The sequence below is a fragment of the Nyctereutes procyonoides genome, unplaced genomic scaffold, assembly GCF_905146905.1.
Source record: "Nyctereutes procyonoides isolate TBG_1078 unplaced genomic scaffold, NYPRO_anot_genome, whole genome shotgun sequence".
NCBI classification, from domain to species: domain Eukaryota; kingdom Metazoa; phylum Chordata; class Mammalia; order Carnivora; family Canidae; genus Nyctereutes; species Nyctereutes procyonoides.
Window position 1 is genome coordinate 4,285,102 of NW_026575036.1, and position 144,179 is coordinate 4,429,280.

The 144,179-nt window shown below is 37.1% G+C and overlaps 1 pseudogene; it reads right to left on the reverse strand.

The window, feature by feature from the left end:
• Nucleotides 1-62,683: 62,683 nt before the first annotated feature.
• Nucleotides 62,684-63,015, reverse strand: LOC129505698 (60S ribosomal protein L35a-like; annotated as a pseudogene).
• Between the last annotated feature and the right edge of the window lie 81,164 nt (nucleotides 63,016-144,179).

Genomic DNA, 144,179 nt, shown 5'->3' on the forward strand with positions numbered 1-144,179 from the left:
GTACAGGATTAATAGGGTAGGGTTTCCAATTAGCCTGAGGCAAGGGGAGACTGTAAAAAGCCCTTCCTGCCACAATACAGGAACTTCAAATTTTTCAGTATGACACTGAGATGCAAAAAACATTTCTTTTCTCTCTTCTGAATCAAATCAAATACGGATGGCTCCAGTCACCTACCTAGTAGGACAACCAAACTCAAGCTATTTTTTTTTTTTTCAGGATACCTTCTTCTCCTTGCTCTTACCTTACTTAGAACAACAAAAGAGCCAAGGGGGTTGAAATCAACCAAAAAATTGGACAAGGGGTCTCTATGTTCTGTCTTGGTTGATAGTTGCTGAGGGTTTGCTGTTGAGGCTTGTGTGACCCGTTTGAGACTGGCTCCCCATTACTCTTCACTTGGGACATGAACATGGCCCCTGAGCTTTCCAAAGTGCCACATCCAGGCCTTCACACTCAAGCACTGTGGCTTCTCAGTGTTCTGAGAGACCAGCATGCAGGTGTCTTCTACTCTTGACCTCTCACCTGCGCTTGAAATCATCATCCCTAAGCCTCCAGTCCAGGGATATCCAGCTCTCTTCAGGGTCTTCTGGAGCAAAACCCTCCAAGCTACTCACCTCTGAGATCATAGAGCTTATTCTATCCCAGTGGATCTGAATCAAAACTGGTTCCTTTCCTTCCCAGGGCATGGAGAATACAAAGGTAGATCTAGGAGAAGATAATTTTTTTAAGAAATTCTTTTGGCCAATGAATGTTCAGCAAGAAGGATAAGACAGATTTTAACTTCTCAATAATAAGGCATATTTCATAAGGCTACATTTTATTCTAACCAAACATTTTAGGATTGGTGACAATATCTGAGGAGGCAAAAAGAAAATTCAAATTCCCAGAGGCTGCTGCTTCTAGTTTATACTAACCGGGTCCTCAAGCACCTGCTGGGTGAAAAATAGGTTGAGTTTAAGTGGAACAACTGAAGTAAGACTGGAGTGTATGAGGGAATAAAGATTAGTTATTTTTTTCTCCAGAGGAGTGGGCCTCTTCTAGTCTGCTGCTGAAAAGGATTACTGCTGTTTAATGGTTCTATTGCCCAACTTGATTTCTTATCTTCTCAGAAACTCTGAGCTTCCTATAAAATGGAATTCACACTTACTGCCTACTTACTCCTCAGGGATCCTTGAGAATTCCCAGGGATAATTTGTGCTAAGTGCTTTTTTTTCCTAGTTAGTAATAATACTAATAAGGGCTATTAAGATGTCACGTGGACTACTGAGCACCTCCCCTCCCTCTTTTTTTTTTTTTTTTAATTTTTATTTATTTATGATAGTCACACACAGAGAGAGAGAGAGGCAGAGACACAGGCAGAGGAAGAAGCAGGCTCCATGCACCGGGAGCCCGACGTGGGATTCGATCCCGGGTCTCCAAGATCACGCCCTGGGCCAAAGGCAGGCACTAAACCGCTGCGCCACCCAGGGATCCCTCCCCTCCCTCTTTTTAAAGTTGTTCTTGATAGATCTCCTAGACCAGGATCTGAGATAAAATGTCTACTACTAGAAAACTTCCCAGTGAGGCAGAGGGGGGAAAAAACCCCCAAAACATGTCAGATTCCCTCCTTCCTTCCCAATTGTTGGTAAAACAGCTGAACCTTGGGGTGTGCTTCATCTTCTCCATCAGTGTCGGTGGCTGTATTCGGGTTTATTGGAGTGGGTTCATCCAAGCTTCTGAGAGGCAGCTGTGTGCATCACTTTTCAACACCGTGGTGGGGGCATCATGGTGGTAGCTTGAGATAAGCCACTGTGGGAGTACTTAAAAGGAAGGGTGAAGACTACAAATGATAGCTGATTGATAACATTTATCAACACATTACTGCCTAAGAACCATGTTTGGACTTTTTTATGAAATAATTTGTTTAAAAAAATGCCTGGGAAGACCTAGAGGTTTTTCCCTTCAACGTATGTGAAAACAGTGTCTCCAGAGAGATTGTGGGTGATTCATAATGGAAGGACTATTCATCACCTCCTCTTCAGCATACATTGTAATTTAAAATGCCACCACTGTATTTGTTTAATAAAAGTAAAATATGTGCCAATGACAACATATCTTTAGAGTGTACCATAATTTCACTCTCTAAAAAGAAAAATATAAGAAAGCAAGCAAGAAAATCTATTGAATCAATGTTTTAAAAAGATGTATGGAGAGAAAACAGGGCGTGCCATTTGAATTTCATTGCAGGTAACCTCTGTTTTTATGAAGAGCTATTTGTACCTTAATGCTTATCATCCCCTGCACCCCCCCTCCCCCAGCATTTCTCCCCCCTCTCAGCCCTGTCAGGGTATAATCTGTTAAACCTAAATTACTTTGGCAGTTACCACAGATTTTAAAGAATCTTGTGCTAAACCTCAGGGGACCCAAGGTGGATTAAATGGAATGAGTTAGTGACTGCAAAGTATTGTGGTATTTAAAAAAAATTCCCCTCTTCTAAATACCACCACCTCCACAAACAAAAACAATCCCGTGCTTGACTCAGTAGTACCTTATTATCAAGTGTGTCTTTATTTTCATTAGAACCATGATGAAGGGAAGAGAAATGATTTTCTGTATATTGCTATCATATTTCATAGCAGGATTGCTAAATAATATATATTTTTAGTTGAAAATTCTGTTAAATCTCCCAAAAGCTCAGGTATCAGATATTATTGTTTGGGGCAGGGGAGTCTTCTATGGGGAGTTAAGTAAAACAGTAGAAGGCCTTTCCTGAGAGGTGGAACCCTGCATCCTTGCTGATGTGATTGTCACTGTAATTGCTGATATTCACACTTCAGGGATTCTCAGCTACAGAACCATGGACTCACCAAGCAATGTCCCCAGAACCCTGAAGTCATCCATATAGTTTTCTGACTTTAGAAAATCTTATGTTGGCTTCATTCAAATATCTCAGGATCCAATGTGAACCACAGATAGACTGGAGCCCTGAGCCTTCATCCATAGCTCTGAGGGAGCTCTATAGATGTGCACCTCTACACATGTGGCTGGCTTCCATCCTCTGGACAGAGCTTGATTAGAGTACCAAAAACTTATGTACTTTATACTTAATAATCTTCTTAGATCTCTCCTTAAAATGGTTATCAAGAAGTTTTCCTTCATTTCTTGTATCTTATTAGGGATAAAATTGTGGATATTGGATGGTTAGAGGCACATTGCTCTCTGGGTTTTTCTGTGAGCCTGAACATGTCAGATCTTAAAGTTTGTAGATTGAGGCACATGTGATCATTAGGCCAATATAATTCTCTAATCTTACTAACCCAGCAAAATATAAGAGAAATTCTCAAAAGTTCTGACACATTATAAGAATAATGCTCTGAATTTTCTGACATATAGTCTTTTAAGTTAAGATATTTGGGTTTGATCTATGTATTTTCATGCATTGGAATTTATGAGGGCAATTATTTAACAGATATTTATTGAGACCAAATATACATACATGAAACGAATCAAGACAAATGTGAAGCAGCAAAGAAACTATAAATATTAATACCTAACATTTACAGTCCATTTTTCCTGTGACACGAGCCATGACAAGGGCTTTTACGAAATCTTTCATGGAGAAAACCTAGGATCACACAGCTTGTAGGTTTTCAAGCCAGGATATGAGCACAACTTGTCTGAGTACGTGGGCTTAACCCTTTGCAATACATCTATCACATGGTACAAAATAGTATAAATGGGCATTGGGGGATAGCTGCAGAGTGATCAGAGAAGGGAAGACTTCTTGAAAGACGTAAATTTGGAACCAGTCTTTGACATATGTTCCTGTGGCTTAATGCCATTGGATATATTAACTTAAAGTGCATAGATTTACAAATTTGAAGATCATTTAAAATTTTGGAAGGAGCAAATAGTACATGTGTTAAATTAACAGTCACAAGTAATTCATCACCCTTTTCCACTCCTTCATTTATCCAATCCATCATAGCACCACTGCCAGCATTTTCATGAACTGTCATTGCAGCTTAAATGCCTTCCCACCATCACCACCCCAAGCTTTGGCCCACAAATTCCTATTTGTCACCCCTTTTGCTGTTGGTCAACAGAATACTTTCATGATCTTAGCCCTTATCATGGTGTCTGGCTTATTAGAGGTTTTTGCAGATCCTGGTTGGATGAATTACAATGAAAGATCGTCTCATTTTTGTCTTAAATTTTTGTCTTTCTTGTTTTCAAAGCTACATTATTTTTATTAATCAAACTTTCTCATTACAAACTCCCTCTACTCCTCCCCTTGCGAAGAGGAAAAATATGTAACATTGAGCTGTTAATGAGAATGAGAAGAGTAGGAGGCATTTCTGACAACCTTTCTGAGATTTGGATGAAATGCAGTTCTGAGACAGGAGACTCACCCTTGTGAAAGATAGAAAGTTCAATTCAGACAGAATGGCTTCCTGATGCTCATTTGTGTTTAAGTTATATAGGTTAAAAGGTTGTTCTGTCAGTGGCTGCCAGATAGAATCTGTTGGTGATTTGACTCTGAAACTGTTGTGGTACAAGCGGTCAGGAATAAGCTAACTGCTTCTTTAGACTGGACAAACATTTCTTTTTGGACTACACTCATGCCTTTCCCAAAGCGACATTGTCACATAATGTTTGCACAAGTGCTTCCTATTTGTAACTTTGCCAGGACTGTGTCCTGTGTGATTCTGCTTGCATACCCAAGACTCTCCGAGTTGCCAATATTCAGACATCATTAATGACCTTACTAATGCCATTTGATAAAACATTTACATCATTGCTTGTCTTATATCTTATTCTTGACACATAATGGAATGTCTGTACTACATTTCCCCACATCCTTCATTTGCCACATATTTGCTTGATGGGGTGGTTTTGAGTTGTTAGTGTTCTGGTACTTTTAATTCCCTTTTGGCTAGAACCTAAATGTTTGGTTTGCCAGGTCATGAGCCTTGCACCTTGGCAAGAAAAACACTGCAAAGGCACAATAATGAGAAGTATTGCTTATTAAGAGGTCTCAAATAGTTCATCTGCCTGCCTCACTTTTACTTTGGGAAAGTTCCTCTTCTCTGTGCTTCTATAAAACGAAGAGCCAGTTGGACCTGGGGGGTCCTTCTGCAGCTGTTGTCCTGTTTTGTACCATTTCCAGGTAATTACATTTTTACAGTGGTTCTCTTCCATGGGTTCTGAGTTGCCTATTTGCTGGAATCAGTTACTTTCTTAATAGAAAGAGCTTCTGCCTCAGATCATTGTCACCTCATGGTCCCTTGATACTAATTTTTTTTTAGAGCCCTTTGGATTCCTAAATGGCAACTTTCTCTTGACCCCTGTGCTATATAGTCCTTAAGTTTGGACTTTTTGAACCTCCTGTTTTATTTTGGTCTTGTCTATTTCAGAATTCCTATGAGAATATTGGTCTGAGACTAGTAAAGGGGATTTTGTCCTTAGTGCTTCATTCAATGGTTAGGCTCTACTTTTTGTTCTGTTTGTTATGATCTTTATTAAGTAGCTAGCAAAAACAACATTAATTCACTTTATTTACTGTTGAATGTTTAATAGGCACATACACACTTTGGACATTTCAAGGGATTATACTATGTGACTGTACCCACTATAGTATGCATTTCTTGGTTGCCTTCTAAACATCCCCATCCTCAGCTTTATGGAGCATCCTAATTACTCTGAAGTGGTGTTTCTCATCCCTGGCTACATATCTGGATCCTGTGAGATACTGCTAAAAAAGAGAGGTGTTCCATTCCACCCCATATATTGAATCAGAATCTCTGAAGTGTGGGAACTGGGAACTTAAAAATTACTTCTTAACTTGTTCTAAAGTATGGTAGTGCTAGAGAACTATAGTTTCAGCCAATCAGTGTGTTAGGACAATTTCCCTGGTGGCTGTTACTGGTGAACTTTCTATGGTAAGGAAGCATATTCAAATTTAAAGGCAAGTGAACGAGGAAACGTGTGGCTCTGGTGACTGCTGGCTGTCATCTCATGACCAGTCTTAGGATGAAGGCGATTCTTTGGACGGTAAAGCAGAGAATATGATCTCTGATGTCATCCTTCAGTGATTTAATCAGTTAACCTGAAACTTGCCCTACCTTTGGACTCCATTTATGTTAGAAAATAAACTTTTAAGTCAAGGAAATTGGAATCAGAGAGATTAAATGATTCATGGAAGAAATGAAAAGCCAAGTCTTACAGTTCGCTGTTCTTCCTGCACACTCTATGGAGGTCCCTCTGAAGAAATTGGTAAGTATAGAAGAGGTGAGGAAGCAATACCTTCTCAGAAGCAAGTCACAATATCTTTGAGGGGGATAAACCACAGTTGTTAGAGACTGTACCAAACAACCATTGTAACAAACTCTGGCAGCATATTTGAGTTTACAAAGAGTTTTAACACCTATTACCTCTTGTTATCTTCTCAAGAAACTCTTAGGTCAGGGTATTATTATACCTACTATACAGCTGAGGAGATTGAGGATCAGGGAAGACTTACTATTTGCCCAAGATGATCTAGTTGGTAACTGAGCTAGGAAGTGAACCCAATATTCAGATTGAAAATCCAGTGTCCTTTTTGCTATGCCTCTTGCCGTGAATGGTCTTTATGTTTTGGAATTCCATTAGCTCTTCCTTAGATCGACACACACACACACACACACACACACATGTGCAAGGATTCAGAAAAAGCAATGCTGTACTCTCCCCAGATGCAATAGTGACTTGGCATACACCTGAATTGACTCTACATGGGGAGTTGTGGGTTTCTGTTGTTATATCTGGAAGTGGATGAGGTACATAGAAACTGTTGAGTTCCAGCCATAGAAACAACAAATACCCACCATTTGCTTCGATGTGGATGGAACTGGAGGCTATTATGCTGAGTGAATTAAGTCAATTGGAGAAGGACAAACATTATATGGTCTCATTCATTTGGGAAATATAAAAAAAAAAGTGATAGGGAATAAAGGGGAAAGGAGAAAAAATGAGTGGGAAATATCAGAAAGGGAGGCAGAACATGAGAGACTCCTAACTCTGGGAAATGAACAAGGGGTGGTAGAAAGGGAGGTGGGCGGGGGGTGGGGGTGACTAGGTGACGGGCACTGAGGGGAGCACTTGATGGGATGAGCACTGGGTATTATTCTATATGTTGGCAAATTGAACACCAATAAAAAATAAATTAAAAAAACTGTTGAGTTCAAGGGAGGGAAGTCTTATCTTGGGAGATTAGGGTTTCTGTGGACAATTTAATCTGGTTGAATGGCTCAAGATTACCTATCGATGGGAGATGGTACTCTGATTTTATTTCTATATTCTTTTTATTGTCTCATCCTGTGCATTTTGGCTCATCATTTTCTGGACACAATAGCCACATTCTTGATAAACAGACTAGGTGAAGGTTCCTGCCTTCTGTGTTCTAGAGCTTTCTTCTCTTTCCCCCAGTTCAACCAAATTCATGGTAAACCAGTTGCCTCTGTCTCTAAACTAAGCTGCTCCTGCGACAGTTTTCCCCTGACTTCCCACAGGATAAAAAGAACAGCTTAGCAATCTTCCCTTTGTATTGCTCATAATTCTGGGAAGATAGTAACCCAATTATATAGTGCAGCTGTACAAACATTCCAGCTATAATCTATGAAGTTCAGATCATGAACACATTTTCATTGTCTTCTTTCCCCATATGGAATCTCATTGTTTCTTTTAATTATATTTTAAAAATTTGTTTATGTCAGATGGAATGTTCTTTAGTAAAGTAAATTTAAGCTACACTTGAAATGTTGAATTTTTTGAGGGGAAAACTTTTTTTTTTAATTTTAATTTTTAAAAAGATTTTATTTGAGAGAGAGAGAGTGCACACATGTGAGTGTTTGCACAAGCAGGGGGAGGGGCAGAGAAAGAGAGAAGGAGAAGCAGGCTACCCTCCGAGTAGGGAGACCTGTTGTGGGGCTCAATCCCAGGACCCTGGGATCAGGACCTGACCTGAAGGCAGATGCTTAACTACTTAACCAACTGAGCCATATAGCCATCTGAGGGTAAAACATTTTTTGGAGAAAACTTATTTAGAATAAATAATAGTGTTTGGGAATGGAAACGATTGAATTTCTGAGTCTAATTTAGACTATGTCAGCATAAGATTCCCCTTTCATATTGCTCAGCAGTTACTTAATGGGGCAGCCTCTTGGGATAGATGCCTAGCTTAGAAACCCAAGTCACTCTGCGAAAGGTATAATCATTGCACTGAATATTTATGAACACTTATCATAAGGTAGAGCCTACTTCAAACACTTTATGTGTATTATGATATTTAATCTTCAGAATGGCCTGATGATGTGCTCGTAGTTACTGTACCCATTTTGCAGACAAGGAAACAAAGGTATAGAGAAGTGAGTAAATTGCTCTTTTGTCATCTTCCAAGCCAGTGTTTAAACCCAGGTATTTTAAATCAGATCAACACTTTTAATCACAATGCTCAAGTATCTTCCTTCAAAGGGAAGTAACCTATTTAATTGGTTTTCCTTTTAGTGATTTCTTTCTTTCTAGAACCAGTAACTGGTTTGACCAACTAACTAGTCAACCAGTCTTAAAGTGATAGTGACACAGTTTTCTGTATCTCATTACCAAAAGGCAAACCAGGGGAAATAATTTCCTGGAAGCAATTAGAGAAAGAGAAATAAATTTTGCAGCTCTATTTTAAACATGTGGACAAAATTACCTGTTAAATTTTATTTCTTTCACTTCTTGATTCTTGAGATGTTTTCACTTTGCCTGTAATAAAAAATAGAACCATCTGTTGAACATTCCATATTCCTTACTTTTGACTTTACTATATACTCCTAGAAAATACTTCATTGAGTCTCAAGGACAAATTCATTCATTCATTCTTCTTCTCTCTCTTTCTCTTTCTTTCTTTCTTTCTTTCTTTCTTTCTTTCTTTCTTTCTTTCTTTCTTTCTTTCTTTCTTTTTCTTCTTCTCCTCCCCCTCCCCTTCCCCCTCCTTCTCCCCCTCCTCCTCCCCCTCCCCCTCCTTCTCCTCCCCTTCCCCCTCCCCTTCCCCCTCCTTCTCCTCCTCCTCCTCCCCCTTCCCTTCCCCCTCCTTCTCCTCCTCCTCCTCCTCCTCCTCCTCCTTCTTCTTCTTCTTCTTCTTTTCTCTCCAGTTCGTACTTGTAACACTCTCTAGGAAGTGACAAATTTTCAAATGAGTTGCTTCAATTGGTTGCCCATTGTTCACATGCTCTGCTCTGTTAGGAATGTAGCTTTGCTCCTCCAAGTAGTGGATTAGTCCTGGCTAATGATGAAAGGAATACACTTCCTCTAGTTCTTGATGTTTCTTTCTATAAATATGACTTTTCCCATAGCATATTTTAGATACTTTAAGGATGGGGTGCAGAAGAAAAATGACTTTCAAAGCTTATGTGTTTAGAGAACCAGAGCTGGAGTCACTATCTTAGCCTAGACCATTTCCAGCTAAGTTTCAACCTCTCTCTCATCTTGATTGCTCTTTAATCATTGTAGATTCTAGTCAAGGACAAAACTGTGTCTTCAAGTGTCATGCTTCTTAAAGGGCTTGTCATTTCTATATATCTTTGGAAATGTACCAAATACAAGACTTGCCATGTTCTGAGAACCTGAGGAACTCCTGCTCTGGCTTCTGTCCAACTCTGTTGATCAGTATAACCAGGGATGATAAAGCTTTAAAACAGCTGAGTCGCACTAGTAAGACAGAAAAAAGAAAGCTTGACAAATGGAGACGCTAATTAGCTAATTTGTCCACCTTGACCTTTTGTATTACCTCCATTGAGCTGTTATTCCTACATTTCTTGGAAGAATGCTGCAAGAAACATCCTTATGAAATCAGATACCACATTTGCATGTTATTAAGGGAGATGTTATTAAGGAAGTTGCCTATAACATGGCTCAGTGCCCCATTAGGTAAGTCTCATGTGAAAATTCCCATTTAGTTTTAAGTGCAAAGAAAAGTCCTGCTTTCTCTGACAAATCATTGTATCTTTGGTTCTCTCTTTTTAACAATAAAAAATCAATAATAATTTTCTTATCTCTCTGGCTAACTTAGAAAAATGAATTATATAAACACTTATGATCTGAATACTCTCTTTACTCCCTCCCTACATGTCTTAAATTTTCCCAGGAATGATTTATTATTATTATTATTGATAATAATAATTATTTTATTAGATGTGGGGTTTTTTGTGTGTTGCTTAAAATTCTTTTCCAAATCTAGTTGATGTATAAAATATCTATTAAAATTTATAAAGTGTAAAAAAATTACAAATTGTGAGAATAACAACTGGGTGAGGGATGGGTTTTGTCCTTTACCTAGGAGACCAGATATTTTTTCATAAAAGAAATTCTTTTTATTCTTTCATTAGCAAGGAAAAATATTTCCTCTACCCTCTTAGGTTGCTGATTGGAGGTCTGCTAATTAAACTGATGAAATACAGATTAGCAAGAGAAAAGACAGATTTTTAATTTGTGAATGTACATGAGTATTCACAGAAAATGTGACTCAGGAGGCAGTTAGAATTTAGAGCGTATATACCATCTTAATGGAGAAAGGTCCTTATGGGAAAACAAATGACTTTCAGGAAAGATAAATGGATCTATAGAATAGATGGGAGATATGATAGTTTTGTGATAATGTCTGATTAGGCAGTTCCTTATGCTGGTGCCAACTTCTTTTCTCTGGTGATAGTAGTCTTTCTTCCCTGGTTATGCAGGTCCTTGGAAGAGGGTTCATATCAGATGAATTTTTTTGGAAGGCTCTGCTTTTAGGCAGGTAAAGGGAGTTCAGAAAAAAAAAAAAGACCTCTTCACAGTGGTATGTTCTGGATCTCTGTACTTTGAAAGATCACCGTTCTTAGGAAGGGAAGTTAATTTGGGTAGGCCATTTGACATTGCAAAGTTTGTGGATTAGAGTGGGCTCCAAGCATGTGTTTCTGTAGGTTTTAGGCAAATCTGATAGTTTAATACACCCTTTCTTAGCTAGTTATGGTGTTGTATCCTCTGACAAAATTTCCAGAGTGCATGTCTTACATTCTGATTTTCTCAAACTCTGTTTCTTTTCTCCAACTCACCACACACATCTTCAGGATTATGGAGTTCCAAACATCTCATTTTCTGTTTTTCCAGTTGTAAATGTATTCTCCCTCCTTGCTTCAAATGACAAATTTGTGCTTCTTTTGTATAAGTTAACACTTCTTTAAAAAACTAGGACTATTTAGCACTTCTCAAGTAACGTGTAAGAACAGACATTTTATTGAAAGAAGCACATATCGAAATGAGTCCTTTTTTCCTGCACTTTTATTTTGCCCTGTATTTGTTCTGTTTTCAGTCTAACTAGGCTCACAAGGTCCTAATTACTTTATGCATGCCGGAATTAGAAACTTAAGTACTAAAATGGCCAAAAGTTAATTCAAATACATAGAATTTGCTCAATCAGAAAGACATAATATCTTATAAGACTGTGTTGTATTATGAAGTCCAAAGTACATTCCCAGTCTGTCTACTTGTTTTTGTCTCAACTGTTGCTCTATTTGTTTGCGTGTATGTGTGTTTTACCAAATCAATTGCCATTTGTACTGTAATAATTTCCTAAGTTATCACTTTGCTACTTTTCTTGCATTCCTGCAACCAGTCCATTTGTCATGCACTGTGGACAATGATCTTTTAAACATAAGAGAGATTATTAAAAGTCCAGAACCTTTCATGGTTATCCACTGTATTTGAACAAAACCCTAACTTCTAAGCATGGCCCACAAAGTCCAGCATGACTTTTGTCCTACAACTCATCTTGGACCTCATTTCCTATCATCTCCCCTTGCTTGTTGCTTTCTGGCCACACTGGTTGCCCTTCTTTTCCTGTAGTTCTTGTCTCAGGCCTTTGTGCCCAGTGTTTCCCTTGCCAGTTGGTTCTCATTATTTGATATCAGTTTCCCAGGGAAACTCTCTCTGACCCTATAGTCTACCCTATCTTATCATATCTACTGTCTCTTATATCACCTTGTTTTATTTTCTGATCACCACTGCTATCTGAAATTGTTTACTTGTTTATTGTCCATCTCCTCCACAGAATGTAAACTCAGTAAGACTAAGTATCTACTTTATTCTTTGCTGTGACTTTATTACCTTCTTTAATATGTACTCATGGGGTGATTTATTGCATGAATCATGTCAAATAGAAAAAAATGATTGTACCACTTTCTAAATAGAGTTATGTTTCCCAGGCAGATAGTAAATTAATGGGACAGATGTGGAAGTTGGGTTTGAATTTATTTTATATGAATATTTTGAAAATGAGTTTACTCAAATACTTGGGAAGATTTTCACATATGATTTCTAAAATTTTGAAATAAGTATAAACTTAAAAAAAAGATTTATTTATTTATTTATTTTAGTGAGGCAATGAGAGAGAGCATGAGCAGGTGGGGCAGAGGGAGACGGAGAGAGAGAATTTCAAGCAGACTTCACACTGAGCCTGATGTGGGGCTCAATCTCACCACCCTGAGATTACAGCCTGGGCCAAAACCAAAACTTGGATGCTTAACCTACTGCACCACCCACGTGTCCCATGAAATAAGATATACTTTCAGAAAGGTAGAAGTACAATACCAGAACCATTTTTTTTTCTGAATCATTTGGTAGTGTGTTACTTATTCCTGAATATTTTTTGTTTTTATTTATTTATTGAGACAGAGAGAGAGAGGCAGAGACACAGGCACAGGGAGAAGCAGACATCATACAGAGAGCCTGACGTGGGACTTGATCCAGGGTCTCCAGGATCACACCCTGGGCTGCAGGCGGCGCTAAACCGCTGTGCCACCGGGGCTGCCCTATTCCTGAATATTTTTATGTGCATTTCACACTAAAGGATATTCTCCTATTTAACTAAATTGAACCATCAAATGAGGAAATGTACATTGATACATTTCTCTGGTATATTTTTCAGAATCCATTCAAGTTTCATCAGTTGTTCCAATAATACCACGTATAGTAGGCCTCCCCCACCCTCCCAAATCTGTTAGAATCACTTGTTGCACTTAGTTGTTATTTCCCTTTAGCTTTCTTCACTTTGGAACAGTTCATTAGTCTTCTTGACTCCCACAGTCTGGACACATTTGAAAACAAAAGGCCAATTATTTTGAAGGATGTCGCTTAATTTAGGTTGTCTGATCTTTCCTCAAGATTAGACTCAACTGTGAATTTTGGCAGGAACATACCAGAAGTGATGCTAAATTCCTTTCATTGATTTTTTTTTTTATTAAGATAGTGTCTGTCACACTTTTCCACTATAAAGTGGAAATAATTCTTTTGTAATAAATATTTTATAGGGAGGCACTTTATAAAATATCATTACAAAATATCTCGGTTTCTTCAAACTATCAATTTATCCATTTAATTACATGTATTTACTTCCCATTTTATTCAGTGTGTTACACTCCATTGCTATCTTTATTTAAAAAGTTGCTCAGGCAGCCCTGGTGGCCCAGCGGTTTAGCACCCCTGCAGCCCAGGATGTGATCCTGGAGACTTGGGATCGAGTCCCCTCAGGCTTCCTGCACGGAGCCTGCTTCTCCCTCTCCTGTGTCTCTGCCTCTCTCTTTCTCTCATGAATAAATAAATAAAAATCTTTTAAAAAAAAATTGCTCAACTTGCCCCCAGTTTAACCAGTAGAAATTCGTTCAAGCTAGTTTCTGTGTCCTTTTGACATATCTTCATCATTCATGCATGCATCTTTGCTCTCTGGCATAATAAGATGTTCCAGTTGCATCTTATATTTTCCCTGCTTTCATTTTGTTTATAATCAGCCATGTCCCTGAAGAGCCCTAATTTCTTTTAATGGAGAATGGTAATTAGAAACCAAGATCCGGACTCTAGGTGTGTTCATTGTTATTGAGATGTCATTGCTTCCAGGCCCTCGAATAGGCATATCTAAGGAATAAAAATACATCTAATACATATTTATACCTACATTTATTTTTCTCTATCAATATCAATCTGTGTCAAAACTATAAGTTCACACAATTCCTTCAGTTCCAGTCTTCATCATATCCTAATCTATCTCTTTGGGTGAGTTTATATCTGATGACTTTATCAGCCTTACTGTACCCTAAGTCTGGTCCGATCTTCAGTTGCAAAATAAAATAAAATAAAATAAAATAAAATAAAATAAAATAAAATAAAATTCCATAATGAGCATTGTATCCATTGTCTGAGAAAAGCTGTGGGCAGGACATCCTGGGGCAAGGCATAGGGGAATATGTTAAGAAATGTATACTAAATATTAAGTGAATATATGATAAGTGTTCATAACTATCATATTCTTTTTGTTAAAGTTCATAATTTAACACTATTTCCTATTTATACAATCTGAATTCAGAGAATCACTATTTATGCTTTTGCTGCCTTTTTAAAGCTAAGGATAAGCTTCTCAATGCTCTTAAAGTTTGACTACTTTGCTTATTTTATATATAAGTATGTATCATTTGTTTATGATATAGGACATAGTTGTGTAAAAGTAGGATCAACTTATGATCCGGGAATAGGTAAAATGAGATGTTTAGCAGTTGTAGGATTCCTCAGTAAAAATCAATGCCAAATCATTTTATATCTGGTAAATGCCAAGCAGTTGAGAAGGAAGACAGCAAGTATTTAAGCAGTCAGAAATAAGGTACCCAGAATAGTGAAAATATCAGCTCTGCCTGATGACCGGCTAACAATTCCAAATACAACCTTAATATTTTTAACTTATATGAATGAGATTTGGCCATTAAAATATTAAAGTCCACTCTTCTATCTGTAAAAATGGGAAAATTATGATTAATTATGAAGAAATTAAAGGACTGGCATTGATAGTAGAAGAGCTAGTACATGGATAAGCCAGAAGTGCTGCAGGCTACTTTCCCTGCAGGTAGAAGATAATTTATGTTGAAGGCAAGGTGAAGACAAAACATCTTGCCAGTTAAATGCCCATTTTGGAGTTTAGCCTGAATAAGATTCCAAGTTGGTCACTGAAATGAAGGTCGGTATTAATTTAAAATCAAAACATTCTACCTGTAGTCCTTACTAACGCATTTCTTTTGAGACCCAGATCTAAATGCTCACTCTTTCTTTATCTTTTGCTCTACAATTCTCCAGGAGTACCAGAAAAGCAGTTACTTTTCTTGTTTAGTAGGAAAGAAAGCTAATGGAAAAATTGTTATTTGCATTGAAATAGGTTTTTGCCTAATTTTTAATTTCATTTTTAAAAACAGAAGCAAAAAGATGTTTGTAAAAGCGGCACATAAGAAAATATCTTAAGGATGCTGAACGGTTTACTTAAGATTTGCTGTTATTTTATTTTCATGATTTTTAATTGCAATATAGGTCATTAGTTTTCTATTAGTTTTTTTTATTATAGTCATATTGTTTTATAAAATAATGCTATTAAACTAATGTTCTACAACACAAAGGGGAATTGGTTTATTTTGGCTTTCAATGTTTCTGGAAAGATTAATTTTGGTAAAATCATTCTTTACTTCTTTACTATGGCTTGAAAAAATAGAGAAACCTGGTGGGAACAAATCCAACTTGACTACAAACTTAGTTTCATTATCATGAAAAAAATAAGATTCAGTTCAAATTCTTTGAATTTTCTTTTTCTTTCTTTCTTTTTTTTTTTTTTTTGTTAAGATACTATCATAAGTACTCGAATGGCCATTATCTAGAGTTCAGGAATTTATTCCTCTTGATGTATGAAGATTGAGCCGAGGTAAAGTTCCAATACTGTCAGGGACTTGGGTCCTGTATTGATTCCTCTTTGCCACTAGATGTCTCTGTATAAATGTCCCTTCTACCTGAGAGGCTTTAAAAAGATGCCAACAAAATTGGAGGGATGTTTGCTCTTCTTAAAGCCTTTCTACTTGCTCTGCTTTAGCACCCTGGTACTGACCAGATGCTTTTCCTTTTTTTTTCTGGAGAATTAATATCAGAGGACAAGACAGGACTTGAACTAAACATAAAGTGGACAAAGTAAGGCTTGTACGTTGGTCTAAACATAAGCATATTAACTACTCATCCTGGAAAATATGAGAATCCCAACAGATACAATTTGGATTTACAGACAGATTTTAATTAAGCATGCTAAAATGTGGAGAGGCTTAGGTTTGAATTAGATAACCAAGATGGAAGATAATTTAAAATTACAGTAATAAAAGAAGTTTGTATATGTTTTGAATATTCAATAATAGACATACATATGATATTAATCCCCAAGGGAATTAGAGCTTATTTCATAATTCTTCTTTGTTTTTCGTACTTGACAAAGATCAACCATGCTAGCTGCCAGAATGATGTGACATATTAGTTAAACCTGATCTCATTTCTTTATAAGTTTGTTTAATGTTTAGTTCTCAGTTTACATGCGAAGGAAAGGGAGTAACTCAGTGTTCTGATTCAAAATGTCTTTGCAGTTTGGGTTGTATGAAATCATAAGACTGGGTTAGAATAATAATGAGATTCCTTGTTATACTATCTGTTTTGAAACAATCAGAATCATTAAATAAGATTTTGGTAGTAAAATACGATGTTAATAATCTTTCTATTTAAAAACTGGATTTGATTAAAAACTTTTGGAGAAAGAATTATTTTTGGGGACCAATGGATTTTTTCTTTTTTTTTTTCAATGGATTTTTTCAAAAGGGTTATATCCTGCATTTAAAATACTGTAGGTATTCACTTATCATTTGAATATATTTTATCCAGCTCTGTGGTTAAATAATCTTTTATAATGCTGATTTATATTTCATGACATTACTTTTTTTTTTTTTTTTTTTGTTTTTTTTTTTTTTTTTTTTTTTTATAAATTAATTTTTATTGGTGTTCAATTTACCAACATACAGAATAACACCCAGTGCTCATCCCGTCAAGTGTCCCCCTCCGTGCCCGTCATGACATTACTTATTATGTAATTCAAAATAGGAATAATATAGGGAAATAAAAAAATAAAATAGTACCAAATAACCAAAATTAATTTTTTTCTTTTTTAAAGAAAGCATCTATATTTTGGGATTGTTTTTATGCAAAATTTTTTCTCAGTGTTGAAGAAAAAGACACAAATAGATATGCAGTCTTCTGTTTCCCTTAATGCAAAGTGGTATTTGAGAAATGGCAATATTTGAGCAAGCTTGGAGGATGGTACTGAATGCAGGAGATTGACAAAGGCAATTGTTAATAGTGCCTGTTAAAAATAGGAAGAAAAATTTTACAAACTAAAACCTGGGCAAAGTTCTTGAAAATATCCCTGAATAAAGCTTGTAAGGGCTTTAGAGAAGGAAAAGGTGATTATTAAAAATAAGCATCTAGAATAAAAATATCAGATAAGAGTTGGGGAGGATATAGAAAATAACCCTAATTCTTACTGTTTTTTACTGTTGGTAAAAATATAAATGTACCCAAAATATAAATGTACCCCAAAATATAATGTACCCAATTTGGAAGTCTAGCAATTCCTCAAATGACTAAATATGGAGTTACAATATGACTCAGTAAGTGGTTGGTTGTATGTTCAAGAGAAATGGAAACGTATGTTCATAAGAAAACATGTACCTAAATGTTCCAGCAGCATAATTCATAATAGCCAAAAGGCGGAAACAACCCAATGTCAATCAGTAGACAAGAGATAAACTGTGGTATATATGCATTCAATGCAACATTGTTCAACCATAAAAAAGAATGAAGTACTGACATATGTTACAGTGAGGATGAACCTTGAAAACATTATATTAAGTAAAAGAAGCCAGTTACCAAAGACCACATAATAGTATATGATTCCAATCGTGGGGAAGTCCAGAATAGGTGACTCCATAAAGACAAAGTAGATTAGTAGTTGCCTAGGGCTAGAGGAGGTGGACAGATAAGAGGGTGATAGTTAAAGGGTACAGGGTTTCTTTGGAGGTGATTATGTTTGGATAACTGCAAATACTAAAAGCCAATTAATTGTACACTTTATTTTAATTTTTAAAATTTGAGCATTGTTGATACAATGTTACATTAGTTTCAGGTGTACAACTAGTTTCAGGTACAACGTAGTAGTTCAACATCTCTGTAAATTATGCTCTGCTTCACAAGCATAGCTACTATCTGTTACCATATAATGCTGTTATACTATCATTGAGGGTCTTCCTTATGCTGTGCCTTTTATTCCCTGGATTGTATACTCTAAATGAGTTAATTGCATGATGTGTGAATTTTATCTCAATAAAGCTGTTAAAAAAAAAAAAAGTGAAATGCTGATGCATGCTACAACATGGATGAACCTTGAAAACATTAGGCCTAGTGGAACAAGTCAGGCCCGATAGGTGGGATCCCAGTCAGGTATTTATTGTTCTTCCAGCCAGATGCAGACTACCAGTCGGAGATCAATTTTACTATAAGCGAAGTTGCCTTGCAAAATACACAACATGCTAACTTTTCTTGGGCTCCCAAGGGAGCAGAACTAGAAAGTTAGGGTCAGATTATCACGTAGAAAGTAAAAAGGGTAGCTCTTTGCCCCTCAGACATATACTGAACTCCTTAAACTGACTTATTACCCATTCAGATTCAATTCATCTTGGCTTATGTGATTTCTATCTTATTCGTGGAGGAATCAGTACAATTTATGCCAAAAAATTGAATTTTTGGTTGTTTTTCCTATTCTTTAATTCTACCCATCATCTTGTTTCAGTTAACTAAAAATTGTGTGAATACATGATGATCAGTGATAAGGAGTTAACATGGTAGGATATTTTAGGCATTGCCATAGCATATATATTTTTTTTTCCTTTGTTGGTATTAAAGAGAGCTCCTTCTTGTGCAACTAGAATAATTGGGGGTGGATATATCTGAATAAAGGTATCCTGAGACACAGTTTCTAAAAAAATGACAGAATTTTGAAACGATGACTACAGCTGGTATCCCTGATATAACTTGTCTGCATTTTGTGGAAATGCCTATTGTACACATATTGATCTTTTTAACCTCTCACATGAAGTCCTGTCCTAAAGGTATTTTTCTTGAGTGGATTACTTCTGTGAAATGAAATAAAAGAAGAGACAAGTATGATGTAGCTAAAACTTGTTATTTAGTCCAGTTCCAACTAACAGCTAATTAGTTATTTATTTGCAAGAAAGCACTTTTGGGAGGGGAGTGTCAATCTAAAGGCTGTTTAATTGATATTTGTTGTTTTTTAAAGGCCAGTAGCCATTCAGGTTTACTTTGTACAGCATAGCAAAATGATAAAGGTTATTTTTTTTTATTCACAGGGCATTTTTTAAAAAATAAATTCACTGGTGTTCATAGAAAGCAATGATTTTTCAAATGATTTTAGACAAACATATTGCTCAAATAAAATCTAATGTGGAAGGCAATGGGTGAAACTAGTTACAGTGGAGTTGCTTAGTTTGAAGTAGGGAAAGGAGAATGGGTCTGGTGTCAGCAGCAAATTGCTAACCATTTTCTGGAGATCCCAAAGGATATTAGTTGGAGTTCTAGACTCATCTTAATAATCAATTACTTAGGCAATTCTAGGAAAGTCACTTTATCCCTCTGGGTTGTTGTTTTCCCTGTGTAGAAAAAGGTGTAGGAATAAAGTGATTTTTAAGTTTTTTTTTTTTTATGATTCTGATACTTTTGGGTTGTGGACTAAGACTCTTAATGAAGACAGGTACATAAAATATTAGGTTGAAACTAGAATTTGGCTAACAGGTCATAGCTATGGCAAAACTAAATTTTAATTTATTGGTCAATATACAAAGATCTAGGGAATGATTTTTTTATTCAGTTTTTCAGTTCTAGAATGGTAAAACTGTATTAAATATAAACCAGGTTATCAGCTTTGATATTTAAGAACTCAATATTAATTTACTGCTTGTGGGAGTTAATTGACAGCATATTTCAGAGGTTTGATATTTTAAACTTCTTTTATAATCATTGAGTTTTAAATTTTATGTCATAGGTGATAAACAGAGGAATAAAGTTACATTTTCGATTATTTTTTCATTTTGGTTAACAATCCTGCATTTTGATATGATGCAGTGCTCTAAGTGTCACTATGACAGATGCAAGCAGTATTAGAGTGTCGCAGAGATGCTTTCTTGAATCAACCTTTCCATAGTGTGCTTCATTGAGGTCGTACAATGAAATAGTCTGACAACACTCCAAAGTGAGGAGCAGATGGATGTGCTGTGGGTCTGACCACTAACCTAGAGACCTGGTCCACAGGTGATCTTCCACATTATTGCTCTACAAATGCCGTATAGTTCAGGTGAGTAACATGGAGGTATGAGGATGTTTTCTCCTCTTTCTATATAAAACTAATGTTTTTGAAAACACTTAAAAAATGTATTCAGGGGCAGCTACCTCACCAGGGCAGATATTCTTGTGTAATTGTATATCTTGCTGGTGGGCCTGGAGGTCTAACTTATGCCAACATTGGATGATATGTGGCTGTTTCCCACACCTGTCTTGAAGCCTACCATGAAAATAAGAATGATAAACTCAGTGTATTGGACACACAACATTTGAATGGTAGAGTCAGAAAAAAACTTCTTTTAAAAAATTTCATTGTTCCTTTATGTTTATTCAGTGAAGTCGGTTCTTTTCTTGACCCTGAAACTGTACGCAAATCAAAGAACTTTCAGGACAATCTTAAGTAATACAAAGAATCTAAATTCAAAAAGCAAAACGTCCAGTCCCCTATAGGGGCATCAATTTTCATTAAAAGCCACAACTTGATTTAGAGTTGAAGCTTCTCCTCTTGAAAACTTGTGTCCCCAGACACATGGCATATCAGTAGCTATGTGATGGTCTCTTGCTTTCATGCCTGCCTAGCTTTTAATTCCTCCTCTCCTTGCTAACTTGTTGGTGGGTGGGGAGGAAGGAGAGGACAGGGGACATTTTGCTTGACTGGTACCATGGAGGCAATGGTGACATGCTCTGGATATGGTAGACATTAAAGCTGATTCTTGCTTGCATGGGTGCAGGTGGGTTTTTCAGAGATGATCCCTATGTTACAATTCCTCTGACATAGGCAAATGCATTTTTCTTTAGTCTAGTTGATCATTTCTTCTGTCGTCTCTAGGAATGAAAGCCCTTGCTTATTTCTGTTGATGCTTGTTTATTGTCCTGCAGGCACTCTTAGGATCTCAAATTCCCCCATAGGATTCACTCTCCTATAGGGGACCTATGTTGGATCCAAGAGAAACAGTCATACATTCTTTGCGCTGATAAACCCCAGAAAACAGTTACTCTCCTGCACAGACTACTTCAGTTGGCTTCTTTCCCTAAGTTCCTAGCAGCCGAGGACATTGCCTCCTTTAAAGCTTCTGCCTCTTGGCTTGAGGTGAAGGGTTGACAGTTCTCTGAAAATCTTTCTTTAAAAATCCCTCTCTGGGTTTCTGTGGTGTCAGCAGTGATGTGTCTCTTGACCTGTGATGTTGAGTGTAATATAGAGGCTTAATGAAAATTCATTGTGCATTACGTTTACATTTTGTAACTTTTCTGTGTATTAGACTCCAGTAATGCTCATTAAAAAGAAAAATTGTCCAAATGATATCATCCAGTTGCTGAAAATATACAATAAACCTCCTCCTTCCTCATCTCCACCACCCCATCTTCAATCCTATCAATCCAGGATCTTTGCTCTGGTCCTTGGATTCTTTGAACAGTTTTGGACCTGCTCTAGTTCCTCATTTTAGGAAGTGTTCCAAATGAACTTTTTATTTTAGCACCTGTACATTTACTTTGACTATGACTTCATGAATATTGATATCAAATACTGTGTTAAGCCTTCTACCTGTATCAAGTAATCTTTCTATAAACACGGAAAGGTTAATAATGGTTACCATTATTTTACAAATGAAGACATTAAGGCTTAATGGGTCAAGTAACTTGCTCAAAGTTGCAGGACAAGTAAATGACTGCCATGATTTGGACCAAATAGGATTGTCAGATGTGTGACTTGAGGGTGACCACAAAACATGGAGTGAAGATGTAAAAGCTCACGTGTCAGGTTTCCGTGTATCTCCCATTTGCTGAGGTCAGCGAGCAAGCAGTTACTCGCTTCATGTCTGATAAACAAAGCCTGCTTGAAAACAGAAGACATTTTGGGGCTTATGGATCATGGCTTATGGACATTTTGAGGCTATGGCTCCTGTGATGGGCAAAGCTGTGCCTGTCCTAAACTAAACAAAGCAAAAGAATGAACAAGGAGAAGAGGTTGTCCTCAAAAAGTTAACTTAGCCACTGTGGTTAGTTGTCACAGTTCTATGCTCAGAATAAATTATTAGTGGTCTCAGGACTAAAATAATCTACATGTATACTTTAGAAGGATAAATAATTTAGCTCTATGTCACAGAAGTGGGCAGTAATTGCCCATTAGGCCAATTTTGATAAACAGAGCTTGTGCTCCAGATGAACCAGGTATCTGGTCTAGTGTTAGCAATGAAGTGAGCAGTGGAGCTGGGGTGTGCTAAGTACTGTTTTGCAGAGTTTTTTGTGGTACTAGATCATGGGACCTTGCAATACTGAGGCCCACTAGTTTATTTATTTATTTTTATTTATTTTTAAAGATTTTATTTATTTATTCATGACAGAAAGAGAGAGAGAGAGAGGCAGAGACACAGGCAGAGGGAGAAGCAGGCTCCATGCAGGGAGCCTGACATGGGACTCGATCCCGAGTCTCCAGGATCACACCCTGGGCTGAAAGTGGCACTAAACCGCTGGGCCACCGGGGCTGCCCGAGGCCCGCTAGTTTATTAATTTTACTCCTGAATGAATAAAATGTGTAAAGTGCTGATGAGTCCGCTGGTAGTGTCCATCTATTAGAACCAGAGTTTTATGCATTGCTTTGCTTCCCTTTCTTGGTAAACTCAATTCATTGAATTTAAAATGTATCCTGAAAGCATTTTGTCTAAAATATGATTTCCAGTTTTCTTGTTAGAAACATAATTTCATGATAATTCAAAAAATTAAAAGATAGTGTAATTATAACTCAACCATTCTAAGATATGCGTTAACATTTTTTCATTTTAATCCTTTTTTTTTTTTTTTTGGTATAGTTGAGCTCTATACCAAAGTGTACAGCTATGGAGTGTATAAACAATTCCACTGTCTTTTTTTCATTTAATTTTATTTTTATTTATTTATTTTTATTAGGTTTTAAAATTCCAGTATAGTTATCATACATTCATTTATAACATAAGCTCTCTTCTTATTGTGAAATTCTTTTTAAAGCACATATATTTAAGTGTTTAATGATGTTTCATTATGTAAATAACAATTTATTTAAATATTCATCCATTATTGGATCATTAGTTGTTTTTTTTCTGTGTTAGTAAAGCTGCAATAAATATATTTTTGCTTAAATTTTGTTTTTTTTTATATTTTGATATGTTTCTTAGTAAAAATTTACAGTGGTAGAATTTCTGGGCCAAAAGGCAAAGACATTTTTAAACATTTTATTTAAAATCAATTAATCAATTACTTAACATAATGTTATAATAATAATAATATAATAATAATGAATAGCAATTAGTTTCAGAGGTAGAGTTTAGTGATTCATAAATTGCATATAACACTCAGTGTTCATCACATCAAGTGTCTTCTTTAATGCCCCTCATGCAGTTACCCCATCCTCTCATCAACCTCCCTGCCAGCAACCCTCAGTTTCTTTCCTGTAGTTAACAGTCTCTTATGGCTTGTCTCCTTGTCATTTAATCTTAGGGCAAAAACATTCTTAATTTTTGAGTGCTGTTTCTCAAGAAATGGAAGTAATAGATTGTAATATAGAGATATGCATCCAAAATAATCATTTTCTTAATAACAAGTAATGAGAATATAAACTATACATTTGTTCCCTTCTTATATTTTCTTTTTAAAATAAGGAGATCCAAAGTTAATGGAACCATGTGAAATGACTAATTTTTGAATGTCTATTTTGAGGAACTCAAATTATTTTTTTATTTTATTTTATTTTATTTTAATTTTATTTTATTTTATTTTATTTTATTCCTTTTAAAGATTTTATTTATTCATGAGAAACACAGAGAGACAGAGGCTGAGACACAGGCAGAAGGAGAAGCAGGCCCCACACAGGGAGCCCAATGTGGGACTCGATCCTGGGTCTCCAGGATCATGCCCTGGGCTGAAGGCGGCGCTAAACCGCTGAGCCACACTGGCTGCCCTCAAATTATTTTATTGCATTAATTCACACAATTCTTTGAGGTAAGTGGCAATGTTATTATATCATAATTGAAAAAAATAGAGCTGTTGCTTTTTTCAAATTCACTCAGCCAGGGTTTGGCAGAGCACCAGATAATCTGTGTCTTTTTATTTTATTTTTTAAAGATTTTATTTATTTATTCATGAGAGACACAGAGAGAGAGGCAGAGACACAGGCAAAGGGAGAAGCAGGTTCCATGCAGGGAGCCTGATGTGGGACTCCATCCTGGAACTCCGGGATCATACCCTGAGCCAAAGGCAGGCACTCAATCACTGAGCCACCCAGGCATCCTAATCTTTGTCTTTTTAATTTTTGTTTTAATTTTTAAAATTCTCACTTGCTGTGTATGTGTGACCTTATCATAACCTCTACCAGAAAAATATTTATGTAGCAAAGAGGAAAATTATAGATGCCAGAAATACTTATTCTTATATAACATGAGGAGCAGGCAAGGGTAGTAGTCCAGATTAGGTACCTAGAGGAATGGTTGAAATATTAGCCGGGAAGTATCATTGGATATCTATCTTTAATTATGAGTGGAGAAAAAATGGATGAGAATGATCTTTCAAAATATTCAAAGTCTATTCACATTACTTCAGAACAGAAACCTACCTTTTTTCATATTTCCTTTTTTATATTTCCATTTTCCTTCTTGAAATGGAAAACAGTTACAACAAATAAGACAAGAGAAAGAAAGAAAAAGCATAAAGACTATAAAGGAAGAAAGACACTGTTGTTTTTCACAGATGACAACTGTATACATGAAAAATTCAAAACAATCTACAGATAATTTTTAGAATTAATAACTGACATTGACAAAGCCAATCAAACAGGGTTATCATGCTTCTAAATACCAGCAACAATTTGAACATGAAATTGAAAAATAATACCATTTGGGAAAACAAGCAAATACCTAGGAGTAAATTTAATGGAAGAAATGTAGATGCTTTTCATAGAAAACTATAAATGTTTACAGAGAAAAATTTAAAAATATCTAAGTAGAAGGGTTATAATACATTTGTGGTTTGGAAGACTATTGCCATCATGTTACTTCCATCTCAGTGAATCCTTAGATTCAGTGCAATCTTTTATTTTTCCAAAGATTTTATTTATTTTAGAGAAAAAGAGAGAGAGCGCACAAGTAGGAGGAGGAGCAGAGGGAGAGGAACAAGCAGACTCCACACTGAGCTCAGAATCCAACAGGGGCCTCGATCCCACAATGCTGAGATCATGACCTCAGCTGGAATCAAGAGTTGGCCACTTAACCAACTGAGCCACCTAGGTGCCTCAGATCAATGCAATCTTAAACAGAATTCCCACAAAGTTGTATGTATGTTTGTGCGTGTAGATTGACAAGTTGATTTTTAAAATTTATATAGAAATATAAGACAATACTGAAGGACAACAAAGTTAGGAGACAGTACTAGATACAATTACTGATTTTAATCCCAAATTAATTCATATGGTGCTTTACTTAATGCAAGACTGGGCAAGTAGCTCAATGGAACAAAACACAAGTTCTACCAACCATCGTCCTATAAATTATGGCAAGTGTGACACTGCAGAGCAGTGGGACTGTGACAGTTTTTTAAATAAATGGTTCTGAATTAATTAGAGAGCCATATGGGAAAAATAAAACTCAAGTCCTACTTCACATGCCATTTAAAAGTCAATTCTAGGTAAAATCTATTTCTAAGTGTAAATGGTAAAACAGTAAATCTTCTAGAAGATAACATTGGAGATTATCTTCATGATCTTGGGGTAGGGAGTGATTTCTGAAAAGGGAACACAAAAAGTGCTTGTTATAAAGAATAGTATTGGTAAGTTTTCCAATATTACAATTAAGGCCCTGTTCATCCTAAGATATAACTTAGTGAGTAAAGAGGCATGCCACTGAGTGGAAAAAGATATCCACAATGGTATGTAGCTAGAGCACTAGGAATTACTACTAATTATAAGATTAAGACAGATAATTGAAGATTAAAAAAAGGGCAAATGGCTTGAACACACACTTAAAAAAATAGGATATCTAACCAGTTGGTAAATACAAAAAAAGTATATGTGTATGTATGTATATTTTACCAAAAGACATACAAGAATGTTCATAGCGGTTTTATTTGTAATAACCAACAACTGGATATTATTGAAATATGCAGTATCACGAGAAAGGATAACTTGTATTATATTCACACATTCACACAGTGTAATACTATGAAGAAATGAAAAAGAATGGACTATAGTTACATGCAATAACAGAGATGAATCTTACATCCTGTTAGTAGAGAAAGCAGAAAATAATGGAGTCTATATGACTTCCCTTATATAATATGAGGACCAGGCAAGGGTAATGTTGATAGAAATTGATGATAAAAGTGTTTATCCTTGGGGAGGAAGTTGATAGTGGTTTTGGTACTGGTGATTTCTTGGGTACTGTTATAGTTTTATTTTTATGTAGGTGGTAGTCACATGGGCAAGGTAATTTTGTGATATGATAATCCACTGGGTTGTAAGTTATGATTTGTGTATTTTTCTGTATATACTGCTTCAGTAAAAAGTTTTTTAAGAAGCCCATTGCATTTCTGAATAACATCATGTGTATAATCTAGAAACAAGTCCAACAGAAATATTCAAGTTCTGTAGGAAAAAAATTAACTTTCTTTGAGGATATTAAAATTATTCATACATACATGTTTACCATATTCAGAGGTAGCAGGACTCAATATAGTAAAGATGACAGGTTCACATATAATTATCTATAAATTTGGGAATGCCTAGGTGGCTCAGTGGTTGAGTGTCTGCCTTCTGCTCAGGGGGTGATCCTGGAGTTTCAGGATTGAGTCCCACATCGTGGTCCCTGCATGGAGCCTGCTTCTCCCTCTGCCTGTGTCTCTACCTCTCTCTTTCTGTGTCTCTCATGAATAATAAAGTATTAAAAATTATCTATAAATTTAATGCAAGTTAAATGAAAGTCCCAGAGGGTTTTGGAAATGATTCTAAAATTCATGTGTAAGAGCAAAGGGCTAATAATAGAACACTAATGAAGAAAAAAAAAGTATGGATTTACTGTATGAGATTTCAAGGGATTATTAATGGGAAGAAACTGAAATTCTCATAATTATGAAGCTATAAGGATTATGGCCATGTGGTATTGGCACAGGAACAGAATAGAGAACTTAGACATTGAAAGACACTGATGCTTCTGTGTACCCTTGATATACGATGTAGTGGTATTGCAGATCAGTGGGGAAAGGATCGACCCTTCTGCAAATTATGGAACACTAAATGTTTAATGACAGAAAAAAACAATTTTGGGTCCCTACATCATCCTATACACAAACAATACTCAGAAGACTGAAGAATTAAACATGAAAGGCCAAACCATAGCAATTTTAAAAGACTTAAAATCTTAGAAATATCCTGGTCTCAGGGTTGGAGAAATTTCTTAAACAACATGCAAAATGTAGAAACCTTGAAAGGAAAGATTTATAATCCAGTCACATTAAAATCAAGAATTCCTATATATTGAAAAAAGGCATAAAGTGAATGAATACAGTAAGAAACAGAGTAGTAGAGCAACGAATCAGTAAAAAATGACAAAAGTAAAATGGGCAGAAACAATGGTAGGCATTTTAGAGAAGAAGAAATGCTAATGATTCGTGAACATCTGAAAAGGTGCTCAAACTCATTAATAACCAGGGAAATCCTGATTACTGAGGGATTTTCACTCTTTTAGAATTGGAAGGATAAAAATTTACATAAATTGTAGTATGTTCATGCCCTGGAGTGCTATATAGCAGTAAAAACGAACTCAGCTATGTATTTTTGTATGTTTGTATTTCAAAAAACATGTGGAAGAAAAAAAACATAAGTATGGTTCCATTCATATGCGATAATAAAAGAGACAAACTTTTTTTTTTTTAAGATTTTTTAATTTATTCATTGACAGAGAAAGAGAGAGTGCACAAGTTGTTGGGAGAGGCAGAGAGAGAGGGAGAAGCAGACGCCTCGCCGAGCAAAGGAGCCTGATACGGGGCTTGATCTTAGGACACCCAGATCATGACCTGAGCTGAAGCAGACACCCAACCAACTGAGCTACTCCAGTTCCCAAGATGAACTGTTTTTTAATGGATTCACAAATCTGTGAAACACTTAGTAGAAAACAAGGGAGCAATTAATGTAATTTAGAGTGGTAGTGACCTGAGGTCTGGGGGAGAGGAATGTAACTGGGGAAGGGCCCTATGTAGCTTGCAGTAACCAGCAGGGATCTGTGTCTTAAGGTGGTGGACAGTATAAGGGTGATAGTTTTATTATTTTTCTCCACAGTGTAAATAAACAACACAATCTTTTACATATATGATGTATTTCATGGCCAAAATGTAAAAGAAAAATAAATAAAAATAGTCTTTACTATTATTATTATAGTATTATGAATTATTAAAGGAAAGAAAGCATAAGAACCATAATATTACTTCACTGATAAAAGGAAGAAATTTTAACTTAGAGCTTGGTATCTTGACAAATGTTTGGAATTTCCTTAAGGAAAGTTGCATTTTCATAAAAAGATTTTCCAGTAGCCCCTAGAGACAAAAGGTACCATTGCACAGTGAAAAGAGAATCCCCAAAACTGCAGAAGAGATTTCAAAAGAAAGGAGACTCCTGGCTGAGCATGTGTTAGCAAAATATATTGAGAAAACATTTAGAGCCAATGGTCAAAGTGATATGGGAGAGCTTGGTTCTTGTCTCATGGAGTCAAAGAACAAATCTCATGGACAACACAGAGTGAGCAAAGCAATAGCGGTTTATTAAGCAGAAATACAGAGAAAGCTCTGAAAAGTGAGAGAGGTCCGGACAGGGTGCCACTGAAGGCACTTAGGGTCTGTCTTTTATAGGACACTGACCAGGGGACTTAGTAAATTTCTTGTCAATATCAGGGTGGATTTATAAATATGTCTATATTTAGAACAAACATGGTGGACTTGTAAATATCATTAACACAAACAAGGGGTTCCCTTCTCTCTGGTTGATATCTCTTCCATAATATTTCTCTACATCTGGGGTTTCTGTGAGTCTAGTAGCCATTAAAGGGGGATACTCCCTAACATTTTGGAGCTGGGGAGCCAGTTTTTTTTTTTTTTTTTTTTCTGTTTTTACTGTCCTATTTCTGTTTCCTTGGGATGGGTAGGAGCCTGCCTTTGGGGCTTTTCCCTTCTCTTCCCCTGCCCAGCCCCATCTACCCCTAATTCATTCCTACATCAAAAGGTTACACAAAAGGGCAGTTCATTTTTGAATCTTGAGTTCATATAAAAATATGCTTCACAGATCATTAGTCTGTCCATATAAGTAAAGTAGTGTTGCCATTTAAAACAGAGGCAGTAAATCTCATTTGGCGAAAAATCCCGACTGAGTTATTTATCATAGATAATCATTTATGGAAGGAAGTTCAGAAAAAAGGATGTGTCATTTCAGGAGAGAAAAATTTTGTCTGCAAAGAGTGCTGCAGAGATATATTTGTGATGAGAGAACTTTGAAAGAAGACAGTGTTATAAAAAGGGAAATAAAGGTGATGTTATAGAAAATGAGCATTCTGGAAATAGAAATGTTGATTTCCATATGTATATACCAGCCCATTTGCAATGATTAATGTTTAATCATTAAATAATGTTTTTTAAAGTTAATTTTTTTTAAAGATTTAATCTTTTATTTGACAGCATAAGCAGCAGGGGCGGTAGGCAGAGGGAGAAGCAGGCTCCTCTCTGAGTAAGGAGTCCAATGTGGGGCTGGAGCCTGATGAGGGACTGGAGCCTGATCTGGGGCTCCATGCCAGGAGCCTGAGATCATGACCTGAGACAAAGGCAGGCACTTAACAGACTGAGCCACCCAGGTGCCCTCAAAGTTATTTTTTTTTAATAATTAAAATAGTGATAATCATGATCAGTGGGGAAGGTTTATAAGAATTTATTTTTCTAGGGATCCCTGGGTGGCGCAGCGGTTTAGCGCCTGCTTTTGGCCCAGGGCGCGATCCTGGAGACCCGGGATCAAATCCCACGTCGGGCTCCCGGTGCATGGAGCCTGCTTCTCCCTCTGCCTGTGTCTCTGCCTCTCTCTCTCTCTGTGTGACTATCATAAATAAATAATAAAAAAAGAATTTATTTTTCTAGAGCTGTCTCTGAAAATTTTAAGCTGGCAGAAATTTATTCTTAATGCTAATTTTTATTGTTTCTAATGTATAGTTTCCTTATTCTTTGCCTTAGGACCGTTACTTTTTTTTTCTTTTTTTTTTTACCTGTGTGCAAGTAAGCTGCATTTGGAATACTAACAGTTAATAATGGGCAGAAGATAAGGCCAGATAGGTATAGTCACTTTTTGAGAGATAAATTTGGAAAATATCCTGAAAATGTAAAAGGAGCTGTTGGCTTTAAAAGTCAATATGACTCTGGGAATGAGCAGAAATGGCTTGGTGCAGATGTGATGACAGGCTGTTGTCTCAGTTTTGGTTGAGATCAGGTTGGAGAGTTTGGCTTTCATCATTTTATATGTAGAAAAGCCACAGGAAACATTCTGGTAAGGCAAAAAATGTACAACAATTTTATTTTTGAAATATTGAAGCCAGGTGTTTTGTTTGTTTGTTTATACTTAAAATTTCCTTAGAATTGCTATCGCTCTAAGAATGCTAACAAGTACTCTACCATTGATTGTGCCGGCCAACTGTTATACCCTGTAGCTCATTCTTCATGGCGCAGATATTCAGTAAGGTTTGTGTGTGTGTGTGTGTGTGTGTGTGTGTGTGTGTGTGTGTGTGTGTGTCTGTGCCTGTGTCTCTGGGAAAGAGCCTAGGAATAGAGCAGGCAACAAGACAAGTATGTAGCCCCTACCCTTATGTGGCCTAGTTTATGACCTCATGTGGCAGACGATATTAAATGGTTATGCAGGAAACATAAAGGTTGTGATAAAATGATACAAGAGTGCATTTAGTCTACTCTGGGGGTGACATTTTGCTGAGGCTGAGAACATAGTAGCTACACAAGAAATAATTCTGGATTGATTTAATGCCAGTAGCATTATTGCAGGCCTACGGTTTTTGAAGTTCTTTAATTCATAAAGTTTTACTTGTCAGATTTCACCATTTCCTGGCTCTCCAAAAAACCAGCCTAAGAAAGAATAGGCATCTGCCTCTAACAAAACCCAAGAAATACTTCACAAGCGCTAATCCAGAGAAAATAGAACTAAAGGAAATAAAAAAGGTGGGGTCAAATGTGATACCTTTCTTTTCAAATGCAGCCATATTTTAATTTTACTACCAGTATTTTGGTCTTGATATATTGACGTGCTTGTTCTGTAGATAATTGTATATTTTAGGAATACTTTTGTGAACGTTCTTTCCCCTATAGAAATCAACTGGTCAATATTTAAACATATATGGAATGAGGAAGCTGACCTGGAATCCTGAGTTTGCAGCCTGTTGTGTGAATTTGGGTCAGTCTCATCTCACTGAGGCTTTTTTAAAAACAGGCATTTTTAAAATTATTGCTGTCAGAATTAACTGACATATGGAAATTGCCTATTACAGTGCCTGGGGCGTGATACTTTCTCAACAAGTATGAGGCGTCCCACTTGTTTCAGTAGCACTACATGTAAAGTGCTTAGCCCATGATAGGTGTACAATAAATGTCAATTTTTTTTTCTAAATTTTATTAGTAAAGAATAGTTATTAGTTGCGTTCTTTTGTTAATTTTAGAGAAGGAGATAATTGCTCTATAGAATGGGACAGGAAAAAAAAAAGAGAATCAAGACTGCCATCCCAAGGGAAAATAATTTATTTTATTTTATTTTATTTATTTTATTTTATTTTATTTTATTTTATTTTATTATTTTTTTAGGGAAAATATTTTAGGCAGCAGTTAGATGTAAAGTGTTTGGCATGATCGCTAGGTACCTAGTTTCTATAAATGTAGTTGACCATTTCATAGAAGTTTTCAACAGTTTACAAATTAAGTATGTGACATATGTATACATAAAAAATGGTATACTGTGTGCTGGGTCTGGTACTTGACACACATGTATATATGTGGTTTATGGATTGTAGCTTTTATTGTATCTTTATCCTGCATGAGAAAGTACAACTTCTGGGAAGAAATATATATGTATTTTGGAATAAAATGAAGTAGTACTTAAGAGAACATCAAATCCATTATTAGTCAAGTAATGATAATCAAATAGTAAATATAATAATTCCTTGTATTCTATAATTTTTATACTTTGCAAAAAACTTTCACATAATTAACATTTTGACCCTCACAGCATTCCATTAAGGTAGATGTCATACAGATCTCTTCTCTTTCTCCCCATCTCTCTTTTCTTCCTTCCTTTCTTTTTTCTTCTTCAGTTTATAAGAAAACAAAACCTTATGGAAAATAAAGGACTTGCTCAAGGGCACATGGACAGGAAATAGAAGAACTGGGGAACTGAACATAAGGTTGTATAGACCAAGGTCAATTTGTCCCCTGCTTGCTGTGTCTAAGGGAACTGAGTCCCGGGCACCCATTTCCCATATACCTTCCACCTGAAAGAAGACTGTGTCTAATATTAGTCTCCTTCCGCCTTTGAAACAACTTTACTGTTGCCTTTGGAACATTCTTTGGATGGAAAGCCCTGGGATGGAGGTACTTTGGCCATAATGTCCTAGAGTTTAATTATTATCCTGTAGAAACTGCAGCAGCTGCTTAGAAAGTCGCACTCGCAGGAGCTTTGTTCCTTTCATTTTCAGTAGTCTTGGGCCAGACTTGCAGAGAGGTGCTGTGAGGGCAGTCCTCTGTTTCTGGAAGAGGAACTCTGAAATAAATACTTCACTTACCAGACATTTAATGAGTGTTAAGATTGTTGTCATTTGTAGTGGTCATCAACAAACAATGTTTTATTCTAGCCACTTAATAATTTACTCTCTTACTTATTGCTAATTATGATCTTGTTGGGGCACGGGGAATTTAAAGTGACCTTGTTTTCCTACACACTTTAAGAGAGAGTTCTGCATCCAAATTCTTCTTAAAGGAAAAAAAAAAAGAGAGTGTGGAGCACAGTTCCTCACTCTCCTGTAAACTTTGCACTTGATAGTTCTGATTTCCAGCATTGCATTTGGAGTAAGCTTTTGGGTCAATTTCCCCTTACTGTTTTATACATGCTCTTTTGCTATTAATTCAGAATATTGAAGTGGTGATTTGGATGTGGATTAACCATGCTTAATTGCAGTTTTGTCTTATCTATGATTTAGAATTCAGCCATTGCCTTTCTCCACCTCATTAACCCATTAATCAAAAATTGACTGCATAGTTGGTCGGAAAAGTTAACTCTTCCAAACCATAGAGATGACTTCTCCCTGTGACTTCAAATACTAGTTTCAAGTATCAAAGAGTGTCCAGGCAAGCCAAGATGTCCTTGAACAATAGAGGTCAGTCTACTGCGGTAACTCAGTCTTGCGGTTCTCCTGCCTTGACTGGAAGTTATAAAGCCGGAGCCAGAACCAAGGCATTATGCCTCCTTCAGAGAAATCGTAAGTCTAAATTAGTCAGAAATTAAATAAATCCCATTTTGCAAGGCCATGACAAATATCCTAGAGTCTTGAATGTATTTAAATGCCATAAATGGTGAAATTTGCAGCTCATTAAATATGAGGAAATGATTTAAATAATAAAACCCCAAACTTCAAACTCACTGTTATTTTCTTTTCCCACCTTCAATTTCCAGCCAGGAAATAGTGTCATAGTAAAACAATCTTGTGGTTCAACTCCCTGCTGCAAAAGAACTATATTCGAGTCATCTTAAACTAATTCCTTCAAATGAGTGTCTATATGATGTTTAAAAACCTCTGAAGGAGATTCCATAAACTACTTTGGTAAACTCTAGCAATGTTTGAATGACCTTGCAGTTAAAAGGTGGCTCCTGGTATTTAAATTAACCTTCCTTGCTGAAGTCAGAATATCATCAGTGAGGGATTTTTTTGTGAATGTTAGAGATGGAAAAGATCTTGAGACAACATGAGAAACACTTGAAACAACAGTTTTACACTTACTAAGTTATTTCTTGAAAAAAAATTTATTCTCTTATTCTTTTGAATGTTGTAGGAATAGCTTTTACATTTGTTCATTTAGGATTCTTTTTTTTTCAATTTTTAAGAGATTTTATTTATTTATTCATGAGAGACATACACACACACACACACACACACAGAGAGAGAGAGAGAGAGAGAGAGGCAGAGACATAGGCAGAGGGAGAAGCAGACTCCATTCAGGAAGCCTGATGTGGGACTTGATCCCAGAAATCCAGGATCATGCCCTGAGCCAAAGGCGGATGCTCAACTGCTGAGCCACCTAGGCGTCCTGCATTTAGGATTCTTAATAAATTATATTTATGATATATAATCTTTATTTATTTACTGTGGTATATTGGTTTAGAAGGATCTGAGGGCACTTTCTATCCTGAGGTTTTGTGATTTTTTTTTTAATTATGATTGTGAATGGTAGGGTTATTCAGAAAAGCCCATTTTGCCCTAAATGTTCTAGTTCTGTTTCTTGGACTATAAATAGGGCAGATAAGATTTGGGCAAGTCTGTGAACTTTCCATTGACTTTATTAGAACAGTGTTTTCCACTGGTTATTCCTGAGGGGCAAGGTCACATCTGATAGGAGATTGGCTCAGCATAAATATTGTGTATACAGAGTAAACATGAAAATGAAAGCCAGAACATGAAAAATGACAGAAATTTGTAGGCTTAAAATAATATTTTTGGATTCATACCATGGTTGCTGTCTACTTTGTATATATATATATATATTCCTTGGATGAACTTGTCCATTCTTGAGGTTTTATATATCATTTGCACATATAGATCTTCAGATTTTTTTTGTTCTTGCCTGAATTACTCTTTGGAGAATGTCTGGATTTTTAAAAGCACCCCATACTCTCCACATACAAAATTGAATCCTTCACTCAAACCTGTCCTTTCCTATCTCAGTAAATTGTGTCATCATTCATTCTTTCAGTTGCCCAAGCAAGAGACCTTGGTCCATTTCATTTACTTTGCCAGTTAGGACTAGGTTTTACTCTAGTCATAGAAAATCCCAATTAATAGTGGCTTAAATGGTACAGAAGTTTATTTTAGCTGCATATAAAAATCTGAGTTGGTACTTGCAGACAAATATGGTGTTATATAACACGAGGGACAAAGGTTCCTTATATCTTACTGCCTTGTCATGGATTGTGATATCTGAGTTCCAGGCAGCAGGTTGGAGGGAGAGAGAAAGAAGAGCAAAGGGCACACATGCTCTAACCATCAAAAAGATTTCTAGAAGCTGCTACCGAAATACTTAGGCTTATTATCCCATTGCTCAGAACTGAGTTGTATACCTAGCTGCAGAAGAAATGTGAAAGCTGCAGTCTCTATTCTGGGAAGCCTTGTGCCAAGCCCCAAACTTGAGACTCTAACACCATTGAAAAAGAGGAAAATGAATATTGGGACACAACATTTTGGTCTCCCATATATCTTTGAACATACTTCTGTTCATTCATAGGACACCATCAATTCCTTCATAAGGACGATAATCCCCAAATTCATTATGTTTTTCATCCAACTCCAAGTCCCCGATCTCTGTGTACATTGAGGTGAGATATAGCTTCTTGTGGTCCCGCAACCTAAAAGGCACTCTACTCTGCCTCAAAGTGCTCATAATCTAATGAGAGAACAAATAGAACAACTGCTATAAAGTTTCCCATCCAGAAAAGAGGGAAATGAGGGGCACCTGGGTGGCTCAGTCATTTAAGTTTTTGCCTTTGGCTCAGAGCATGATCCCAGGGTCCTGGGATAGAGCCCCACATTGGGCTCCCTGCTCAGTGGGGAGTCTGCTTCTCCCTTTCCCTCTGTTGACCCCCCTGCTTGTGTTCTCTCTCTCTGTGTCAAATAAATAAAATCTTAAAAAAAGAGAGAGAAAAAGAGAGAAATTAGAAAGGCATAGAAGTCATTATCCATAGCAGTTGTCAAACAGAACAGGAATTATGAAGTCATTCTTAGGTATTAGAAAAGCTCCTTCATTAGGCTCTCTGCTAGCTCTTGGCTTTGCTATCTGAGAGGAATTCCCTAGTGCATATTCTTTGTGATTCCTGACTTTGTCCTTTGAGAGTTTATTACCCCCACTTCATTCTCTATGACTGCTTTGTAATGCATACTCCTTGAAGATGCAAAGCTTTCATAGTTCCTTCCCTGTGGCTATAGATTAGGGGGCCTAGGGATTGCTTTGTGGGTAGGGTGGGGTAGTGGAAAGATGCACCAGAGTGAATTTTCCTAGAAAAAGCTATAAAAGAGAAAAGAGCGAGTGATGGCACTCCTGGGAACATCAATGTTTAAGAATTAGATGGAGAAAAGAAAGGAAAGAAAATGATTAGGAATAGAATTGGAGAACCATGAAACTGTGAAAATGTGATATCATATAAGTTACAAGAAGAGAGAATTTCAAAAGAGGATGTATTTCAAAATAGGTATGTTTTATGGTGGTCAGTAAATGCATGCAAACTGAAATGTCCTTAAGGTTTGTTAATGAGTAGTCATTGAGACCTTGCAGTCAAGAGCAGTTTCACTGGAGAGCTGGTAGGATAGAAGTTTAAGGAGGAAACAGAGGTAGCAATTTGGAACTTGGTTATAAAGAGAATGGGAGGTGGGGGGGGGGATTAGGAAGTTGAAACTCAAATTCACTCAAATTATCATATTTTTTAGAAAGGTGAAATTTCAACTTGCAACACAACAAGGAAGCTATCCTCTGTCCTATTTCTTGGATGTGGATGAGTAGATGGGCTTTATTGTGGCAGGTGACATTGACTGGGAATTTTTATTTATTTATTTATTTATTTATTTATTTATTTATTTATTTTTGACTGGGAATTTAGATTTTTTTCTCCTTGCAGGGTAGATGGAATTGCTGAAGAAGAGAGCCTTGGCCAAGGCTCAGGTAATTTAAAGACTGTGGAGGAAAAAGGAAAGGCTTTGAGAGCCAGAAATATTTATGGAAGAGTATTACTTTGTAACAAGATCAGTTAAACATGACTATTCATTATGTGCAAGGCACTGTGCCTGACACAGATACAATGAGCATGCCTTGAAAAAAGAAACCATCCTAATTCAGACTCTATTGGCCCACACAGTCAAGTTTAATGAAATGACTTTCATTTAAGTCCCTGATACAATGATCCATGTAGGAAAATTCTCTTAGGATTTGGTACTGGCATTAATGGTGTCTTTTGTGAGCAACTTCACTTGTCTTTTCCTTTTAGATAGTAATACTAGACAACATCCTCACACATCTATGCACCAGGCCCTATGCCAAACACTTCACCTACATTTTCTCAGAATATTTTCACAATGTGTCTTTGAAGAGAGTACTGCCAAAAATCCACTGCTGAGGTTAAGTAACAGGCCATTATATTTTCCTCTCTTTTCAGCTGCCAGGAAGCTTAGAGCAAGGTTTGAAACCCATTCATAGTAACTACACTGACCTCTTTTTTTTTTTCAGTATAGAAGATTTTTGTTTTGTCTTTGGTTATAGTCAGAACTCTTAAACCTTCAGATAGGATGATTCAATTTTGGTTTGAGGTTGCTGACCTTAAAAAAAATACATACACATACATACACACACATCCATCTTACATGTAATTTGTTTATATGTATATCAAACTTTTTCACGTTATTTAAAATTTTTTTCATCCTTAAAAATAGTTGTAGTCATCATTTTTTAGTGATCAAATATATTTTTAAAGGGAAACAGGGCATAAAAAATTCTACATTTAATTGCATTTATATGATACCATTCTATTACAATTATAAATTGAGTTTCTAATTTGGATCTTAGGCTTTGAATATTTTCACTCTGTGATGACACAAACATCTATGACTTATGCTTCTTTAGGTCAATTTTGTCTCTGTACACATATAATAACATTTGTAACCATATAAGTGATTTTATATATATGGTTATAGGAGAGAACTAGTTAAAAATGGATATTTGAAATATCCACAGAAAAAATAATTGTGAGGTAAAATGATGCTTCATGTATTAATTTTCCTGGTAGATTTCAGTCTGGGGAAAGCTTTTCTCTGACTGTAGACTTTGAATAATTTTTTCATTGTTAAAATATAGAATCACGAAACAGATGTTAAACTATGCATTTATTTCTTTATTTTTATTTTTTAATTTATTTTTTAAACTATGCATTTAAAATAACACTGCAGCCTTAAGTCTTATGTTCTATAGAATTTGCATTCAGAAGTTGTAATAAAAGATAGTATAACATAAACTACAGTTGACTTTCAGGCTGTTTATGTGCATACAACTATTTTGCCAACTGTACTTGGTCAAATTCAATAAATGTGATTTACTACCTAAGAGATTAGGATACTAACCTTAATTTCCTCAAGTTTGTATTTAATTTGGATGTGTGTAATAAGAATAATAATTTATAATATAGGACACTTCTCATATTGATCATTAGCCATTATAGGATAACTCAGGATGAGTAACACTTTCAAGTTTCAGCATTGCATGTATTATCTTTGAGAAGTTGAAAATTGCCTTGAACATGAAGGTTTTCCCAACTTAAAATAAGTTGGGACATTTTTCTCAATTTATGATAAACTGGAAGTCATATGTATTAGATTGGATTGTAAATATTTAACACAACTACATCAGTTAACCATTGGTCCACTAGGAGGGAAGACTCATGTAGGTCTCCAAATTGTAATGCCAGAACTAAATGACCCATCACTGAGATTGCTGTTCATTAAAGTAAGCGACTTTTTCATATACTTACTCTGAAATAGCAGTAAAATACATGAACAAAATCTCATTCCATTAATATTTATTGAGTACCCTCTATATGCAAGGCACAGTGTTAATACTTTGGGGAAAAAAAGATACATTAAACTAAATTCTGCAGTCAAAGAAGCGTCAGTTTAATGGGGAAAATTAGGCATGTCCATAAAATATGTAAGGTCCTAATAATAGCAGATAAAGGGCCCTGGGACTTAAGAATTTACATATCCTTGGGGTACCTGATTGACTTAGTAGGAGAAGCATGCAACTTGATCTTGGGGTTGTGGGTTCAAGTACCATGTTGGGTGTAGAGATTACTTAAAATCTTAAAACAAAGAATATCTATATCCTTAATCCCTTCCAAATATTTGATATGACCAAGCTAAAAGTGAAAATAGAAACAAATACAAAAATCCTGCATGATGATGATAGCACATTTGGAAACATAACTAGTTTATTGAACACTGTGAACTTGGTGGGCTACAAATATAAATGACTTTATTTACTCCAATTACTTCAACTGTGTTGTAGTGAATTTCATCTTTACATTGCTTATCAACACTTTGTTCCTATCCCATATTTTCCAGTCATTTTCAGTTATTAAATACTCTGTGTGGCCTAGGGTGAAGCATCAATCTCATATTCAATTCCACGAATATCTCTTCCTTTTTTCTCAGCACCAGCCCGGTTTAGGCCCCAAAGACTCCTTCTGCCACTGCCCCCCCCCACCTCCCCGTCCTCCTCCACCAGAGGGGAGTAGAAAGAGGCTGGAGAGGGCATGGTTTGTCTCTGGGTCACATGGTTTGCCTTGTGGTTTCTTACGGGTCCCTTAGGTATATTGGGGGAGACAAGAGAAAGTATAGGAGGAATTGCATTCTTATAAGTGTTGTAGGGAGGGCAGCCTGCTCTTGCAGTGGCTCAGTTTGGTTCTTTCCACTGCTGGTCACTTCTGTTTGTGTGGTAGTATCCGTAGAGATACTAAGTACTGTTTTCTTGGGGAGGTGTTTGAGCTCCATTGGGGGGCTGTGGTACCTAGTTCTTTTTCTAGTGGGGAATCTAGTGGCTTTGCAGTTTATGTCTTCATTACATGGGATCCTGGGAACCTCTACTGCTGCCCTCTGTGCTTCTTGAGGGTGTGAGAGGACTATGTGTGGGGTTGCTCTCCATCTTCATCTCAGATACATGATGTCCCTTTTTTCTTTGTGGGAATCAGAACTCTGGCATGCCTCTTTTCTTTGAAAATATCTAATTCAGAAGTGGACCAAAGCATCTGAGGTTCATATACACCTCCAAAAACATCATGCTATCTCAAGAAGCCATTCATTGTTTTGTTCCAATGGTAAGACCAGTGTAGATCTACAGATTCTGTGGCCCCATAAACACTTGTATGGTGACTTCCTTTCCTAGGCAATTGATTCCCTGGGAATTCCTTTTCACTTGGCTTCAGGGTCCAGAAACCCCAGTCACCTTGAATAATTTACTCCTAATAACCTGGGTCGTTTCTTTACTTCTTTTCCTTTCTCTTGGTTTATTGCCTTCACTAAGGCAAATAAACAGACAAAATAGTAGTGGGGTGAAGCTTGACTGGCAGAACTGGCTCAGCTTCTGTTTAATCAACCTGAGGTTGTGTTTGTTTTGTTTTGTTTTCTTCTTCTTCTTCTTCTTCTTCTTTTTTTTTTTTTTTTAAAGATTTTATGTATTAATTCATGAGAGACACAGAAAGAGAGGCAGAGACACAGGCAGAGGGAGCAGCAGGCTCCATGCAGGGAACCCGATGTGGGACTCGATCTCAAGACTTCAGGATCACGCCCTGGGCTGAAGGTGGCGCTAAACCACTGAACCATCCAGGGATCCCTGCCTTATGTTTTTGACCTGCTTAGGACGTTTTACTTAATTAATACATTTGTCCTCAATTTTGGATCCTGGTTGTTAATTCTAGGGCAAAGGAAGAAAAAACTTTGTCAACATCATGTTACATAGACAAGTAAAATGTTTCCATACCTAATTGTGGATATGTTTGTTATTTAAAATTTATTTTTTTGTCTTCATCATTTTATATACACTGCTGATTCAATTTTTATCTTGCCTTTTTCCAATTAAAATTATTGTAAAAAATCATTTCCTCATGTTACTGTAAACTATAAAAATAATTTGCAGTGTAGAAAATTACTCCATTGTATATTTGACATTGATCATTTTACTTACTAATTAATCATTAATCATTCCACAATTTTAGATCATTTAGATGGCTTCATTTAAATAAAAAAATATTGCAAATAATGCTGAGAACACCTTGGGCAGACATTTTTTCCCCATTCTATGTTGGATTATTGCATTTGTATGGCCAATACAACTTTTTTTGAACAGCAGAAACTGAGCTTATATTTCTGGAACCTTGAATATAGGTATAATTTGGTGTTGGTTATACTTTTCTAAATGGTATCATCTCTGACCCTGGAAGACATTTTAAATTCCTTCCTTTGGTTCTAGCTAGTTTCTGTCTCCAGGTTGATTTTTTTTTTTTAAAGATTTATTTATTTATTTATGATAGACATAGAGAGAGAGAGGCAGAGACACAGGAGGAGGGAGAAGCAGGCTCTATGCAGGAGCAGGAGCCTGATGTGGGACTTGATCCCAGGTCTCCAGGATCATGCCCTGGGCTGCAGATAGCACTAAACCGCTGCCACTGGGGCTGCCCTCCAGGTTGATTTTTTTTTTAAATGTATTTTTTTAAATTTTTATTTATTTATGATAGTCACAGAGAGAGAGAGAGAGAGAGAGAGAGAGAGAGAGAGAGAGGCAGAGACACAGACAGAGGGAGAAGCAGGCTCCATGCACCGGGAGCCCGATATGGGATTCGATCCCGGGTCTCCAGGATCGCGCCCTGGGCCAAAGGCAGGCGCCAAACCGCTGCGCCACCCAGGGATCCCCTCCAGGTTGATTTTTGGTGGAATTTTTTAATATTTAATTTTCATGGTTTGGCAACAAGTGATATATTCTGCTCTGGGATCTCAGCAGAAGCTTTCTGTAAATCTCAGAATCATGACAGACAATTTACACTCTGTCATGCAAGACCATGATCACTTCCCTGAATCCGAACAACTTGGTAAATTTAGGGAAGCTTCAAGAATGTCTTTTCTGAAAAACCCTGATTAAGCTTCTTTTAATAAGTTCTTTTAGCAGCATAAAGTTAAACATTTATAATTTTCTGAATATAGTCGTGCCTTTTACTTGATAAATGGTTTCCTTTTCTTTTTGTATTTTTTTTATTGGCGTTCGATTTGCCAACAAATAGCATAACACCCAGTGCTCATCCCGTCAACTACCCCCCTCAGTACCTGTCGCCTACTCACCCCCACCCCCCACCCACCTCCCCTTCCACTATTCCTTGTTCATTTCCCAGAGTTAGGAGTCTCTCATGTTCTGTCTCCCTCTCTGATATTTCCCACTCATTTTCTCTCCTTTCCCCTAAATCTCTTTCACTATTTTTTATATTCCCCAAATGAATGAGACCATATAATGTTTGTCCTTTTCCTATTGACTTGTTTCACTCAGCATAATACCCTCCAGTTCCATCCACGTTGAAGCAAATGGTGGGTATTTGTCGTTTCTAATGGCTGAGGAATATTCCATTGTATACATAAACCACATCTTCTTTATCCATTCATCTTCCGATGGACACCGAGGCTCCTTCCACAGTTTGGCTATTGTGGACATTGCTGCTAGAAACATTGGGGTCCAGGTGTTCTGGCATTTCATCTGTATCTTTGGGGTAAATCCCCAGCAGTGCAATTGCTGGGTCGTAGGGCAGGTCTATTTTTAGCTCTTTGAGGAACCTCCACACAGTTTTCCAGAGTGGCTGCACCAGTTCACATTCCCAGCAACAGTGGAAGAGGGTTCCCCTTTCTCCACATCCTCTCCAACATTTGTGGTTTCCTGTCTTGTTAATTTTCCCCATTTTCACTGGTGTGAGGTGGTCTCTCATTGTGGTTTTGATTTGTATTTGCCTGATGGCAAGTGATGTGGAGCATTTTCTTATGTGCTTGTTGGCCATGTCTATCTCTTCTTTGGTGAAATTTCTGTTCATGTCTTTTGCCCATTTCATGATTGGTTTGTTTGTATCTTTGCTGTTGAGTTTAATCAGTTCTTTATAGATCTTGGAAACTAGCCCTTTATCTGATAGTCATTTGTGAATATCTTCTCCCATTCTGTAGGTTGTCTTTTAGTGCTGACTGTTTCTTTTGCTGTGCAGAAGCTTTTTATCTTGATTAAGTCCCTATAATTCATTTTTGCTTTTGTTTCCCTTGCCTTCATGGATGTATCTTGCAAGAAGTTGCTGTGGCCAGGTTCAAAAAGGGTGTTGCCTGTGTTCTCCTCTAGGATTTTGATGGATTCTTGTCTCACATTTAGATCTTTCATCCAAATAAATGCTTTCCTGTCAGAGTCTGAAGTGAAATGAAACCAAGTTCTGGAAAAAGATAATGGCAGATAATGGCAAAGCTTTCTCCTCCTTATCACAGCACAGGTGGGCCAGCAGGTGTGTACAGCTTATCTGGGAAATGAAAGAATGAGCTAAATGGACATATTTCTAGAGTGTGAACTTCACGGCAGGTGCTCTCTGAAGTAGACAGTCACCAGAGCAGCACTTGTAGTACAGATCTCTCCCCTGCATGGCTAGGAAGAAAAAGGAGGATCCTAAACATGGAACACAGCAAATGGATTTCCAAAATCCATGTCTCTTGCAGCAGGTATCTACTGTTAAAATGGATTAGAAAAACTACCCCATGAAGATCTTTGTTGTTGAATTCTTTTGCAGTGTAATTCCATAGGATTCACATTCACTGGGTGGTACATTATTAATGATAAGGAAATATAGATGCCGGCATTAGTATGCGGTTTAGCATAAGTTAAAGTTGCAGTTGCTGGTTGAACAGACCAAATTTATTTATTTATTTAATTTTTAAAGTATTGAAAACTTTTTTTTTCTTCTTTTTTGGAGAAGGAGAGAGAGAGAGAGAGAGAGAGAGAGAGAAAGAGAAAGGAGGGGAGAGGCAGCCTAGCATGGAACCTGATGCTGGGCTCAGTCTCATCTACCCTGAGCTGAAATCAAGAGTTGGATGCCTAACTGACTAAGCCACCCAGGTGCTCCTGAACAGACCAAATTTAAAGGAGTCAGGTTATGGCCTAGGTGGACAGATCTTAGAAGACACCTGACCAGAAGGACCTTCCCTAGAGAGTGAGTTGATTGCAGAGAGTTGTCATGGATGTGTGTGTAGTGAATAGGAATGGCTGGATGCTTTAGATCTTCAATCAAGATACTTGATCAATGTCATTTCCTAGGACTGTTGGTGGTGAGTGGATAAAATCGTGGTGATTGGACAATAGCAATTGGACCCAACAGCTGGGTCCACGGGGAAAGGATCCCAAAAGAATAAACTAGAGGCATAATGGGAGAAAACTGCAGGAAACTAGAAATATTAATGTTATGGCCTAAGCCCCCAAAACTAACCAGGTTCTTTTCTCATATATCTTTGTGTTTCTCTATGGGGAAGAGACATAGGGAAGGAGAAACCCAAACTGAGCTGTAGTACTGTATCTTGAAACATTTTGTGGATCATATAAATCCCTCAGTTGATGAAACATTATCTCTACATTTGATTTTGATAGGCTAAATAGACCATACCTCTTAGTGGCTTTACTGTACACGTCTATGATGTTATCTAGTTAAAGCAGAGCTGGCTCAGTTAAGGCAAAACAGAACGAAAAATCCTCCTCTCTCCCACTCTAGCAAGGATCCACTTGGTTTTTTTTGAGCTTTTTTGAGCTTGGTTTTTTTGAGCTAATGAATGAAGATAGCTGAAGAAACTAATCCATTGGGGGTTCTTTCTAGAGGTCTACTGAGAAGGGAGAAGACTGAGAAGTAAATTATCAGGGTGACATAGAAGTGATGTCAGAAATCTGAATATGGACATTGTGCTTTGGCTTCTTTGATAGAAGTGTATGGGTGGTTTACTCATACTCAGTCTAGACATGTTGAAAAAGCAGGTTTCTCTTACTGTAATCTCTTGCCCTACTTGGACTTCTTGGATTACGGTCTAACTATATCTTACTGTAATCTCTTGCCCAACTTGGACTTCTTAGATTATGGTCTAACTATGAATTTTAGCATAGGGATCTCTGCACAGAGAGATGAGACAGTACCTATTCCATCATGATGACTGTGGAGTAATATATTTAGAAAATAAACATTATAAAAGGAGGCCTTTTGCTAAGTAGGGGTGAAGAAGGTGTTAGAACTATAGGGGTCCTCCAGGGAGAGCTGAAAGATCATAGACCTCCAGATTGTTCTAACAGCATGGTGCGTTTGTCTCTATTACCACCACTTTGCCTGTGCTGTCAGTCGGCCATTATAAAGATAAATCATGACATAAAACTGAATTAAAATTTAAGAAAGGAGAAGAGAAAAATTTCATTAAATTTCCCACAAAATGTAAAACAAATAGGGATTATGTTTAAAAATGAGACAAAAGATTTTACAAACCTAACAAAGAAAAAGCTAAAAAAAGATAAGGATGACATTTTTTATTGAATTTATTGATATTTGATATTTCAAAATAAAGTGGATAAAAACAAAAATAATAAAAGTTAAAGAGAATGATGAAATTATATTTTAAAATAATGGTAAATAAAAGGTATAGAAAAAATATATGAGAAAGAGGCTGATAAGCAAAGAAACAAAAATGATTAAACATAAAAATATGTGATTTAAATAAAAGGTAAAAAAGATAAAAGTAAAAGCAGGAAGTAGGAGGATGAGAAAGATGAATTGCAAACATCCATCGTCCATCCATTGAGCAACAAGCTAAAACAGTGCTGAGCTGTTTTTCAAAAGACAAAATGTAACCTGGAGAAAATGAGACAAAAATTAACTGACCTACCAGCTGTAAGCCAGCAAGTGGCTGAGTCCTTAGCAGAATTCTCTGAGTTGAAACAGTTTTCTATAGTGCGAGGCCCCATTTAATAGAATCCCTAATGGGTGGAAAGGAGGGTGAGAGAGAGAGAGAAGCGTTTGCTCATACTCCTGCCCTTCAAAACACCTTGGGCACCAGCACCCATGTCAGCATTTCTCAGCCATTAGGAGTGCTGGGACAGGGCCTCAGGGATCAGCAGCCTCAGCCATGTGTGTGGGCTCCTGGGCCCTGCAAATCTACTGCAAATTTAGATGAAGCAGCTGTAGTTAATCCTTGATTAACCATCAGTTATGGAAGAAAGCATTCGTTTATGTAATTTAAAATGATTTATATTTGACCCCTTGGATGTGTGGTTTTTTTAATTAAAAAAGAAAGTCCCACATCCCTTTCCTTATCGCTCCCTACGGGTCACAGCTGCTAACACTTTTCTGTTTCATTCTTGACCTTCTTCTATGGATTTAAAACACTTATATGTATAATTGTATCCGATTTTTGTACATAAATAATAATCATAACTAACATATGTTAAATGTTTATAATGTGCCGAGTACTAGAGATATACTATACGGTGTCACAGTCTTTACTCATTTAACCCTGCAGCATTATTTTGATTTTACAGATGTGCAAATTGAGGCAAATGAGATTAAATCACTTGTTCAAGGCCACCCTGCAGATGAGGAGTGGAACAAAGATGTGCATGTAGAATCCCTGTTCTTAAGCATTATGATTTTCTGCTTTACTAATTGGGATCGTGTTGTGCCAATTTCATGTAACTTATTTTTACTCTTGTAAATATATCATGGAGCTCTTCTGGGTGAGTACATAGAGATCTACTTCATTCTTTAAATTACTGCACAGTGTTTGACCACATATCAAAATTTAATTGTTCCTTATTTATGAACATTTAGATAGTTTCCAATTTTGGCTACTGGGCACATTTATTCTTATTAATAGATGTTTATTGAGTCGTTACTATATGCTAGGCATTCTTCTTGGTGCCGGGGAATCAACAGTAAACACAATTGACAAAACTCACTACCATAGATTTATTTTCTAGTAGGGGAAACTGACAATAATCAAATAAATGTATTGGCTATATCAAAATATGTAAATCTGTCAGCTTATGATAAGGACAGTGAAGTGGAATAGAATAAAAGGATATATGGTTTGGGGGTATCATTTTATGCAAGCTGATTGCTCACCTATTTTTTTCTCATTTAGGAACAAAACTAATTCTGAGAGAATTATAGACTTACTGAAAGTCACAAAGTAGTACAAATAACACTTTATCCAACTTTCCCCATGGTAATATCTTGCATGAGTATAGTATCATATCAAAATGATGAAACTGGTAATTGTGTAGGCTGTAGACCTCATTCAAATTCTCCCAGTTTTTACATGTACTCATTTGTGTGTGTATGTGCGGTTCTGTGCAGTTTTATTACATGTATAGATTAATGTAACCACCAATATCTACTTTTAAGTTGCCATTTGAATGAAGCCTAAAGGAAGCAGAGGAGATAGGCCCAGGCATATCTGAATGTGGAGTGCTTTAGGTAAGGTAGCTTAGTATGTGCAAAGGCCCTGAGGTAGGTGGGAAGCAAGTGTGGCTAAAGAAGAGTTTTCATGAGGGAGTGATCACAAAGGTGATGGCTACAGGAGGGAAATCAAAACATCCAGGTCTTCTAGGCCATGGTGAAGACTGGTTTTTACTCTGAGTGGAATGTGTAGCTGTTGGAATGTTTTGAGTAGAAGAATTACAAGATCAGACTTCTGTTTTAATTGGATCACTCTGGCTGCAGTATGGAGGACCAGTTAGGAGAGTGAGTCTATGGTTATTCATAGTCAATTACTTCCTTTTTTCCTTGAACAAGAATTACATTTGTACTTTCTTGCCATTTGGTATGTGGCGCCACCCTACAGGAATATCCCTGTGTCTCCCTTCCCCACTGTTGCCCATCTACCTGGTTATCAAGCCTGGACCATGTAGCTGGCTTTGGTTCACTGGAATGTGTGTAGACATGACATATTAAAGTCCTTAAATCAGATTGCATGGGTCTTCTCAGCCTTCTAATATTTTTTTACCGCCTTGAGAGATTCAGACTGGATCCTAGAGTGAAAAGACATGTGAAGAAGAGCCACAGTCTCTAGCAAATTTTCAACCCTTGCATAATCACATGGTGGGAAATATGTGTATGTTACCATAAACTCTGAAGATATTGGGTGGTTTGTTATTGCAGCAAAGCTGACTAACATAAAATACACTGCAATAGGCCAAATGATGGTGGTTTGGACTAAAGTGTTGGTAATATTTTTCTACATGTCAATTAGGATTTCTGGGCTGAAGGGCATGTGCATTGTGTCAACTTGTCCTTCTGAATGGTTGAGTAAATCTACACGCCTATTGATGTTACAAGAACATGCTTATTTCCTTGCATGTTAGGAAATAGTGGATGGTACCTATCTTTTTCTTTTTTTAAATCTCTTTTTAAAAAGACTTTCTTATTTTTTTCATGAGAGACACAGGGAGAGAGGCAGAGACACAGGCAGAGGGAGAAGCAGGGTCCTCATGGGAGCCTGATGTAGGACTCGATCCTAGGACCCCAGGATCACGCCCTGAGCCGAAGGCAGATGCTCAACCACTGAGCCACCCAGGTGCCTCTTTTTAAAAATCTGATGGCCTAAATGTTATTTTACTATTGTACGAGTACTTCCTTGATTACTAGAGAGATGGGCCATCTTTGCATATTTCTTTTTAGTTCTTTTAGATTAGATTATTATCTAATCCCAACCTACTAATTCCAGTGCTTTTCATATTCTGCCATTATTCTCCCATTTGATAATTTATATAGTTGGACAGCACATAATAGCTCCAGGCCTCAGGTTTCTCATGCATAAAAGAGGTAATAATATCTACAATCATGATACTTATCTCATAAAATTATTGTGGGAGTTAAATTGGACAATACATATGAAAGATTTAAGGCTCTGCCTGGGACCTAACTGTTCAGGAATCTGGCAGCTGAAAAATGTCTTCAGGAAATCAACTATGTACTTGTGAAAGTCCCGAAGGACATTATGCAGCTTACCTGGCACAGAGCAAGGCACAGGGTAGGTAGACATAGCAGGTAGGTAGTATTACCCTTGAACACAACATTTTTCATATTATTTTGTGCAGATTTTTAGTCCTGTAGCATGTTATAAAATGTTTAGTTTCTGTTTTTATTTATCTTTTCCATTTTTTTCCCCATAGCCATATGTCAGCACCGTTCGTCATGATGATGTAGTTGGCCAACTGAATGAGGAAGCCTTTCGTTGTGGTACATATTACCTTATGTTCTGTTTTAGCTGTCTCATCCATTCTGCAGCCTCTCAAGTCCACCATCTGCACTTGTCCTCTCACTGCAAGGAAGGGTACTAGCAAAAGAGACAGAATGGGTAAGCCACCTAAAATAGAACACAGGATAATACGTGCGACACTGAAAAACCTTCCTTGTTCCATTGGTGACGTATACCCCTGGCTCACATACACCTTTCTCACGTGTCCCCTTCCCAAGTTAGAAAGTGCAAAGGCAAAAAAAAAAAAAAAAAAAAAAAAAGCAAAGGTTTCCTTTGCCTTTCTCCTACTGAGTCATTTAAAAAATTGTGTTTCATTCCTCCTAGAAGTTCACCTGAAAATGGGCAAATAATAGGCTTCCTAATTTTTTCTTCTGTGGGAGTGTATCTGTAGCAAATTCACATTTCTTCCTCATTCAATGGCAATCGGAGGGATTCCTCCCTCCCTCATTTTGTTGTGGTCTCTACATATCTCTGAAAATATCTGTTCCAACTTAATTTTCCAGTGTGGTGAAACAGACAACTGTGTCTAACACAAAGTGAACAGGAAATAAGAAAATATTTTTATGCACAGAGAATGCAAGTGCTGTCCAAAGTCAGTTAATTAAAAAACATCAATCTATGCAAACATAAAGAAATAGTCCAGCTGGGAAATTGAACCAGTTTAGAATTCAGTAAAATCTACTTATTTCCAGTGTGTCTCTAAGTTTAGAGAAAACATTTTGCTTGAATGTTTACATAATCGTGTGATGGGATATTTCTCCAAAAATATTGTCATTATCCCCAAGGTGAGTATTTTTTCTTTTGTCTAGAATTTATGTAAGGTAGTAACCTATGCATTGTAAATCATACATATAGACTGGAACTAGAGGGACAACAATTTTTTTCTGCTTCTAAACTCAGTTTGGATGAAATCTTGAACTACTATGGTATTGTACTTCTCAGATTAACAAGGGAGGGGGGAATTAGCAAAGAGCAAAGGTAAACTCTAAAGAATTTGGTTGCTTGGGTCTGCTTGATAAAATGTTTTGATTTTCCTTATAAAAAAAATTAATATTAATTGCAAATCCTTTGGTGATCAAAAATACAAAGGAAATGTGATCAAATATTGGTACATGGCTCTCACTATTGTGAGTCAAATAATGTTCTCACAAACAATGGTGACTTGTTTATCTAACCTCATTGTTCCTTATAATGACTTTTTGGGATAGTTAAGGGAGATTCCATTAATCCCATAAATGTTTTTAGGAGAAAATTTTCTAAAATATGTGGCAACCTTTCTTTTTTGTTAGGCTTATTGAAGATAAATTAAACTTCCTAATGGATAAGGGAAATCTCATAAACACTCATTATTTTGCAGTGCTGAAAGAGTTGAGAGTGCTAAGGTACCAATAGCAATCCTCTTCATTACTAGCTTAACATTTGTGATCATATAGGATACCGTGTGTGGGCATACTCTTAAGTGCTTTATTCATTTAACTCATTTCATTCTTAGAAGAACCCTAAGAACCAGTATAGCTCTCAATGTTGCAGATGAGTTAGACGAGGCACAAGGGCAAGATAGTTCAGTAATTACCCCACAGTGGCCCTGCTCAGAGGTGTTAGTGCCAGGATTCATGTTCAGGCAATCTCTCCCCAGAGCCTAACCTCTCAGGTTTTATGGCCTCTGAGATAGGCATGGGTTCAGGCTCATGTTTGAATTTTGGCTTTGCCACTTGGTGGTTGAGTGAGGTGGTAAGTTGCCTGACTTTTCCAAGTTCTCATTTCCTTATCTTTAAATGGGATGATAATGGTACTGACCTTACACGTTGCAAGGAGAGAATGAAATAGTGCAGGCAAAGAACTTGGCATTTAGGAAGACATTGAGATGTACTAGTTTTTTGTTGCTGCTCTTTTTATTTCTCCTCTTGTGCAAAAGAGTGGAACCTACATGTGCTCCTGTGATACGGGGAAATACCGTTCACTGGAAAAATGGCCCTCACAGTGCTAATTTTGGTTTGTTTTTGAAACTGTGTTTATGTTTTTTGTCCTTGTTGGTTGTCTGCTGTCACTTTTTGATGCCTTGGGAGGGCAAGAGCATAGGCTCCCAAAATCTATGTTACTTTTCTAAGCCACAGTTTCCCTGCTATAAAATGGGGGTTGATATTTTTAATAAAACAGCTCCACCAAGTTGCGAATATGGTATTGTTGTTTTGTGGTCTGGATAAAAATTTTGAGAAAATACTATATCTTAAGATGCCCTCAGTATAACCTTTCTAGTATGTGATGTTTTCCACAACTTTATTTCCAAATTTGTCTCCTTACTTTAGCATTTTAAATTTGGTCAGAACCAACTCATTCATTCCTTCATATTTTTCCCAAATGCTTGATTGCTTTTGAATGTCTCCTCTGTTTGTCTTTCATTTCTCAGTGCTGGCAGATTTGGTGTATCTGTTGCCATCAGTTGGGGTGGTTTGGCGGGGAAGGTTTCCCCAAGGGAGAGAGCATTCACCATCTCTTTTATGGGTAAAGCATGTTGGCTTCAGTTGCCAGTTTTGACACTTTCATCTTGTTGAAATTGATTTTATGTATCTTTCTTGAAACAGTTATAACTCCATTCTCTATTTTCCCGATGTTGTTTGTACAGACCTATTTCATCTGGTTCTTTTTTGTCCTTGTATAGAGCATACTGTTGTTGTATAGATAGAATATAAATAATTATAATGTCTATACTTTTAAAGGGAAAATACTACATAGTTGTGCGTGGATGAATTGTTAGGCGTGAAAACAACAAGCTGATGTCAACTTTCAAGTTCCTTCTCTGCCTGTGGTAAAGGCTCCTGAGCCTATTGATCAATCTTAGTTCAGGCTGGGGGAAATAGTGTGGAGGATACTGGCAGGGAAAGTTCTGTTGTAAAAACAGTCACATCGTAGGGAGAAATCATAAAAGGGTATGATACACAAAATCTACCAAGGGGTCCTTGATATCTATGACATTATTTTTAAGAGCTCTCAATTCTTTTTAGTTTTTAAAATCTGGCAATGATTTCGTTCACCTGTTGGCACTTTAGGCTTTAAACTTTTTGAATGGGTGTTATTTTCATATGGTTCAAAAAAATAAAACAGTAGTATTTAAGGGGTAACATGAAGAAGTATCACTCTTGCCTGTTTTTGATCACTTCATTTTTACACATGTGCCTCATCTTCTTTTATTAGTTTCATATCTTTGAAATATACAAGCAAAGATAAATATATATATTTCTTATTTATCCCTTTCTTACACAACTTTCTTCTTCCTCTTCCTCCTCCACCCCTCCCCTAACTCTCCCTTCACTCCTCCTTCTTCTTCCATAACAATATATCATAGGCATCTTTCTATATCAGTATCTAGAGATAAGTGGGCATATTAATGTACATAACTGATTTTATATAGATACACACTTGGCTTATTTTTCCTTTTTTTTTTCCTGCTACAAATAATGCTATAGTGAATAACATTGTATGTGTCTCAACTAGCACATGGGAAGTTTACCTTGGATAAGTTCCTAGAATGCAATTGCTAGGTGGAGGAGGAAGGATGCATTTGGAAGTTTTAGTTATGGCCAAATGGCTCTCCACAGGGCACATGCATGTTGGTCAGCAAAGTAGGAGGTGCCTCTTTGCCCTCAGTTTTGACAGCAGCATATGTTATCAAATGCTAGGCTTCTGAGAAATGACATATTGTAGTTTAATTTTATTTGAATTTCATTTATTGTAAGTGATATCAGGTATTTTGGACAGGTTAAAGGGTGTTGGTCTCTTTACCCTCAATCCCTAGGAGGTTTTTTTTTTTTTTTTTTTACATATTAAGGGAAATTAGGCTTTTGATTATCGTATGAGTCATAATTTTTTTGGCCAGTTGTTACTTATTTTTTGGCTTTGTTTAAAGTATCTAATAGAAATTTTTAAAAATGTATGTAATAAATTTGTCAGTCTTTTTTTAAAATGACTTTTGGACTTTGATCACAGGTCAGAAAGATCTTCCTCTGTCCAAAGTTATAGAGGACGTAGTCAGTGTTTTCTTCCAGCAATTTTACAGTTTCATTTTTTTATATTTAAATTTCTGATTGTCTTGGATCAAATATCCAGAATGTGATGTGATTCATTGTCACAGCACTATGTATTTTATTATTACTTGTTTTTCATATTTTTAAAAATTATAATTCCAGTATAATTAACATACAGTATCTATCTATCTATCTATCTATCTATCTATCTATCTATCTATCTATCTATATATCGGTTTCAGGGGTACAATATAGTGATTCAATAATTTCTACATTACACAGTGCTCATCCCGGTGAGTATACTCTTAATTCTCTTTACCTATTTCACCCACCCCGACTCATCTCCCCTCTGGTACCATCTGTTTATTCTCTAAAGTTAAGAGTCTGTTTTTAGTTTGTCTTTTTTTCTTTGCTCATTTTTTTTCTTAAATTCCACATATGAGTGAAATCATATGGTATTTGTCTTTCTCTGACTTATTTCACTTAGCATTATTCTCTAGATCCATCCAAGTTACTGCAAATGGCAAGATTTTATTCTTTTATATGGCTGAATAATATATATATACATATACCACCTCTTCTTTACCCATTCATCTATCAATGGACACTTGAGCTGCTTCCATAATTTAGCTATTGTAAATAATGCCGCAGTAAACACGGGAGCACATGCATCCCTTTGAATTAGTGTTTTTTTTTTTAAGATTTTTTTTTTATTTATTCCGAGAGACACAGAGAGAGAGAAAGAGAGAGAGAGAGAGAGAGAAAGGCAGAGACACAGGCAGAGGGAGAAGCAGGCTCCATGCAGGGAGCCTGATGCGGGACTGGATCCTAGGACTCCAGGATCATGCCCTGGGTGGAAGGCAGGTACTGAACTGCTGAGCCACCCAGGGATCCCCCTGAATTAGTGTTCTTATATTTTTGGGTTAAATACCTAGGTGTGCAATTACTGGATTGGTAGGGTAGTTTCATTTTTAACTTTTTAAGGAAACTCCATACGGTTTTCCACCATGGCTATACCAGTTTGCATTCCCACCAACGGTGCATGAGGCTTCCTTTTTTTCCATGTCCTTGACAACAGTTGTTTGAATTTTTTGATTTTAGCCATTCTGACAGGTGTGACATTGATACCTGGTTGAGGTTACAACTGTCATTTCCCTGATGATGAGTGATGTTGAATATCTTTTCATGTGTTTGTTGGCCATATGTCTTCCTTAGATAAATGTCTATTCATGTCTTCTGCCCATTTTTAATTGGAGTATTTGTTTTTTGGGTGTTGTGTAAGTTCTTTATGTATTTTGGACGCTGACCAGACAAATCATTTGCAAATATCTTCTCCCAGTCAGTAGGTTGCCTTCTGGTTGTATTGATTGTTTCCTTCACTGTGTAGATTATTTTGATGTAGTCCCAATAGTTTATTTTTGCTTTTGTTTCTCTTGCCTCAGGAGACATATCTAGAAAAATATTGCTGTGGCCGATATCAGAGAAATTAGGATTTCTTTTCTAGGATTTTTATGGCTTCAGGTCTCACATTTAGGTCTTTAATCGATCTTGGGTTTATTTTTGTGTAAGAAAGTGATCCAAAAAAAACCCCAAAACAACAACAACAAAAAAGTGATCCAGTTGTGTTCTTTTGTATGTTGCTGTCCAGTTTTACCTCACATCATTTGTTGACAAGACTTTTTCCCATTGGATATTCTTTCCTTATTTGTCAAATATTAATTGATCATGTAATTGTGCACTTATTTCTAGACTCTCTATTCTATTCCATAGATGTGTGTGCCTTTTTTGTGCCAGTACCATACTTTTTTGATTATTGCAGCTTTGTAGTATATCTTGAGGTCTGTGATTGTGATACCTCCAACTTTTTTTGTTCTTTTGCAATATTGCTTTGGCAATCCCATACAAATTTTGGGATTATTTGTTCTAGCTCTATAAAGAGTGCTGTTGGCATTTTGATACAGATTGCATTAAATCTGTAGATTGCTTCAGGCAGTATGGACATTTTAACCATGTTTGTTCTTCCAGTTAATGAGCATGGAGTTTTGTTCTATTTGTTTGTGTCATCATTTTCTTTCACCATTGTTTTAAAGTTTTTAGAGTACAGGCCTCTCACTTCCTTGGTTAAGTTTATTCCTAGGTATTTTATTACATTTGATGTGATTGTAAATGGGATTGTTTTTTAAATTTCTCTTTCTGCTACTTTATTATTAGTGTATAGAAATGCAATGAATTTTTATGTATTGATTTTGTATCCTGTGACTTTACTGAATTCATTTATCAGTTCTAGTAGTTTTCTTGGTGGAATCCTTAGGGTTTTCTCTATATAGTATCATGTCATCTGCAAATAGAGAAAGTTTGACAACTTCTTTATCTATTTGGATGCCTTTTATTTCTTCCTGTTGTCTGATTGCTGCAGCTAGGACTTAGAGTATATGCTGAATAAAAGTGATGAGAGTAGATATCCTTCTTGTCTTGTTTCTGATCTTAAGGGAAAAGGCAAAAGCTCCTTGTTTTTCCCTGTTGACTATGCTGTTAGCTGTGTTTTTTTTTTTTTGATATATGACTTTTATTATGTTGAGTAATATTCTTTCTAAACCTACTTTCTTGAGGGTTTTTTTTTTTTTATCATGAATGGGCATTGTACTTTGTCCAAATGGTTTTTCTGCATCTATTGAAATGATCATGTTTTTCTAATTTCTTTTGTTTATGTGATGTTATCACATTGATTGATTTGCAAATATTGAACCACCCTTACATCCCAGCAATAAATGATCATGGTGAATGATTTTTTTAATGTATTGTTGGAATCAGTTTGCTAATATTTTGTTGAAGATTTTTGTGTCTCTGTTCATAACTGATATTGGCCTTTAGTTCTCTCTCTCTCTCTCTCTCTCTTTTGTAGTGTCCTCATCTGGTTTTGGTATCAGAGTATTGCTGGCCTCAGAATAAATTTGGAAGCTTTTGTTTCTCTTCTATTCATTGGAATTGTTTGGGAAGAATATATATCAACTCTTCTTTGAATGTTTGGTGGAAGTCATCTGTGAAGCCATCTGGTCCTGGACTTTTGTTTGTTAGGAGTTTTTTGATTACTGATTTAATTTCATTGCTGGCAATCAGTGTGTTCATTCAAATTTTCTATTTCTTCCTGATTCAGTGTTGGGAGGTTATATGTTTCTAGGAATTTATCCACGTTGGCATGTAATTTTTGATCATATTCTCATATAATCCTTTGTATTTCTTTGGTGTTGGTTATTGTGTCTCCTCTTTCATTTCTGATTTTGAGTCCTCTTTCCTTCTTTTTTTTTGGTGAGTCTGGTTAAAGGTCATTTTCTTGATCTTTTCACAGAAGAAGCTCCTTGGTTTCATTGGTCTATTCTATTGTCTTTATTATTTTCTAGTTTCTATTTCATTTATTTCTGCTCTAATTTTTATTATTTCCTTCTTTTCCTTCTACTGGTTTTGGGTTTTACTCCTCCCCCCCCCCTTTGGTAGCAGTTTTAGGTGTAAGATTAGGTTGTTTATTTGAGATTTTTCTTGCTTCTTGGGGTAGGCCTTTATTGCTATAAACTTCCCTCTTAGAACACCTTTTGTTGCACCAAAGACTTTGGACCATTCGTTTTTATTTTCATTTGTCTCAATGTGTTTTTAATTTTCCCATTTGATTTCTTGGTTAACCTATTCCTTCATTGTTTAGTAGCATGTTCTTTAACTTCCATGTGTTTGTGTTCTTTCCAGAATTTTTTCCTTGTGATTGTTTCCTAGTTTCTTTTTTTTTAAATTAATTTTTATTGGTGTTCAATTTACCAACATACAGAATAACACCCAGTGCTCATCCCATCAAGTGTACCCCTCAGTGCCCGTCACCCATTCACCCCCACCCCCCGCCCTCCTCCCCCTCCACCACCCCTAGTTCATTTCCCAGAGTTAGAAGTCTTTATGTTCTGTCTCCCTTTCTGATATTTCTCACACATTTCTTCTCCCTTCCCTTATATTCCCTTTCACTATTATTCATATTTCCCAAATGAATGAGAACATACACTGTTTGTCCTTCTCCGGTTACTGTGGCCAAGTTCAAAAAGGGTGTTGCCTGAGTTCTCCTCTGGGATTTTGATGGAATCTTGTCTCACATTTAGATCTTTCATCTATTTTGAGTTTATCTTTGTGTATGGTGCAAGAGAGTGGTCCAGTTTCATTCTTCTGCATGTGGATGTCCAATTTTCCCAGCACCATTTATTGAAGAGACTGTCTTTCTTCCAGTGGATCGTCTTTCCTCCTTTATCGTATATTAGTTGACCATAAAGTTCAGGGTCCACTTCTGGGTTCTCTATTCTGTTCCATTGATCTATATGTCTGTTTTTGTGCCAGTACCACACTGTCTTGATGAACACAGCTTTGTAGTACAACCTGAAATCTGGCATTGTGATGCCCCCAGATATGGTTTTCTTTTTTTTAAATTCCCCTGGCTGTTTGGGGTCTTTTCTGATTCCACACAAATCTTAAAATAATTTGTTCTAAGTCTCTGAAGAAAGTCCATGGTATTTTGATAGGGATTGCATTATACGTGTAAATTGCCCTGGGTAACATTGACATTTTCACAATATTAATTCTGCCAATCCATGAGCATGGAATATTTTTCCATCTCTTTGTGTCTTCCTCAATTTCTTTCAGAAGTGTTCTATAGTTTTTAGGGTATATTTTGAGAACCATTTGAATGGTAAATGGTTCTCCAACCTTTTATTTTCAGGTTGTAGGTGTCCTTCTGTCTAAAATGAGTCTCTTGTAGACAGCAAATAGATGGGTCCTGCTTTTTTATCCAGTCTGAAACCCTGCACCTTTTGATGGGGTCATTAAGCCCATTCACATTCAGAGTTACTATTGACAGATATGAGTTTAGTGTCATCATGATATCTATTTAGTCCTTGTTTTTGTGGATTGTTCCACTGAACTTCTTCTTAAAGGGGAGTTTTAAGAGTCCCCCTTAAAATTTCTTGCAGAGCTGGTTTGGAGGTCACATATTCTTTCAGTTCCTGCCTGTCTTGGAAGCTCTTTATCTCTCCTTCCATTTTGAATGAGAGCCTTGCTGGATAAAGTATTCTTGGTTGCATGTTCTTCTCATTTAGGACCCTGAATATATCCTGCCAGCCCTTTCTGGCCTGCCAGGTCTCTGTGGAGAGGTCTGCTGTTACCCTAATATTCCTCCCCATGAAAGTCAGGGACTTCTTGTCTCTTGCTGCTTTAAGGATCTTCTCTTTATCTTTGGAATTTGCAAGCTTCACTATTAGATGTCGAGGTGTTGAACGGTTTTTATTGATTTTAGGGGGGATCTCTCTATTTCCTGGATCTGAATGCCTGTTTCCCTTCCCAGATTGGGAAAGTTTTCAGCTAGGATTTGTTCAAATACATATTCTGGCCCTCTGTCCCTTTCGGCGCCCTCGGGAACCCCAATTAAACGTAGGTTTTTCTTCCTTAGGTTGTCATTTATTTCCCTTAATCTGTCTTCATGGTCCCTTAATTGATTGTCTCTTTTTTCCTCAGTTTCCCTCTTTGCCATTAACTTGTCTTCTATGTCACTCACTCGTTCTTCCACCTCGTTAACCCTCGTCGTTAGGACTTCTAGTTTGGATTGCATCTCATTCAATTGATTTTTAATTTCTGCCTGATTGGATCTAAATTCTGCAGTCATGAAGTCTCGTGAGTCCTTAATGCTTTTTTCTAGAGCCACCAGTAGCTGTATAATAGCGCTTCTGAATTGGCTTTCTGACATTGAAGTGTAATCCAGATTTTGTAACTCTGTGGGAGAGAGGGTGTTTCTGATTCTTTCTTTTGAGGTGAGGTTTTCCTTCTAGTCATTTTGCTCAGTGCGGAGTGGCCAGAAACAAGTTGTATTGGAACACGGGGGAGTATCACTGGTCCGTCCAGCTGGTCTTCTGGGGGAGGGGCCTGCTGTGCTGATTTTCAGGTGTTAGCACTTGGGGGAGCTGCTCTGCCCCTGCCTGCTGCCGGGCTCAGCGGGGGTTGTTTACCCCGTGAGGCCCCAGGAGGAACAGCCGCAGTTGCTATGGCAACTCTGGAAGCCTGGATTCAGCCTCCGCAGGAACTACGGGGCTCGGGGTTCTCGGTTCTCCGTCCGCAGGGCTTGGAGGCTCCGGGGCGGGGCCGCTGATCTGCTCAGCTCGGGGCAGGAGCGTCCTCGCTGTCCTGGGCCCTCCCGGCCTCTGCCTGTCCCGGGGGAGGCCGGATCCTGGGCTGTGTCCCGGCGCCCTGTGCTTCGGGGCCTGCGCTGGTGGATTCGCGCTCCCGCCCCGCAGCCCCCTCCGCGGAGCCGCCGCCCGAGCCCCTCCGAGCTGCTCCGGGTCCCGCTGTGCGCGCTGCAGCCCTTAGGGAGCTCGGAGCACTCTCCGGGGCGCAGGTGTCTGTTAGTGTCCCCGGGAGCCCGAGGGCATCCCCGCCCTCCTGGGTCCTGCTCCAACTCCCTGCGAGCCCCTTTCCGCCCGCCCGGGAAGGTTGGTGCAGCTCCTGCTCCTCCGGGACGGGGCTCTCCTGTCCTGGGGACACTCGCCCCGGCCTCAGCCCGGCTCCTCGCGGGGCCCCTCCCCCTCGGAGGCCTTTTGTTTCTTTATTTCTTTTTCCCCGTCTTCCTACCTGGATAGAAGCGCGAACTCTTCTCACTGTAGCGTTCCAGCTGGTCTCTCTTTACATCTCAGGCCGAATTCGTAAATTTTCAGGATGGTTTGAAGGTTATCTAGGTAATTTGGTGGGGACAGGCGATTTGGGGACCCTGCTCTTCCGCCATCTTGCCCCTCCCCCCCTGTTTCCTAGTTTCTTAGCTTTGTGGTTTGAAAAGATGCATAGGATGACTTCAGTGTTTTTGAAATTGTTGAGACTTATTTTGTGGCCTAATATATGATCTATATGCACTTGAAAAGAATGTGTATCCTGCAATTTTGGGATGAAATATTCTGAATATCTCTGTTAGATTTCTCTGGTCCAATATGTCATTCAAAGCCATTGTTTCCTTGTTGATTTTCTGTCTAGGTAATCTATCCATTGATGAAAGTGGGTGTTTAAGTCCTCTACTATTATTTTATTACTATTAATTACTTACTTTATGTTTGTTATTAGCTGCTTTATGTATTTCGGTGCTATGATTTTAGGTGCAAAATTCTTACATCTTTTTGTTGGATTGATCCCTTTATGATTATGTGTGCCTGTGTTTGTCTCTTGTTACAGTCTTTATTTTAAAGTCTTTTTTTTATGTAAGTCTCACTACTCCAGCTTTCTTTTCACTTCTATTTGTATGATAAATGATTTTTCATCCTTTTACTTTCAATCTGCATGTGTCTAGATCTGCAATGAGCCTTTTATAGGTAGTATATAGATGGGTCTTTTTTTTTCTTCAATCCATTCCATCACCTTATGTCTTTTGATTGGAGTGTTTAGTTCATTACATTTGAAATAATTATTGATAGGCATGTTCTTATTACAATTTTGTTACTTGTTTTACAGTTGTTTTAGCAGTTTTTCTCTGTTCCTTTCTTTTCTTGCTCTCTCATGGTTTACTGTCTTTCTTTAATAATATACTTGGATTCTTTTTCTTTACTTTTTTGCATATTTATTACCAGTTTTTGATTTGTGGCTTGATTTGTGGTTACTGTTAGGTTTATTTATGTCATCTCATGCATATAGCAGGCAATTATATTAGGTTGATGGTCATTTAATTTAACCTATCCTTACAGCCCTAAAATTTTACTCCACTCCCCTCCACATTTTATGTATGTGGTGTCATACTTTACATTCTTATATTTTGTGAATCCCTTGACTGATTTGTACAGATATAATCAATTTTACTGCTTTTATGCGTCCTGCTTTTCTTACCTGTGTTTATGGTGTTTCTTTCCACTCACAGAGTCTCCTTTAATATTTCTTGTAAGACTGGTTTAGTAGTGATAAATTCTTTAGCCTGAGAAACTCTTTATCTTTCCTTTTATTCAGAATGAAAGCCTTGCTGGAGAGAGTATTCCTGGATTCAGATTTTTTTCTTTCAGCACTTTGAGTATGTCATGTACCTCCCTTCTGGCTTGCAAAGTTTCTGCTGAAAAATGAGGTTTCCCTTGTATGTAACCATTTTCTTTTCTCTTGCTGCTTTTAGAATTCTCTCTTTAACACTGCTTTTTCTCATTTTAACTATTATTTGTCTTGGTGTGGACCTCCTTGGGTTGATTTTGCTAAGGGCTCTCTGTGCCTCCTGAATCTGGATGACTGTTTCCTTCCCAAGATTCAGGAAGTTAGCTTCAGAAAGTAGCTGCTATTTCTTCAAATAAATTTTCTGCCCCCTTCTTTCTCTCTTTTCCTTCTGGGATCTCTGAGTTGTGAAAGTTATTATACTGGATGGTGTCTATGAATTCCCTTAATCTATTCTCATTTTTTAAAAAAGATTTTATTTATTCATTCATGAGAGATACACAGAAAGAGAGAGAGACAGAGACACAGGCAGAGGGAGAAGCAGGCTCCATGCAGGGAGCCTAATGTGGAACTCGATCCTGGGTCTCCAGGATCAGGCCGTGGCCTGAAAGCAGCACTAAACCGCTGAGTCACCTGGGCTGCCCTATTCTCATTTTTATTTTTTATTTTTTATTTATTTTTATTATTATTTAATTTATTTTTTTCCTATTCTCATTTTTTACTCTTTTCTTCCTTCCTCCCTTTCTTCTTTCTTTCTTTCTTTCTTTCTTTCTTTCTTTCTTTCTTTCTTTCTTTTCTTTTCTTTCTTTCTTTCTTTCTTTCTTTCTTTCTTTCTTTCTTTCTTCTTCTTCTTTTTCTTCTTCTTTTTTCTTTCTTTCTTTCTTTCTTTCTTTTCTTTCTTTCTTTCTTCTTTCTTCTTTCTTTCTTTCTTTCTTCTTTTTTTCCAGCTTGATTGCTTTCCATTACTGTTTTCCAGGTCACTGATTGGTTCTTAGCTTTCTAGTCTATTTTGCATTCCCTTTAGTATTTATTCATTTTATTCTTTTTTAAAAAATCTATACCTTTACTTTTCAGTAAGTTTATTTTTTTAAGTTTTATTTATTTGTTTAGAGAGAGTGTGTGAGTAGGGGGAGGTACAGAGGGAAAGGGAGAGAATATCAAGCAGACTCTGCACTGAGTGCAGAGCCTGTTGTGGGGCTTGATCCCATGACCCTAAGATCATGACCTATCCAAAACCAAGAATCAGACACTTAGCTGACTAAGCCACCAGGTGCCCCTACTTTTCAGTAAGCTTAAATTCTTGAGGGGTATAGCATTACATGGGTGCTGTGGCCAGTGGTTTTAGTGGGAAATTTGCTTTGGAATTTGGCATGAACTGTGCCACTGTTTCCATGAGCATGAGTTACTTTCCCCCAGATTACTCTGGTTTTATTTGGTTTGCACCAGGAGTCACTGTGTTTTTCTTTGGTTTGTACACATAAACACATCTTTTGCCTAGATAGAATTCAGTTTCTTCTCAAGCATAAACATCTTCAATTTTAAGAAGAGCTGTGTGTTCCATCTGGTTCTGGAGACCCCACAGATAGCCAGCAAAAATGGCCTTGGACCACAGCCTTCCAGACATACTCATCATTTTAGGAGTCCTTTCCCAACAGGCCTCCACTGGCTCCAAAATGTTGGAGCTCTTTAGTGTATTTTTAATTTCAGTTATTGACTTCTTCATTTCTGATTTGTTCTTACTTAGGTGTTCTGTCTCTTTGTTGAGGGTCTTACTGAAGTCCTCCACTCCTTTCTCATGTCTAGTGAGTATCTTTATGACCATGATTTAAAATTCTCTATGAGGCATGTTATTTATCTCTTTTGCTTAGGTCTCTTGCTGTTATTTTGTCCTGTCCTTTAATTTGGTGCGTATTCCTCTGTCTCCTCATTTTGTCTAGCTCTCTCTGTCTATGTGGTAGGAAAGTTAGCTATGTATCCTGCTCTTTAAGTAGTGGCTTTGTGAAGAAGAGTCCTGCAGTGCCCTGCAGCTCAGTGTACCCTGTTCACCACAGCCTGGCACTTCAGAGGTGTCTCCCATGGGTGTTGCCTGTGCCCTATTCTTGTGGCTGAGCCATATTTGCCTTTAGTCCAGTTGTCTGTAATGGCTCTCTTTGCCCAGGGTGGGAGGGATTTGGTCCCTGTGTTGTTAATGGGCCAGTCTGGGGCTGTCTTGGGCTTGAGCTGGGTCAGACCAGGCATTTGCCAGGTGCAGTTGAACTGGACTGCCGAGTATTCTTCCTGTGTTGTCTCCTGAGCAGCTTTTGTTGCTGGGCAGGGCATATAAGACTGGGTGCCTTCCCCCAGTCTACTGCTGAGGTCACTTTCAGACTGGTGTGTGTGGTTATCTTCCATTCTCCCTGGGGCAGGATTCACTTTGGGGTGGTTCTAACCCCTGTTAGGGCTGCTTGAACATTGCTACACTTGTGGTGCTACTTTGGATGGACTCCTGCTGAGGGCGTGTTGGAGGGAGTGGGTCTGTAGGACAGCATGGAGGCAGAGGTGCATGGTGTTAGCAGGATTTGCGCTGATCTGCTCTGCTATGAGAGGTGACCTGGAACTTCTCTGGAAAATTCCTGCTGAGGTTGGGTTGAGGGGCACTGGTTAACAGAAGAGCATGGAGGTGAGGGGTGCTGTCAGCAAGCTAGGTGGACAGTGTTCATGCCATTTCTGCAGGTGTTTGTGTATTTAAGCTGGGTGGGGGGAAGGAAATAGTGCCCATTGTTTTGTTGTTGTTGTTTGTTTATTTTGTTTTGGGGGAAGTTTCCCAAAGATCCTTGTCTTGCCTCTGTAGCACATGCTTTGAGATTAATAAAGAGGTCTCTCTCCTGTATACCCCCAGCATTTTTTTATATGCTACTTCTATGCTGTATCTCTATGGCACTGTTTGTTGTGCTTTATCTTTAATGGTGAGGCCTCCATTTCCTATCTCTCTCCAGCTCTGCTAGTGCTGACTTCCTTATTTTAAAGTTCTAGGTGTTAAGCCCTGTTGATTATAAGGACTCATGATGTTAACCCCCTCTGATTTTCAAAGCCAAATGTTGTGCAGATTTGTCTTCCCTGTTGTGGGTCCTTTGTGCCAGAGATGTCTGGTTGGGGTCTCCTCCTCTGTACCCATGGCATGCTTTTTTCCTGCAGATAATCCTACAGGTCAGTTTGGCTTTAAACTGCACATCTGCCTTTCTTACCCTCTTTGATGTGGCTCTTCTCTACATTTAGCTGTGGAGAGTCCCTTTTGCCAGTTTTTGGGTTGTTTTTTGGGTTATTTCCACTGATGTGGGTGTTATCTGGGTGTATCTGTGGGATGAAGTGAGTCAGATATCCTCCTACTCCACTGTCTCCTTTCATAGCACCATATATTTTAAAAAGCTATCTTTCCCTCACTGATTTGAGATGTACGTATTTGGGCCTATTTTTGGACTTTGTGTTCCATTGGCTTCTATGTCTATTTGCATGGCTATAATATAGAATTTTTTTTTATCCTCATGAAGCTCTAAATAATTAAAAAGAGTTGTAGAAGCCTATCAATCACAGGGGCCTTTACCTCTTTACACAAAATGATCTGAATTTTGATCACACAATGAGAAGCAATAAAGTGACCTAAGAACTTAACTCAAAAACTATAAAAATATTGAAAAGAAAATTCATGGAAGTCTACGGGAAAGCATAAATGAAGGCACAGGAAGTTTTTTTCTCCAGTATTTTGATCTGATTCTTCATCTTCTAAATATTCCATTGTAATTATAAAATAAAATAAAAACTAAGGTTAAAATCTCATTTTCAAAATAAAATAAAAATAAAAATATTCCAATTATTTGACATTGTAGACCTGTGATATTTGCTGAGTTAATTATTCTGACTAGAAATAAAATACTTGTTTGGATATAGCTTACTGTCTGTTCTTGCTTCCAGTCTAGCCTTCCTCATCTTCATTTTTGGTACCACTGTCAGTGTGATCATTTGTAAATATGATCATGCCAATCTCCTATATGAATGGTTCAGTGAATCTTTATTGATTGTGTGATAGGCTGGCTGAAGTTATTATTAATGTCAGCAAAGCCACCTAAAAGTCAAAAAATTATTTTTGAACTTTAATTATGCTTTATACAGAAGTGATAGATACAGGGAAGAATGAAGCAATGCTTGTCCCTGGCCATATAGTGTTTATGATCTAATGGAAAATGCTCATAGGAACCAAGTGATTATAGAGAAGTGTAATATGGGCTGTAATAAGATATTAGGCTACCCGTTTAGCCTTGTCACCTACAAATACCCCACTCTCCAGCTATGACAAACTGTGCAGTCTCTGGAGCTAACCACTGTTGCTCATCTATATGCTTTTGCATTTGTAGCATTTTCTTGGAATACTGGGTCTATCTGGTGGAGTCCATCATGACTCATATGAAGCAGCTTCTCCTCTGGAAAACTTTCTTGTACCTTCTGTGGGGAATTAGCTCAATGCCTACCCCACCCAACCCCTGCCTCCTTTGTGCTTTCATTTTACTCTGTGCATACTTGTCTCATTCATTTGTCATATGGTATTGAAGCTATCTGTTTGCTTTTCTACCCTTATAAACTATGAGTTATTTGGGAATAGGGATGGCAGGAATGGGTCATCTTACTTAAATGATAGTAATATTGTGTATAATCTACTCTCTGGAGGAGTTTTGTTAAATAGAAGACAAGTAGTAACTGAAGGAAATGGAATTATTTATTGGATAGTAGGAATGATCAAAAGAGAATGCAAATTTGATATTTACTCTGATGTACATTTCTTGCTTTCAACACCAGAAAAGCATGGAGACAACTGTTTTCTCTAATTTTCTCATGTTATCCACCTTTTTTTAATTAAAAAGAAAAATATAATTCTATCTCAGTGACTTTTTTCAAAGGTCATAAAGCTTAAAAGTATCATGTGTGGGATGTACCACTGTAAATACAGGTGGGTGACCTAGTGGCTTTAATACTATATTCAAAGCAATCGCAGCAGTAATATACTCAAAAGAAGCTTAAGATGTTTCTATTTGCAGGCCACAGAACTTGTCTAAGGACATATTCTTTTAAATACTTAAATCAGTTGTCTGAACAAAGGAATCAAAGTGATTAAAACTTTTTTTTTAATTGAAGTACAAGTGACAGCCAATGTTACATTAGTTTCAGGTGTACAACATAGTAACTCAACAGCTACACATGCTGTGCTTACTGCAAATGCAGCTACCATCTGTCACCATACAGTGCTATTCCAGGATGACTTTTTTTTTTTTTTTAAGTTTGGTCTAAAGAGGGAGAGAGTGATTGTTAGGAAGTTCTTTTTTCAAGGAAACCACAAATTCTGGACGGTGTGGTGGTGTAATGGAGGAAATGGGAGCAAAAGACAGGGATCTAGCTTAGCAGGCTTGGTATGCTGTGGAAAATATTCTTTGACATATCTGGAAGGGAAATGGTGAGGTTAGGTAGATATCCCTTGTGGATATGTAGAGGGAAGATTTGAGGATTACGAGTTTGGAGGAAGGAAGCTATTTCTGTGAAAGACCATGAGAACTTGAACCCGTGTAGTGAAAGGAGAGAGGAGGTAGGAAGGGAGACGGGAGAACCATTTTAAAAGAAGAATCACAGGACTTGATGAATGGTCAGATGTGGAAATGGCTGAGACAAAGGCGGGTTTCTGAAAAGTCTAGCTGCTCCTTAGAACATCCTGTTGAGAATATAGTGGTTTTTGCATAATCATTGATGTTGAGGTCCTTTTCATAGTCTCACTGTTGTCTGTCCCCTGCCTTTGAGTCAAAAGCAGCATAACCAAATAACAAAAATGAAATAATTTCCCCCAAATACACAAATCCAGCTTTATCTGATTATCTTTCCTTGTGCTTTTTATTTTTAATATTTATTGAGTATTCACTATGTATTTAGTGACTATTTAAAGAATTTACATGAATTAACTGATTTATTCTCACAAGAACCCTATGAAGCAGGTGATCCTTTTGTTTTTACAGATGAGGCAATTGAGTCTCAGACTGATTAGGTAATTTGCATGAGTATCCCTTCCCGCCACTGTCAGTTAGTGGCATTTGGGCCTTGAAACCCAAGCAGTCCACCTCCCAATCTTATCATCTCAATCATTATATTTTACAAATGGAATTGTTTTCTTTTTTCTTTTTAGATTTAATTTATTTATTCATGACAGATACTCAGAGAGAGGCAGAGACATAGGTAGTGGGAGAAGCAGGCTCCCTGTAGGACTAATGTGGGACTAGATCCCAGAACCCTGGGATCGCAACCTGAGCCAAAAGTGGACACTCAACCACTGACCCACCCAGGTGCCCCAGATGGAATTGTTCTCTTAATTTCTTCTTCAGATTGTCCATTGATGGGGTATTAGAAACACAAATGATTTTTTTTAAAGATTTTTATTTATTCATGATAGTCACACACACACAGAGAGAGAGAGAGAGAGAGAGAGAAAGGGAGGGGCAGAGAGAGAAGCAGGCCCCATGCAGGGAGCCCGACGTGGGACTGGATCCTGGGTCTCCAGGATCACGCCCTGGGCCAAAGGCAGGCACTAAACCGCTGTGCCACCCAGGGATCCCCACAAATGATTTTTGTTTGTTGATCACATACCCTAAAATTTTGCTGAATTTGTTAACTTGAGCAGTGTTTCTGTGGATTGTTACGGGCTGCTGCCTCAGAGTTTTTTTATATATTTTTTTCTTTCCAAATCTATTTCTATTGATTTAATCTAGAACATCCAGACCTTAAAAAATATCTTTTTTATATATATTTAAAATATCATTTTAAATGATATTCTTCTTCTCCTTCTCCTCTTTCTTTTATTGTTTGGTTTAGAGAATTCGTTTGTTAAAAAAGAAAAGACCTGGGGCACTTGTGTGGCTCAGTTAAACTTCAGACTCCTGATTTCGCCTGAGGTCATGATCTTACAGTAGTGAGATCTAGCCTAGGGTGGGGCTCTGTGCTCAGCATGAAATATACTTCAGATTCTTTCTCCTTCCCCCTCTACTCCCCCTCTTCCTGCACAATCTATTAAATAAATAAATAAATAAATAAATAAATAAATCTTTAAAAAAATAGACCTAAAAATGAAGAAAATATTTAATAACATTTTGAAAGTGCTAAATAAATGACGTGTTAAAGGCAAGCAATGCTATAATCAATTAAGACCACCATAAGGTTCTGTGGATTGATTTGTTTTGGTTGGAGAATTAAGTGGAATTACAGCAATATCAGTTACTATGATCAAATGACCCTCATCTAATTAGGTAATTTAGATAGCCCACTCATCCTGGAAAATTGTGGCTGCCTAAATCTGTTCTTGATTTGAAGGAAATGTGGCAATTTAACTTCCTTTCATAGTAAAAAAAAAAAATAACTTGTTCCTCTCTCCTTGCTAATTTATGGTTCCTTGAAAGTCAGGGTTGACTCTTTGTTTCCCAGATGGGTCTTTCCTTCCCCTGTCCCACGTCTTTTTTTTTTTTTTTTTGAGTCTTGAAATTAATATCCTTTCATTTTTATTATGCATTTATAAGACATATGTTGAATTTTACTGACATTAATGTAAGATGCTAAGACCACATTCTTTTCCCACCATTTTAATGTCTGACCCAGACCAGTGCTTCCTGCTTTTGGAACCTTGACCTTCGCCCCTGGGTTATGATGGATATACAACAAATGGAGCATATCATAGCATTTCAGGACCAGGAGAGACCTTGGAAGTCACTTTCTGGTGAGAAATTGTAACACTCACTCCACACTCCTATTTTCAGGATTTCAGTACATCTTGGAAATGTTGATGCATATGGTGCATATCTCATTCTCAGTGTCATAATAGAGAAATGAAGACATTTACCTCCAAGTTAACAGAGAATAATAAATAGCAACTAATTACTTATATTCAGATACAGTGCTCTGGCTTCTGGTTCTCAAAACAGGGAAGGAAAAAGCAGAAACCAAAAATCACGGTAAAGGAGAAGACTTAGGCATTTGCCTTATCTTTTCTAAAGATCTGTCACTGAATCTGTGACCCTTTGAGCTGAAGTTCAGTGCACTAGGTTCTCTCTGACAGCATCATGGCTTAGCTCTTTCCCTCATATGTACAGACATCCAAGTTACAATATCCCAACATCCCTCACATATTCTTAACGACACTGTAGTCTGTGACTCCCCAGTATTTTACATGTATTTTATATTAACTATTAGATTATCTCTAATATAATATTGTATATTTCCAGAAAAGCACCTGGAATTGTAATTAAATGTTGTTTTTCTCTTGATGTTGGTCTGTAAACCGCAGAAGGTTTTCTCTTCCTAGTACACCATAGATTCCAAGAGGTTGTGGAATGTGTTATTCATCAATATATCCCAGGACCTTACAGAGTATAGAGACATGAGTAAATACTTGCTGAATGAATGGGTGGATAAATTAATAGTGTATGTACTTCAAGGAGTGATGAACTACAGTTTCTTCCTTGGCTTCCTAAAATGATTAAAAGTTTTTCTGAAAAGGGCATATGTACAACATGCAGGCAAAAGTGAGAAGTCACTGACACCTGGTAGAGGCTCAGCAATTATTGTTAGGTTGACATCTTAACAATATTATGAAAATATGGAAGATTTTAGAGAAAATTCTCAGTTTGATTTTCTGTAAAGATGATTTTTATATTTGTATTGGCATCCAAGACTCTATAGGTAATAGAAAAGTAAATATAATGACTTTCTTACAATGCTATTAATATTATTTCAACTGTGACTTAAGTTTTTCTAATTATTTGATTCTTCTTGCATGTCATATTGTATAAGTCTGTATCTACTATCATGATGTATTAGCTTCAGTATGAGTTAAGAGCAATAATGTTCAAATTCTATTGCCATTATTTGGCTTCATAATTTGGCTTTTAAACAATTTAGTGAGAAATCCACAGCAATGTTGAGAACCATCTGGGGATGGTTCTCCATAGTATGTGGAATTGGAAACCTTGTGACATTGCACTCAGAGGATTTGGGGCTGAGGGCCATATTTTTTCAAAGGAAGAGTACAAAGAAAACAAAAATGTATAGTTGAAATAGTTATTGTTATAGTTGAGTGACAGAGAGTAGAAGAGAGAAATAGAGATAGCTCTCACCTAACTAGTGTCTGGTTGGTGAAAGTGATGGCATTTTCTTGGGATTGGGAAAGAAAAATATTAATTGGTCATTCTGGTGGTTAAATATATGTGTCAGGTTGGCTGGGCCACAGTACCCAGATACTTGGCCAAACACTGGTGTAGATGTTGCTGTGAAGATTGTTTTAGATGAGATTAATATTTATTTATTTATTTATTTATTTATTTAAAAGATTTTATAATTTGAGAAAGAGCACTAGAGAGAGAGAGCAAACACAAGTTGAGGAGGAGAGAGAGAGGGAGAAGCAGGCTCCGCAGTGAGCAGGGAGCCTGACGTGGGGCTCCATCCCAGGACCCTGGGATCATGACCTGAGCCAAAGGCAACTGCTTAACCAACTGAGCCACCCAGGTGTCTCAAGAATAATATTTAAATGAGAAGGTTTTGAATAAAGCAGATTATCTGCCAAAATGTGGGTGGACCTCACACAATCAGTTGAAGGCTATACAAGAAAAAGGACTACCTTCCCCTGGGGAAGAGGGAATTCTGTTAGCAGATTGCCTTTGAACTCAAGCTGCAACAAGTATTTTGCAAATTTCCAGCCTGCTGCTTACTCTACAGAGTTTGTGTTTGCTAGCTCCAACAATCATGCGATCATTTCTTAAAATCTACCCCCCATTCTCTCCCCCCTCTCAGAAAGATATATATATATATATACCACACACACACACACACACACATACATTTTTATTGTTTTTTTTTTTTCTTTCTGAAGAACCCAATACAATAGGTATTAAAATGTCATCTCTTGGGGGCACTGGGATGGCTCAGTTGGTTAGGTGTCTGCCTTTGGCTCAGGTCATGATCTCAGGTTTCTGGGATTTAGCCCTGCATAGGGCTCCCCAGTCAGAAGGGATCCTACTTCTCCTTCTCCCTGTGCCCCTATCCATTACTGCTCTCTCTCTCTCTCTCTCTCTCTCTCTCTCTCTCTCACAATCCCACTTTTCTCAAATAAATAAATAAAATCCTTTAAAAAAATTAAATGTTACCTTTCATCAGTTTGTGTGTTTTTCTCTTTATAACTGTCATCTTGGAACTTTCAACGTGTTCAGTAGGCCCTCACATCATTTTGTGTCAGGGGAACATGGTACATCACCATACCAGGGCAGGAAAAATTTTCACCTGCTAGATTATAGAGGATCTTTGAGTTGTATCATCAAAAATTTCCCCTGCCTGCTAGAAGTAAGCATGAAGAAGTAGGGAAAAAATTAAAGATGAGAACCCTACTTTTAGACCCAGATAAAGGAGCTTCTAGTTGGAGAGGAGCCATGGCAAAAAAAAAAAAAAAAAAAATGACTGGCTTCAAATAAATAACTGAGTCCTCCGTCATTCAGCTTACACCTGCCCCAGCTAAAGCAAGGATGCCTCCAGAGCCCAGGTTTAGCATCTGTATCCTTCTTTCCCATTAGCTGTCTTACCAACTTTTCTTATGCCTCATGCTCTTTGTCCCTGTACCTCCTCCCATCACCTCCCCTCCCCTGCCATGCCTAAGCTCTCATCTATTTCCTTATGGTCCTACTAAAAGGCTGGAGATAATACAACCAAAACTTTTATGGAGCATTTACTATAATATGTTAATTACTGCTCTGAGTGCTTTGTATATCTCAAACCATTAAATCCTTACATGGATCCAATGAGAGAGAGTACTATTATCATCCCAGTTTTATAGGTGAGAAACATTCAGAATTTGAATAAGTTCCTTGACGTCAAATATGTCATGGCAGAGCATAGATTTGGACTAAACTAGTCGGAGTCCAGACCTTGTCCGATTCAGCTCTGGATATGACAGTTAATGCTGAGGTGTAAAGGAATGGCCCTGGCTTCGTTAGTGTACCATTCTTTCCAGTCAGATCTGGATTTCATGATGATTTCCAGATATGATATTTCCTGATCCTAGAACCAGGGCAATGGATACAAGAGGCTCCCATGCCTTTTGTAATAACTCTCCAAAAATAGTGAGAGATTGCATATTCCTTTCCTTTTTCCATTATTTTTGAATTGATAACTGATTTACTTTTATATTATTTATGGCAACATTACTTTTCATCTATGTAATAGCCATTTCCGCTTCTGAGTCTCTAACTTCTGGTTAAGCTGGTGTTTCAGAATTAGGGAGCATTTTATTTATTTATTCTATTTTTTAGAAGGCATCTTTGTTTTTTTTTCTTTCTTTCTTTTAAGATTTTATTTAAATTCAGCTCAGTTAACATATAGCATAGTATTTGTTTCAGGGGTAGAATTTAGTGATTCATCAGTTGCATATAATATGCAGTGCTCATTTCATCACGTGTTCTCCTTAATGCCTGTCGCCCAGTTACCCCATCCCCCCACCCCTCTCCCCTCCAGCAACCTTCAGTTTGTTTCCTGGAGTTAGAAGTCAGGGTGCATTTTATCACTAGCTATCACAAATTTGCCAACAGTCATTCATTTGATGTATATCTATGGTTTTTCTCAGCTACATTGGCGTCATAGAAGAAAGCAGAGGCTTACTCACAGTCACCAGGGAAGCATACTAAGTTTGAAGAAATTTCTCCTGCAAATTAATAATGACCTCATATTGCAGATGAGGGCTCTGAAGCTAGAGAGGTGAGGTAATGTGTGTAGAAGCACATTCCTGTTGAAACTTGTATATAATCTTAAAGGATGTGTAGGAATTAATAAAGTGGAAAAAAGTAGGAAGAACATCCCAAGGGGGAGCAAGGAAATGGGGTTGCTTAAGTGCCTGGGACGTTGAGAGAACTGTAAGAGGTTTGGGCTGGCCAGAGATGGGGCGAGTGGTGGAAGTGACTCGAGAGGCAGGGGCAAGATGATTATATACATTACTCTGAAAATTAAAGGCAGCTACTAAAAGATTTTGGGGAGGCCACATGGTGAGAGATGCCTTTGAGGAATACTAGTCTACCATTGACTTGGAGGATGGGTAAATGGGGGGAGAAGGTGAGATAAAGAGTGATAAGGGACCTTGGTTGGTGTAAGTGTGTCGTCTACTCAGTCTCCCTTCCCTACTGTTTTGGTATCAGCATCTTGGTCTTTTTGTTTGAGATTTGCTCCTTTCCTACTCCTGTGTTTTTGGTGAAGTTTCCAGTTACTGCCCTATGCCCCTTCTCTTCAGTCAGAGAGACGCATACATTTCCTAGGCATGAGCATCCCTTGTCCGTCGTGGCATCTCACCTCTGGATACTCTGATCTGTTTGAGAATAGGCATCTGACTCCAGTTAGGTCAATCAGATTCTGGCACTAGGGTTTTAAGTACACTAATATGGAAGACAGAAGTGTTCTTTCTTTCTTTCTTTCAGAGTTCCTAAAAAACAATGGGAACCTAAGTCTGCCAGTGCCCATTGATTCAGTTTCCTAGGGCTGTCATGAATAAACTCCCACAAACTGAGTGTCTTCTAACAATAGAAATTTATCTCCCCCCCCCCCCCCCCCCCGTTCTGGAGGCTGCAAAACCCAAAATCAAATTTTTGGCAGGGCCGTACTCTCTGAAGGCTCTAGGGAAGGATCCTTCCTTGTCTCTTCTAGCTTTGAGTGGTTTCTGGTCTCTAAGAGTTCCCAAGATTATTCTTCTGATTTTGTGGGCTACTCAAATTTTCTTCCTTTCGGAAAATTTTCCTTTCCCCACATATTTTTTTCATTGCTTAGGCTATATTGAGTTAGGTTTCTATCCTTTCCTACTACAACAATTCTGATAAGTACAGAAATTATTGGAGCATTCCAGGTGGAGAGAGAAGCAGATCTGAGCTATGGCAGTGGTGGTAGGAATTGGTTTGAGAGGAATTTAGTAGGTGGAATCAACAGGGCTTGCATTCTGTTTAAATTTGGGTTACAGAAAAGGATAAATCTCTAATGATCACTGGGATGACTGAGTAGATGATGGGGCCGTTCTCTGAGAAAGAGATTAAAAAGATTATAAAAATGCATGGAATTTGGTTTTTGCAAACTTCTGTAGACTATGAGTATATAAGCCTTCTGAAGACTTTGCTTTCTTGAAGTCAGGGAAACATTTGTTTTTATTTTTTTTTTTTAAATTTCTTTTTTTTTTAATTTTTATTTATTTATTTATGATAGTCACAGAGAGAAAGAGGCAGAGACACAGGCAGAGGGAGAAGCAGGCTCCATGCATCGGGAGCCTGATGTGGGATTCGATCCCGGGTCCCCAGGATCGCGCCCTGGGCCAAAGGCAGGCGCCAAACCGCTGCGCCACCCAGGGATCCCAACATTTGTTTTTATATCTATAGTACTTAATATAATATATTGGGCACATGGTAGGTGTGCCATGATGTTTATTCAGTTAAATATGAAAATTGAGATCTTGGAAGGCAGGATCTCTTTAGCCAGCAAAACATATGACACATGTTCTTTGGCCCGAACATGTATCAATGCTCAATGCCCTGTAGTGTGCCTCATTATGTGTAGAAGATTGTATGCCAAAGATCACTGGAATTGTATTCAGATGGCAGTCACTAAATCATTTGAAAGAGGGAAAAAATTAAACTCATAGTGTCATTAGTAGAGAGGCTGAATGTAAATCTGTTAACATAAAATAGAAGATGCCTCCTTCTAGGACACATAAGTTTAAGCATTTTAATTTCCCCTGCCCACATATCTTTCTCTAAGTTATATAATAATGGAAACTCCTTGAGGCAAAAATCACGTTTTACAGCTGCTTATGGCAACTTGTAGTCCCATTACATGTGATAATTGCTCAATAAATTCTTGCTTAAAATATCTGTTTGGATGTCATGATAACATGGGGACACTGCTAAGGTATCTCTTTAAGGAATTCATAATACATCAGTATAGTGCTTAAATGTTTGTGATTAATTCTGAGCATCTCAAAATGTGCAGTTGGAATTCCTAACACCCTGAGAGATAGTTTGGAACAAATGCAGTTAATGATAAATGAATGTGTTTGTGTGTGAATTGGTTAACAGATAGAAAATGTAGTAGTTTTATTTTTTGAGGGTGGTAGTAGTATTGGAGATAGACATTAAAATCTTTTTATTAACTAATGAAATCAGTGACTACATTTGGCAGTCTGAAGAACATATTTTTGTATTCAACCTTCACAAATAGTGCAGGGAAGTGTACTTGCTATTTATTTTTGCACAAGACAGTTATAAAGGATTTTAAAAAAAACATCTCTGGGGATCCCTGGGTGGAGCAGCGGTTTGGCACCTGCCTTTGGCCCAGGGCACGATCCTGGAGACCCGGGATCGAATCCCACATCGGGGTCCCGGTGCATGGAGCCTGCTTCTCCCTCTGCCTGTGTCTCTGCCCCCCCACCTCTCTCTGTGTGACTATCATAAAAAAAAAATAATAAAATAGAAAACATATCTGTAGGCCAACAGATGAATTACTATTTCCATTCAGTTTGGCCATAAAGAAACTTAAATAGCTGTAGAACATAAAACCAATTGTTTTATTGAATCTGGCAACTTTATATACTTTGTGAAAAATCATGCTAGGTGAAATTTAGAATCTTATGTTTCTGTTGTATGGCTTTCTTTGTCCACTTCATCTTACAATTACTAATCCCTTCTTTAAACCAGAATGCATGTTTTTGGAAGTCAAGATATGTATATTTAAGTAAACTTTTCATGAATATCATGTGTTCTAACAGGACTTGAGAGCCTCAAAACTTCCTGTGGCTAATTTATTAGGGATGATTGGGGTAGTAACCCCCTCCCACCCTCCTTTTTAAACATTTTCTTTTATAAGACTTAGCTTTTTTTTTAAATCTCATTTTTCTATGATATGAGGGACTTTCTAAATTAGATATTTTTTAAAGTCATTTCCCTAAGATTACAAATAATGAGGTAAGTAAGATAAAAATTCTTGTGTGCAGCACTTTTTTAAAACAAAATGACTTCATGCAACAGAATCACTCAAGTGCTTCCAGTTACATAAGTGACTCTCTGGGAGTCAGACACCTAATGAGGGACATTAGCTTTCCAGGCCAGTAAGTACCATTTAAGGAAAGCACTGTGGTGATTTGCCATACAATAAAGAAGAGTAATGCCTTGCAGTTTTACAGTATCTTTCTTCCAAAGAACTTACAGTGTTATGACATAGATCATTTCTTTTGTCCTGAAAAACAGTTCCTGGGTAGTGTTCTTCATTAATATATTATTCCCAAGGCTCCCTAGTAATTTATTCAGTGGTGATTATTTGAGATCCTACTATGTGCCAGGCTGTTACTGGGTTGGTGGAACAGTGTAAGGTTTCATGAACATCTCTGAGTAGCTCTCTGTTGAGCAGAGAGATCTGAGCAATCATTATAACAGAGAGTGTGGCTAAGGGTACAGTAGGGGTGAATGCAAATGCCCTGGCATCCCAGAAGGTAGAGTAACCTTGGTTGGAGGATGAAACTGTAAAGCTTTTAGAGAAGAAACTATTCAGGAGAGTTTCAACAATTCAATAAATTAAGGATGGAGTCTCTCTCAATCCAACTTATTTCCCAGGCAGAGACATTCTCTATGTTCAACTTCCAGAACCATGAAAAAATGGCTTAGGAGGTGGGAGGAGTTTGGGGAGGAAGTCAGAAGAGGATCAGAATAATTTGAAGGTCTTCGAGAAAAGTTTTTTTAGATATCTTCCAGAGACTCCGCTCTTCCCTACTCCTTTTTGTGAATCACTGTTAATGATGGGAGCGTGTATCAGTTCACTTGTACTGTGCAGAAAAATGTGGGTAGCTTCTGCCCTAGGGAGTTATTTGGTCAATTGGAAGAATGAGCTTTATGTGAAGTCATTATCTATGAAATCCTATTCTTACTTTATTTGCTCCATAAAATAGATTTATTATGAATTAATTGAATCTTCAAATCCAAGGAAAAGATGTTCTATAAATGAGACATAAGTAAACGCAGCAATAAATGACCTGTGGCAGGGTGAAATTCCCCTTCCTCCTTGGTTAGTGACGGGCTAGTTGTACTTTTCTTCCCTGAAGACAGTACTAGTTGGATCTGCAATTGGCCAGGTTCAGTCAGTCAGGATTTACGAACTGTAAGACAAGCTGTTGAGGAGAATTATGGATTTTCTATCATTTCTGTGACAGCGTTGGTTGAGAAGAAATTTTTTTTAGAGATGAGGGGTGATCATGGTAAGGTACCTGGGTGAGCAGTCAGAAAAGTTAGGCACTGATCCTGCCTCTGAAATGAAACATCCCTGTCATTTAACCATTCAGAGGTTCAATTTCTTCAACTATAAAATGGGATGTTTGGATTTAATGATATGTCAGTTCCTTCCAGGTATAATATTTTATAATTACATGGTTCTATGAATGAACCTTTTTATAAGCATTTTATGTTGGAATAGTATGGCGATAAATAGGGGGACTTATGCCCAGGTTTTCCTGTTTCTCTGGAATAAATTCTTTTTAAAGGTTATTTATTTGTTTATTTGGGGGAGGGGGAGAGGGAGAGAATCTCGATCATGACCTGAGCCAAAATCATGAATCAGATGCTTAACCAACTGAGCCACTCAGGCGCCCCACCCTGGAATAATTTCTGATAGTGCTTTCTCATGCTCTCAAGAGTGTCTTGGTTTAGACAACAAATTATCTGGTTGTAAGGGTTTTACAAACATTACTTTAATTCTCGTAGCAATTCTGTGAGGTGGATATTATTATCCCCATTTTCCACGTGAGAAAAATTATAGTCTAGAGAAAATTGAGGAATTTATTCAAAGCCTCATTACTTATTAGTGGTAATTCTGTCCTGGTGGTCTGACTTCAGGTGTTTTCACTGCACCTTGAGGCCCAGATCAAGTGCCATTTTTTTGTAGAAAGCTATTGCTGGCTCAGTCCCCCATATGCTTTCCTTTAGTGGGTCCTGCTGTTTGTTTTTCCTGCTGAAAATTGTCATCGCATACATAAACATGTATGTGTCAGAGGCCTTTCTCATTGGACTCTGTTCCATCATGAGAGCAAAATCCCTGTCTTGTTTAATACTGCATCAGCAGTGTTCCTCACACTTTGCTTGGGTCCATGTTTACGGGCACCTGTACCATATTTATTAGAGTGCTTGCCAGTGTGGGATCAGAAGTCTTTCCAGTTTGAGCTCGCCACCAAGGTAGCTGCTGTGACTTGGAGAAAGGTTGACTTTTTCTGAATCAGATCCAACAAAACTAACATTCAGAGGCCGTGAGGATCAGAATGGATAATGTATGAAAAGACTGAACATTTGTCATTCAATTGAACATTTGACAAAGCTTCTCTTTGTCATGCATCCCCCTAAATCCTCAAGGAGATGGTCTCACAGGAGCCTTCCGGTGGTAGGGACCTTATTTTATGTTAACTGCCTGACCCATTAGTGACAAAGCTGGGAAGTAGCAAGTGGAGGCGGGATTCCAACCCGCCTACTGGACACACCTGTCTTGTCTTTGGGATTCAGTGGCAAAGGTATGGTCATAGAAATAGTGAAGCAGTCTTGGAAATTCCCAGCTAACAGGTCTTAAAGGGTCAGGATTGTAGTTTGCATTCTGCTAGGTTTCAACAGCTATCTCAGGCTCTCCTGTTAGGGCCTTCCTCTCAGAACCTCTTACAGCAGCAGAATGCCCATGTCTGTGTAAGTGGGGCTCCAGAGCCCTCCTCCTGACTGTGTGCTTGAGTCCTGTCACATAGCCAGAGGCAGTGTCGTGTCAGGTTTGGGCCGTGCTTTGCAATGTGTAACTGGTGATACCATCTCCACGGAGTCAGTGAGGTTTTTGTAGACACTTACCCCAAATTGCATCATTAAAAGTTAATATGTTTTCTGAGCTTGCAGAAATCTTTCTTTGAACAGTAAGTATAAGAAGTTAAACTGGAGCAGAACAGCAATAATGAACACAACCCTTTGGTTGCAATAATACTATTATAAAATGAAGTGCTGCCCTTCAGCCAAACCTGCTCTTCAATGTGAGCCTCTGCTGAGACCACCTAGGGGTACAGAGCATTTTGAACGGTGCCTTGTGTAAGGGTAGGAGCTGAATAAGAATTTACTGAAGGAGACGAAATCTGTGTCAGTGATTCAAACCATTTGTTACTTTGTTCAATGACATTTGCTCCTTACTAGGGGAAAATGTCTTTTTTCTGAGATTGTTAATATGAGGTCCAAAAATGATTACAGTTCTGCAGATGAATTTCACAAAGCATAAAAAATTCCTTCACGTTTGCAAAATTATGTGTATGATCATTTTTACAGGAAACAATTTATAACTTTTATGATTCTCAAAGGCATTCTGTCCTCATTCTCACTTTAACTGCCTGCCTTCCAATTTCACTGTAAAGGTATTATTTGGGCATGAGATGCAGACCAGAGGCCAAGCAGAGGCCATTCTGACACCTCTAAAGTTCTACTTGAGTTGGCATCTGTCTACTTACCTACATCTGAGAGAGTTTCTTTGTGATGCACCAAGTACATGACCAAAGTGCTAAATGAAAGAATAATTTGATTTATGTAGGCTGGCCTGTGCCATTCTCTTGGCATTTGTCCTCACCTCCAAGGAACTCTAAAATCATTTGAAATGTCACTGCCATGGCCCTGAAAAGTTCCTTTAGGTATTTTTTTTTCTTTTAACCATGTACTGAACTTGAGCTTGGTTGTCAGCCTCTCCATAGATAAAATGGAATGTGTAGGCTGGTTGCTCATGAATGAATCATCTCTTTATAGCTAGAATTATTCCCCTTAGCAAAAGATATGCTGGGCTTAGGTGACTAAAATTTAGAAGCTGCTTAACTTTAGGTAACAGAATTTTTAGTCTCTACCATTAAACACTTTAAACAGAAATACTCTTCTGGTGGTGAGGCTTATAAAAACATAACAGTTCTCATAAAGAACCAGAAAAATTAATGCCTGTGATTATTTCAGCTATGTTAGTTTATAGCAAAAAATGGTCTATTTTTTCTGTGCACTTTTGGGGTTGAATAGGAAGTATTTAAAAAAAACACACACACAACTTAGTAGCACATTTTTATCCAGTTTCAATCATTAATATTTTAGTCTAAATATTTCTCTCCGGACATGATCAGAGGATTGTTTATAATTTTTAAAACCACTTAAGAATAGTATCAGTATTCATTAATTTGGTTTGTATATCAAATTGCTTTTGAAATATTCAAGCTTTGTTGGAGCTTTTTCTCCCCCTCCATGCATGAGAAATTTTAAGAGTGTAAGAACAGTTGGCATCAATTGTTCCTTCTTGAATTCAGTTAAGCTTATCACAAACTATGTCATGGCTAGAGCTTAACGTGTTGTTCTCCTTCCAGAAAACCATTTGCCAAATACAACACAGTTCGGTTGGTGGGAAAGCTGTAAAGCATTCACATTTAACCTAGAATTCTCCCCCTAATATGCAAGTTTGGAGCTGAGGAAAACATGCTGATAAATCAGTGTACCTGACTATCGCGTCTTTCCCACTTCTGAAAACCACAAAAGCAGAAGCAGCCGTTACTGGATCCTTAGCAAGGAGTTTTCTGCTCTGAGCCCATTTGGAGCTGTCATTTAATAATTCGAAACAACATGTGAGGGTGAAGGGTGCCTGGATGGATGACTACAAATGTTATAAAAAACATGATTTTGCCTGAAGACTTGTAGCCTAGAAATTTGGCCCTGAGTATGGAGTCTCTTTCATCTTCGTCTCATTTGGTAATTAGCACACTGACCCTGTGCAGACTAGAAGCATAGAAAAACATTTTGAAAAGTGCAGAGGAAGAAGTAGGATTAAGACAAACATTTATATAACCAGGAAAAATGACCCGGGGAAGACGGGAAATCTGGTGACACTCTGTTTACCCTCAGCAATGTTAAAATAGTTTGCAAGTGAAACAAAGCAGAGCCCCTTGAATAAATCACTAAGAAAGTATAAGGATAGACCAACAGCCAAGAGCACGTCACAAGCTACCCGTGTGATGTGATTCTCTTCTCTTATATCAGACAGACAGCTTTCTTGTGAATATTGTTCCTTTTTTTTTTTGCCCTCTTCTCAGTTATTCCCATCATGGAATCATGTGAAACTGAGCTGTTACGAATCAGAATTAGAAGTGGATGAGAATAGCTTACAATATTAGAAAAGGGGAAAATATCAGAATGTTTGGGTAATGGGTCCTAATCAATACCTAAATGTTAGTCTAAATTGGAGACAGTTTTTTAACCTTGAATATTAAACACACACACACACACACACACAGACACACACACACACACACACACACACACAACCAAACAAACTGCATAGCAGTTTCATGAGGGGCGAAAATCTCACTTATTTTTGAGATCACATTTCCTATGAAAAGCTTGGCTCTTCCAGGCTCAGCGTGGTTGGGGACAGTCTCCATCGTAAGGTAGAGGCATAAAGCTATCAGAAAGTCAACTGAACTTTCTTAACTTGTGTGTAAGTGGCTTTGGTTTAGTGCCAGGTAGTTTATCTACAGGGAAAGATAAGCTCTTTTGTAAACAGGTCTCAAAGGTTTGCTAGTCTGACTGCTTGCCAGTCAGAGGCTAAGAGCCCTAACCTGGTATCATGAGGATGCCTGTTGATGTGTGAATCATACCCCTGCTGTCAGAATCCTCTGGGATGTCTGTAGAATGACTTATGTGAGTTTTGCATTCATGCATTCATTTATGAGTAGTATTGTTCCAGGTGCAGATGAATGAGACAAAGAAGCAGTCAAGATTTCTTTGGCCTCAAGAAGTTTCTCTTCTATTTGAAAAGTCAACAGTTGAATAATCAAATGTATTGATAAAGTACAAAATATGAAAAAGGCTATGTCAAATAATAGATAAGTATTTTAAGTAATATGTGCTCTGAATTCAGGGAAGACAGATTGTATAGGCTAGGATAATCAGGAAAGTTTTTGTGGAAGATGTGACTACCACACTACCTCTCATTTATATAGGGCCTTACTGAAACAGCTGGATTTTAGTTAGATACATCATATTTTGAGTGTCATATTACTACTGCCATTTTAAAGCTGAGGAATGAGGTCTAGAGAGATGAACACCTGGCTAACACTTGCCACAGGTAGGAAGGTGTCCTCACACCCAGGTTTTCCACTGGAAGTCCATGACCAATTCTGCTACTACTCTGTGGCCTCCTTGATGAATAGGTAATGCAGTCAATCCTCGTTATTCTTGGATTTCATAATTGAGAACTTGCCTACTTGCTAAAATTTATTTGTAACCTCCACATCAGTACTTGCAGCACTTTTAGCAGTCATTTACGGACATGAGTAGACTGGTTGATGATTTGGCTCACCCAACCTATGCATATTCCCAGCTGAGGTCGAACAAGGCAACAGTTTGCCTTCTTGCTTCAGTTCTCACACTGTAAACAAGTGTCCTTTTCGCAGTCAGTTTAGCTGGTGCTTTTGCTAAAGCACCATTTTTCAGAGGGCTCTCAAGTGCGGTGTTGAAGTGCTATCTGGTGTTCCTGAATGCAAGAAGGCTATGCAATGTGCCTTGTGGAGAATATGTGTGTGTGATGTAAGTTTCAGGCATGAGTTACATAGAGTTGTTGGCTGAGAGTTCCATTAATGAATCAATCAGAGTTCCTGATTAATGAATCAGCGACATATGTTAGATAAGGTGTCTTTAAGCAGAGACCTGCATCAAACAAGGTCAAGTATTAATTGGTTGACAAAAATGTTGACTGGAGGCTCATAGGAATCAAACCCTGTCTTTCTCCTAAGAGCAGTGGTTTGGTATTCCTTACTTTTGTATTCATGGTGGTTTTATAGATCATAACTATGGCAAAGATCATAGCTGTGCTATCATGGAGGGAGCAGTAGGTGGGAAGATGTGACAGCAAGAAGAGCATGAACAGAAGAACAGAATGGGAGAAATTCCTGGTTGTGTGAAGAATAGGAAATAGACAATTCTAACAGGCTTCAAGGCTGAAGAGCACTTGCAGTAGAGAAGGTGGGTGCCAGATTGTGGAGGGTCCGTTAGATCCAGCTGATGAATTTGGACTTAATCTTACGAATGGATTTGGAGTGGGGATGTTATAAAAACCTCTTTGGGAGAAGAGTATTGAGGTGGGCTGTGCGGGAAGAACTAAGCTGGGAACAGTGGCCAGGAGTTACCTTTCTCTCCAGGCACTTGCCTCAACTGACAGGGATTTATGGGTGGAACAGGAAGCCGGGGCTCTCCAGGTCTTGAGCATTGATATTGAAAGCACAGAGTGAAGAAGTTGCTGACAAAGGTGAAGGCATCTCAAGGAACTGGAGGAAGTTCAGGGAGAAAATTCAAAACAACTAGGAAAACGATTTAAGAAGGATCTTTAACTGAATGAGGAGCCAGTGTAAATTTTGGAGTCTGTGTGTGGTGTGGTTTTTACTCCTTCATGTGTGTGAAAACAGGGTTCTGAGACTCGGCAACCCCAGGAGTAGGCATGGAGACTGTTAAAAACAATTCCAAATATGTGTATTTTGTTTCGGGAGTTGGCTCATCGGGATCCCTATGTCATGTAACAGTTACGGTATATTTCTAAGGCAAGAAGAATAGGGCTATTCTTTGTGAGGCTGGTTACCTTCTCTGAAGACTATTATGTGAAGCTCATTGTTTTCCGTTCAGATTCACATCTCGTATCAACGTGCATGCACACGCAATCGCACACATGCACACGTACATGGTGTCCTATTGCATTCAATGAACCATGACAGTACAGTACATAACTGGTACAAAAAAGTCTATGGCTGTTTTGGAATAACAGCGGACCGTGTCTGACGTATTGAGAGTGGCAGGTTCAGATTTCTGAGGCTGGCTGCCCTGAAGCAATCTCTTAATATTTATCTTGTAATATTTCTGTTAAAATTGACTTTCAGAAATATGTGGAATGAAACTATTAGTGAGTCACCAAGCTTTATTTTTTAATAGATCTGGATGAGTATGCCTTTCCGAGTTTTTAATTTCAGGAGAATTAGGCATCAAGATAAGTTGACATGACACTCATGTTTTTCCTCTACAACTGACGGTTTTTCAGCCTTGTCAAGGAATCTCGAACTGCTGATGTGAAAATAGGTCTCTCATGGGGAATTGAATTTTTGCCCTATCAAGTAGGATTCTCAAACTTGAATACAATTTCCTCAGGGAAGCCTTTCCTTTGTCCCTAGTTTAGAATCGATCTCTTCCTTTCTTAAACTTTCTTAGCCATTTCCTGCATTAAATATGTCTATGAAAGTTTGATCCTGGGCCTATAGGTATACACTTGATATGGTAACTCCCTAGGCTGATTGGATATGTCTTAGGGAAGTACAGTAAAGATATCTCTATGGGGACATAAAGTTACATGATGTCTATAGCAGAATTGAGACCTTTAAACTAATCACGGAAGAAACTCTCAATTTCTCATTTCTTCCCCTTTTATTATTCCTCTCTCCCACAGAGCAAACTCTGGTTCCTGAAATGCTGTAATCCGACCCCCCGCCCTTCCCTCAGTCTTCACATTCCTTTATAATCTTTGGTATTGCCCTACCATCTATTTAGGTATTTGGACCTTAGTTATTTCTAAACTATGATACTTTGCTGAGGCTTTAAAAACTCCCTGCTAAAAACTTAATTTGTTAGTTGATGTGATTTCCCATAATTTGAAGAACTAGACATTATTTGACAAAGTATGTGTTCTTTGTTACAAAGATGAGAATGAGAAACATTCCTTCTCACCTACGCACAGCCTCAGTAATCTGACAATGAGTGACTTCTGATGGGGCAAGTTCTGAATGAGTTCAGGGAAGAGAAGAGTTTTGACCTGTGCCTTGAAAGAGTAGTAGAAACCAAACAGAAGGGAGAAGGGCATTCTAGACAGTTGAGGGTGTAAGGAGAACATGGAGAAGAGGATATATGTGGTTTTATTCTGGCCAATGGAGTTGACCTGTCTGGCTGGAATTTTCTAGGGAATAATTGAAACAATCTGACACATAGTAGGACCTCAGTGTGCATTAGCAAAAGAGTGAATGGTCATTTAGTCAAATAATGTGGGTTTAAGTTGTGAAGGATATTGAGTTTCAAGCCAGGGAATCTGGACCTAATTCTGTAATGAATTCTGAAATGTTGAAAATGGGGTGAGCTATGTCCTCCTGTGCCCTCATGTGTTCAGTATTTTGTTCTGCCTGTGCAGTTAGTAAAAAAAAAAAGGGGGGGGGGACATTAAACTACCAAGACAGAAATATCTGATTTAGTGAAAATTAGAATTTATTAGTTAGATCATAAAAGCTTCTTATTGCATTTAGTACATGTTACTGTAATTACCAAATATTTGGGGATGGGTGATCGTGGTAAATTAAACAGCACAATATCAAAAATTTTAAAGTTTTCTTCAAGATTATGATTCTTATAGAAATAGTGAGGCTGGCATATATATAGAATAAAATAATGAGCCTGGGCAGTAAGCAATACAGAAACAGTCAAATAGAAAAGAGATACAAAATAAAATATTTTATACTATCTCCTTAAATATACCTCTGAGCAGAGGTTTTAGATGTTGTATAGATGAAACAAATTTCACAGACTCAGGAGTGAGAAAATATAATGTTAATCCACTTAATCTCCAAGTGCTATCCTTCCTGATACCAAAAAAAAAAAAAATCTAGAACTTTGAAGTAAACACAGTCAAATTTATGTGTTTCTCGGTCTAACCAATTTTGTATTTCACTTACTTTCCTGGTTTACACACACACTCTCTCCCCTCCCTAGATTAAGTCTATCAGCTTCAATTCCTCTTATAACAGTTGAGATGTCTCCAGTCTTGCCTTAATGAGAACTGATATCCACTTTTGCCTAATCCTCTCACGGTACCAAAAGATCATACTCTTGCCTTATCAGCATCTCATGAAATCTAGGCCTGGGGGCTCTTCTCCCTCCCTTCACAGAATGAAGCTGATACTCTCTAGCATTGCATTTAAGGGAATTTAACAGAATTCTGATGGAGGAAATGGCTCTATCTCCTGCTTTGTCCCTTCTTAGCTTGGAAATCAAGATGCTTGCTTCTTTCTAGTTATCACTTGGGAGCCTGACTCTTTTCTACTGTGTTCTTGACCTTACTCCTTGCTGTCTGTTTTATGCTAGCTCTATGTGTTGTCTACTCTAGTCTACCATTGGGGTCTGGCTTACAGATGATTGCCTTTACTTGATGGTTTGTATCTTAGTCTGCTTAGACTACCATAGCAAAGTAACCATAGACTAGGTTGTGTAAACAACAGAAGTGTGTTTTCTAACAGTTCTGGAGGCTAGGAGGCCAAGATCAAGGTGCCAGTAGGGTTGCTTTCTCCTGAGGTCTCTCTCCTTTGTTTGTCGATGGCCACCTTCTTGCCATGTCCTCACATGGTCTGTCCTCCATGGCTGTGCAACCCTAGTGTCTAGTTGTGTGTTAAATTTCCTCTTAAAAGATTGTATGAGAGCCTACTCTAATGGCCTTTCAAACACAAAAATGTTCACATTTTGAGGTAAGGGGTTAGGGCTTCAACATAGGAATTTTGAAGGGACATAATTCCATCAATAGGAGTTTAGTTTTAGAATTCCTTTTCTGGGATGCCTTGGTGGTTCAGCCTGCCCCAGGCTCAGGGTGTGATTCACGGTCTTAGGATCAGGTCGAGTCCCGAATCGGGCTCCCTGCCTGGAGCCTGCTTCTCCCTCTGCCTATGTCTCTGCCTTTCTCTCTCTGTGTCTTTCATGAATAAATAAATAAAATCTTAAAAAAAAAAAAAAAGAATTCCTTTCCTAAGATAGTAACCCATCGCTGTTCATAGCAGCTTTATTAAAAAGACCTACATTCCTTTCATTGAAAATAATTCTTAATCTGGGTCTTTATAAAGATTCCATGCACTATGTTTAATACCTTACAACTGCACCAAAAGATTGTATTTTCAGTAGTTTACATAACACACACAAAGATTAGTCTAGGATATGTAATGGTAGATTTTCCCTTTCCTCCAAAGGAATTGATTATTGTTAAAAGAACACCAGAGTTACTTGATTAATGCTGTAATACAGTACACCAAATCCTCTTTTCCCAGAAAATAAAATTAATGAGAATCTTGTTCGAACAATATACATGCTTTTAAAAATGTTCCCGTGAGGGGTGCCTGAGTAGAGCAGTAGGTGAAGCATCTGATTCTTGATTTTGGTTCAGGTCATGATCTCAGGGTTGTGAGATAGAACCCCCTTGGAGCTCTGCACTGGGCGTGGAGCCTGCTTGAGATTATCTCTGTCCCTCTGCCCCCTCCCCCACCCCTCCCACTCTTAGAAAAAGTGTTCACATGGAGTTACATGATACTATCAAGTAAGAAACAATACGATAAATGATTTTTAAGGGTTGTATTGAAATTGGACAAGATTCAAAATCACTTTGGTGGGGCAGTGTTTTTATATGTGTTTATGTTTTCCATTTAGGCTGTTGAAGAAAAACAAACTCTGAGATTTAAGATCAAAGGAACTTTTATAGGGGAACTCTTCTCACACAGGCAAAGGACGGCCAGGGACAGAGCTGCTGTTTCACTTTTAGCACAGCCTGAAATCCAACTTCCCCTTCTGTGGTAGATAAAGTGCCTTGCAAGGGAGGGCGAGGCTGCACTTCAGAAGTCACTAATGATAGGAAACAGTATAACAAGAGCCACGTTGACCAAGGGAAAATTTTCATTAGACAGCTCATGACTTGAAAGCAAGCAGTTTAATAATAACCCTTTCTGCTTTTCCCAAGCCACCACTCTCTCCTCTCACCCCTCAAAATGCACATTTTGAAGTTATTTCACTATCTTGATCTTACCCTTGTATTTAAAAATAAATAAATAAAAATTAAATTAAAAAATTCTGACACTTTTAAATTGTAGTTTTGTGAAGACATGGTTCATCTAGTGCAGGTTTTCCAACTGCAAAGTTCAGGAAATAGAATCTAAATAGCAAAAGCCTTGGGTCACTTTGCTCCAACAAAGCTCTCACTGTTCCACTTTCCGTCGGATGAAAGGCGGTGTCCTGAAAGACAGAGGCCTGGAGAATGGGTCTTCAGTTCAGTGCAGCCCTGTCTCCCTCTCTCCCTCTCTCAACACAGAGAAAGAGGAGCTCAGGCTGGTTTTTACCTTTCCCATCATAAATGTTAACTTGAGGCCTAAAATAAAAGGAGCTGCTCTTTGAAACTCTGAGACTATAACATAATGTTCTTTGCAATTAAAACAGACAAAGCCACTGAATGATGTTCGCGTGAAACTATCTTCCAAGTCCTGTCATTGAGAATCCACACTTGGCCCCCCCCACACCCGTTGTTTCCTGTTTGTGCTTCTTGCAGGGACCAGCCGATGAAGCTCACGGCTCAGCAGAAAGGACCGTTCCTAGCATCTCGGTTTCAAAATCCAATAGGAAGGACTATTTTTCTGTTTTTTTTTTTCCCCCTTCTCCTTCTTCATTCTTCATTCTTTCTTTCTCCCTCTCTTGTGGTTTGGCTTTTCAAAAAAAAAAAAAAAACCTTGGTTTTTTTAACAGATCCAAGAAGTTCAGATGAGATGTTCTTTCCTGTCAAACAGGATCCCAGAACCTTTTGAGGTTTCTCAAGGACTTGTGTCTTTAAGCTGAAAAGTCTGTTCTCTTTCTTCACTGTTGCCAGAAAAGTAATTAGGCCATTTTTCTAATTATAGTAATCTTCCCCAAATGGCATATAACTTCAAATCCAAATGCCATGTAAATTGGCCAACAACACTGTGCCGTGAAGCACTTTAACAAGACAGTTTGAATGTAGGAGTATCACGTTGTGCGAGGGCAGAATGTGTTCTCTGTCCCAGTTACAACCGGGTTTTCTTTCTGTGTCCTGACCAAGAGGCTCCACTATTTTAGTGTAAAGAGCAGGGATGATAATTGCTCCTGTCACTGGCGTTTCGTGAAGAGTTGTGTCTGTGTTGCATAAGTTAACCTCCTTTTGGAAAAAAGAAAAAGTTTATTTGCAGCAAAACTGAACAAGATTAAATTGTGCTCGTGTTATTACGTTGATGAAAAAATCTCTAGATTAGTAAGAGTGAGGTTCCCTGTGTCATAGGACATAGAACTAGATTTTTCTCCCCCAAAGAATAATCCTCTTGTCTTAGTCTTTTCTTTTATGCTAACCAAGGGAACATTAGGTTCTTCTGGTAAATTTTGCGGTCCCAAATATGCTCCCAGTAGATTAATTGCTGCCTTCTCTTGCTCCATTTGTAAAAAAAAAAAAAAAAAAAAAATTCCCCAAATAATATATCCTGGAGACACCTGATTTTTCATTGCCTACTCACTCTCCTGGCCTTAATTCAGTGGATTTCTGGACTGGGATAAGGGCACCATGAAGAAGTCTCTAGAAAATAGGAGTGGGCACTGAAATAACAAAGAGTAAATAAGGGTTGGATTTCTCCAGGAAATGATGGAGGTATGTTGATTGAAAAAAGAAGAATGAAATTGGACGGGAATTTAGAAACAAAAATGGAGTGAGCATTATGAAAGGTACAATAAAGATGTGCCACAGTTCCTGGGTGGTGCCTGGATGATGCTTTGCAGCACTAACCAAGACTCCTTGATTTCCACAAAAGGTGCCATTAAACCATTAAAACATGGGTGCAGGGAGAAGAGAATGCATGAGGTGGATATTTTCAAGTATTAGGTTGGATTGAATCCCAGTTTATTAGTGGTTTCATTTTGTTTGCAAAAAAGTACAAATTCCTGAATTATTTTCCCAGAAATTATGTTTCATAGGTCTGAGTTAAGGTTTTGGAATCTGCATTTTTAGCAAGCTTTCTAGGTTGTTCTGACAAGGTGGTTCTTAGACAACACTATTATTAGTTGATTACTAGCCAACACTATTAGCTATTATGTGTATTATATATTACACTATTAGTTGGTTATTAACTAACACTCTTTCTCTGGGAATTCTAAGGGACGTTGGCTGGCAGATTAGCCCAGAGCATTGACAGTGCAATTTGGAGCCAGTACTACGAAGGGAATTCAAAGAAGCGAAAAATACCTTGTAGGCAAGAACAGTGTGGTCACACTCAGGTGGGATGAATTAGAAAGTGTTTTTTTTTTTTTTTTGAAAGTTATTCAAAGGGTGCTAAAGTAAAAATTATGTCGTTAAAGCCGAGGCATGGATTATTTTAAGGGAATGGTTATTCAGATTTTGAGTAGGGAATAGTAAAGGAATGAGGAACACTAAATGTTTTTTAGGGGATGGGATATAAAAATGTACACATAAAGGACAGGAAAAGCTTTCAGCCTCATTATCCAGGGATGTTGAAAAAATATTAGAATGAGTACTTGCCATTTCTTTTTTTTTTTTTATAAAGATTTTATTTATTCATGAGACACACACAGAGCGAAAGAAAGAGGTAGAGACACAGGCAGAGGGAGAAGCAGGCTCCATGTAGGGAGCCTGGGCTGAAGGCAGGTGCTAAACCACTGAGCCACCCAGGGATCCCCAGTGCTTGCCATTTCTAAAAGCAAGCAGACATCGTCTGAAAAGAAAATCTGTATTACTCATTATTATTTCTGTGGAACATCACCACACAAAACACAGATCTCAGGCCATTGTTTGAATTCTGTGTGCTCCTTGCAACTTCAAGATAATCTCTCTTATAGAAGCTTTAGAAGTGCTTTAAAAAGCCAAGCAGAATAAGAATGCTCTTGTCAAGGAACCAGGGAATCTCAATTTCCTCATTGCTTGGAGTGAAAATGCAGGCCAACAAATCCTGGATTAATTTAAATTTGAAATACGATTTTGCATAAAAATAACTCCCCAACAAACATTTCTTGTAATCTGTTTGTGTGGTCAGTCACATGTAGTAAATTTCTCTATAAAAGAAACTTTTCATAAGGATTCCTTTGTTGGCAATACTTTTATACTTGGAAGCACTCTCGTGAGAAGCTAGTTTTTCAGAGGGGCATATAACCTCGTAATAAAAATGCTACTGAATCCTAGGGACTTCTTCTTTTAATCCCCAAATTCCCTGCTTATCACAACCTCATTAATCATCAGAATACTCCAGTGAGGATGGTTGTTTTTTAATAGCATAATTGTAATTTGTGAAGGGTCAAGAGGGGATTTGAATATAAAAAGATTTTAGTCTTTCTGAAAAGTCTGCTTTGGCTCTATTGTCTTCACCCTTAAATTACCTGGAAGGGTGCTAAGGCATTGTAAAAGGTTGAATCAGGGCCATCCAGAGATACCAGGTTCAAATTCTGGGAACGTGTAAGGGTTACTCCATAAAGAAAAGGGATTTTTGCAAAAGTAATTAAACTAAAGGTCATGAGATGAGATGATTGTCCTGGATTATCCAGGTGGGTCTTAATTCCGATCATTGGTGTCTTTATATGAGAGAAACAGAGAGAGATTGGATGCACAAGGAAGAGGCCGTGTGACCACAGGGGCTAAGAGTGGAATGATGTGGCCGTGAGTTAAGGAATGCTGGCAGCCACCAGAAACTGGAAGAGGCAGAGGATGGATTCTCTCTTAGAGCTTTCCCAGCAAAGGCAGCCTTTTGAGTACCCTAAGTCTGGCTTGGTGAAACTGATTTTGGACTTCTGATTTCTTGAACTGTGAAAGAATACATTTTTGTTGTTTTAAGGTCTCAAGTTTGTGGTGATTTGATATGGCAATCCCGGGAAGCTAATGCACAATTTCCTCCAGTCACTCTTCTTCTGACTTACACTCTGGTTTACAGCACAGTGATCACCCCAGAGCTTCTTAAAAAAATTATAGAGTTCTGTGTCTCATCATAGATCTAGGGATTCAGAATTTCTAGGAATGAGATCTGAGGGTCTGTATCTTTAACAGACTGTCCAGATGATTCTGACGTGCACCAGGTTTGATAAACATTTCACTGGGATGATGTATTAGTTTCCTATTGCTGCAATAAAGAATTGCCACAAATTTAATGACTTATGACAACACAAATGACCTCCTTCTAGAGGTAAGAAGCCCAAAAATTTCACTGGGCTTAAGTCAAGGTTTCACAAGGCTGGTTCTCTCTGGACACTCTGGGGAAGGAAAGCATTCTCTTGTTTTCTCCAGCTTCTATTGGTTGTCTGTATTCTCCTTGTCCAAAGTACACCACCCTAGTCCCTGCTTCTATCATCATGTCACCTTCTTAGACTCTCACTTCTGTGTTCCTCTTGTAAGGACTATTATGAATGCATTGGGCCCACCCAGATAATGCAGGACAATTTTCTTTTAAGATCCTTACCTTTGATTGCATCTACAAGATCCCTTTTGCTATATAAAATAACATTCATGGGTACCTGAGAAAGGGACATATATATATTTCAGGGACCATTATTCAGCTTAGCACATACCACATGGTGACATTTCTTGTAGAAACCATAGATGTAAATTAAGTTCAATCATAGATTGTTCAGCTTAATTCATTATGTATTCATCTGCTTTTTTGTGCTTTTTTTTTTTTTATCAAATAAAGCCATTTGGTGTCAAAACATTTTCATATGATCACTGTTATCTTTGACACTTTGGTGGAAGATAGCAAAGCATTACAAAACTGTTGATTTCACAAAAGTATTATGTTATTAAAATGTAGCAAGTTAATCAATTAATTAATTTTAGGTAATCTCTACGCCTAATGTGGGCTTGAATTTATAGTCCTGAGATCAAGAGTTGCATGCTTTACTGACTGAGACAGCTAGGTGCCCTGTTGCAGTTAATTTAAATAGTGAGGCAAGGAGGTGCTCAGATGGAGAGATTTTGACTTCCCCTAAAACTTTATCAGCCCTTTCCCCAACCACCTCCAAATAAGCATATGTTCTAAGTAAAAATACAGTTTTTTTCTCTGCAGGTATAGGGTCAAACCATTCCAAATAGAAATTCACATAAATAAAAACTGGTCATTGCTATGCAAGAGCGATCATAAGACAAACCCCATGAGCCTCTTTCCAACCAGTGGACCCTCTCTAAGCATTTCCCTGTAGAACTTCTATGCTGCATCTTTCACCTTATATTTGTTGATAATGCAGAATTCCAGATTCAAAGTATGTTTTATCATAAGCTGTAGAATGGAAGTACATTCCTGCTTAAAATATGACAAGTGTGTTTATCTATCCCCAGTGACTTATTGACCAATAAACACATTTATTTGTTCTTGAACTTGCTTAATGTCTTGTTTGTGTGGTTATTGCTCAGACTAAGCCTTTCCCACCGCATATCAGGGTGACTGCAGTCACCAAAGGATCCCCAACCTACAGCTCCCTCTCTTCCTTTTCAACACCTGTTCCCCCATTCAGTATCTCTTCACTTTACTCCCAGTATTATCTTCTAAGCCTGTGGATCTGATTTTGTTCTTCTCCCACTCAGAATCTCTCATAGTTGCCCATGAGATAAAAGTTGAAACTAGACATGACATTTGAAGAAATGGCACTGGAGTCTACTGTGACCTTAGCCTGTTATTTCATTTTTATTGTGTCCTGTACACTTTGACACACCATGTATTTCACTCCATTTTATCCCTTTTCCTCAAAGGGTCATATGAATTTTTTTTTAAAGATTTATTTATTTATTTATTTATTTTAGAGAGAGACCGAGTGCGAGTGCAGGTGGAGAGATAGAGGGAGAGGAAGAGAGAATCTCAAGCAGACTCCATGCCCAGTGCAGAGCCTCACTCAGGGCTTGATCTGAGATCCTGACCTGAGCTGAAATGAGTCCAGATGCTCAACTAACTGAGCCACCTAGAGGCCCCAAGAGTCATGAATTTTGATAGCTGTATTCTAAGAGAAAACATTCTTTAATTAAATAAGTTCAGGAAATGCTGTATTATTCACACTCTTCTGGGAACTTCAGAATGCCTGTTAGCATATCTAGTGGTCTGAGAAGTCTCATAGTAAAGACAATTGTTTTTGTAAATTTTTATTGAAGTAGGCAAAAATATACTAAAGTACATGGACCTCACTTAGGTCTATGAATTTTTTTGAAGTGAACACCATTTGGACATGTAAACACTATCCAGACCAAGATAAGCGACTACTTCCTGTACTCCAGGAGCCCTCTTCATGCCCACCACACTGCTCAGACTTTCAACACTGTAGATGAGTTTTGCTTGTTTTCATAGAGTATGTTTAGTGTCTGTTGCCTTTTGCTCAGTGTTTCACTTATGACATTCATCCGTGTAGGCACATAATTTGCTGTATTTTTCCAGGCCACGAGCTGGCAAAGAACTGCCTACAGGCTTAATCCAGCCCACTATCTACTTTATACAGCCTCGGGCTAAGAGTGATACTGATATTTCTCAAGGCTTATAAAAAAAAGGTATACACACACATACATACATGTATATACATATGTAACAGAGAACATATATGGCCTGCAAAATCTAAAATGTTTATTATCTACTCCTTTACAGAAAATGGTTGTCACTTCCTACTCTGTGGTATTCCCTTGTATGAATATACAATTAACGTATCTCTTGTAATCTTATTTAGCTTATTTCCTGTTTTGGATCATCACAAATAGTGCTGCTTAGGAACACTCTTGTACATGTCTTTTGGTGAACATATGTACACATTTTTTGTTAGGCATGGAGTTGCTGGGCCATAAAATGTGTGGTTTTTGTTTTATATACTACTAAAATGTTTTTCACAATAATTATACTAATTAAAATTTCCATGATACATCATTCCATGATACAGTATATGAGAATTCCAGTTGTCCTATATTCTCAACCTTTGATATTGCTGGATTTTAAAAATTTTATCTCTTATTATGTATGTAGTAGTATCTTGTCAGTTTAATTTGCTTTTTCCTGATGAGGTATAATATCTTTTCAAATGCTAATTGCACACTTGAAATCCTTTTTTTGTAAAGAGACCTGCTAGTATTTTGCTCATTAAAAACCTGGTCTTTCCTTCTCTTAATTGATACATGTATGTTCTTTTATACTATGCATATAAACCCTTTGTCAGATGTATATATTGTAAATACCTTTTCCTGCTCTGTGGCTTGCCTTTTTACTTACTTATGGTGTCTTGAGATAGTTGGATGTTCTTAATTTCAATGTACTTCAATTTTTCAAATCTTTATGGTTAGTGCTTATTGTTTCCTATCTAAATTTTTTTTTTAATTTATTTATGACAGTCACAGAGAGAGAGAGAGAGAGAGAGGCAGAGACACAGGCAGAGGGAGAAGCAGGCTCCATGCACCGGGAGCCCGACGTGGGATTCGATCCCGGGTCTCCGGGATCGCGCCCTGGGCCAAAGGCAGGCGCCAAACCACTGTGCCACCCAGGGATCCCTATTGTTTCCTATCTAGAAAAATCTTTGCCTACCTGCAAAATAGAAAATATTTTTCTTCTAGAGATTTTAATGTTTAATGTTTTGCATTTAATTTATAATCTGTCTTGGGCAACCCGGGTGGCCCAGCAGTTTAGCACTGACCTCAGCCCAGGGCCTGATCCTAGAGACCTGGGATCAAGTCCCACGTCGGGCTCCCTGTGTGGAGCCTGCTTCTCCCTCGGACTGTATCTCTGCCTCTCTCTCTGTCTCTCTCTCTCTCTCTGTCACTCATGAATAAATAAATAAAATCTTTAAAAAATTTTCTTATAATGTCTAAAATGATTTTTTTTTTTTTTAGAGAGAGAAGGGAAGGGGGTAAGGACAGAGGGAAAGGGAGAAAGGTAGAGAGAGAACCTTAAGCAGGCTCCATACTCAGCGTGGAGCCTAATGTGGAACTTGATCTCACTGCCCCGAGATCATGACCTGAGCCAAAATCAAGAGTCAGATGCTTAACTGACTGAGCCACCCAGAAACCCTTAAAACTTATTTTTGTGTTTGTTGTGAGATAAGGCTAAAGGCTTATTTTTCCCATGAATATTCAGTAGATATTCTTGGTAACCCTGTAAGGCTGCAGAACTGTGGTTACTGTGGGAACTGTGTTCTAAATAACAATCCTGGTGAGGCCAAATCTCTATCACAGAGGTTAGAGCCCCAGGAGATCATTGCTGGGAAAATTGATACCCTAGCAACATGGCCTGGCTTCCTGAGAATGAGACTTTAATCTCCTATCCAATCGTTGTACTTTGGAAACAAGGCTGGGTTTGTCCAGGTGACACTTAGCCTGCACCTAACAATAGAAGAGATTCTCAGAGACCCTGATCACAACACTGTTTTCTAAAGTACAGTTTTCCACGGCAGCGGGTAGGGTTTGTAGGCCTTAAGGCCTGGCTTACCTTCTACTCCCGTGGTTGTTTAAAAAAAAAAAGCTGCCTTTGTTCCTTGCAATGTCTCCCACTGTACTTCTGCCGTACCTTTAATGTAAATCTGCTAACCACGTATGTGTGGGTCTGTTTCTGAATTTTCAATGTTCCTTAGACTATTTACATCCATATTTATAAGTGAGATTGGTCTTTAATTATCCTTTCTTTTATATGCCATTATCATGTTTTTGTGTCAAGATCATGATGCCTTCACAAAATAAGTTCTGTTCTCTGGAAAAGTTTGTGTAAGACTTATGTTGTTGTGGAAGAATATTTGGAAAAATTTCTTGGTAAATTTATCTGAACCTGGAATTTTCTTTGGGACTATGTAAATTATAGATTAAATGTATTTAATATATTTGGGAATATTCAGAATTTCTATTTTGTCTTGTGTCAGTTTTGATAAGTTGTATTTTTCAAGAAATTTGGCCATTTCATCCAAATTTTCAGATTTATTACATAATTCATAATGTTCCCTTAGAATTTATCTTTATAATAATGGTAAATCTGTAGTGATGTCCCTTTTTTTCATTCTTCATATTGATAATTTATACTTTTCTTTTTTTCTTAAGCTATCTTACAAACTGTCTTCTGGAAATTGCCTTAAGCTGTACCCCACAAATTTTAATATCTCATTTTTATTATCATTTATTTAAAAATATTTTCTCTTTTATAGCGTTTCTTCTTTAACTCGTGGGTTCTTAAAAACTTATTTATATTGCTTATTTTCAAGCCCTACTTTACAAAATGGACCTTTAATTTTTAGAGACTTCAAGTTAGTATATTTTTCCCAAAACAATCCTGGAATTATAGCACACTCTACTCCATTGACCACCACTTTTATTTGTGTTATGATTCTTTTATGCTAGTAATTGTCATGTATTTTAATGAAAAATGAATTTTCCTGGATATAGAATAATAGCCTCATCTGTGTAGTACCCTAGTAGGAAAGACATAAGAACAGTAGCACATCATTTTTAGTGCTCACCAGCTTTTTGAAGCATGTTGCCATTCTTTATAGTTGTGTTTTTAGATAGCAACTAGCTCTGTATATGATATTTGCCTGTGTGATGGAAAGGATAAAAAAAAATCTTTAGGGTTTTTGGATGATTTTTTAATGCAATTTGAAGTTAAAAATGGAACCTTAATAATATATGGCACAACAGGAAGTTTTTGAATGAATGCTTTCAGAATAAGAGTTTCTGACTGTCTCATGTATTCATGTAGTTAGCTGCGCTATAGGAGTCTAAAGCCTGAGTGGGTGGTATCTTTCAGGGAATAATGATGACTATATAGGATCATATGGAAGTACAAATACTAAAGCCAGCTAAAACCTTGGGTCTTCTTTTTTTTCTTAATGTTCATTTTAGCCCTTAGAATAATATCCTACAAAAGCAGTAGTAGTGAATGTAGACATATCACATAGAAAAACAGAAAATAATCAGAATGTGCCAGATATTCCTAAACTTTCTCCAAAAGTTTCCAAACCATTGCAATGAGAGAGAGAAGGAAGAGAGTGAGAGCAAGCAAGAGGACAAGCATTGTGTTTTAATAACTAAGAATTGAGTGTGAAAGTGTAAGTGGCAGTATTTATATCAGAATTGAGTTACTTGGCTTCTGTGAAGTGTTCTATAGTATCTACCCTAATTTCCCCATGTTTAATAATTAGCAGTTGACTCATTCATTCATTCACCGAGTCGATATGTGAGCACTTTCTGTCTGTGATATTACACCATCCCAAGTCATTTAAAAGCTGATTAGACAGCTGAGAGGAAGAGGTGATGGTGGCAGGATGTGAGCATGGTCTAAATAAATATCACAAAAGGGAAGAAGTGAATTGGCACCAGCGAGTCAGTATTTCTTTTCGGGTTAATGCAACCTAATGTTATGGGAAGGGAAGGCTGATGGTCAAAAAGTAATCCTTTTTATCAATGTGCCTTGATATTTAAGTATTTACTTTTCCATCAGAAATTGAAGAAAGCTAAATTTCTATTTTTCAGCTTACAACTTTTAGAAAGAAAAATTCTCCTTGAACACAAGTAACTACGTCCTTTATTTTTTTCTAGGGCTAGAGTTCTTTGTACCTACAGTTGGTTGACATGTGCCTGGCCTTTTCCTAGAGTACGTGCCATATTACTATATGCAATTTAGAAGTAACAGGAACTAGTTGTGAATCAGCTTAGACAACTGGAGGAAAAACAGTCAGTCATGACAGCAATAATTAGAATTCATCAAATTATATTCATATTCTGTCCTGTAACTTCTTTATCCTGATAGTCTCTGAAGCACATTAAACAATAATTAGGAAAGAAGAATTATTCCATCCAACTAACATTTAGTTACTTCTAGGCCATTGAACCACTGGTTCTCTGGTAGTTTGTAATGAAGATGGTATAATGCACACAACAATTGTATTTGTATCTTTAAATATGCATAGAGGTTAGGTTCATAGGATGTATTTTGGTATGAATGGAAATTTTCTATATTAAATTACCTTACTTCCACTGGTTTTAAGCAAGAAAAAAATTTAGGAAAATAACAGTGCAAATCAGTCTCCCCATCTTACACTGGGAATTTTGAAGTATTTAGCCTTTACTAATGGCCAGATATAAGAGTGGAAACTGATTTTTATTTTTCTGTGGTAGATTTATTTAGAATCAGCCTAGAAGCAACTTATGACTCTTGTTTTTTGGATGAGAAGTTCCCATGACAGTAAATTAAGTGAAGTGTGAAAGGTCTTGGGTGCTGAAGCTCAGTGTCCTGCTGTGGGACTGAGTTTGGTGGATATTGCAGAGGAAATTGAAGCCAGTATAACAAATCAGTTGCACAATGTTAGACCAAAAAGGGCTGCAAAAACCAAGGCACACACACGAAAATATTCAAGGAGAGCGATAATATAATTTGATTTTGTTGACCAAGATAATAATCATCGAGGATGTTAGAGCCACACAAAATTGACATATGATGAAGAAGGAGATGGCAAGATGGGGAAATGTCTGGATTCCTGAACAAGAGAATAAAGAGAGGCCAGACGTTTGAAATGGTGGTCTACTTGAAATCTTACACATAAAAACATGTTTTTTGGGAACAGTCTGCTGCTTGTGAATACATTTGTCAGTGAACCAAAAATGCCCTGTGGGTTGAAGCATTTCCTCACCCATCAGCAACTGAGGATAGCAGAGTACATGTTTAAAAAGGAAATTAAGTTCAATAGCTTTTGGTATGTTTGAATGGGAACATACATCATTTTTGTAAAGCTTCAGTGATATTCTTTAAACTGACAGCAGGTCTGACCACATTTCCTTCAGTTTGCCATAATGAATGAACTTGTGAACTCCTTAGGCCCTGTCTGGCTTCAGACATTTCAGTGGTGTTGGCTCCTTTCAAACCTCCAGCTTAGAGGAATTCTCATTAATTTTATTTGTTTTTATTATGAAATTTTTTGATTATTTTATTCAGTCAGTCATTTTTGGGGAGAGCAGTGGAAAAAGTTACCATTTAAAACAGTCTTTTTGGGGTTGAGAGATGCCAATCTTTAAGTCACCCAGCATCGATTACGGTGGGTGGGAAAGTGTTGGAATGAATACTGTGTCATGCACGAGCTATAGGACCAATAAGATGAACAGACTGCAAGTCTGTGAATAGGTCCAAAGTGAAAATAAAATTATATTTATTATCAAAAGAGGGATTGTATTTCTCAGATGTATTGCAATGTGCTTTTCCCCTTCATGTGACAACTTACAAGCTAATACCCATCAAGAGTATATTAGTTTGAGGGAAATTCTGTTTACTTCTGTATGGAGTTAGTTCTTGACTATCTATGCAAGCCAAGAAGGCTTTCTGTTTCTTTCATTTTGAACCTATATTCTATATGATAATTTAATGAGTAGATCTTTAGTTATTTCAAAAAATTACCAAAAATATTTCAGATCACTATTATGTGTGGAAAGTTGTTTTTTTTTCTCCCCACGGTACAATTCCAAAATATACATATATATTGGCCCTTGATAATTTTCAGCATTTTTTGATATGTGCTTTTATCATATGTTATGCAGTTTCAATCCACAAATGATCGTGTACTAGGAAATTATTAAAAACAAGACATCATAGGAACACCTACTGTACACTTAGGACTTTACATGGGCTATATCTTTCTTAATATCCATAAAAACCTGAAGTGATAGACATTATTATTTTTACTTTATAAATGACTACATGACCTTAGGTGGTTTGTCCATTGTTTTCAATACAGTTAAGTTTTTGAGCCATGATATAATAAAGTCTTCTCTTTCCTTAATATCTATAAATAAAGATTAAAATAAATAACTCATGTCACCACCCAAAGGTAAACACTGGCAGCATTTTTTGTATATTCTCTCAGATTTTTTTCTAAGCTAAGTTATATTTCTCATCTCATTCCCTTACAGTTAGGGTCTCTGTTGGCAACAGAATTCTACTCAGATGGCTTTACTGAAGAGACCTAAATGAAGGCATGATTTATGTAAGTGTGGGAAAGGCTTCTGTTGCCAACAAGGGAGGCTGAGCCACTTGGAATCTAACACTGGTAGCCTGTTACCTCCCTAGCCTGAGAGGGTCTGGGAAAAGAATAATGTCATGAGCCCAGTGAAAGCTAGCTGAAGGGGCTTCTTATCAGTAGTGGTGTCCAGGAGGGCTACAACCACTGCTACAAGTGCAGGGTCATAATAGAGAAAGAACCTCACCTCCACCCATCTCTTCTTTCTCTCCTTCCATTCTAGACTTTTTTTTTGTATGGTTCCCAATTTATTTAAACTTTTTTTTTTAATTTGAGAATAGTTAACATACAGTGTTACATTAGTTTCAAGTGTACAACTTAGTTGTTTGACAAGTTCATATCTTATGCTGTGTTCACCACAAGTGTAGCTACCATCCGTCCACATACATCATTGTTACAGTAGCATTGACTGTATTCCTTATGCTGTGCCTTTTATTCCTGTGACTTATTCAGTCTGTAAAGAAGCCTGTATCTCCCCCTCCCCTTCACCCATTTTGCACAACTTCTTGCCCCTTCCCTCTGGCAACCATCAGTTTGTTCTTTGTATTTATAGGTCTGATTCTGCTTTTTATATATTCATTTGTTGTTGTTGTTTTGGATTACATTTAGGAGTTAAATCATATGGTATTTGTCTTTCTCAGTCTGACTTATTTCACTTAGGTCCATCCTTATTGTCTCAAATGGCATGATCTCATTTTTTTATGGCTATGTAATATTCCTGTGTGTGTGTGTGTATGTGTGTGTGTGTGTGTGTGTGTATACCACATATTTCTTAGCCATTCATCTATTGATGGACACTTATATTGTTTCCATATCTTGGCTATTGTAATAATGCTGCAATAAATATAAGGGTACCTATATCTTTTTGAATTAGTGTTTTTGTTTTCTTTGGGTAAATATCCAATAGTGGAAGTATTGGATCATATAGTAGTTCTATTTTTAATCTTTTTAGCAACCTCCATACTGTTTTCCACAATGGCTATATCAATTTATGTTCTCATCAACATTACACAAAAATTCCCTTTTCTTCACATTCCTGCCAATACTTGTTGTTTCTTGTCATTTTGATACTAGCCATTCTAACTGGTGTAAAGTGCTATCTCATTATGGTATTACTTTGCATTTCTCTGATGATGAGTGATGTTGAGCATCTTTTAACATGTTTGTTGGCCATTCAAATGTTGGCCATTTGGAAAAATGCCTATTTAGATTCTCTATCCATTTTTAAATCAGCTTGCTTGTTTTTGTTTTTGTTTTTTCTTGTTGTTGCTTTTCTTTTTTTTTTTTTTTTTGAGTTGTAAGTTCCTTATATATTTTGGATACTAACTCCTTAACAGATACGTCTTTTGCACATATCTTCTCCCATTCAGCAGGTTGACTTTTCATTTTGTTGATGGTTTCTTTGCTGTGCAAAAGCTTCTTATTTTGATGTAGTCCCAATAGTTTATTTTTGCTTTTGTTTCCTTTGCCTCAGGAGACATATGTAGAAAAGTGTTGCTATGGCTGATGTCAGAGAAATTACTGCCCATCCTCTCTTTTAGGATTTTTATGGTTTTTAGGTCTCACATTTAGGTCTTTAATCTATTTTGAATTTGTTTTTGTATATGATGTAAGAAAGTGGTCCAGTTTCATTCTTTTACATGTAGCTGTTCAGACTAGAGCAGGGTCAGGACAGCACAACTGGCATGTCTGGTCCTCACAGGGAGCTTGTGACTTCAACAAGTCCAGGGTCTGCAGGCCCATACCAGCCCTGGTGGCATTGGGACACAGAAAAAAAAAGCCACAGTTTAAGAGGGCCAAGGAGCTGTGGAGACTGCCCTCTCCCATTTCACCTTAAAAGCCCAGACTGGAACAGGATCTGAATCACAGTGAGGTTGTGACTTCAGTGAGCCCAAGGTCCACAGCCCACCATAGCCCATGTGGTACTAGAGCACAGAAAATAACCCACAGGTTGGTTTAATTAAAAACTTTAATTAGGGACTCCTGGGTGGCTCAGGGATTGAGTATCCACTTTAGCTCAGGTTGTGATTCCGGGGTCCTGGGAATCAAATCTTACATCAGGCTCCCTGTAGAGAGCCTGCCTCACCCTCTGACTATCTCTTTCTCTCTGTGTGTGTCTCTCATGAATAAATAAATAAAATCTTAAAAACTTTTCATTAAAACTTCTAAAATTTTTTATTTCTTAATTTTTAAAAATTTGTCCTTTTTTAAAAAATATTTATTTGTGCTAATTGGGGGAAGGGCAAAGGGAGACAATCTCAAGCAGACTCCCCTCTGAGTGCAGAGCTCAAAGGGGGCTTGATCTTAGGACCCATGAGATCATGACCTGAGCCCAAACCAAGAGCTAGATGTTTAACCAACTGAGCCAGTTAGGCACCCCATTGTCTTGTTTTAATTTTTATTCTTGTTTTCTTTTTTCTCTTTTGCTTTTTTCTTCTGCTTTTTTTTCTCCTTTTCTTTTTTCTTTTTTGTTATTTTCTTCATTCTGTAGAAAGCCACAGTTTAAAAGGGTAGCTAGCATTATAACTACAGCTCCAGCCAGCCAGCAAAAGTCATCAATCATACACAGTGTGCATAGGACACACCATTCACAAGACCACTCCTTCAAGTTTGGGAGATATAGCCACTCATCCTAACCCACAGGAACAAACACAGAAAGTCCAGCAAAATGGAGAGACAGAGGGATATGCTCCAAAAGAAAGTATGAGAAAAAAATATCAGAAAAAGAACCACATGAAAATTGAGATAAACAATATACCTGATAAAGAATTTAAAGTAATGACCATAAAGATACTCATTAGTCTGGAGAAAAGTGGAAGATCTTAGTGAGACCTTCAATGAAGAGAAAGAAAATATCAAAAGAACAAATCAGAGTTGAAGAATACAGTAACTGAAATTAAAAACAAACATGCTAGGGATCCCTGGGTGGCGCAGCGGTTTGGCGCCTGCCTTTGGCCCAGGGCGCGATCCTGGGGACCCGGGATCGAGTCCCACGTCGGGCTCCCTTCCCTGCATGGAGCCTGCTTCTCCCTCTGCCTGTGTCTCTGCCTCTCTCTCTCTCTCTCTGTGTGTGTGTGTGTGTGACTATCATGAATAAATAAATAAAATCTTAAAAAAAAAACAAACAAACATGCTAGTGGGAATCAAGAGTCGTTTAGAAGATGCAGAAGAATGGATCTCAGTGATCTGGAAGACAGTAACAGAAAGCACACAAGCTGAACAGCAAAAAGAGAAAAGAATAAAACAGAGGATAGATTAAGAGATCTGGGACAACAAATGGACAAACATTCACATTGTAGGGGTCTCAGAAAAAGGAGAGAGAGAAAGGTATAGAAAATTTATTTGAAGAAATAGTAACTAAAGACTTCCCTAATGTAGGGAAGGAAATAGACATCCAAGTTTATTCTAGTCTTCTCTGAATGCTTTTTGTTGGCAGAACCCAGCTGGAATCCAGCTTTGATGGGAGCTCAGATGATACGGGTCATGGAGGTTAGCCTCTTGGGGCACAGAGTAAGAGTAGGGAAATACGGAGAAATGCAAACAGGAGAAGCCAGCACAAGATCTTACTATGCATAATCATTTTCCATTTTATTAAAATTAACATTTAAAAAATGGCTTTATAGCAGTTTGCCACATGGATATGCCATAATCATTACAATGAAGTATTTGTATAATTTACAGATTTTTTTACTTAAAATGCTATAATAAACATTCCCTATAGCTACATTTTGGTACATATCTTTTTTAGTTTCCTTAGAATAAATCCCAAGAAGAGGAGCTGGAGTTTGAAAGTCTGCACATTTTGAGGTGCAATGTAATGTAATATCATGTGACTGTTAGGTGCATGGACTCTTAAAGACTGATTTTCTGTGTTCAAATTCCTGTTCTGGAGTTTGAGCCAGCTGTGTGACTTTGTTCAGGTGAATTAATCCCTCTGAGATTCAGTGTTTTCATCTTTAAAATGGGGCTAATAATAATCATATTTTATAGGGATATTTTTAGGATTAACTAATGAACACTTAGAATTTATATGACTTATAATAAACACCATATAAGTATTAGCTAGAATTATTTGTAAGGCTTTTAACATATCATGAAAAACTGTTCTCTAAAAAGTTTGTACTGATTTATATTTCCTTAAAGAGTATTTAGGGGGCCCATTTCCCCATACCTTCATCATTTCTCTTAATCTTTGCCAGCTTAATAGACCAGACATTGTATCTCATTAGCATTTTAATTTTCAGTTGAGATTTAATTTGGAGATGAATTATCTCCTGTCATATAGAATGGACTTCAAAATCATGTGATACTTTAGGGTCATTATGGCCATCAATTGTCATGGTACTGTGGTTGTACATGAGTAATGGTTAGTACAGAGTTCTGGTTTAGAATATTGGCTGCAGTGTCTAACAGATTAGGAACTATGTAAATAAGCACACTAATGAATATTCATGAAATATTTAGCTCAGTTAAATGAATGCACCACCAAAGGAGTTAAATAAATGCAAAGATTTTCCATAATGAAATGCTAGATATATAACAGATGTACAATTCCAGTGTGGGATGGGCCTACCACTGTTTCCAAACAGCCATCACATAGCTCATGAAATCATCCTTGCACCTGCTCATGTGGTGTGCATCTGTGCTTTGTTGGCAATGCCACTGGCGTCAATGTAGGAGATGGAACTAAACGTGATTGCTTTATATCTGTAGTTGTTAGGGCATGGTAAGATACTTCTGGTGGTAATTTTATTTACAGCTTCCTCCTTAGTGACCTCATATCTTCTCTCTCAAATTACTTCGTCAAATGCGTCACTGTCATCATGTAGCAGGCTAAGCAATTGGTCTCCTCTTGAAAACAATCTTCCCAAGCCCAGAAGTAGAGATTCTGGACTAAAGTTTAAAGACGACATTTCAATTGCTTTTCTTTAAATTTAAGGGGGTAAGTGCTTCAGATCTGACTCACGTCTGGCATGCAAGTATGTGGTAAGGTAGTGATGGTGGAGAGGAATAGTATTTTCCCCTTGCTGGCAATTTAGTAAAAGTTGTTACCTGTTTGGTCCATGTTAATTTTAGTGGTTGTTTAATATGTCTGAGGAAAAGGAAACCCATGGAGCATACATCTTCATAGAACAGACAGGTTAGATAAGTCTTTTACAGTTAGTTCTTTCTGTGTTTTCTTTAAAAAAATCTTCACCTAGCCTAAGATCATGAAGATATTCTCTTCTCTTGGAAGTTTATAGTTTCAGCTTCAGTATTTAGGTGTATGATCTGTCTCAAATTATTTGTGTATGGGATAAGGTAGGGTCAAGGATCCTTTTTTTCCCCACTTATTTATCTGGCTATTCTAGCTTCATTTGTTGAAAAACTTTTTTCCCCCATTGATTGGATTGGTGACTATTAAAAATCAATTGAACATATATGTGTGGGTATATTTCTTAAATTTCTATTCTGTCCATTGACCTATTTGCCTATCAAAATGGTTTTCAAACTATGGTCCACAGACCCTTGGGGTCCCTGAGATCCTTTCAGAGGAAACTGAGATCTTTTCAGTTACAAGTATTCTCATGATAATACTAAGGTATCCTTTGCCTTTTTTTTTTTTTCTCACTGAATTGCTATTTGCACTGATGATGTAAAAGCAATTCTGGGTGAAATTGCTGTTATCTTAGTATAAATCAAGGCAGTGATGCCAAACTACTCACTGTCATTGTATTCCTCACTGCCACACACTTAAGAAGTCCATAATAAGGTGAGAAAAGCTAATTTATTAAAGTTGACTCCTGAGTATGCATTTTAAAAATTGTCTATTTGATGAAGTGGGAAGTATGTATAAAACAGGTCAATTACATACCGAAGTTCTGATGGCTTGTCTAGTGTAAGAATTGGCAGACTTTTTCTATATAGGGCCAGGTAGTAAATTTCCAGCTTTACACACAAAATCCTGCATTTTACTCAACCCTGCCATCATAGCATTAAAGTAGTCATAGTCAATGTGTAAATGAATGGGTATGGCTGTGTTCCAATAAGACTTTATTTACTACAACAGATATAAAGCTGGATTTGGCTTTCCTGGTCATAATTTGTGGACTTCTGGTACAGGAGAAAAAGCACTTGTAAAATTGTTTGATTTGCAAGCTGAATTAAATGCTTTTTTTTCCTTCTGTGAACACCATCATAACTTGACTGATAAACTATGATTATTCATTCAGATTGAGTATTTGGCAGATATTTTCTCAAAAATGAACAAAGTGAGGCTGTCATTCCAAGGAGAGAAACTGACAGTCTATTGCAAATGCTAAAATTATAATTTTGCAAAACATGTATTGATGCCATGAGCTTGGTCACTTCCCAATACCTAAATACCTTATTGATAGCATTGATGATGATATTAATGAATATGAGTTTCTTTTCTTTTTTTTTTAAGATTTTATTTATTTATTCATGAGATACACACACACAGAGAGAGAGAGAGAGAGAGAGAGAGAGAGAGAGAGAGAGGCAGAGACACAGGCAGAGGGAGAAGCAGGCTCCATGCAGGGAGCCCGGTATGGGACTTGATTCCCAGACCCGCGATCACGCCCTGAGCTGAAGGTGGTACTAAACTGCTGAGCCACCTGGGCTGCCCTGAATGTGAGTTTCTAATATTTTGTAATCAAGTGTGTCATCATAAGGAAGAAATACTGAACTTGCTGAATCATTTACTTTCCAAACAACCTATACATATTACAAAAGCATACATGGGTGAAAAAATCTGCTCAGAGTGCAAGACAGATCAATGGAGCATGTAAACTTCATAAGTTTTCAGGTTCTACACAACAACCTTTAAAAAGCTACCACTTGATGAATTTTGTTATGCAGTCTGGAAAGTCTGTGAACATATTCTTAATTTTCTCTGTACATTTCAGGGCGTTGCCTGATTTTCTTTATCCACTTCAACCTAAGCAATATAGCAAGGAATTAAATGTAGAACCAGATATGAGAATGCTTATTAAAGAGAGCTTCAAAAAGGTAAAACAATTCTAATGTTGTCACTGATTTTTCTTTGTTTTAGAGGATATTTATTTTTCATAAAATATTTAACTTTCGTTAACATGTAGTTGGTTTATTGTTATTTTTAAAGAAACGAAAAGTAAGCTGTGAGGGGTGCCTGGGTGGCTCAGTTGCATCTACCTTGGGCTCAGGTCATTATCTCTAAGTCCTGGAATTGAGCTCTAGGTAGGGCTTCCTGCTCAGGAGGGAGTTTGCTTCTCCCTCTCCTTCCTCCTCATGCTAGCACACGCTCTCCTCACATAAATAAAATCTTTTAAAAATTAAAATGAGCCTTGAAAATTTCTATTTTATATCCAACATGGTAAGTATTGATAGATATAACTCATATAAACAAAAGCTTATTGGGATCCTCGGTTATTGGCAAGAGTGTACAAGAATCCTAAGACCAAAACTTTTTAGAGTCTGCCTTTATCTTGATACCCCACTGTCTTAATTATAGCTCCAAAATAAGTCTTAAAATCAAGTAGTGAGTTCTTAAGGTTTTTTTTTCAGTATTTTTTGGCCATATTTGGTCCTTTAAATTTTCATATAAAATTTACAATCAGCTTTTCAATATCTTTTTATTTTTCCAGCCTTATTGAGTTATAATTGGCATACAGAATTTTAATACAGTTAAAGTGTAAAATGTAATGATTTGCTATGGGATATATTGTGGAATGGTTCCCACATAGAGTTAACATATCCATTACCTCACATAGTTAAATTTTTTGTTTGTTTTGGTGAGAATCCTTAAGTTCTACTCAGCAAATTTTAGTGATACAGTACATAATTATTAACGGTAGTCATTATGCAATACATTAGATTCTCAGATCTTGTTAATCTCACAACAGGAAGTTTGTACCCTTTTACTAACCTCTCTCTCATCCTCACCTTTCTAACCCCTGGCAACCACCAATGTGCTCTGTTTCTGTGAATTTGCCTTATTTATTTGAGAGAGTGTGCATGGGGAGGGGCAGAGGGAGAGGGAGAAGTAGATTCCTCGCTGAGGAGACAGGTGCAGGACCCTGAGATCATGACCTGAGCCAAAATCTAGAGTCAGTTGGATAACTGACAGGCACCCAAGCGCTCCTTCCCTTATTTTTATTTAAGAGAAAAAAATTTAAGATTCTATACATGATACTGTGCAATATTTGTCTTCATCTGGTTTATTTTAGTTAGCATAATGCTTTTTGGGTTCATCTGCGTTGTCACAAATGGAAGGACTTTCTTTTCTTTCTTTTTAGGGCTTAATAATATTCCATTATGTATCTGTATATACCACATTTTCTTTATCCACCTATTGAAGTACTTTTTTCTATACTATGGCTCTTGTGAATAATGCTGCAGTAAACATGGGAGTACAGATACCTTTTGAGATAATTTCATTTTTTTTGGATGTATTCCAGAAATAAGATTGTTGGACCATTTTTAATTTCTTGAGGAACTTCCATACTATTTTCCATAGTGGCTGTACCAGTTTACATTCCCACAAGTAGTGTACAGGGGTTCCCTTTTCCCATATCCTTACCAACATTTTTATCTTTTGTCTTTTTTGATAATAGACATTGGAACATGTGTGAGGTGATATTGTGGTTTTGATTTGCATTTTCCAATGCTTAGTGATATTGAGCACATTTTCATGTAGCTGTTGGCCATTTGTATATTTTCTTTGGGAAAATGTCTATCCAGGTCCTTCGCTCATTTTAAAATTGGGTTATTTATTTGTTATTAATGAATTTCTTGTATATTTTGGATATTGATCCCTTGTTGGATTTGTGGTTTACAATTTTTCCCCCTTTCCATATGTTGCTGTTTCATTTTGTTGATGGCTTTTGTTGCTATGCAGAGGCTTTTTACTTTGATATAGTCCCACTTGTTTATTTTTGCTTTGTTGTCTTTGCTTTTGGTGTCAAATCCAAAAAGTCATCGCCAAAACCAATAGCAAGGATCTTATCCTATGTCTTCTTCCATGAGTTTTATAGTTTTAGGTCTTATGTTAAAGTCTTTAACTCATTGAATTGATTTTGTGTGTGGCGAAAGATAGGAATCTAGTTTCCTTCTTTTGCATGTGGATATCCAGTTTTTTCCAGCACCATTTATTGGAGACTGTCCATTCTCTATTGTGTATTTTTGATGCCTTTACAAAAGATGTTGTGTGTATATATATATATATATACACACAATCACACACATTATATATATATATATATATATGATATACACAATCACACACATACACACATACATGGCTTAATTCTAGGCTCTCTACTCTGTTCCATTTATCTGTGTCTGTTTTTATGCCAATACTGTACTGTTTTGATTACTATAGCATTGTATTACTGCTTTATTTTTTATTTATTTTTTAATCTTTTAATTTTTTATTTTTTATTTATGATAGTCACACACAGAGAGAGAGAGGTAGAGACACAGGCAGAGGGAGAAGCTGGCTCCATGTACCAGGAGCCCGATGTGGGATTCGATCTGGGGTCTCCAGGATTGCGCCCTGGGCCAAAGGCAGGCGCTAAACCGCTATGCCACCCAGGGATCCCTGTATTACTGCTTTAAATCAGAACCTATGATGCTCCCAGCTTCATTCTTTCTCAAGATTGCATTGGATATTTTGTGGTTCCATATACATTTTAGTACTGTTTTTTCTATTTCTGTGAAAAATGCCATTGAAATTTTGGTTAGGATTGCACTGAATGTGTAGATCATCCTGGGTAGTATGGCATCCCTTTAAACCATATTAATTTTACCAATCCATAAGTATAGAATATCTTTCCTTTATTTATTTATTATAATAAATACTTTATTTATAAATATAATTATTAATATATTTCCTTTATACCTTTTTCAATTGATTTTATTAGTATTTTATGGTTTTCAGTGTTCAGATCCTTCATATCCTTGGTTAAATTTATTCCTAAGTATTTTGGTTTTTCGATACTACTGTAACTGGAATTGTTTTCTTAATTTCTTCCCAATAGTTCATTTTAGCTGATTTATTTTACCTGATTTCCACCTCCCAAATTTATTGAATTCTTCCAGGTTAAAGGCACTGTACTAGGCATGTACAGTTACATGAATGTTTACCTGTTTTTTAGAGCATTTTAGGCATAAGCATTGAGGGGCAGGTAAATGCAAAATATTGATCATTTTTTGGAATTTACTTTCATGTTCTTACTTGTCAAGTCTATATGAGTAGATAGAAACCAGACATAGCTCAGAAGCAACTCATAGATGAAGATAAATCTTTTTTCATATATAATACCTGGTCTTGAGGCCTGCCACTTTGGCCATTTTCAGCTGGTGGTTTTCTCCTTATTTTATATGAATAATTCTTTCCTAAAGAAATGTTCATATGTGAAGTGGAAAAGCGCCAATGTTTAGTCAGATTTTTTTTTTAAAAGAGAAACCCTGAATCCTTCTACAATAATGAGTAAACATCTTGAATAAATACAGTATTCACTGTAGTCATGCTCTCTAGCTTTTATAATGTTCATTTTTCCTCAGAATTTAAAATAAGTTAAATTTCTAGAAATTGGTTATAAAAAGAGATGAGCAGAGATTAGTGTCTATTAATAGGAAGTAGGCTAAATAACTTTGATTGGAACTATATGGGTATTAGCAATTGTGGTGTAGATTCGTGGTATAGAAACACTTCTAATCCATATCACTGAATAAAAATGTATGATTTCATCTATGTGAAAAGAGTGTTTATGTGTATATACACAAATGATTAAAATAATATTTACTAAAGTATTAACAATGTCTGGGTAGTAGGATTGAAGGTTTTCTTTTTAAACATTATTATTTATACTTTTATATGTCTTTGGGGTTTTCCAGGCCAGCTGTCACCATATTTATGATCCTCATTTTGCAGAATAAGTAGATAACTTTGCCAGTTTTGTATAGTTATGTTACTTATTTTACAGTTATTCATATGATGTATTCATTTTATTTTACTGTTGTATAATCCATATTATTTTACTGTTTATATTCTTTTTAACTCAACAGATTTTTATTTGGTACACCTGCTAATGGAAAGTAAATTGCATTGATTATTTTTCTTTGGGTTAAAATGCAGATCCACCACTTAAAACCTTTGTGATGCTAGGCCAATTAAATAGTCTCTTTCTATCTGTTCCCTCATCTGTAAAATGTGTTTCAATAAGATTTACAAGATTATTGTCATTATCAGAGATACTATTTTAAAAGTTGTGAGCAAAGTACCTGGTGCTTATTGGGTGCTTCATAAATAGTATTACCTTTACTACTACTACTAGTGTCATGCATGCAATCAGATGCCCAGCACAATAATGTTCTAAGCAACAGGAATTCAAAGATAAATAGTCCCTGACTCTTGTCCTCTGCCCTCAGGAAACTCATCACCATAAGCAGAGCAGGTCTTATGTCACAAGATTTGCAGAGTGTCTGTGAAAAAAAGGAACACCAAATATGTGGGCAAAAGGAAGGAATTTCAGCCAGAGGAACCAATCAGCCTTAAGGTTATTTATTTATTTATTTATTTATTTATTTATTTATTTATTTATTTATTTATTTATTTTTTAAGGATTTTATTTATTTATTCATGAGAGACACAGAGACATAGGCAGAGGGAGAAGCAGGCTCCTGGTGGGGGGAGCCTGATGAGGGACTTGGTTCTGGGATCACGACCTAAGCCAAAGGCAGACACTCACCCCTGAGCAACACAGCCATCCCAAGTTTTTTTTTTTAATATTTTATTTATTTATTCATGAGAGACACACAAAGGCAGAGACATAGGCAGAGGGAGAGGCAGGCTCCCTATGGGGAGCCCGAAATGGGACTTGATTCCAGGATTGCGGGATCACACCCTGAGTCGAAGGCAGACGCTCAACCACTGAGCCACCCAGGCATCCTGGTTTTTGTTTTTAACAAATAACTTTTTCTCCATTCTCTCTCTCTCTCTCTCTCTCTCTCTCTCTCTCATCTCTCTTAGATTTTTAGATTCACAGAGTGACCTTGATAAGAAACATTTTGGGTTTTTATAATATATTAGTGCTATTCTTCTGTGTACTAAGTAATAATTTCAGATTTATAGGTTGTCAACCTCTTCCCATTACAGAGAGCCTGGGGATTTTGCATTTTGTAGAAAATTGGATTTAGTATCTTCTAAGTTCTCCAACTTTAGTGATGAGCAATTTCTATGATTTGCTTCTAATACCTGTTTTACATCTTTATTGTGCATATAAGTAAGCTATAACATTCAAACAACCATGTAGTGGTAAATTTTACATAAGGAAAATATACCATTACAGACTGCCAACCTTCCCCTCCCATGGGGAGTACAATGCAGGCTTTTGTTAGATGCTTTATTTTGAGTAGACTTGATAACAACTAGTCTTAAGAGATTCATTGTAATCAAGATCAGGAGCTCATTTTAGAAGATGATTTTCCATTATGTTTTCTTTTTGACTCACAAGTTGAGTGTGCCTTGGTTTCCCAACCTTGTCATTTTGGATCTTGATTCAGGAAAAGTTAATAATCAGTAAGGAATTAAAGAAGGATTTTTGCTGCATGAATACTTTTGGAGTTGACTTGGTGAGCTCCATTCTAAAGTAGCATCATTTGGCTATACTTGTGGTGAGCATAGCATAACACAGGGAGAAGTTTAATCATTGTGTTGTACACCTGAAACTATTGTAATATTGCATGTCAACTATACTTAAAACAAAATTTAAAAATCAGCTTTTGACTTCATACCAAATCACTGGGCAGTTTATTCATAAAGCTATCACATAGGCTAGAAATTATTGAGAAACAACCTGATATTGAAAAGATTCAGCATTACAAAACTTCTATTTGAATTGGTATCTCCTGTGTGATAGTTTGTTTCTTTGGAATTCCTTTTGTTCTTATTTCTTTTTTTACTTATGATATCCTATATCCTATACTAGTTAGGTGACCTTCACTTAGATGAAGTAAGGAGAATTTTGGTTACTTCTGCTGAAGCAAGGGCATTGTTAACTTCTCTCTCAGTTTCCATTATTATTACTTTTTGCCTATTACTTTTACTCTGGTAGGCTCATTGTGGTCTCTATATAACACAGCCAAATGGAGAAGAATGTCTTTTTCAAGTAAATTTTAAAATGTGTTGAGTTACAGAATAAAGTGAAATGGGTGATGGTTGGGAAAGGGAAAGATTTTACAAACTAGTTCTGTAACAATATTCTGATCTGATAAAAAAGGAGACAGAAAATAGCTTAAAGAAAATGAGACAAAACAGGAACCATATAATTAACACCTGAAACATACCCTCTTACAAGTTTTTAACAAAGAATAACTTTCACCATTTTATCTTCCTTTTCTCCTCCTCCTCCTCCTCCTCCTCCTCCTCCTCCTCCTCCTCTTTAGTAATGAAACAAACAGAAAACATGCAGCAGTAAAGTCTAAATAGATTATGAGGGAAATAGCTTATTTCCAGTCAAGTTTTTTGAAACTCAGGGATTTCAGATATACTGGATTAGGTTAAAATGTTTACTTCAGAGTGGATTCTTATTCTAAGGCCATCCTCCAAAACCAAAACCCAATTGTTGCTTCTAATAAGGAAGAGAAATGAATAATTGGAGAGAAGGAGGAGGAGAAAGAAAAAAATAAGGATTTATAGGAGAAAATAAGCCTTAGATGTGCCTCCTTACCAAAGCCTTCCTGCAAAGGGAGGACAGGGAATGCAACCTCGTGCTGTATCAGGCACCCCAGGGTAGCTGACAAATATCTATGTCTTACTTTACCTACTTGAAATGGTGTCCTTTTGGAATAAAAATGTTGATTACATTAATGAAATTCTGTTTTATAATGGCCAAAGAAAGTGATACCCAAAATGCAAGAGTGGTTTTGTTTTTAATTGGCAAACTCTCCTTCTCATTTGTACAGGTGCTCTCTCCCCTGCAATTCTGCTTCAGATTATAATTGGTTCATCAATAAGACACTTAGTAAAATATTCTCATTATATATATATATATATATATATATATATATAGCTATATATATATAGCTGATTTTGATTCCTATTGCTTACTTTGTTGAAACTAATAGCAGTGATCAGTCATTTTAAGTCATGGACCTAATGACATAGTTTTCCTACACGGAGGGAATGACATTTAAAAAGGAAAATAGGAATCCCTGGGTGGCGCAGCGGTTTGGTGCCTGCCTTTGGCCCAGGGCGCGATCCTGGAGACCCGGGATCGAATTCCACATCAGGCTCCCGGTGCATGGAGCCTGCTTCTCCCTCTGCCTGTGTCTCTGCCTCTCTCTCTCTCTCTCTCTCTCTCTCTCTCTGACTATCATAAAAAAAAAGTAAAAAAAATAATAATAAAAAAGGAAAATAACTTAAACTGAACTTGAATATTCATCTCTGACTTACATAGCATAGCATCTCCGACATTTGTTAAAAACACAGATGCCAATGCCCAAGCCAGTTTCACTAAATCTGGAATCGTGTGTGTGGACTCAGCCTGTACCTGCTCCCTAAGTGCCCCAGGTGAATCAGCTGAGCAGGTTCTGCACAGCTGGAAATGGTTCAGGGCTCTCCCATGGCAGCACAATTGATTATATTCTCTGAAAAGTGTTTCCTTCAGCCTAATTTGCAGCCATCCCACTAATGCTTTATAGTCCTTTTATTTAAAAAAAAGTTTGATTAATGATTGATTGATTGTTGATTTAAGAGAGAGAATAAGTGAGCATGAGTGGTGGGAGGAGCAGAGGGAAAGGGACAAGCATATTCCACGCTGAGTGCAGAGCCCATCACAAGGCTCAACCCAAGACCCTGAGATCATGATGTGCACCGAAACCAAGAGTCAGATGCTTAACCGACTATGCCACCCCTATTCCTTATGTTTTCAACTTGGTTCCTCCTTACCACCTGAAGAAGTCTCTGCTCCTCAATTGCCTAGGGAATGGAGATGAGATAAGAGATAGGACACTACCTCTTGGACTTGCTACTGTCACAGTGGTGGAAGAGCTTTCCTCTGTGTGCATTGTTGTGAGTCTGTCTTTTATAAAACCTACTGTGCTTCTCAAGGTGGTATGAACAATGCAGTATGTAGGTGGATTTGGATGGTTTTGGATGGTGACAGGGAGAAAGGCTCCTTAGCTAACTCACTCTTTATCTTTCTCTAGCAATAATTTAACAAGTGATAACTTCACATTTTAAGACATGATCCCGGGGAGGAAATTTTCACTGGTGCATGTTGCCAGACTGGAAGCCACTTGTGCCAGAACGTTTTACAGCCCTTCTTGGCTTTCTGACCACTCTTGAGACGGAGCCAGCATTTTATTCTATTTTGACTTTGACTATAATGATCATTTCCTCAACTGATCATTATAACATTGTATACAAATCTTTTTAGTTGTCAGTAAATGTCTTTAGCTCGTGAAATGCTAGTGAAGGTCTAGGTATTTTATGATAAAAATATGAATTAAATACTCAAATTGCCCATAAAGTGTTTATAGACTAATCAATAAATCACATGTAATGAACCAAAACTGAATGAGAAGGTCATTCACTGCAGTAAGGGGAGTACAAGCTAACTGCTTATATGGGGAGTTTGGCATTGTTGGGGTGCTTTGTGTATCTCATCTTGAAAGATATGTAGGCAAGTCCAAGAGGTAGTGTCCTATCTCTTATCTCATCTCCATTCCCTAGGCAATTGAGGAGCAGAGACTTCTTCAGGTGGTAAGGAGGAACCAAGTTGAAAAGATAAGGAATAGGGGTGGCATAGTCGGTTAAGCATCTGACTCTTGGTTTCGGTGCACATCATGATCTCAGGGTCTTGGGTTGAGCCTTGTGATGGGCTCTGCACTCAGCGTGCAGGGGATTTCTGGAGATGAGTCTATTGGCAAAGCAAAATGGCAAAGGTGCAGAAGTGGGGAAGTGTGGGAGCCATTTCAAGGGGACAGTGAATAGTTCAGATCGGTTACTGAAAAGTGGGGTTAGGTTAAAGAGAACCATACTTGTCAGGTTAGGGCATCTGGACTTGCCCTTTGGTTAATGAAGAGGCAGTAGAATTGTTTAAACTGGGAACGATATTCTTCGCTAAGACTGTTCTGGCATCAGGAAGAAAAAGTGAGCAAAAGAGGAAGAGACTAGAAAGAATGAAGACTTAGTAGAGGTAACTTTAGTCTTGCTTTATAATTAAAAGCACCTGTTATGTCTCTGTGATGTTTAAAATTCATGGATCAGTCAAGGCATTAACTCTCTTGTGGTAAATTCCATTAATGACAGACGCCGACAAGGAAACATGAAAGCATATTTGAAGATGACATCACTATGATGTTTCTGCTATGACTGTATAATTCTATGATACCTCTAGCTCTTAAAGGTATTCTTACACATATACAGAACTGCAGCTTCATTTTATTTTAACAGCATGTAGTTAACATGGAAGCATAGCTCTGATCTTGCATCCCTTAGCCTTTCTCTCTTGCTATTGTCTTCTTACCCTATTCACGTGAGTCTAGAGTGCTGGCTTACATCAAAAATAGTCATTATAGTTCATGTATAAATCCTCTTTCTATTCATTCAAAGAAGAGCTTTTCCTTGTTTATACAATCCCAAGTTCAACATTTTATTTCATGAAATCAGACTCCAGCTATCTTACGATGGTAAAAGATGGTCTCAGAAGAAACATATGTGAGATTGCAAATTTAAAAATTGGTCAGTCGTATGAAAAGGAACTGTTCTTCTGCTTTTGTGTTTCTTCTACATCTATAAGCTTTGTGGGTTTCAACGGGCCTCCAACAGCATTTAGCATCAGCGGATTTAAATGCTGATGAGATGGTATTTGAACTGATCTTTTTCTTCCTCACTGAGCCTAATGGATTACTAAATTTAAGTGCTCAGGGCATAGTTTTGCCCTCATTGACGTCACTGGGAGCCCTGTGTCTCTGCAGGGCAGAATTTGGCACTTCCATGTAGAATATTTTTAAACTATAAAATTGAATTAAAAGGTATTGCATCTGCTTTTTATATAGACACTGTTTGGTTTATTAAAGAATGTTTCATAAATCTAGCCAATTCTGCAGGACCTACATATTTAGCTAAGCAAACTATTTTTAGAAAGTACATAAAAAGGAGAGTAAACTTTTCTTTTAATTTAAAATCAGGGTTGTTTAGGACTGGGTATATAGAAATCAGAATGATATGTATTTAAAAGTAAGCTTATTATTAAACCATACATTTATTTTCAATAGGTGTGCTGGGTAGCAAAATTTAGTTTTGTGATAACACAAATGAAAATGGCAAATAAAATATTAAATGGACCCTGCTACCAACTGAAACGCATTTTTTCCTCCTTTTTTCTTTTTCTGGTAAAAACTTGTAGAATTTTGTGGAGCATATTTGTTATAGTAGAGTCCGGATAAAGATAACTGAGGGTTCTTTCCTCTCTCCTCTGGATCCCATATCTATAGCCAAAAGTTTATGTTAAACCTCCTATTTTATAGGTTTGTTTGTTTGTTTTTTTAACTTTCCTTCTCTCCCATCTCTGTATGCTCCAGCTCAAAGATAGGGCAGGTGTTTGTGAAGACAGCAGTGGATGGACTGTGAACCCTCCTGGGTAGTGGCTACTGAATAAACTAGAACCATTTTACTTAACCTGTCCACAGTATGATGGTTGCTTCAGGTCCTAAGGCCCTGATCCTGTATTTGTAAACTTGTTTTGTGAGCAGGAACAATGCTGATTTTTTTTTACATGGATTTGTTGCATGCCTGAATGATTTTGATAGTGCAAGATCCTAGATAATGTGTCAGGACTTTCACATCCACAGGTCTGCAACGTTTTGCATCCTCTCAGTCACTTGATGTTATCATCACTGCCAGACTAATCTCAAGCTCCTTGATGTCATTCTAATGTTGCAAACTGCAATTCAGTCCATTAAAACTTGTTTTATTGAGGTATTGCTTTGAAATGTACAGAAAATAGCTCCCATTTAAGATATTTGGGCTTATGTTAGCTGTTCAGTTTTAACTCTTCTGTTGGCAAATTTGCCCCCCTGAAATAAAATAATATTCAAAATCTAAAGAGTATACACCTTCAATAAAATGTAATAATTATCACCTGGGAATAATCACCTATGAATTCTAACACAAAAACCTGTGGGAAAATCAGTGCCATTAGCAAAAATACTAACATTGACCAAACCTGAATCCTGTTAGTGATGCATTATCTTAAGAAAGATGTAGGAATTCCCCATAACTTTGTATTTTATTGTTTCAAGTCTGCTCTTCGGAAAGCATGCCAGCAAGAGGACACTGGGGAGAGAGCCAGACATTTCTGTGATCCCAGCATGTTTGAATGTTGCTACGGTAGACATGAAAATAAACAATGACTACCTCCTATCCCAAATGGAAACATTTCACTTCTCTAACTACAAAATTATAGAACCCAACAGGACACAGTAGGAGATATCATAATTCAATAAGACCGGGAGCACTTGGAATCCCTGGGCTTGTAGATCATCTTGTTCCACCTCTTCCTTTTATAGATGAAGAAATGGTGAATGGGAGGAATTAAGTAATAATTGCACAGCTACCTAGTGACAGGTTTGAGACTGAAGCCAAGTTTTCCAGCTCATTATTCCAGGATGGTTTCCTCTGCATTGGGGCCAATTAATTTTTGGAAAGTAGTTTGTCCCCTTTCCCCTGCCTTTCTCCATGCTTCCCACATTCTTATTTCCAGCACATATCTCTGGTGGTGAGGGGATTGTGTTATTAAGAATTAAACAGTGACAGATTGCTCCTTCCCATTCTACTACTCTCCCCATTCCTGCCATCAAACAACATCCTGATGTGGCATTTGGGCCTATCCTTCATGGACAGTATCCATACTCTGGATTTTTAAAACATGCCAGTAAACACTTGCCATGTATAACATTTCTTCAGAGCTCTTTTAGGTGACTTTGGAAAACCTGAAAAAAATCACATTTTACTTGAACACTTCATTTTGTTCCCAAAATTTTAAGAGTGGAGATTTCTATGGGAAGAAGACATCAACAGATGGAGAAGATATTTCTCCAGAGATGACATAGAGATGGCCAACAGACACATGGAAAATACTCAACATTGCTCATCATCAGGGAAATGCAAGTCAAAACTTCAATGAAATATCACCTCACACCTGTCAGATGGCTAAAATAAAAAACACAAGAAATGAGTTTTGAAGAGGATGTGAAGAAATAGGACCACTTGTGCACTGCTGATGGGAATGCAAACTGATGCAGCCACTGTGGAAAACAGTATGGAGGTTCCTCAAAAAGTGAAAAATGGAACTACCCTATGATCCAGTCATTGCTGAGTATTTACTGCAAAATAATCAATTCAAAGGGATAAATTCAAAATTCAATCAATTCAAAGGGATACATGTGCCCCCATGTTTACTGCAGTATTATTTATGATAGCAAAATTATGGAAGCAGCCCATAGATGAATGGGTAACAAAGGGGTAGTATATATATGCAATCACATATTACTCAGCCATAAAAAAATGAAATCTTGCCATTTGCATTCTGGATGGAGGTAGAGAGTATAATAAGCAAAATAAGCCACTCAGAGAAAGACAAAAATCATATGATGTCATTCATATGTGGAATTTAAGATACAAATCAAGTGAAAAAAGGAAAAAAAAGAGAGAGAGAGAAACCAAGAAATAGACTTTTAACTATAGAAAACAAACTGATAGTTGCCATGGGTGGGGGAATGGGTGAAATAGGTGATGGGATCAAGAAGGGCTCCTGTCATGATGAGCACTGGGTAATGTATAGAATGTTGAATTACTGTATTGTACACCTGAAATTAATATAAAACTGTATGTTAGCTATACTGGAATTAAAACTTAATTAAAAAAAGAGTGGACATTTCTAGGGTTCTGTCAGATTGGTGGAATGGAAAGGACTTTGGGGCACAGTAATCTTTTGGCATAATGCAAATTATAACAAAAGTGATTTTTCTGCTTACTTGTAAGTCGGATGTTGGTCTGGTTTTCTCAACTCTAATTGAACAGGGGGGACATCTCTGCTCACGAGCATTACAGAGTTTTAACGTGAATGCCCTTGTTGCATAAAAGTCATAGACGACCCATGTCCTCTTAACCATTTTAATAACTGAAGAGGTTAAGTCTACACACTTTAAAAAGTGAATTTTAGAGCAACCGTAACAAGATTAACATTGGTATATTTCTTCCTTCCTTATTGAGCTAAAACTCACATATAGTAAAATGTGCCCATTTCTACACATTTATACCTCACGCAACTACCTCCTAGATTAAAATTTAGAATATTTCATACACCCCAGTAGGCTTGTTTATGCGGGATACTTACAATTTTCTCAAAGTCCTTTGTGACACCTCTAAAGACTTATTTGGCCATTGATGTTGATTATTTTGGTAGCCATATTTCTCCTCTTCTTCACCTGCTAAACTTAAAAATGTACATCTGTTATCAATAATTAGAACAGAAGAAGATGTCACCTTATCAGCCCTTAGCTCTGAAATTTCATAATCCGTGAAACTTGGTTGGCAGTAAGAATTGGGCCTAATACTCTGCTAGAGTTCTATTCATTGCAGAGGACTTGACCTCAACACATTTCTAATAAATCTCTTGTCTTAATCTTTTTGGGATGTAATAGCAAAATGTCATCAACTCGGTGGCTTATAAAAAACAGAATTTATCTCTCATGGTTTTGGAAGCTGGAAATCTGAGATCATAATGCCAGCATGGTTGGGTAAGAGACCTCTTTAGGGTCATTCAGACCCCTCCTTGAATCCACATGTGGTAGAAGGGGGCTAGGGAGCTCTCCAGGGCTTCTTTTATAAGGGTATTAATCCCATTTAAGAAGGCTCTTCCCTATGGTCTAATAACCTCTTGAAGGCTCTATCTCCTAATACCATTACACTGAACATTAGGATTTAACATTTGAATTTGGGGAGGGGGGAACACAGACATTCAAACCATAGCATATCATACATTCCTTAACAGGCATTATTAAAATACAACTTATATAGGGATAATAGTAATACCTTGATTTCAATTTTTTTTTTCTTCCAAGGAACTAAAAAACTCGATATTGTATCTGTTGTCAGGGTCTTTTGGATGCCTAGAAGGTATAAACAAAGATAATTTAGTTGTGTACAGTTAAGGAATTTATTTAAGATCATAGAGAAAGGCCAGCCTGAACCATATGATAATTGGTTCTTTTGAGAAATGAAAACATTTAAATGTTAAAAAACGGAAACTCTGTCTTTCAGACCTTCTGTCAGTCTTCCCTTTAAAAATCGTAACCATTTTATTTAACAATGAGAGAAGCACAGTTTGGGAGTGACCACATTTAAGATTTGTATAAGAGCCTTTAACACCTCACTAATTCTGTTCTAGATAATGACTCTTTCTTTTAGGAACTAAGCAAATATGACTTGTGTCTCAATGGTTTCCTAATAATAAGGAAGGACTTAATGTGGGTGCCTGGGTGGCTCAGTTGGTTAAAGTGTCTGACTCTTGATTTCAGCTCAGGTCTTTTTTTTTTTTTTTTTTAGGATTTTATTTATTTATGAGAGAGAGAGAGAGAGAGAGAGAGAGGCAGAGATACAGGCAGAGGGAGAAGCAGGCTCCATGCAGGGAGCTTGATGTGGGACTCAATCCCAAGACTCCAGGATCACACCCTGGGCTAAAGGCAGGTGCTAAACCACTGAGCCACCCAGGCATCCCTCAGCTCAGGTCTTGATCTTGATAGAGTGATTTCTTTCCTATTGAACATTTCTTGAAATATTGCAAAATAGTATGTCAAGTTATAAGCATTTGTCTGGATTTAAGGCATTGTTTTGTTTTTTATTTTAGGAATAATCTTTGCTTTCGTCTTCTTTGCCTGAGCTTCCCCTAGCAAGAGAACAGTATCTGATCTCATATTATACTCATTAGCATTTGAGAGTGTTAAGTAAATGAATGGATTGTGTAAATAATGAAATGTTTTTTGCTTTGGATTATTTGGATTATAAAATTGAGCTTACTTCCTCAAAGCAATATGCTTTCTTATAGCATAATCTAAGATTTGAATTCTGGACAGGATTGATATGGATTGGGAACTGATATTTCTGTCACTGATATCCTAATTGTATTTAAAAACTGCTTTTTTTATAACATGGAAACTTTTGAGTATTAAATATATTTAAAAAATGGAAGGCAGGGATGCCTGGGTCGCTCAGTGGTTGAGCATCTGACTTCAGTTTAGGTCATGATCCCAGGGTCCTGGGATTGAATCCCACAGCAGGCTCCCTGCAGGGAGCCTGCTTCTCCCTCTGCCTATGTCTATGCCTCTTTCTCTGTGTCTCTCATGAATAAATAAATAAAATCTTTTTTTTTTAATTTTTATTTATTTATGATAGTCACAGAGAGAGAAGAGAGAGAGGCAGAGACATAGGCAGAGAGAGAAGCAGGCTCCATGCACCGGGAGCCCGATGTGGGATTCGATCCCGGGTCTCCAGGATCGCGCCCTGGGCCAAAGGCAGGCGCCAAACCGCTGCGCCACCCAGGGATCCCTAAATAAATAAAATCTTAAAAAAAAAAAAAGGAAGGGGAAGTTGCAATCAATTTACATGCCATTTTCTTGAATTATTTTTACTAATGGGATATTCACATTCTTAAAGAGTAGCAGAATATGCCACCCCAAAATATGTCTCTTTGGCATAAAGATTATTTTGAACTCATTACTTTGAAAAACTTTTGTAGACTGGAGAAGCTCTGAAAACAGGATGAAAGTTGTTCTTTTGTGAGGGAAATATACATTAGAAAGGAGCCTATGCCAGGAAGAGAGCTATACTAGAGATAACTTTTTAAAATTGAAGTATGGTTGACATATAATATTCTATTAATTTCAGGTGTATACCAAGTGCTTTGATATTTTTATATGTTACAAAATGATCCCCCTCCTAAGCCCAGTTACCATAGAAAGTTATTACAATACAATTGACTATATCCTTAAGCTGTACAATATGTCCCCATGACCTAGTTGTTTTATAATTGGAAGTGTGTACCTTATAATCTCCACCACCTATTTTGCCTACCTCCATCTCTCCCTGCTCTGGTAACTAATAGTTTTTTTTTTTTTTTAATATATGATTGTGTTCCTATTTATCTGTTTATTTGTATTGTTTAGATTCCATATATATAAATAAAACCATATGCTCCTTATCTTTTTCTATCTGACTTATTTCACTTGGCATAATACTCTCTAGATCCATCCATGTTGTTACAAATGGCAAGATTTCATTCTTTTTTATGGCTGAGTATTATTCCATCACACACACACACACATGCACGCACGCACACACACAGACTCTTGTTTTATCCATTCATCTATTGATGGACACTTGGGTGCTTCTATAATTCGGCTACTATAAATAATGCAATAAACATAGGGGTACACATATCTTTTTGATTAGTGTTTCTGTTTTCTTCAGAAAAATACTCAGAAGTGAGGTGCCTGGGTCGCTCAGTCAGTTAAGTGTCTGCCTTCAGCTCAGGTCATGATCCTGGGGTCCCGGGATCAAGCCTCACTTTGGGCTCCCTGATCAGCAAGGAGTCTGCTCTCCCTCTCTCTCTCTACCTGCCTCCTGCTCATGCTCTCTCTCACTCTCTCAAATAAATAAATAAATAAATAAATAAATAAATAAATAAATAAATAAATAAGTCTTTTAAAAAGAAAGATATTAAAATACCCAAAGTGGAATTGCTGGATCCCATGGCTCTATTTTTAATTTAAAAATGTGTTTTTAAAATACAGTTTTAATTGAAGTATTGTTGATATATAATATTATATTAGTTTCAGGTGTATGACATAGTGATTCAACAATTTGTACATTACTCAGTGTTCACTGAGATAAATGTAGTTACCATCATCATCATTACAATATTATTGACTGTGTTTCTGATGCAGTACTTTTCATCTATGTGACTTAGTTATAAAATAACTGGGACGCCTTCATCTATTTTGCTCATCACCCCATCTGCATCCCCTCTGACAACTACCACTTTGTTCTTTGTATTTATGAGTCTGGTTTTGTTTTTGTTCACTTGTTTTGTTTTTCAAATTTCATATAAGTGAAATAATATGGTATTTGCCTTTGACTTACTTCAGTTAGCATAGTACCCTCTAGGTCCATCCATGTTGCTGTGAATGGCAAAATTTCATTCTTCTTGGTGGCCAAGTAATATTCTATTGTGTATATGTACACCACATCTCCTCTATCCATTCACCTGTTCTGTGACACTTAGGTTGCTTCCATATCTTGACTATTGTAAATAATGCTGCAGTGAACATAGGGGTACATAGATCTTTTCATTTTCCTTGGATAAATACCCAGAAGTGGAATTACTGCAGTATATGGTACTTCTATTTTTAATTTTTTAGGACCCTCCATACTGTTTTCTACAGTGACTGTACCAATTTACATTTCCACCAAGTGTACATGAGATTTCCTTTTTCTTTATAACCTTGCCCAACAGTTGTTATTTTTTGTCTTTTTGAAGATAGCTATTCTGACTGGTGTGAAGCATTATCTCATTTGCCTTTGATTTGCATTTCCCTGATGATTAGTGATGTTCAGCATCTTTATATGTATCTGTTGGCCTCAAAGAATGAATTTGAAAGCACTCCTTCTATTTTTTTTTTTTTAGCAAGGGGGAATAGTTAGAGATGGATAGATATTAACTTTTCTTTAAATGTTTAGTAAATTTTTTTTTTAATGTTTAGTAAAATTTACCTGTGAAGCTATTTGGTCCTGGAAGTTTTGTTTGTTGGAAGTTTTCTGATTACTGATTACACTTTGTTACTAGTAATTGGTCTGTTCAGATTTTCTATTTCTTCTTGATTTAGGCTTGGAAGACTGTAAGTTTCTAAGTTGTCCAATTTGTTGGCATATAATTTTTTGTAGTAGTCTCTTAAAATCCTTTGTATTTCTGTGGTGTTGGTTGTTACTTCTCATCTTTCATTTCTGAGTCCTCCTTTCATTGATGAGTCTTGCTAAAAGTTTGTGGGTTTTTTTAATTTTTTATTTATTTTTTATTTTTTAAAGATTTATTTATTTATTTATTTATTTATTTATTTATTTATTTATTTATTCATGATGGATAAATATAGAGAAAGAGAGAGGCAGAGACACAGGAGGAGGGAGAAGCAGACTCCATGCCAGGAGCCACCGTGGGACTCAATCCCGGGACTCCAGGATGGTGCCCTGGGCCAAAGGCAGGAGCCAAACCGCTGAGCCACCCAGGGATCTCCGCCCCCCCTTTTTTAAGATTTGTTTATTTATTTATTCATGATAGATATATAGAGAAAGAGTGTGGTTTTTTTTTTTTTTTAAAGAAAAACCCATTTAGTCACCCTTTGTCTTTTGACCTTTTACATTTGAAGTAATTGCTGATAGGTATATACATATCAATTTGTTATGTTTTCTGGTTGTTTTTGAATCCTTTGTATTTGTGTGCATTCTTTGTTCTTAATCTCTGTTCTTTTCTCCTGGTTTTGCTCTCTTGTGATTTGATGAAAGGTACCTGGCAGGATGTGTTGGGCAAAGTGGGTCCACAGGGGACCACCTGGATGGGGCAAGCTCTGCTAGCAGGTAGATGGAGAGTGTCAGAACAGGTTCTTCAAACACCTGACTAGCTAGAGCTAGAGGGAGGATAAAAGAAATGCAACCACCAGCACCTCCATTCTCAGAGAAAACTTTTGAAAATTCTGCCCCTCTAGCACACATACTAAAATTAATCAATAAATATCCTTTATGTATACTCCACGTGCTTTTCTTTTCTTACCCTTTTTTTTAAGAGACATATTTATTTATTTGAGAGAGAGAGAGAGAGAGAGCAAGTGAGCAAGCAGGGGCAGACCAGACTCCCCACTGAGTGCAGAGCCTGATGCAAGGGTTGATCTCAGGACTCATTAGATCATCACCTGATCTGAAACCAAGAGTTGATGCTCAGCTGACTGAGTCAATCACATGTGCCTCCAGGTGATTTTCAAACTGCTACTTCTGTGCTAGATCTTGGGCCAAGATGCAGTGTGCTGTCTTTTTAAGATTGGCAGCTCGATTTCCCAGAGCCCTTCAGCTTTCCTAGAGGTAAGCCTTGCTGATTTTCAAAGCCAGATGTGATGGAGGCTTGTCCTCCTGGTGCAGGTCCCAAGACCAGTGGTACCTGATTTAGGGCTTGATCCCACTCCCCACAGGGAGTGCCACCACCTCTGTGACATTCCTCCCACTTGTGGGTCACAGCCACACATGGAGTCTGGTTCCTTACTACATCTCTTCCCTTGCTATCCTTTCTCAGTGTGGCTTTCTCATTATGCCTTTAGCTGTACAAGTCTGCTCTGCCAGTCTCAGGTCATTTTCAGAGTAAGTGTATTACATATAGTTGTTGCCTTGGTGTGTCCATGTGAGGAAGTGAGCTCACAATCCTCCTCCTTTGCCATCTTCCTCTCCCTCCTATTATTAATTTTTTTTGAGGAATCTCTATACTGTTTTCCACAGTGCCTCCCTCAATTTGCATTCCCACCAACAGTGTACAAGGATTCTCTTTATACAGTGTCTTTTATTTTTTGTCATTTTGATTTTAGGCATTCTGACAGATGTGAGGTGGTATCTCATTGTGGTTTTGATTTGTATTTTCCTGATGATGAGCGATGTTGGGAATCTTTCCATGTGTCTGTTGGCCATCCATATGTCTTCTTTGGAAAAATGTCTATTCAAGTCCTCTTCCCATGTTAAAATCAGGTGGTTTGGTTTTTGATATTAAGTTGTATAAGTTCTTCATATTATATGGATATTAACCCCTTAGTGGATCCATGTTTTGCAAATATCTTTTCTCTTTCAGTAGGTTGCCTTTTCCATTGTTGATGGTTTCCTTTGCTGTGCAAAAGCTTTTTATTTTGATGTAGTCCAATTTGTTTACCTTTTTTGCCCTTGCCTAGGGAGACTGGTCCAAAAATATTACTAACTGAGCTTACTGCCTATATTTTCTTCTAGGAGTTTTATGATTTCAGGTCTTATATTCAAGTCTTTAATCCATTTTGAATGATCTGCATGGCAGAGAAATCTTTATTTACCAAATATTTCTTCTTGTCACCTTCCTAGGAATTGCCTCTCTGAGCTTTCATCCTTGATCTTTTTCTCTTTCTTCTGCTCAGGATGGAGTATAGGCTTTAGTCATCTGGTGGCCTTTGGAGTCATATCCTTGAGGACTTCTATACATAAGTACATAACTGACATTTGTTTTATCTGGTTAATCTGTATTATGTCACTTTAATTCTTAGATTAGTTACAGAACCTAGAAGTATAGAAGGTAAGATTTTCATTCCCTACAATATTATTTGGCATGTAGACTCCACTGTTATAACCTCATTGAGTATGGCAACCAAATAAAAGGAAGATGATTTTCCTGCTCTATCTTCCACTAAGAGGTGTGACGTGATAAGATTGTAGTCCTTTTAGAGAGTCACACTGGAAAAGCCATTCATGGGCAAGAGAGACCAAGAAAATGAAAAAGTTAAGATCCATGTTATAGGAAGTAGTATAAAAGAAACTGGACATATTCAGCATTTAAAAGAGAAAACATGGGCATCCCGGGTGGCTCAGCGGTTTAGCGCTGCCTTCAGCCTAGGGCATGATCCTGGAGACCCGGGATCGAGTCCCACATCGGGCTCCCTGCATGGAGCCTGCTTCTCCCTCTGCCTGTGTCTCTGCCTCTCTCTCTCTCTCTCTCTGTCTCTCATGTATAAATAAAATCTTGAAAAAAATAAATAAAAGAGAAAACATAAAGGAGAGTTGTAAAGTCATTTTTAAATATTTAGGAGGGGGGGATCCCGGGTGGCTGAGCAGTTTGGTACTGGCCTTCAGCCCAGGGCATGATCCTGGAGACCCGAGATTGAGTCCTGCATGGAGTCCTGTGTGGAGCCTGCTTCTCCCTCTGCCTGTGTCTCTGCCTCTCTCTCTGTGTGTCTCTCATGAATAAATAAATAAAATCTTTAAAAAAAATAAATATTTAAGAGGAAGAGATAGTGATGAGTGCATTCAATTATTTATGACCTGAAGGACTAGTACTAGCATTGATGAGTGAAGCTAAAGGGTGACAGATTTTTGACTTACTTTAAGAAGTTTATTTTTAATAATCATAACTTATCTCTGACAGATGGACTAGCTTGGGAAATAGAAGGTTTCTAATCAAAAGAAGCACTTGGACATCTGCTGTGGATCTTTTTGATAGTCAAAACTGTTGGAAAAGCAAGATAATCATTGATTGGATATTTGACTTGAATTTTTCCAACCTGCTGTTCTGTGCTTTTATTCATAAATACACTTCATAAATCTACAAAAACCTGATTGCTAAACTGGCTCTCAACTCTGTGATAAGATCCATTTCCTTTGTGTATCATATTTTGCCTACTACCATGACTTGGAAGTATCAGTAGAGACTGATACCTACCCAATATGAATTTAATTTAAATTTTCTTTTACTTGCAGTTTATTAATTTGAGGAAGAAGTATACTTTGGGAGTATAAATTTTAATTACTAGCGATATTAACAATGATCATATAGGGATCCCTGGGTGGCGCAGTGGTTTAGCGCCTGCCTTTGGCCCAGGGCCCGATCCTGGAGACCCGGGATCAAATCCCACGTTGGGCTCCCTGCATGGAGCCTGCTTCTCCCTCTGCCTGTGTCTCTGCGCCTCTCTCTCTCTCTGTGTGTGTGACTATCATAAAAAAAAAAAACAACAAACAATGATCATATATTTAAAGATTTTATTTATTTATTCATGAGAGAGAGAGAGAGAGAGGCGCAGAGACGCAGGCAGAGGGAGAAGCAGGCTCCATGTGGGGAGCCCGACGTGGGAGTCAATCCCGGGTCTCCAGAATCGCGCCCTGGGCCGAAGGTGGCACTAAACCACTGAGCCACCAGGGCTGCCCAACAATGCTCATAATTTTAAAAAGCATTCTTAATATGTTGACCTTTGTTAACCTCTTGCAATAATGCTTTTGAAATGCTGAGGATAGTCATTCTGTTTTTAAAGTAGATTGTCTCAGGGTGCTTGGCTGTCTCACTTGGTTATGCGTCTGACTCTTGATTTCAGTTCAGGTTGTGATCTCAGGGTTGTTAGATTATGCTGGGTGTGGAGCCTACTTAAGAGTCTTTCTCTCTCTCCCTCTTCCCTCTCCCAGTGAATGAATGAATGAATGAATAAAATTCTCCACTATATATGCTTCCTTTTTGAATTTCATCCTAAAATAAGTCTTATTGCTGATAAGGAATATAATAGTGGGAATATCAGGGATTTTGTCTTTACTGTTTATTCCTTTGAATTTATGGTTTGGGAGAAGGGGAAAGAATGCCTTCGTCCTACAGAAGGAACTACTTTCCCAGGGTTTCCAGAAATTAATAGTAATTCCCTAGAGAAGTAGAAAGCCTTAATGTTTTGGATTTCATAGTGTTATATTGGAAAATTTGATTATGAGTATATGTATCTAAAAGATAATATCTGGAATAAAATTCTGTCTGTTTACATTTAACACTGGAGACTTTGATTATGTCGAGAGGGGAAGTTCCTTTGAAAAAGAAAAGAAATAATAAGACCAACCTTAAATAATTTAGTAAATGAAATGGGATTGAAATTTTTTTTAAAGATTTTATTTATTTATTTACTTAGAGCACAAGTGGGGGGGAGGCAGAAGGAGAGAGAGAATCGCAAGCAGACTCCATGCTGAGCATGCATTGTGATGGGATCTTGATATTGCATCCCTGAGATCATGACCTGACCCGAAATCAAGAGTCAGATGCTTAACCAACTTAGCCAGCCGGGTGCCCCTGAAATTGTATTGAGAATTAGTTAATCAAAATGCAAATCAATATAAAGGAAAATATTATGTGTAGGAGTAACAGAAAAACCTTCATGTAGTATGTAAAACTTGAGGTAGATCTTGAAGGGAAGCTGGACATCAGTCAGGAAGAGTGCCCATTTCCAATGTGTGTATGAATCGGGACATGGTATAAGCAAATGGGAATGATATGGCAGAAATAGAAAAAAGCATAAGCAGACTTGGGAATGAATCTAGCTGTTGTTGGTCCATATTGGGAAGATAATCTGATGAAAATGCAGATGGCATGTTGGAATCAATAAGAATATTTACCAGAGATTAGGTCAAAGGGAGGCCAGCTATGGAGGGACTTAATAACTAGGGAGCAGAAGTAAGCTTTGATGTAGTTGGCACTTGGTGCACACTATACTTCTTGAATCAGGAATGCAGATATGGACGGTTCTGTTTAAGATTCATCATGAGTCTTGTGCATTGCTTCAGGCTGTAAAAATTTCCGAAGTGCTAAAAGAGGGACAATTTGAAATATTGATGTATAATTGGGCCCTAATAACTGAGTAACTTCCTTTTATAGGTAAAGTAATTTCTAATTCTTTGCTTTTGACAAATTTAAAGGTAATCTATTGGGTAGTAAGAGCAACAAGAAGGTATCAATACAACTCACTTTTTAAAGTAAAAAAATGGACAGATTTTGATATTATATTGAATAGAAGAAGAGATACCCAGATTAGTGAATTAGAATATGCAAGATTTCAAAGTCTTCCAGAGATCCTTTTGCCCTTTGAAATCAATTCTGCTTACAACCCTTCCAGTGATTTCCCCTATCTTTTAAGAGGGCCTAAAGACCTGTACCAGTATTCTATCATAGCACATAAATAATTTTACTGAATGGTCTTCCTGTATGCCATCCTTTTATATTTGCCTTCACATTAGCCATATATCAAGCACTTAAAAAATATTTATTCACTGAATGGGTGAGAGGGAAATGATACATTTATTTTCCACATCAAATTTTGTTTATTTACTAAATCATTTTGGTTTTTATTCCATAATGTTTTTTTCATTATGTTTCTTGCTCCCTTATGCTTCAAAGTGTTTCCTAGTTCACACCCTCTTTAACACTTTTTAATCTACTGTACAGTCTCCATTTGTTTCCTTGCTTAGAACAGCTTCTTTGAACCCAATCTGTACATTGCAGTTTAGTATTTCCAAAGCACAGTTATAATTGTATTACTTCCCTGATCAAAAACTGTCAATTATTCCCTATTGCAGTGTTCTACCTGCTGTGGAGTTGGGATGCAAACTGTGGTTTTCCTTCCTATGGCTTTTTTTTTTCTTTTTAAGAGTCGTCCTTCTCTAGTCTGACAAAAGAGGTTCCTGCTTCATTTATTCTGAATCTTATACACTGACTCAGACTGTAAAATTTTTGAAGTATCAAAAAAGGGGCAATTTAAAATATTGGTGATAATTGGATTCTATTAACATTCTCTTGTTTGATCAAACATGATACCTAATCCTTGCTTTGCATGAAATTAAGGTGGATCTAATCAGATGATAGCTAAAAATAATTTTTGATGATAGGTCATTGTGATTTTTGACATATTAAGTCGAGTTCAAAGAATTGAGTGATATTTTATAACAATTCCTTTTACTGTCATATACTTATTTACATAACATCTATAAACATTTCTAAGAGAAAAAAATAGAGATAGAGTTGATGATGAATCTGATTCTGTATAAGTGATACTCATCCACTGATTCACAAAATGAGTTTTTTTAAAAAAGTCTCATCTATTTTGTTAAGAAATACATTTCCAATAATGTTTTTAACATTTATAATTAGTAATATTTATCAAAATTTGAAAATATTTGTTTTGATCAGTTGTGTACTGATAATCATGGTAATGGTAACGTAATCTGGGACATTTTTTAAAACACGGCCTTTTGATAACAGGTATAAACAAACTAAATTTCATTTATATACTAAGTATTTTTCCTCCAGAGAAATATAAAAGCTTGATCAATAAAGACTTTTAAGACAATTAGGATAAAATTATGAAGGAGAATGAGAATAGAAGCGGTTCAAGAAACAAAAGGAAATAATGTCAAATTTCTGATTATCTAGTAGTGTCTGCATGTATTTTTCAAATAGTTGATTCTGAATTCCAATGGCTAGATTAAAAGAATGATGTAACAAGTGTTTTTAAATGTTAATATTTATGATATTAGTAGAAATCATATCCTTGACAGTATTTAAACAAGTAAAAAATCATAATGGTAAAAAAAAATTATGCAAAGAAGTATACATTAAAAAAATTCTTCTGAGTGTATTTAGGCAAAGATATTTTAAAAACTTGGAATAGAACCCAAAATCTTTAGCATGACAGTGACAGTCCTATCTACCTCTTCAATTTTCAATTTTTTATTATTATTCTCCACCTACCTTAAATATTTCTCAACTCTCCAATTTTCTATACTTTTTATTCCTGGAAAGAAGAGTTTTTATCGTTTGCCCCATGGCATCCATGTTGAGCGCTCTTATCTTCCTGTTTTCTGCTCTAAAATTTCTACCCACCTTTCAAAGTGCGTATCAAGTATCCTCTGACACTCTACAGCAGTTTTCCTTTGTGTTTCTCCTATGGCATTTTTACACCTCATGTGATATTATAGCTATTTTCTTTATATTTTATCTCCCCTGCTAGACTTTAGGCTCCTCAATGGCAAACAGTTCTTCTTTGAATCCCTGTTGTTTCCTTATACATAATGACCATGAGATATTTCTTGCATGGATTAATGTATTTAATCAGTAAGAAGTTGCACTTTTTTAAAAATGTAAGTGTCTATTCAGCCCAGTTGTGGCTTTTGTTACTATTATATATATAATCCTTTAAATTCTAATAAAAAGTACAAACTGATATTTGAAGTAGTGTCTATTTTGGCAATTTAAAAATATTTTTATTTCTAGTATTAGATACATAAGAAGTTTCAGAGATTCAATTCTGGAATTAGTATCAGGATACAGAAAATTGAAAATCAGTATAAAATCCTGCTGTAACTGATAAGGTCAGTTAAGAATAATACTCTAATAATTAGTCAATTGCATTGTAGTTTCCACTGATGAAGCCAAAACCTCATCCATTGTTTTTCTCATGGAACCTTGTTAGCCAAATGGAATTACATTACTATAGGTGAATTTCTCTTTAGTATGTCTCACTCATGTTATACCTTTTGCTTCTTTTAAGAGTCTTTCTTAAAAGTGGCATCTGTGTCAACTTTTTCTGGTTTATTTTTTTCTCTCTATTGTACCCCTTTTCTCTTTTATCCTCCTCAAATTGCTTCTCTCATGTTTCTTTTTACAAAGACCTTGTACAGGTGATTTCTAAGCTGACATTTATAATTGTGTTTCTTCCTAATAGTGTTCTGTATTCCTGGGTAACACATGCACATTTTTATTCCCATTTTAATGCTTTACTATAAAGAAGGACTGTAATGGCAAGACTGGAACTGCAATAAGATGAGAAAATGACATTTTAGTGAGTTGGGTGTCATTTTTGAAGGACTTATCCCTACTTACCCAGAATCCTTCACAGTGACTCTACCCTCAATTCACTAAGACTGTAGAAATACTTAGATTATTTTATGCAAAAATTATAAAGTAAAAAGTGGTTTGTATTATCCATCAATAATACAGAAATTTGGGAAGTAGGAACATAATTTCATCTGTCATCATCTAAGGTGATGGCATACTGGGCATTATCTAAATGTGCTGAAGTTAAATTATAAGTTGATCTTCTGCAAAGGTTTAGTTTCTCCCATTCCTGTAAGTGTGTGCCACTCCTCTCTTCCAAGATTGGATCTCTCTACTCTACCCTTGGGTGTCTACTGACCTTGTGACTGACTTACTGTTACTGACAGAATGGGACAAAAATGAAAATATGCCAGTTGTGAGCTTGGACTTTAAGAATCCTGGCTTTCTCTGCTGCTCTTTGAAGCCCCAAGCCAGTGGTAAAGGAGTACCTCCAAGTGGAAAGATTGAGGCATAGACAGCCTCCAGCCCTTTCAGCATTTCAGCTGTATACCAGGCAGGGAGGAGAAGCCATCTTGGATTTTTGAGTCCCTGTAGAGCTCCAATGTCCATCACATGCGAAGAGGAGGCTGTCCCTGCTTAGCTACTAAAAGTTGTGGCAGCTTGTTATGCAGCTATAGATAAATGAAACTGATGTGGAGATAGCCAAAGTACAGAAAGTGTTGGTAGAGAGATGGATTCTCTAGACTGATAGGGAAACCAAGGCTCTCATCTTAAGAGAGGGCTCTAAAACTGGGGCCAGTTATCTTAGCATTTGGCTAATCAGTGTCTTCTGTAAGAAGTACACAGAATTGAGTGGAAAAATACTTTGATTACTCTAGGCAACTCCATCACTTCTCTTTCAAGGCTCATATGGAGAACTGCACTGTTGTGTTTGGCTGTCTCAAGAGTCTTCTCTTCTCAATACTTCATGGCTGTGTGCAATATCCTATTTCCTTTTTTTTTCTTCTTTTGTTTTTTTGAGGTTAAGGGGTTGAAGAGGGAGGAGGAAGTTACTATCTAGCTGCATAGGGAATTTCAGCCATTGTCTGTTTTTGTAAACTTTAGATTCTGCTTCTAGTGGCTTATGTACAATGATTTACTACAATGGAATCTTACAAGAACATTTAGTAATTTGAAATCATATTCAAAACTATAGCAGACCTTTAGGAGTTTCTGAAATCATATTATAAGGGCAACTATCTATATACAAGGTCACTCTTGAATATATATGAAATGTATGTCCTTCTTAAAATGGCTTAAAATTGAAGACATTTTCTAACATAATTGAGGTTCTACTAGTTTCTTGGAATATTATGGCCCTAAATGCTTATTAAAATTCATTCTATTTTTATGTTAATTTGTTAATTAATTATCCAGAATTTATTAGTAGTCTCCTGTTTTGTCTCTGTATTAGGGTATTTGTGGTATAAAGATGAAAATATTGGGTTCTTCAACCCTGACTAGTTTCCAGTCCATATTTGAAATTCCTGTATTCAATTTAGAGCAAATATCAGTGATCTTTAGTATTCCAAATTATTTCATATACTGATATTGAAGTCTTGCTTTCTTAATTTCCTAAATAAAGTAATTTTCTTCTAATTCTGTGAATCAAAACCTCATACCAAATAGCTTAACTACATTCTTTCCAATCTATTACACACTTACTGCTAACAAAGATTCTTAATCTGGAAAGAATGGATTTGCACCAGATATGCACCAGCTGTGTCTTCTGTCTTCCCGATGACGTATTACTCTGTAACAAGGTCCTACTTACTCACAAAAACATTTAGACATATTTAGTGATGGGAAAAACCTAAATTAAGGGAATGTCAAGTATTTTTATACAAAGAGAAAGTAATATTTTATATAGAAAGGTCTGAAAGGGAAGAAATTTTAAAACTTGATGTATTGTAATGCATTTGGATTTGGGTAATGTTTAACAAAACAAGATGCAAATGAAAGTAAGATGCTGTGCAATTAGGTTTAATGTCTCAGACATTAAAAAAAAAAAGCCTGTATTTCTGTGTTACACTTGCACATATAGAGGCATAGTCATTTGTTTTGGAAGCAAGTTCTAATTGGTTGGGATCAGCAGGAAATCAGGTAAAAAGATAGAGGTTACTGGATAGTGAGGTCCCCAAGGGCAGGAGCTGAGATATCATCATCATCATTCTTATTTATAGAAAGCAGCTATTACATGTTTTATGTTATTTTTTTCTAATTTCTTCTAATACTTACAACAATTTCGCAAGGCAGATGTGATTATTCTCATGAAACCCAGCAGTCATCCCCATCCAAACCGCTCATTCCCCTACAACAATCCCCACTATCACCTAACCAGACGCCCATTACTCAAATGTTTCAATCCCCCCTAACCCCTGTACAAACGCCATCCCAACAGCCCCACACAACCCCCCAACATCCCCCCCCCCATCATCCCCAACACAAACCCCATAATCAATCACCATCCACCTCCCCTCAAACATCCCTTCCCCACACTTAAACACGCAGGCTCCAAAAATTAACGTTTTTACTTCGTGCTTTAGACTACTCGTCCTACTACTCCTATCCTGTTCATCCTATACCCACAGGCTAAAACCGCAATTCAGTCCCCCCCCCCCAAAAGTCAACCCATCAGCTTCCTCCAAACCACCTCCGACACACAGCTGATCCTAAAACCATCCCACGTCCAGCTTAACCCAGACCCCGCCCACAGGTTCACAAACCTTTCTACTCCTCCCCTATCTCCCCTCTTACAAAACAAATCACCCACTTCCCCCTAAGAATTGTAAACTACCCCCATACCCCCCTCCAACCCTCCACCCCTCCAAATTCCACGCGCACCAAATCCATAACCATAACCATCCTCCAGTTTATTTCTCCCCCGCCCCCCGCTCAATCACCCCCCTATACAACAAAACTTAAACCGACATTCCTTGGTTAAATTTCACTTACAACCTCATGAATAAAGACGACTGGTTGTGAAGGGACTATAGCCACATTTTTTAACTGAAAAAAAGCATCCCCATACACCCAATCCCACGACCAATGTTTACAATGAGACTGCCCCCCCTGCCCCACCAAGTGTCCCCTCAAAGAAAGACATAGAAAACATCATAACATTACCTATCCCATTTCACAAACCCCCAGCAAAATTTAGCCCCCCGTGTACCCCCCACCCTCCGCCACCTCCACCACCACCCATACCACCCCACCCCATTCAACCACCCACAAACCCCCACGAAGACTACAAAAGTATCCCAAAATCAACCACATCACACATTCACACACTTCCAAAACACCACCCCCACCTCGTCCGGCCAACACAAGCCCACCTGATGCATGCTCCAAAAAGTAAAATTTCCTGTCAAATTCTTCAGCATTTCTATCATGGAGCCAAGGACATTCTCCAACATAAGTACAGTACTGCCATCACACACAAGTGTTCCCAAAATGTTTTTTGTAGATATTTCATTATTTCCTAGAATCATGCATTTCATTGGGTTATCATATTTTCTAATCTCAATCTATCTTAAAATTTTTTTAAGCATCCATGACTATAGTATAAAATGTCCCACAACCTAGATATTTTTTATTGTTTCCTTGTAATTAGCCTCAGATTAAACATTTTGGCAAGAATACTACATTAAAAATGATATGGAAATTATAATTGTACTTTTAGTCATTATGCTGAATCAACAGACATTAACTAGGAGACTTGGCTTGCTAATCATAGAACCTCATCTGCAGTCAAAGTGGCTAGTCCAGGAAGGGGTGCATGATTTAAACTGGGTCAATCCGTCTTTTCCTGAAATATTTTATATTGATCTGAAGAAAGAAGTCTCTTTCAAACTGGTTGCTAAGCTGTTTGTCTGAAGTTAAGAAATATTGAAATGTAGATTCAAAAAACCCCAGAATAAGTGGATCATGATAATATTCATGCCAATTCTCTCTAAAATTAGGTTTATCTCTACTCATTTAAAAAATTATTAAGCATTTATTATGTGCCAGGCTTTTTTCCAAGTGCTTTATATGTATTAAATCATGTAATTGTCTCACCAGTTCCATGAGATAAGTTTTATTTCTGTCCCCATTTTGTAGGACCCAAGGAAGGAAAAGCTTAATTCTCTTGCCAGAGATTGCACAGCTAAAAAAAGGATGGAGCAAAAATAAGAATCCATAGTACATGACCTCAACCATAGTGATAAGATACCATTCACAGTGATGAGACTCCATCCACTGTTTACTCTTGTGCTTAAACTAATTAGATTGGATTTCTGTCACTTGCAATCCTAGAGTCCAGGCTAATACACGTTATGACCTGTAATTCTCTAGGAACTAAAGAAGCAAATCAAAAAGGAAAATATGAGATGTGAATGGATAATGCCTCCTTCTCAGGTCCGGTTTTATTTTATTTTATTTTATTTTATTTTATTTTATTTTATTTTATTTTATTTTATTTATTTTATTCACAAGAGACACATAGAGAGAGGCAGAGACATAGGCAGAGGGAGAAGCAGACTCCCTAGAGGGAGCCTGATGCAGGTCTAGATCCCAGGACCCTAGGATCATGACCTGAACAGAAGGCAGATGCTCAACCACTGAGCCACCCAGGTGCCTCTCAGGTCCTGTTTTTGAAAGACAGGAACTTTATTACTGTCAGTGGTATGCTCTTGATTAAGAATTTTCCAACAACTTGTTTTTAGGGACCTACAGGATGTTACTGTGATGGGTACATTAATAATGAAAGAATTTTGGCAATGACAAGGTTGAAGCTTTGATAATTAGTGTGTAGTCAAACCAATTAAAATGTTTAGGACATCAATTAAGAGGAAATAGTCTTCCACCCTGAATTATCCCTCTCAGAGCAAATTGTTTTAAGAGATTCTCTTTTTAATGTATTGGATGACTGTGTAGTCAGTTTTAAAATACAAAACAGAAGTTAGTATGAGGGAAGTGGTCTTCTTGATGACAATGACAGATGACAGAGTATTGTGAAATTTTAATATGTAGCATGATTGGTTGTAAATTGTTTCCATGTTTGCTGAGGTAATTTGCAAATAAGAGATGAGTCATATCTTCCATTTGTATCATAGACATTAGAATGAAAAATGCAAAAATGAACAGTGATGTGGTTTAACTTTGACTTACATTGTTGTTAACTCTTAAATATCAAATAGAATCAATCCATTTCTTAGGACTCTTGATTTTTAGGATATTTATGTTCTTTAGGATTAAACATAAAACTAAGATATTATCCACAAGTGTAAGCTACCATGACCATTTTTATATTAACCATCAGTTGTCCTTATACATTGAGGGCCATATGTGTCACTATTCTCACTAGTTTTAACACATGAATTTGAAATCAGAGTTGGAATAAGAAGATTAAAGAGCAATGACAGGTATGGACTAAAGGAAAACATGTTTCTATTAAGTCAGATTTCTTAAATCTTTGCAAAGGAGCTGTTGTCATTTCTGTTTTACAGAAGGAAAAGTTGGGCTATCAAGGTACTTCTCTAAGGTCAATTTGTTAGAATATAGTGGTTCTGAGGCTAGAACTCAGGTCTTTCTCACTGCAAGGAACAAATTCTTCCTATTATCACATGCCAGTGTTCATGAAAGAATGAATGATGTAGAATGAATAAGAAAAATTAATCATGAGTATGTTGGCTGGGATTTGAGGTAAAACTTGACCTACAATATATGCCCAATGTGATAAACATGCTGTTTGTTTTAACATAGATAATTATGTATGTTTAGGAGTTAAACATGATCTTCCAATTATTTAGGTTTGATGGAATTTATTTATGTGTAAAGAGAGCCAACATTAATACTGATGTATAGATATAAAGGTCAACTATATTTAACAAATATAAATTAGACTTTGGTATATTTGTAGCACTATCACTGTAGAATGTTAGAGCTTAGAATAATTTTACACACATTTTTTTCAGTTTCTCTAATTTCTAGGGGCATAGGAGAATGAAGTATTATGGTGCCTGATTATATTTTCAATTTGTAGTGACTTTTTTCCTTGATTGTAGGCCGAGATATTTTAGTCAGACTGCTTTTTTAAGGACATAGTTTACTAGGCCTACACTAATTTTCAAGAGGAGATTGAGTTATTTTTTATACTCATGTCACAGACACATTTCCCTCTTATCTGTTTTTCCCTTGATAGAAACACTGTGTCCTTCTCTTTTAATTCCATGAGAAATATACGTTTATTAACCTCCCACACTCTCCCTATTACGTATACAAGCAAACATGGATTTCATCTTAAATTAATCCTTCAAATGCTGCTATCAGTGAAGACATTTTAAACTGTCATAATAAGATGTGGTGGGTGACAGCAGACTTGGAACAAGGCTAGAGTATGTTTCAACCATTGTTAAAAGTTCATGTTCCTATCATTACATTTCTGTTTCTAATTCCTGAAACCAGTCAGCAATGATAGATGAAAATATGAGCTATTTCTTTGCGTTGGCAAAATCTCAATTCAAGAAGACATAGTTTCCTTAGTTATTTTTAAAGTATACTGTTTATAGTGCTTGATATAGTTAGATGAAAAAAAAATCCACTCAGACTTTTTTTTAAGTAAAATAAAGTCTTGAGATGTTTAGTTACATAACCCTAATGAAATATTTTCTTGTGTCTGCATGAGTAGAGGTTATTCTGATGGGATCCAGAACTAAATGTGATGTAAAACCCAAATATATGAAACATTCTGCAAGATTGTATACATTTTAAAAATATGTTCCTAAATGCTATGGATTCTCTTCCTAGAAAGCTTTGTTATTATATATATATATATATATATATATATATATATATATATATATATGATCATGCACTGAATATTTTATTTGCAATTTAAGTTGTTTCTAACTTTGATGCCCATTCAAGGATCCAAACTGGACATATGTGGTCCACTAAAAATTGATGCAGTTGCTATGTAATTGTTGAGTAGTGTATTTTTAAGTCATTAAGGTTGATACCTAAGATTAGACACCAATTTGGGATTTGGGCTCAGCCTGATTGGAGTGGGGGATACCTGTCTGTGTTCTTTACCTGTACCAAACCACTATGCTTCTTGTATGCTGCTCATTGGCATCAAACGCAGGGCAGATCCTCAATATTATTTATGCCCAACTATAGTTGCCTTTATTGAGAAATATATTATTAATGGCAATAAATAAAAATATGACATTTCATAACCTCCTAATCCCTGTAATCACTTGGTATACTTATGGACATTTCTGTTTTTGCTTAGATTTTCAGGGAGAGTTCCTTTTGCTTTATCAGATTCTCTCTCTCCAACCCTAATCTCTTTCTCTGCCAACAAAATTGGAATATTTACATCTATATTTACAGCTTTTCTGTCCTTTTATTACCCTAATGAGAAAAGCTGTTGCTATGTCAGTAGATGGAAGAAATTAAAATTTGCAGCTGTCTACAAGTCATTAGATAAAGGACTACATTATTTCTCTATTTCCTTAGGATAGAAAATAGTGTTTTGGGGTAATTAAAATATGGCATATGAAACTGGACAACAACAAGAATAACAACAACAGAAGCTTCAGAAATTAAAGAATTTATTCAGAGTTCCTCTAGAAAAATACCTAAATTCATCCATACATTGCCAGTATGAAGAAATAACATGAAACAATACTGATATATTTGTAAAGATCACCTGAGTTCAAGAAGACCTCAGATATTTTTATTCCCACAGAGTCCCAAATTATTAAAACACCTTGAAATCAGTCTTCTGTGTAATGTTGACTATCTAAAGGAAAGAAAAATCACACAGTCATAGACTGTGAACTCTCTTCATCTTTATATAGCAATTGATTAGAGGTTGGAAATGTGGGAAAGAGCAGATACAGTTAAAAATCTCAGAGTGGTTGTGAATGGTAGATTATTGGCAAACGAAGCTCAGGACCAATTGTGTGCATAAAAATTAATGGTACAGGAAAGCCTTGCAACTGTACAACTGAAATTCCTGATGGAGTATTTCAATTTAAACCCTACTGTATTTGGGTACTCCCACAACGGAATCTTCAGTCTTGCTTCTTTTGGAAAGAATTATTAAAGACATTTGCAGTTAAAATTGAAATGATTATGACAAGCCTGTCTCATAACTACATGGTGAATGTCTAGACTTAGCTCTAATTGGTCTTATTTTAATGCATTTATTGTTTAATTGCTTGTGGTAATGATTTACTCTTTCATAGAACTGAGATTAATGGCAACTGGCAACTCTATTGGCATTGCTATCAGAGAAATGGCCAAAGTCTCAAAATAGAAATGAGAAGACAGATTCTAGGCACAGAGGAATGTCAGGCTAATATAGCTTCATAAAAACTGTGTTAAAAAATACTGCTACTTAATAATTTTGTAATGTGTCCATTAATACCGTTTTTAATTCTAGTTTTTAATGTATGGGATTGAGACCCTATTATGGCATTGAATGTAATTATCTTTTATAGTGTGTAGGATTGATATGTAATAAATGGATAAAAATCCAGCATTTAAAGGTATTAATTTGAACTCATAAACTCTCTCATATCCTCTGTATAAACTTTTGGTAGAAGTTTGGAAACCTATGCAAAAGAATAACGTATTTGAGTAGTCAGTCATGTTGGATTGCTCTAAGCATGTTGTGTATATTTGCAGTCTAATATGTGTACAAATCATGTGATTGTCATTTACATATTTTCATCTGTTGCAAGATAGACAAAGCCCTTCATATCTCCTTTGTATATCCATGTTATTGTTGTGTGTTCTGCATCAGGTAAAGTTTTTGTCTTAACTAGCTTTGGAGAGTAGGATGGGGAAGACTGCCATTCTGCATGTAGTGCTTTGTTTTTGATCTATAAATTTGTTACAGCATAAGTAAACATGATGAGAGGTCTTCTATATTCCAGAAAATGAAGTTCAATAATACAGGGGAATACATTTAAGTAGGAAAATATAATTTGTAAAATATAAAAATTATATGAAAGTTATTTGGTATAATGGAATGAAAATTCAAGGCTTCAGTGAACAAGAACCTAGATATTACAAAGAAGAATATAGTTGAACCTTGAACAATGTGGGGGTTGGGGCATTAACCCCTTATGATGTAGAAAATTGATATATAACTTTTAATTCCCCCAAAACTTAACTATTGATAGCCTACTATTGACCAGAGCCTTATTGATAACATAAGCAGTTGATTAACATATATTTTGTATGGTAATGTAATACATACTATATTATTACAATAATATGAACTAGAAAAATTATTAAAATCATAAGAGAATATATATTTACAATACCATATTTATATTTAAAAAAACCTGCCAGCAATTAGACCCATTCAGTTCAAACCTGTGTTGTTCAAGGAT